We start from the raw sequence: 121,896 nt of genomic DNA, 5'->3' as shown, positions 1-121,896 counted from the left end.
AAATGACTTGGTTGTATTTATTATAGGTTTCACTTTTGTCTGAATATCTATTGTATATTCAGTTAATTATGTTTCATTGTATTGTTAATATTTCCGTGTACATCCACCAGATACGTGCAGTTTATTGACTCAATGATCAGTGTGCTTTCCCTCCATCATCAACACCTGCGGATCCCGTGGACATTGAACACAACCCCCCAAAGAAACGCAGCTCAATGCTGTGTTTGAGGTCAAGTATTAAGTGTAAATGAATCCGTGTAGAGTAGGATGCAGCCAAATACAACATAAAGTACCCTGCTTCGTGTTTGTGTGATATGTTTAAAGGGCAACTGGTTTAATGGAGGGGGGGTGGGGGGGTGTTACTGTGGCACATCTAATGCACCACCAGCACAGGAGGCTCTGGAGATAAAGTGGTAACCGATTTTCCACATTAAGAGGAAATGGCGCCCCCTGGTGTGCTTATTGAGCCAGCTCCTCCACTGGGTTATAACAGCACTACAGTAAACCCAACAGAGAGGGCCCTCATCTTGATCCCTTCAGTGGTGGTTTGAGTTAAGGGGCCGATGGCACTCAGCATGGCGCCTCAAGGGGCTTTTAAGAGCTGCATTTTCCTCCACACTGCTCTCCACATGCAGCTCACCCTGCCGGAGCAAACAGATTTAACCGATTTCCACTGCAGTGCCCGGCTCCTCGTCACGGTCACACAGTATTTAAGAGCTCTTTAACACGTTTTATGAACAGCAACACACCTTCTCTCTGAGGAACCTGAGCCATGTTGGCATATTTAAGTCTCAGCGTTCTGCTTTTTATGACACGCACTTTATTTCTAAAAAGGTCAACTCATCCACCTTCATCGTGCACATATAACTTGTAGGTTGATGAATAAAAGGAGAGTTTGGAGTGAAAGGACAGTGAGACAGCTGTGATTTATATTTTTAATAGTTTGCTTGATACCGTCATCAAACTGGTCACACAAATAAGATTTGAAATGTTTTTTTTAATAGAATTTAGGACAACCAAATATGTAAAAGAAAAAGAAAAACCAACAGCAAAAGTGAAATTGCATTCACTTGATTATTATTTTTTTGTTTTCCTTAAAAAAATATCAGCCTTTCCCCCTGGGTTCACAAACCGGCCAAAACCTGGACAATCAGAAACAACACGATCGATTCCGAGAAGCTGGAAGGCCGTTACCATTTGTTGGCAAATATAAATATAGTGGTTTTGAACAGGGAAAGAGTGTACGTACAGTTTACACCACGGTAGGACACTCGGCACTGCCTGTATCAATTATTTCATTAATGTAGAAAACCAGGATTCCTTTTTTTCCGATTCAAATCAATGTGTTTTATGACAAGGAAATATTTACATTCAGCCAGCTTTAATAGTCTCTGGAGTTTGGCGTTTGTGTTGCCCTTCGGTCATGTTTTTGATTGTCTATTCGGGAGCGTAGTTGTGAGTGTATGTGTAGTCCGAGTAGTGATCCTGTGCCCCGCCCCTGCCTGCCGGGTAACCCCAAGAGCAGGGTCCACCTCCCCCCCCGCCCCCCCGATCGTGTCCTCGTCCAGGCCGAGGCCAAAGTGCTACCGGTGGAGGTCCTCTACCTCGATAGCTCCCTAAAGAACCAAGACCCATACCCCCCCGCATAGGCCCATGGTCCATCTGTCCAGGGATGCCACCTATACTGCCGTAGCCGATGCCACACATTGGATGTGGAGGCATCTTAGGCCTGACTATAGAGCCCCCCCTGGTGGCCACTGTGGGAATACCCACAGAGGCTCCAAGGTTGTTAATGCAATTCACCTGAGTCCTGCCCCCCTGACTACCAGGGGCGCTGCCTCCGAGGGTTTCCCCAGTCTTAGGAAGCCCGCTGGGGTCCAGAGGTCCGCTAGAAGTCCGACAGGAGCTGTTCCCCCATAGACCGTCCCCGGGCCGGGTGAGTGTCCTGTCGTGTTGCGAGGGGGTCCCGCCAGCATTTTGATGAATGCCAGCCATGTACGCTGGCTGGGCTGAGTCACTGTGGTCTGTGTAAGGGAGGGAGGTGGTGAGCGGGGAGTTCCCAGCAACCCCGGCTCCGCCGGCGTCCGAGCCGTACGTGTGGCCCAACATCATGAGGTGAGGCGGAGGGGGAGGTCTGACCTCCAAGGGGAGGGACGCCAGGTTGGCTAGAGGTCCCGCCGCGGACATTACGGCCGGGGGCGGGATCGTGGCAGGGGACGGGGCCGCTGGGACCGGGGGTCGGTAGTCCTGTTCCTGGGTGCTGCTGCAGGGTGACGCGGGGTAGGCCGGGGAGGCCGCGTAGCTGGAGGAGCCGGTGTAGGACGACCACGAGGCCGAGGGGCACAGGAAGCTCTGGTGGGGGTTCACGGGGAAGCCTCCCGGGGACAAGCCGCCGATGTCCGAAGAGCCCATCCCCATCTGGTTGGTGGCCTTGAACTGAGAGATGGCCGTTTTGAGAGCGCTGTACTCGGACAGCGTGGGAGTCCTGTCGGGGGTGACCTGCTGGTCCGGGAGCGGAGGCCGAAACTCCTCCGTCTCTGGGGGGGGCGGAAGCGGAGGCTTCCCCTTCTCCACGGCCTGGCTCCGCTCTGGGGGATCCGACACGGCGGTCGGCTCGCCGCGATCATTATTATTATCATCCTCGTCATCATCCTCAGAGTCTAACGACATGTCCTCTTCCACACACTCGTCATTCACTACTAGGAGAGCAGGAAAGAGGCAGAGAGGGAGAGAAACGGGAGAGTGGAAAGAAATGATCAAACAAATGTGTTATAGATGCATTAACAGCATCAACAGTGTATTCAATAACTTAAAGGACATATTTAACTGTTAAGAACGCTGCACAGAACAAAGGTTACACTGCATGACATGAAATCCTCAATATCTTTGGTGGTTCGTCGTGCTGTTGACGCTACCCACCTGTAGAGGGCGGTGTTGGAAGCTCATTTTGATTGATGGAGCCGATCAGACTGTGGAAACCGCTCATGACGTCGTCGATGCTCCCGATTACGATCCCGTTTCTGGAGTACTGGAGGAACATCTCAAACGGCCGCTCTGTAAAAAAAAAAAACACATCACATAACAAATAAGCCAAAAGACAACTGTCACTCCAATAATGTATTTAATTTTAAAGGTATAATAGGTCAAAATCGTGTCGCACACCTCTGAATTTTTGTAACTTGGCGCGTGCGATCACACGATTGTCACGATTAGTTCGCTGATAAAAGCACTATCTACATGTTATTTAATGCTTTTAATACTTGAATTGTTTATTTACAGATCTTGTACAAAGGCGATAAAGTAGGCCATGAATATGAGTTACACTCGTTGTCTCTTTGATTCCTCACAGTTCATTTTGTTTGTTCGCCCTCTGGCCTCCGTTAACGCTCATCCGTGGAGGCTCGAGCCACGGCGCCAAGCGCGAGTACAAACAAAGCTTTACGGCCGTCATCTACACAGAGCATGAAGCACACATCCTCCGTTTGGTGCTCAAGGCTAAAAAAACAACAAATAAAACTAAAAAGTAGCTCAAATGAATAACACGAGACATAGGAGCGGTGCGAGTCCACCACACAACAGTGGTGAGAGGGTTGGTTGTCAAGATACCCAGCGACCCTGCGGCTGCTTTTTCTATACGTGGACACGGGGCCCTCGAGCCGACAGGGACGTGAACGACGATACCTGTGAGGAAGATAAGGTGCCGCTGCTGTGTGTGCTGAGCTTGGAGCTTGATCAGGCAGTCCAGGTCCGGAGCCTGGCGCGACTGGGTGTCGCACTCGTGATACGGGAGGAACTCCACCAGGTGCTTCTTCTGATAGGAAGTGAGGAGGTTCAGCAGCCCCATGGCGTTGGTGTTCAACCTTTAAAAAGGAAGGAGCAGATTCATAGAGTGTCACGGTATTGATTCACAGCTCAAAGTCTGGCTAAAGATAATTAGGATTTGGTTACCCACTATTTCGGGGTAAGCTCCTACTCAAGATACTGACCTCCCCAGCTCTTTCAGCTTCTTCTGGGACTTGCAGTGCACCTTCCACTGCCAGGGGTGCTCGGGGGTGCTCTGCTCCTCCAGGAACTTCAGCAGCCCCTGCAAACGATCTGCACAAAGAAAGAAATAATAAAAGCTCTGAAGTATTGTCCAACCGATCCATGAATTCGCACAGTTCCCCTCAAAGAACGGCTACACCGTACCCTGTGTGATGAGGTCGGGGTTGAGGACAAACTCGTCAGACACCATGAAGCCCCCGGACACAAAGAGCTCATTGTAGGTGTGGTTCTTCACGTCGTCCAGAGTGTCCACTCCGGCGAAGCTCACCGAGGGCAACTTCTTCAGAGACACCAGAGCCGGGATCTGCAGGGCCAGAAGAAAAATACCTAGATACAGTATGCGGATAACCCCGACAATGCAAATAATGAAACACTCTGCAGCAGATGTTCAATCGGCGGGAGGCCGGGTCGTACCTTGTGCACGTGTGCGGCGATGTCCTCGTTCGGGATGATGATGAGGAGCTTATCTAAACTGCCGCTGTTTTCCAGAAACGTCTGCGGGCTGCACTCGCTGTTGCCGAGGCTCTTCAAGTACTCCTTTGTGACAGACAATAGGGAGACGGAGCTGTTCAGAGACGAGACGGAGGAATGTGTCCTCCTCGCTTACACTTACAAACAGCGACTTGACTGACGGCTGCAGAGAGAGCTGAGCCGCCGAGACGAGGAACACGTAGTGACAAAAGAGGAGCCGGTGAGGCGTTTCACATTCCCAATGTCGCTATGTGCAGCTTCTCTCCTGTGTGTGTGTGTGTGTGTGTGTGTGTGTGTCTGAGCAGATTACTACTGCAGAGGCTGATAAAAAAAAAGAGATCTAAATTAAAGAATATGAAAGAAAATAGATGTGAAAATATGTAAAAATTCGGGCTTAGTCGGTTACTCGACTAATCGGTCGTTTTGGTCTTTGTCAAATAACAGTTCCTACGTCGATTCCCTTTAAGCTTTTTTCATGCAAAATGGGGCATTTTCCCCAAAACATCATGAACACATGTCTGGTTTAAAGTGGTGCTTTTAGTACTTTGTGGAGACAGAATCGTATGAATGTTAGTGGACGAAGAAAAAAGTTAAAAGAATAACACCGTGAATTTGTCCTGAAACGATTTGATCAAATCATTCACAGAAAATGATTCGACAAAGATTTTAATAATCCAGTTAAAGTGGAGGTAGCTCGTCAAATGAATCAGCTGTTCAGCTTCTGAAATGTGAGGAGTTTATTTTTAGAACTAAAATCTGTGCGTTGGATCAAGTGGAAGATGTCACGGAGGGCTCTGGGAGCTTGCGAGGGACATTTTTCTCTATTTTGACCCATTTATTGACTGAACCATCTCACAGAGGAATGAATAATGTGCCCGACAGTGACCGCTCTAAACCCCGCTGCGACCGTGTGCCGTACCTTGATCTCCTTGCAGACGGTGCTCTCCTCCCCCTCGTCCCCGCAGTAGATGTAGAACTTGACCGTGTTCTTGGTGACGTCCTTAAAGATCTCCACCAGGCTGCTGAAAACCTCGGGCTTCAGCTGACCGATGAGGCTGCCGGCCAGCAGGCCCGGCCCGCTGCCCGAAGCCGCTTTCTGGGCCTTGGTCTCTGGAGACTCTGGCGTGACGCGAGAGGGAGAGTAGATCTCTCCCTCCAGCTCCGCCGACGAGCCTTCCGCTTTAGACTTCGTGGACGCCGTGCCTTTAACGGTGCCCATTTTACCGCTGTGAGAGGAGGCGGCGCTCTTTGACAGGGAGGGCTCCGCTTTAGGCTTGGCAGTCTGTACCGGGGTGGGGGGCGGCGTGGGGAGATTAGACGTGGTCACCGGGGGCGGCGGGGAGGTGACCTGGGACGGAGTGGGCAGGGCCGGGATCAACTTGTCCATCTTCTCGCACAGCGCTCTGACGTGGCCCTGAACGGGGACGGGGGACACGAAGGGCACCACGAAGTCCGAGAAGCAGCTATTGGGCAGCCAGCAGTGGCGGGGGGGCAGCCGCGAGGGCAGCCGCGAAGAATAGCAGATGTGGTGAGTCTGCATGATGTTCTTAATGTCAGACGTGAGGCTGTGAATCTCCTGGTTCAGTATGGTGTCCAGGCTGATGGAGGGCCGGAAGGGAAGTTCCTCCACGGCCGGTAACGTCGGCGGTGCGGCCGCCTTTTTTGTTTCCGCGTTGACGGGCTTCTTCGGCTCCGCGTAGCTGTCCGTCACCGTCGCGGCCTCGGGCTCCGGCTCAGGAAAAGGCTGTGCTTGGTCTGGAAGGAAAAGGAGAAGAAGAAGACAGGAAACGTGTCACACAAGAAGCCTCGTGAAGCAGATCTAAATATGCCCACAAGGGGAGCGAGGGCTCTGTGTAAAGACGGCTTTGAGGTACCTTCACTGGCCGGGTTCACCCAGGTGGTAGTGTCTGAGGTGGGAGCTTGCTCAGCTGGGGAGCCCGGGCTGAGTGGACTACCGGGGCTACAGTCCATGTCCTCCTAAACAGAATAAAAAAACAATTATTTTTAGATCTACAAACACGTCTCTGGCCTCGATCACACCGAGACCAGTCGGTGGTTTTCTTTAGTAAGCCTGGTGGGCTCTTCTCTCTTGCGCTGTACATCGTGGTTTTATAGCTTTTTCTTTAGACGTATAAAAGGGACATTTTAATAACAGAGAGAGAGAGAGAGAGAGCGAGAGCGAGAGAGAGAGAGAGAGAGACTGCACGAGGAACGTTGTTTGCTTTTGATCTTGACTGGACATTGGACTTCTTTGCCCAAGTTACAATCCGACTGAAATGGTGGATCAGTGGCCTTGAGAAGTTTTGTTTCAATGTTTTTCTCTTTGACCGACTGAAATGCCGGTAGATGTGGTGGGAACGGACAACGGCAAATGCAGACAAAAGCAGCAAGAGCTCGACATCTGCTTGAATGCATTTTACCCCCGTTAATTACATTTGATCACTCCAATCCTCCAACAGATCAACCCTAGAAGTAGTTCACATCTCACCTCTGTGTAGTTGGTGTGAGACGCGGGCTCATTCTGGTTCTTGAGATCCGGCTCGGGGCAGGCGGGTTCCCCGCTCCCCGTGCCCGTCGACGGTTCGCCGTGGTTCGACTGCGCGGACGTGGAACCCTGAGCCACGGCTTTGTTGAGGGTATCCAGGAGGATCTTGAGGAGGCGCTGGGTCTCGTTCACCGCGGGGGCGCCGGCGTTGCCGTGAGCCCTCAGGTCGGTGTCGTAGATGCCCATGCTCTCCATCACCGCTGTCAGATTGTCGCCGTGTCCGACCTCATCTCCGATCTCTTCTGCTTGGGCCCCTAGCGGGAGACACACAGGCAATTAGAGACCGATTAGATTTGTTAAATTTGGTATTTAAAATATCCTGAACTCTAATAACTAAGGTTTTCCTTGTGAAGAAGGTTATGCATCATTGCAAATTTGCCAACTTTTATGGGTTAAAATAATATTTAAGGTTGAAATTAAACTACCTTAATTGCAGTTCAGGTTCTAGTGCACTTAACTCTACAATAGCTGTAGCAGCTGTTCCACCAGCAGAGAGGAATATAAACAGCAACAGAAACCTCAACCTTCAACTACGTAAACAAGCGTAAAGTAATTCAATTTGTATGGCAATACACTGGCTGCATGTTAAAATAATGCCAACGCTCTTTCTTTTTTATTTTAATTTACAATGCAATTACTGAGCGCTAATCAGACAGGGCTGTGAAACTAATATAATATTCATTATTTCAGAGGAAAAAAAACCCTGAAATTAAATCACACAACTGAAGCCTCAGCCCTCCTCACCTCTGCTGGGTTCCCCGTTGCTGAGCGGGTCCGTGCGTTGGTGCTTCTTCGCGCCCCCCCGATCGTCGCCCTCGAACTTCCTCTTCAGGCTGTTGACGTCCCACGCCCCGTCCTCCCCCCGCTCCTTGCCCGGCTCCTTCACGATCGCCTTCTTGTGGAGCTGGATCAGCTTCAGCAGCTGCTTCATCTTGTCTTTGTCGTACTCGTTCTGGGACAGACGCAGCCTCTGAGGGGGCTGAGGCTGGGGCTCCGCGGGGGTCTTCTGCTGCGCCTGGGCCCCGTTAGAATGGGCCAACCCTTGCCTCCGCCTGCTGCTGCTGCTGCTGCTGCTGCTGCTGCTGTCCGAGGGCGGTTTCTCCAGTGCCGGCCTGTCCGGAGGCAGCTTCTCCTTGGGCGGCCTCTCCGCGGGCCTCTCCGCCCTGTCGGAGCCCCTGTCCGAGCCGCCCCAGTCAGACACGGGGCTGTATTCCACTGGGGCGGTTGCGGGAACAGGCGCAGGAACGGGCGCGGGAACAGGTACGGGAACGGGTGCGGGGTTCCTTATTCTATCGATAACGTCCTTCGTCTTGCTCAGAGGTAAAATGTAGTTGGCGGGGTTGTGCACGTAAGAGCGCAGCACGGCGTCCATGTTGCATTTGGGTCTGTGCACCAGCAGCGGGTTGGTCCTGTCGTCCGCGTTGTATTTGTAGTCGGGCAGAATGAACGGCCGCACCGTGCCCGAGTCCTTGCGGGTCAGGTAGTCGGTGGCCTGGCGCTCCACCCCCGAGCTCAGGTCCTTGCCCGGGTTGGCGCGCAACTTGAAGAGCGCGTAGTGCAGAGCCGGGACGAAGGGATCCACGGAGGACAGGATGGCGGGCTGGGGCTCCGTCGTCAGCGGCTCTGGCTCGAACAGTCTGGATGCTGCGATGGAGGACGCACGTTAAAGACGTCTATCTGCACTAATAAAGTCTTTAGAGACGGGATCTTTACACCAGGAGTTGGTTATAACATAGAAACCAGCCGGTAGACGTGAGGAACATATTTGCTGTATCCAAACATTCTCCGTTTCTTAATAAAACATTCCGGTTGGGAGCTTCATGCTTCCACTGGAGGCCCAATCACAATAACAAAAAGGATGGATAGAGTGAATAATACTTACAATACTTGACAACCATCCTTGACTCCTGAAAGATGAACAACGCTTGCAGGTTCTTCTCGGCGCGCCCCCGCCTCTCTGCAAAACAAACAGAAACATTTTTTTTACAGTTGAACCCTTCGCTGAAGGCAACAAGTGGGTGTTCAAACGGCACAACGGAGAGCTTTAAGAGGAGAGTAAAAGCTTTTTCAGCACCTTTGGACTCGACCATCTGCGCCGAGGACAGCAGGAAGAGAAAGCCCCGGTCAAACAAGGACTTCACCAGCACCTGAATGAGAGGAGAGCAGGGTCAGAAGCACCACAGTGCTTCATTATCTGATAATGTGAGCGATCATAACACCAGTCTGACTGCTGGACAGGTTTGCACGTATTCCTGCGTCTACACGAGAACTTCAGGTTTTTAAATGTATTTTTTTTTTAAAGCAGCATGACCGTTGTGACAGATTGTTCTCTACATTATCTACTTATTAACTGTCATCTCCATTCTTCTCCGTCTGTGTGCGTCTTTTAGATTTGGATTCCTGAATCTTTGAAGTATATTTTGTTGACACGCTGAGAGTCACATTCTGGATCTTTCCGGTTAGTTTCCACGCACAGGGACGCGGTGGCTAACGGCCGAAAGGTTGACTCACCATCCTGTCCCTCTCCAGTTTGTGGACCAGCGCTGCCAAGCTGCCGCTGGTGGGTTTGCCTTTTCCGTCCACCACCTCGAACAGGCTGCAGGACATCCCACATTTCATCACTGCGGACCGAAGAAAAGCAGGAAATAAAGCTCATCGGTTTTTATCTGAAACACTTTGTTTGCAATCTCATCGATGGATTAAGTCCATGTTCCTGTAATACGCGATGCAGCGTTTGCATTTAATAGATTTATGACTTGAATGTGATTTCATGATGAGGTGAACGCGTGTGGGGTGAGGACTGACCTTCCCGTGATGCGCTGTAAGTGTCCCAAGAAAAGAGCACAGAGGGAATCTTTCGCTTCACCTGATCCAGCTGCATGCCTCTGCTCATCTCCAGCTTCTCAGGCCTTCAGGGAAGCACATTTATCAGAGAGAAAAATATATATATATAAATCGACTGTATATTGCACCAGTGGATTCTAGCTTCCTCTTTGCAAAGGGAGCGTCTTTAGAAGCACCGAGGAGGTTCAGGGTGAACAGGATTATGAAGGTTTACTCACAGTTTGAACGGGAGGTAAGGGCGTGACGAGGACCGTAAACAGATTGGGAATAACTCGTGGCCCTTGTTCACTAATGGACCACTCCACACCGTGTAGCAGCTCCTCCCTGAAACAACAGGCACGATACAAAGAGCTCATAACTAAAACAGCACTTCATCCTCTTGGTGAATGGGATTCGGATCATTTTGCAGCACTCAGAACTGTGCTCATCTGTAACTGAAGAGCTACGTTAGATTTTGGGTAGTTAGTGGCAGACTCCTGGTGTGAAATGGCCTTTATGCAAATACCAGTTGACACAGATATGACACTAATTCAAGACCACACGTAGAAGCTTCTTTGTCTCATTCAATATTTATCAAATATCCAAAAGTCAAAAATAGTTTTTACCTCGGCCTCCTTCAGAGGAAATTGAGGGAAACCTGTGAAGCAGAGAGAGAGAGAGAAAAGCCTGTTAAACAAACACAGAACATCGTACCAACCCCCCCCGACTGTCTGCAGGTACCTGCGGAGGTAACCGTACCTGTGTGACATCATGGGCGTAGCAGCGGCCTCCTTGCCTTTGTACTTGAAGGAAACCACAGCGTAGGGGCACACGTGCCGCGGCCGGGCCTTGATCTCATCGAACGCAAACTCGAAGAAATATTGCTTTAAAAAAAAAAAACAATAAGAAAGACGCGTTGAATTATAGAAATACTGTCACAAGAAATAAAAGAACTCACGTTACTTTAAAAACACACTACATGTGAGAAGTGAAGTTCACCTGCGTGAGCTCAAACGCCCGGTAAGACAGCAAAGACGTGACCCTGTTGGCACTTTTGGAGTGACAGTCGAACTTGGGAGTAGGTTCCATCGCGTTCTTAGGCATGTTCTCGTGGATGTGCTTTATTCGACCCTGAGAGAACAAAACACACACGGGTGAGCTGAACATCCACAACGGGGGGGTTACAACTCTGTCGACGTCACGAACTGAACGGCAGCCATACCCTCATAACTTTAAAAACGACCATGTCTCCGGACGAGCCCACTTCAAAGGGATTGATTTGTAACAGGTCGGAATATTTGGAGACGTAAACACCTGCGATGACAAAAGAAGTGAATTAGAAGAGAAAGCGTCACACTCGTACTCCATCAACGATGCATTGAAAGTGTCACATTTACGCTGTTAAAAGTGACATTCTTCAAGAAGCTACAAACTGACGTTAAGTTCCCAGGGTTTTCTTTTTAACAACATAACTACGTCAACGAGTGTTTCAGCAACACTTCAACGGACACTCGACGACAACGCTTTGGCTCTCTTCTTGCGTTTTTTGAACGTAAGCCTGAGAATTATGTCCATTACTGGCTGATATATTTTAGAACGAGACAAAGCCTTCGTTCCTTGTGTGGGCAGTCAGTTGTCACCAGACATTGAAGAGATACATTGCTGCATGTATCAGAGTCGTTCCCAGCCGTGGATGTGACACGTGACACGTTAATCAGGTCTAAATGCTAATCAAACATCTTCAGATGCAAATAATTTATCAGGGCGGCGACTCTTTAAACAATATCAGTGAACAACAGTCTCCTTTCACAGCAACGCGACTCACTGACGACGTATGTGCAGATATTTATACGTCGTAATCCGTGTCGATTGATCTCAACGGGAGACATTGTGAGAACAATAAACAGTTAACAATGAAGAGTTCACGAAAAAATCATCGAAACTTGATTATTGATCAAGTTTGTATTGCACAATTTGGACGTTTATCTATTCATTTTACCGTTTATTTGAATCTCCCCCTCCCACTTTATTTGACTTATTAATATATTCTTCATGAATGAATTATACTACAAGGTTTTACATTAGTATGTTAGTTATTCCTTGTTTTAATGTCTGTACAGAGATGTGCATGTGGATACAGTATGTGTAGGGGTTTGTAAAAACATGACAAACTTACCCACGGATGGATTTCCTATTGTAGTAATCCTGGAGTGTCCACCCGACAGACCCTTCTCACAGATCCACTGGAGCTACGCACAACAAGAGAACGAAGAAAAACGTGTCACAACTTTGCCTCAGATGAGTTCACGCTCAGCGCTGTATATCGCTGGACCCTCGCGGCGGGTCAGTACCTTGGATTTGTCCGGATAAAGGAAGCAGTACGACTCGGTCAGCTCTTGTTCCGTCCGCCCCTCCTGCTTCATCTCTCTCCGCTTCTCGATGAACTGCCACAAAAAATGAGCAGCATGAAACTCACAAACATCCCACCGTGTACTTATATATATACACATGTATGTGATTAAACACGTGCTGTCACACATGTGCTCTTTCCTGCAAATTACAAGGTTCCATCAAACACAAAAAAAGGGAGCAAACTGGAAGAACATTCCACGGTGGCATTGTGCAGCACCGGGAGGAGGACAGACGGACGACGGCCCACCTCCTTCTCCAGCAGCTCGTTGTGGATGAGCCGGGCCTTGCAGTACGAGAAGGTTCCCCGCGACGACGAGTCGAGGTAAAACGAGGAGACGATCTTCACGAGGTCCTCGAACTCCCGGCTGTCGGGGGGCAAGAACTGGTACAAGCCTGCGCACGAGAAGAGGGGAAATGGACAGGGTCAGCATCGAGCGGAAGGAGGTGCAAAAAAAAAAAGGGAAGTAAAACTTTTAAGTCTGACCACGGGAGACAGAAACATCACACTGACTATCCTCTACTCTCATACAGAGGGTGATATATGAAACAGTGTTTCTTTCTTGCACGAAAAGAGGAAGCAAGCGATCTGTTTATCATATATCGACATATGTCAATGTTAGGAGCAGGGGGAAGTGACGTGCTTGCAGTTTGTGTACCGAGGGTCACTGAGGGGTCCTTTAAATAAAACACTGATGGACAACAGTAACCAGGAACTCCTCCACATCAATGGAAAAATTCGGGCGACACCGAGACTTACTAAGTTAACCCAAACACATGCAGATGAGTGAAACCACCACTACACTGAATGGATGGAGCATCACAAGCCGGTGTAACAGGTAGTAAACATCTCTCATGTGAAGCACAAAGTAGTGCAGCCAGGTCCATCTCACAAGAGTTTCCTACTTGTGCGTGAAGACTTTGTGTGCGCGGCTTAACAATGTAAAGTCCGGCAACTTCAGCTGAACTTTGCATATATGCAAATAACTTTTGGGACATGATGAGAGGGGGTGGGGGGGGCAGTGTCATTGTATTGTAGTCTGTATGAGTGTTTAGGGTGATGTGTAAGAGGCATGCTGCAGTGGGACGAGGAGTGGGCAGCCCTTGGTGTCCTGGTACTGTGAGAACATCCACATTAGACAGGTGGAGTTGGCTCATTTCACGCCCTTCACTGAGGTCAGTGAGACACCCCCACACGTTGTCAGGTGACGGCTGCAAAACACACTCCATGACACCAGCTGCATCAGACTCTGGTCCCGTGGAAAAGGTGATTTGGGCTTTTTATATGTTAAAGAACTGGACAGAGTGGACAGTGCTGCCTGCCTGCCTGTCTCTGGACTTTGGGGACAACCAGAAGCAGTGTCTGCTTAATACCACTCGCGCTACATTTGCCAACGGCTATCTTCCCCCCTCGTGTTTAAATAATAGGACCGTTGGTTTCATCACAATTTCAGTTAAAAGCCGTTAAACCAGCGTGACCAGCAAGGTAACGCTAGTTAGCGTAACGGTTGACGTTAGCAGGGGCTAGCAACATGCAGCAGAATTAAGAAAAAGACAGACAGGCTGTGTTTTCAAAATAGCAGCACCACCTTTTATCTTCCTCGGGATTTGGAAATTCCTCCGCGGCTGCTCTTCGCCGGGTCTCGCCTGCGAGCTCCTCCGCCGTTCGGGGGCTTCTTGTTCGGGCATTACGCCGTCTCCACATCCAGGCTGATCGCCATTTTGTTGGTTGACTGTGGCCGAGGTGGCGGCTGAATTCTTCGGGTGCTCGCCACCACCCTCCTCCGGCTGGAGATAGTCCGTCTCGGTACATTCTGCGTCCCTTCTCCCGTTGGGGTTCAGGGCCATTTTACCGAGGCACACCGTGCGCAGGAATTAACGGGCAATGTAAGCTCTAAAACGATTACGGCACCGCTTCACTCACACTCACACACACACATATACACTCTCTCTCCTCCTCACCCTGCCTCCGCCATTGTGAAAATGACGTACACGTTCTTCTCCACCACTGCAAAACGCTGCCGTCACTATGTTTACATACAAGAACATCCGCGCCGCCCAGCGGCGGATGGATATACTGCGAGGCTTCATGTAACGTTAGTGATGGATGTGGCGATGAGTGATGCATCCAAAAGATATGAAACCCTGCTATGAACGTCCTGACTGTACATCATTCATATTTAATTACATTTTTAACATCTTATTTTTTAATCACTGTGCAACATTTTACAAGTGTGGATGGATATATATATATATATATATATATATATATATATATATATATTGTGTGCGTATTTATATACTTATATTTATAGATGTATAGAATATACACACACTATATATATATATATATATACACGTATGTAAGCATACATACATATATGTGTTTATAAGTGTATATATGTGTGTACAAAATAAATAAATATATATATATATATATATATATATATTACTGTAAAACCTGAAGAACAAATCACTCTTGCAATACTTCATTATACCACTAGGGGGTGACAAAGAGGCGTGTATTCCTCCACTCGTTGATCTGTCGTTGATCTGTCGTTAGAAGAAGGACTAAAGAATCGAGCTATTTTAAATGTATTTAATTACGTTTTATTTGCATACTGGTTTTATGCTTTCAGGCCACCTCTCATTTCAATTTCCTGCATTCACATTATAAAAGGACTCTTACTACAATACGACTTTATAATGATAAATATACTGTAATAATAATACATTATTTGCAGTTATTTCATATTTCTTTATGACCCATTTAAACAGAGAGTTGCTCAAACAAAGAGTGAATCTTTACACAAAGCATTAACACGTCACTGTAGCTTTTTAAAAAAAAGGACTCAAAAGTACATACTTACAACTTTGTGGCCTACAAATAATATTGCACGGCATAAAGTAGCCAACAGACAACATGTACTTGGAAAAACTACATAATACAGGTAACACAATCTTTAATGTGAAGATGTCAGCCATATTATCTGCCTAGACAACTGTTTTTGTTGCTGCTGTTTACATTCTTTATGATGCAAATTAAAAAAATGCACTACAGGAATATACTACTAGTTTTGTTTTGTTTGTCATGTGTTTGTTGTGTTGCAAATGGGCTACAACTGAATTCTGTTGTGCATCCCTGTGTTGCATAATGACAGTAAATTATCCTTAAATCCTAATGCATACTGACTGTCTCCGTGTCTCTGTGACAGCTATAAACGCGTTTTCAGTGCGGGTGAACGAGGCTGCCCCTGCTGTAGACATCAAACTCCTTGTAGCGTAGGTAATCTTTCAGCCTTTGAGGAAGAGGAAGGAAGTTGATGAAAATTGGGGCTCTCAAGCGCAGGCGACTGAGATGCTCTCTTATCCTCAGCCGACACAGATGCTTCAGGCCCCGTGCGTTTCCTGAGTGTAAATAAAGTCAGTTAAAGTGGCAATCTTGAATATTTGAACGAAATCTTAACGATTGCCCATAGAAATAGAATAAGTAAAATAGGAGTAGAACAGACATTTCCATTCAAATCATTGTAGCTGGATGGTCAGTTTGGCGGCCATTTATATGTGTACTATTATGTGTAGCTTTGGCAGTATCGACTAAAACGAGCAGAGGAGTAGTAACGTGAGCCAGAGCAGAAGAGTACAATTTAACAACGTAATGCTTCATCCACACTCTCTTGTCACAGCGTAGGAAAACACATTGCTATCGCCAGATAAGTGACAACTTTCTTTGGCTCATGTGTCTGTAACTAGTGCAGCATTAAAGCATGGTGGGATTATCAAGCTGGCTAGCTATTTAGCATCAGCTGGCTAGTGCTGGGTCTATCGGTAACTCCGCATCACTCACCGCCTCTCCGGAGAAGGACAAGCTACCTGGCGAGCTGGCTAGTTAGCTAGCTTGCTAATTCCACCATGTGGAAGCTACCTTGCTAACTAGCCAGCGATCCATCTCTGGAGCTGTGTTTTGCTCTCTAACTTGCGAGCTGCGACAAACACCTTAACAGCCCCACTGACGTCTGTTGTCATTATAACAATTGACAACAATCGCCATCTTCTTTTGTACTACTCAAACGACCACAGAAAACCGTTAAATATCCATTCTACTCTATTTTATTTCTATGGGATTGCCACTTTAAGTCAATGAATGCACACAATGTCATCAAAACACTTTTTTTGCCCTGGCGGGTAGAACATAACTAAAGCTGGATCAGCTCTCACTTTGAACCTGACAGATCTCCGGCCACTGTTTCTGCTCCTCCAAGGTCTCCTTAAGTTTGGTGCAGAAGGAGACGTGGTCGGTGTAGTCCAGCATGATGCTCACCACCTGAGTCGATAAGTGCTTAAGCCAGGACACCGTTATCACCTCACAGAACTAGAAGGAGACAAAGAAAGACACGTGGCAGTCAAAGAAGAAACCCCAAGTTCATTCATAGTTCTTCAATTCTTTACATCCTTTTTTTCCCTCCCAGACAAGCTTCAGCTCACCACCATGTCTTTAATGACTGCGGCCGTCCAAGGAGCATAGTCGTGGGAACCGTCTCCATACGGACAGTCAAAGCAACGCTTGACGTCGTAGCCGTGGTTCAGGATCATCCTCAGCATGACCTCGTCTTTCAAGGCGTACTGCAGCGCTGAGGGGAAGTGAGTGGTGTTGACGCGGGAGTAGTAGTTCACATTTGCCCCGAACTTCAGCAACGTGTTGATCATTTCATAGTTGCCCTGTCTGAGAGCCACCTGCAGACAGTTGAGGGGATCCTGGTTCACCATTGCCCCAGCCTCCAACAGCAAGCGGGTGCACTGAAGATCGTTGTTGGACACGGCGAAGAAGAGGGCAGACTTGCGGTCATCGTCGTAGTTGCTGCGCACCTTTGGGTGCAGCATGAAGTTGGGATCGTAGCCAGCTTTGAGGAGCATCTCCAGACAATGGGCGTGCCCCCCCGCGGCGGCAGAGTGGAGAGGACTCATCCCACTTTCCTTCACAGCGTCCAGCTTAGTGACGGGGATGAGGTGCTCCAGTGCCCTGCCAGAGAACACAACAGTGGGGTTCAGACTCTTATTTGAAAAGTGGGAGAGTTAGATGTCGTGACGCAGAGATTCCTCACAATATGTGACCATGGTAGGCCACGCGGTGAAGCGGCAGGTGCCCGCTGTACAGAGGCCGGTTGGGATCGGCTCCGTGGTCCAGCAGCAAGGAGATTATGTCGGGGTTTCCTGATGCTGCTCCATCGAACAAGACACTGCCGGACTCTGATTCACAACACACACGGGCTCCTGCAAAATCAATGCATAGGCTTACTATAAGAATATGCATGGGCGATTTCCAGACCTGGAAAACAGCATGGAAAGCACTTTTGACACACAGAGTTTACAAAGTGCTTTTTTGTTTTATCCTCCACTATTGCACTATAAATAGTGATCAAATAAATAAGTAATCAAACCCAGCTACCTTTGATATCCACAGCGGAGGTTAAATCCCCGTATCTAACATACCTTTTTCTAACAGGACCTCCACCACGTTCAGATGTCCATTCTGCGCAGCCAGAGCCAGCGGAGTTTTCTTTTTGACGTCACTTGCGTTCGGGTCGGCACCAGAAACCAGCAGCAGATAAACAAAGTTCTCCAGGCCTAAAAAGGCTGACTCGTGTAGAGCCGTCCTGTTCAGTGGTCCCGGTTGGTCCACTCCGGCACCGTGGCGCAGCAACAGCGTGGCCAAGTCGTACTGGTCGTTCAGAATAGCTGAGAAATAAGAAATTAGCAAATATCTCCCTGTAAAAAAAAAAAAAGACGTGCATTTTGCATTCAGACCTGCCACTAGTGGAGAATCCTGCTCATCGTTCTGGAGATCCGGGCTACAAGCGTTCTGTAACAGGAATGTAGCGTTCTCTCTGAGTCCATGAACGACTGCCAGAAACAGTGGCGTCTCCCCCTTTAGGGTGCGACACTGGGCTGCACCCGGGGCTGATGCTGGAACACAAAACAACCAAATCAACATCCCACAATAAATAAAAAAAGAGACAGATTACAGTCATAACCTCACTACCTGAGAAGATGATCTCTAGTATCCTCTTGTTCTCGTGCGCTGAGGCCTCATGCAGCGGGATCCATCCTCGTTCATCAACTCTGGACAGGGTCTCTGTCTGCACCACCAGTCTGTTCAGCGCGTCTTCATCCCCTGAACATGAGGACGGTACAATATATCAGAATTTCTAGCAAGATTAATCGATAATCCGCGACAGGTTCAAGAATCACACCATCTTACCCGCCTTGATTGCTTTGAAGATCTCATCAGGGTCTTCGCCGGGTATCAGATCACTATGGAAAGAAAAATTCAAGTGTTCAACAAGAGATATGAGAGCAGTAGAAACCCATACTTGGTGGTTGGAGATTAACCTTGGGTTCAATCCTTTGAGCTTTCTGTATTCAATCAGACTTTGTTCAATGATGCGTTGCGTCGCCTCGTCTTCATCCAGGTCGTCCTCCGATTGATAAAAGTCATCTTCTGTCTCCGTGTTCATCTGTTAGTCCAGAGAGAGTCAATTCGCTCTGAGGAGACACGGTCATGAGGTAAACCACACTGTTAAATCCGGCACCTGAGAACTCGCAGCCCTCAATACTGACAGGGGGAGGAAAAAAAGCACGGTGCAGCTAAGCACCTGTCATTCCTGTTGAATTAGATGTAAAAAATGCACACAAATACATTCAAGATTTTGATTATAATGACTCCAATGAGCAGTTCCTATTTAAAAATAAGCGCACGGAGATTCCTACCGCACAAATGAATGTGAGCAGTTGTTATACATTCATTTTAGATGTAAAAGCAACAACGACAAATCATAAAGTCCAATAGGTCGTCTATACAGAAAACTCCATATTAATCGATCTAGTTTTTTCTCTAGAGGCATTATTTATTAACCGTCCGGTGTTTACCTTCAGTGAAATGTGCTGTGTGGCTTCGGTGACTTTGACAACAGTAGAGTCAGCAGGCTGCAGCTATTTATACCCTTCCCACTATAAATATCAGATTACAGGGGGGTCGTCACAGCCAGCACCTACATGTCGCTTTGAGCACCGCAACGGCCACCATTCAGCTCATATGCCCGTTCACTCATAACACAGAGGCCCTTATTTACATATGCATGAGTTTAAGTGTACATTTCCAATTGTTGTACATGAAGCTCTTTTTTTCACTTCTTTGTTTAGTGATTATTCATGAGAAATGTGTTTTTTTTGTTTGTTGTTGTACTATTTTGTGTGCTGGAGGACAGCAAAGCCTGGATAACAGAGACAGCGCAGCAGATCATAGCCTTCACATTAATAGAACATCATCAGCTCACAGTGAGCAGCCAAGAGAGACAGGTCGGCACTGAGAAAAGGGACCACGGCCTCAGAATGTTTTTATTGAAAAGTAGCAGCTGACAAGCCAGATCATCAAGTTTTTATGACAGTTTAACATCTTTGTTTTTTCCTGTTTTTTATTTCAAAACATCTGTTTTTAATTGGAGAAAGCTTTGGCTTCTATTCTACATTTGGCTTGTGGCCACGTCACTACACAGTACAACTACTACGTTTAACGCCCTCACCCGACTCGATGCCAGAAAACGATTCTCGCTGACTGGTGTAAAAACTCAAACGGCATAAGTGGAGCGTTGATATTTATGTATGTGTACTGTAAGCCGACAGAACAAAGTACAGAAAACATCTGCGTTGTGTGCGGGCAAGAAATAAAAGGCTGCATGTTAAGGTTTGTTAAATGCAATAAAAACCAATGCATTGCACTCTTTTTTGCTTGTTTTGTAATCACCTCAACTCACAGTGCGTCTGAGGCACATTTTGTTACCTCCATGTGAATTTAAAGTGCCTTTAAGTGTTTGTTTTGTGAAAATGATGTCAGAAAACCGTCTAGTTTTGTATTTTATTGGCATTTTAACTGAAAAGCGTATCATCTCTCCATAGCTTTGAAACACAAACTCTAGGTGGTCACACAGTTGTCATGTTTAATTGTTTGCATTGTGAAAGAACAGAGAATAAAAAAAAGGCATCACAGTGTTTAAACTATCTATAAAGTGCTTCAGTCTTTCAGTCATCCAGCTGGCAGAGCATGGCCACACCGCGCTTTATCCAGTGTTCAGGGCGCAGGCTAGTGGGCAACACCATGGAAATGACAAAGTTAGTGGAGTGGCCTGTGGTGGAGAGGGTGCCCTTCCTCTCGCTGGTCTTGTAGAGAGGGCAGACGTACAGCTGCTGAGCCTCATCCATGCTCTTCTTTTCAGCTGCTCGGGAGAGAAGGAAGCAAAGAGACGAAGCAGAGAGTCAGGAAAATCAAGAGGAAACTAGAATCTTCACCCCGTGTTGGCTCGTTTGTCCAAAATGTTTGGATCAAAAATGTGTTTTGTGATGTCACAGTGACCTTTGACCTCTGACCACCAAAATCTAGAGTCCAAGTGGACGTTTCCCCCAAATTTGAAGAAATTCGCCTTAAAGGTGTTTCTGACAATAATCACAAGAATGGGATGGATTTGAGGTCACAGTGACCTTTGATTTTTGACCTTTGACAACCAAAATCTACTCATTTTATTATTGAGTCCAGGTCAGGCGGCAACCTCCGGTTCTGCGGAGTGAAGCCGAGGCGGGAGTGTCTTAAAGCTGCATTCTCTCTAATGGCCATCGGTACCTCAGTAAACATTGTAAACATGAGTTTATGGTCTAACAATCTCTAGTTTTAAAATGCAAAAAAGCCAAGATGGCGATGGTCGTATTCCAAGATGGAGAAGGTGAAATCGCTGAACTCGAGGCTTCAAAACGGGAGTCCACAAACCAATGGGTGAAATCACGATGACTACGTCGACTTCTTATTTACAGTCTATGGTCCAGGTGGACGTTTGTTCTAAATGTTAAGAAGAACCCCTCCAGGTGTCCTTGAGACGTCACACTCACGAGATGGACGGACAATAATTTACAATAATTAGTTTAGAATTAGACGCCTCGAAGCATGAATGGCGTCCATTCCATCTGCATGGTAATTTACTTACTGGGTTTTATCCAGATGATTGGCACCACGTCAAACAGGACTTTGGGGTGCTGCTCAGCCAGAACTCCACTGATAGGGAGACAAACAATAGTTAAGGTTTATCAAGTCTTCTTGCACTTCACTATCACAATATATAATCTTTTATAAAAAGTAGTATTAACATCTACCTTCCTTTGTCCCATCGAGCTCCATCCAGAAACAATCCGTTAACGTAAACACCGTCCTCAGGCGGTGTGTCCGACTCATCAATAGGAAGAACCTGCAAGATAAAATCATGAGAAAAAAAACCACAGATCGGTTTACTTTTAGGGTCATGAGAATATCTTTCAGGTGGGGACAGAGGGATTACAAAGTGTGCATCTTCTGACCTGATAATCAAAGCCTAGCAGGTCAATGGGGATGTGGTACTTCCTGGCGTAGTTCTGCATAGCCCCCGTCAGGAAGGCCTGGGTGAAGAAGAAGCCAGACAGCCAGAACACGTTGGGTTTACTGGCGTCGCACCAGTCCTACGGGGCACACAAATGAAAAGTGAAGTCAACCCAGCTCCCATGTGTTCCTGTTCATCTAAATGATCTTTTCTTTTAAGCACTCTCACCTGCAAAAACTTAAGCCTTGAGAGAAAGTCCGTGATGTAGCTGCCCAGAGGCTTGAGGCTGGGGTAAGAGCACTTGGCCCATTTCTCTGGGACCTTTCCCACAATCAAACCGCCCGCGACGGCCTCCAGCTCAGCATCCATCACCACCAAACCCTTGATGGCCTTCAACAGATTCTGCAGGCTCACACGGATCGTACTGCACAACCTGAGAGAGAGAGAGAGAAAGAAAACAGCACTGAAGTCATACAGGTGATGATGCGCTGTGTAAATGTCCGCACGGAGCCGCTTGTCCATACGTGTTGTAGCGCTCCATCTCTTGGACGAGCACAGTGTTCATGCTCTCCCCGTAGAGCACTGGGAACTTCAAGAGGACTGCTTCTATGTCGAAATTAGCTGGAAGCTGGGTGGGGGGGGAAGTAAGCAAGTTTGTAAGTTAAGAACATACAACTGAGTGCAGGTAGATTACAATCAATGTAAAGGAAACACCGACAGAAATTGGCACTTTATTGGAAAGCCGCACCTGAACTGGTGTCATGTGTATTTTTCTACGAAAAACTGCGAAATGATGAGGAGGTTTGATTAGTTTGTACCTCATTAAGGATGTCATTCGCGATGTCGAACAGCGCGTTGTCACTCCCAGAGCTAGCCCCTCCTTTAGCTCCTCCTCCCTGGGTGAGCAGCAGCGAATCAAACAGCAGCTTTGTCTGCTGGAGATCTTTAGAAATGTCTACATTTTCATGCATCCCAAAAACCTCTGGATGCTGGCTGAACGGAAGCCCCTGGAACACAACGAAGATATCGCCAATCAGTTGGAAGTCATAACGGAGGAAAAAGGAAACAAGCAAATACATATTTATCCTATATACACGTTTGTCATCTCAGTTGGCTTTACCTTGATGAATACAACGTAGTCGTCGTAGATAGATTTCGGTGGGGCGAAGTATTCGCCGCTAGGTGAGAAAGGGTAGCGAGGTTTCTTGATGATGTCCTGGTTGTAGAAGTCGGCCAAGATGGTCATCAGGAGCCGCCTATCCCAGTCGTCTGTCACGCGGCCGCCATAGTTACACTCACCTGTCAGGTAAGTTATGGCCTCGAAGGGCACCTCGTCATATTCATTCACAAACAGCTAAAGAAGAAAACAAATTAAATGCATTTTTAGACTCTTGTCATGTAGAAACGTGGCCACTGAAGCTGTGAATGAATACCTGCAGCTGTCTGATGCTCATACGCAGGTCAGACTCATTGAAGCCGTAGGGAATATTCCAGCCCAGTGGACCAAACTTCTTCCTCTCCTGAACAAGAGCATGGAAGAAACACAGTCCATACAGGAGCTTCTCCCAAATCTAGTGGAGAAATCCAAGAGTCAGAGGATGTCCTTCGTACAGACCGATCAAATAAATAAATGAGAATTCCTCTTCTCACCAGCTCCTTATTGGGGCAGCTAGTGAAGAAGTTTGAGTCCGAAACAGGATCTGTCAGGTAAGACTGTAGCAGGTTGAGTCGTAGTCCTGTTGGAGGCTCGTTTGTCATCTTCACCCCGTTCTGCAGGATGGTCACTGGAAACTGACGTCAGAAAGGGTTTTTCTTCATAACTATAATCAGAATAAATCTCTGTCTAATGAGTCATTTATATGCATTGAGCTTTACCTTGGGTGAAGGGTAGCTTGTGAGCCAAAGGCGAAAGTCCGGGTGGCATGTTGCTGGACTGAAGTCCTCACAGATTTTCTCCAAGTTGGACATCCAGGAAACGGCCAGGTGACAATTCTGCAAACACACCCACGTCCCCTCCTGCATGGCTGTGGATATCATTTTGGCAGCGATGGGCCCCTGGCCCTGCCCCAGAGAGATGGACTGGAACTTGGCACTGGCCATCTTCTTGTCACTGGCGAACTTCAGTAAGCCTGTGGAGGGATGCTGTTATTATCTCCATCAGGATGCATGCGTCCGTGAGTGTGCAGCTTTCTGTCTGTCCACGGCTTAATTTCACATTCTACAAATTTACAAATCTTTTCAAAACACCTTTTATTGCCTGTTTTATACTGTCATTGACAGCCTAGGTCCAGGGTTAGCCAGTTGTGGGTTGTATTCATCCAATCAGACAATACAGAAGTGGAAATTGCAGACACACATGCCAGAGATCTGCACTCAACTGAGTGCATCTTTCCAGTTTCTAATGCTTTTCAGAGGAAGCATTATATGGAACTTTGACAGTAAATCATTGGAACTGTTGGTACTTACTAGCCATGGGATCAGCTCCCGGAGACAGCACAAACACAAGTGGGACTGTGGAGTTGGAGTCCAGGTAGCTCTTACTCAGGTCAAAGGGAGGAGGCTGGACAAATTTCTTCCCCAGTTTGCCGGTCACGAATTTAGTCACAGCTGGAACGACCTTGTCGGGCCTGAGACAGCGAACAATGATCATCTTCTGCAGGTCATTGAGTTGTTCACACCATGGAGCGGGCAGAAGACTGTTGCTTGGATCTTTGCTGTCATAAATAGATTTAAAGTCTTCTGGGCTTTTGATGAAAGCCTCTCTGTGGAATAAATAATACATAGATTCACTCCATTAGCCAAAAGGAATTCATGACAACAGGATAGTGACTTTGCAGACATAAAACAATCATTTTCGGTTGAGTGAGTGATGCTTTTTACTTTATTCCTTGTAGGCCAGACAGTTCGCTGGCTCTGCAGGTCTCATCCCAGCTCTTGTCCTGAAGCCAGCTGGGGTCGGGGTTAGCAACGGTGTTCTGCAGTCCCACTCCTCCGGTCAGGAAGAACGTTAAGTCAGAGTATTCAATCTCCTCTTTAGCACTGCGTGGGTAAAGAAGAGGACAGCACACTTTCACATAGTACATCTTCATCTGAGCATGTGGTTAAAAGATGAATAATAATAATGTAATTCATTCGACCCATCATCGCCCTCTAGCTTGAACACTTACAGGAGTAGGTTGCAGCAGAGGATGAAGGAAAAGAGGAGTTTGTCCCTCTCAAACAGAGAGCGACAGACGTTACAGTACAGGTTGTAGGTGAAGTGATCGATCAGGTATCGAAGCCTCCTCTCCAGGATCTTTGACTTGTTACTGTAGAATAAAAGACAAAACACAGGAAGCTTCAGATGAACACAGACCAACTCCTAAAAGTTATGTAAGCCTATGCTAAAGGTTCATGTCATATGTCAGTGTGGAGTCTCTTCTCACTTTAGTCAAGTATGCTTAGAGTACAATGAAAAATATTCATCATGACCACAATTAATACTTGTGGTGCAACAGTACAAAAATGCAGATTTCATGTGTGTGCAGGGCACATCTGCAGCTCCACAAGTATTTTCACTCTTCCTTCATCACAGCGTGTCATGCCTTCTACCAGACATTAGGAATGATTTGGAGAGAATGACACCAGTTCAGGCATGTGTACCATGAGCATTGACACTAAATCTCTTCTCAATCTGACGGAAAAAAACAGTTGCTGCGTTAATACCCCTCTTTGTTAAACGTGTGATTCCTGTGTGATATCCAAGCTTGTGTTTATGTACAACAGATGGAGATCATTTCTAAACAGCGGGTACAATCATAAAGTCTTGATTCATTACCTTTTTTTGAGAACACTGCAGAATACACTTTATGTGCGTCACTCACCTGTCTTGTATGGAGTTAACGTAGAGGTTGACAAACCAGCTGAGAGAGTACTGGTACATGGGGTCTATGTTGGTCAGATCAGCAATGCTGAAGAACAGGATGGAGGAGTGCTTGGCAATGGTTCTGTAACCCTCTCTAGACTCTGCTATCTTGATCTCCGTCTTCTCTGCAATCTGGGAAATACGTAAAACAGTAGGACGTTGGAATACCACACATCGGACTCCTCATATTCACAATCCGGGTCTCTAGTTATGTGTGCAACGTCCACACCTGCTGCTTCTTGCTAATCTCATTGGACATGATCTTTGCTGAGTCTAGAATCTGAATAGCGCTCTCGTCCTCCAGGATATTTCCCTCGGAGGACTGCAGTGTCTCCAGGATATTGTCCTCGATTTCCTTCAGCTGCCTCTTATTGGCAGCTGACTGCAGGATAAGAGCGTTTCTCTCCTCTTCCAGTTCCGGCCTGTAGAGGAGATGAAGCAGAAACGATACTCTCAAGAAGTGATACGAAGTATTGAAGTGGTATCCCGGCGTTAATGTTTTATGAGCGATTACCTCTCCTTGGCAACCACAATCCCCAGCAGCTGGTCCTCCAAGCCCTCTGGGGTGATCATGAAATTGAGCAGGGACACCTTGGTGGCCAGTTCTGGTAGGTAGTGAGGGTTCCTCAGCTTAGTGGTGATGTAGAAACGGAAATCGCAGGAGTACTCGATCACACTCTCCCCGAGCCTGATGCAATCCACACCGCCTGGGTGAAACAAATAGTTCCTTAAGTTTGAATTTTTTCAGTTGTAGCTTCACATTTAAATATCCATTGCTGTCATCTCACTTTCACAGCACCTTGTTTGAAGGTTTGTTTGACCAGCAGTGGCTCCAGCGAGGGGTCCAGCTCCTCTCCTACATTTTCCAGCAGCAGCGGCGTTCCAAATTGAACGCAGTTCTCCAGAGTTCTCATGTAGTCCCCGTCTGTTAGCTTGATTACGTTCAGGTTGTTCTCTTTCTCTGAATTCTTCACCCACTTGTTGGCCTGACCCTGAGGGTCAATCATCAGGGGCCTACGACGCCACAAGCATTAAAGAGACAGTTTACCCCCAAAATCAAAAACATTCCTTTTACCTGTGGTGCTATGTATCAATCTAGATTGTTTTGGTGTTAACTGAAAATACATTTGAAAAACTCAACAGCAATCTGTAATCCACATAAGTTGTTGTGAGCAGTTTCATGCAGGAACCATGATTGAAAGACAATATGTGTCGGCTCACATCTGTTTGGAGAGAAGACATTTCTACGGCTGATATCTCCAAAACTAGGCAAGTTACTAAAAATAATATGGATATTTGATTTCGGGGTGAACTGTCCCTTTAAGAATTAATTGAGTCTTTATATATTTATTTTCACATTTCACTTTCACATTCACATTTAACCAAAAACTGTATATTTTGCCCAAATGTATTAGCAGTAAGTAGTAAATCAAACATTCCAGCAGTACGGACTCACCATCTACGTGAATTACTGACGATGACGCCGTTGTCGATGGAGAAAGAGTCACTCGGAAGGCCAGCGATGTTCCAAGCCCTGATCTTAATGGGATCTCCCAGAGTCTTACTGAGAGAGAAGTCGTCTGCTGATGGAATGTTCTTAGACTAGAGATATCAAGGTCGGCGAAAAGAAAGATAATAAGCGATTAAATACGTCTGAACTCAAAGAAGGGGACTTAAAAAAAAAGTCTGAATAAAGAACCGGAGGACTTGTACTTGGCAGAGTTTGGTCCATGACTTGGTGCAGTCCTGTCTGAAGCCGGCAGTGAAGGCCCCCAGGTAGGCGATGACCCCAGCGGAGATGAGAACATCTCCAGTCAGGTTATCATACGTGTTCTGCAGGTCATCGGCTGCCTTGGACCATCTAACGACAGAGATTCATTCAGTTCATGGCATATATTGTTTTGTAGAAAATAATAACAGAACATTTGTGTGCATCGTCCCGACCTGGTCTTCTCTCCGCCCAGACCACCAATGAGCTTCTCAGCCCTCTCCAACTTCCTGGCACACAAATCCACCTGGAACTCCAGCTGGGCCTTCTCCTCTGTCTTCTCCTCGAAGGTTTTCTGAAGGGCGGCCAAGCGGTCCTCGACCTCCTTTAGCTCAGCTCGCTTCTGGTCCAGCAGGCCCATGATGGCAGCCAGGGACTCCTGCGCCTCCACGAGGCTGGCCTTCTTTGGAGCTACGACCTGAAAACCAGAGATCACGGAATGAATTGAAGCACACACACATGCATATATATTCAGGACCAGTCAAGAGAAACACGTCTATGCAGAGCCAGAAACACTGCACCTTTGCCACCCTGTCATACACCTCCATTGCTTTGATCCACTTGCACAGGCCCTCTGCTGCAGAGGAAGCTTTGGCCACAATACTGGGGTCAAAATCAGGATTCGTCATGTACTCACTACGGATCTTTTGCATCACAGGTAACTAAAAAAAATGGAAAAATAGAGGCGTAAGTCAGAGCAAAATACAAGTGGCATTTATTCTTTTTAAAATAATATATTAAGAATGTATCTTTCCTGACACTTACAGGAATATTGTCCTTGTCATATTCTTTAAGATCTCGTAAAAAGTTCATGTCACCCAGTAGCTTCTTGCTTGGACCCCAGTAGTCTAAAACCTAAACGAAATAAAGAAACACATTACTCACGATATTACTATAAGTTGCAATGTTAAAATATTCTCGACGGACAATCGTGATTTCTTTATAAGGCATTTTTTCCTCTCAGTCTAACCTTTTTTCCAGTCCCAGCCGGGTCAGCTATCCTATCCGGCTTTATGTTCTTCATCACACACACGGCGGACATCACCAGCTTCACCCCCGAAGGAGGATTTTTCATCGACTTCACGATTGTGACGTCAGAGGGCTGAAATTCAAACAGGCAGCTCAACTCAATCAACTCGATCAACTCGATCAACCGTCTTAACTGCGGCGGTCTGAGCGGCTAAACTTGTCACGTTGAAGCAGTGCTGCTGAACGGTGCTCACCTTCAACGTGTTCAAGGCCGAGAGAGCGGCCTCCAGGGCCGGGATGGCCTCGGCCAAGTCGCTCTCGCACTCGTTCTTCAGAGCCTGAGCCTCGTCGGCTTTGATGGTTGCCGCCTCCTCATCAACACGCACAACTTTACTTTTGGCTTCCACCTCTACCGACTCCACTTCAATCACCTGAAAGTCATCACATCAAACAATTACATTCAGAATATTCATATAAGCTGTATAGGTCAGTCATTCCCATTTATTTGGCTCACCAAATACGTTTTTTGCAGAATTTCTTCCATAGTCTTTTATTTAACATTCATATCTGCAGCACATGAGGGAGCCTGACTCTTCATGTTGTGATGATTGTAGCTGACTCTTTACATTGAATCTAACATGAAAGGCTAACGTACATTCTGTTTGTTTTACTGATGAGAGGTAGTAGCATTTTAAAATGCATTTATTTGGTCTCCTCTATAAAGTATTTAACGTGTATTTTTCAATAAAACATGCATAAAACAAAGCTGTGATTTTCTTCTAAATATGTGGTTTACTTGTTCAAGATGACATTAGGTGATGCGGAAATGGCAGTAAAAATGGTCAGGAACGTTCAATTATGCACAAATTTGCTCTTCCTACAATTTATATATAAGGCCTGAATTGGGAACATTATGGTTTATCATTTATAAAAAGTGTGTCCCCAGAAAATAGCGTTTGGGAAACGTTGCTCTCGGTCTGAAATGTATTCACCTTCATCATTTTGTGGTTATCTATCTTTGCCTGTTCCAGTTTGGGCTGCAGGTTTACAAGTTCCTCCTTCATCTCACCGACCTGCGGGGAAACATGGTGAAAGAATGACTTAAACGCAGCTATGCTGAACATTTTTTAACAAAACATGAATAAAAAGCAATGCTGCATGTACCTGAGATCCAGCGAAGGCCAGTTTATCCAGACCGTTGGTATACCTCTGCTTTGCTTTCATGACAGCTTCTCTCTTCTGAGTGAGTAGCAGACGGAAGGCTGCAATCAGCTCCAGGTAGGATGTGGGTGTCACGTAGTTATGGCGACCTAGCTCGGAGAGGAATCTGCAATGAAATCAACAGTGTAATTAAGACTCATAATTTACCTCTGAATATACAAGTTATAAATAGCCAGGTCTTTTACTTCTGTGAGAGCTGATTGGCAGACGTGTGGAATGTTTTGCAGATGGGTATGACCTCCTGCCTCTCATTCTCACTCATCTCCAGTGAGCCCAGGAAGGAGTTGGCTACTCGCTCAAGAGCCTCCTCTGGCCACGGCTGCCGGGGCAGAAAGTACAGTGAGGATAGGGACAAAGACAGACTGCCCACACTGTTTAGTAAAGCGTCTATCTAGAGCCCTACTCGCACAGTACGAGTATTACCCGGGGACATCTGGTAATTTGTAATATGTGCGAGGGTCATATGTGATCTTAATCCTGTGTGAATCTGCCATGTCTGTAATTTGTCAAGAAAGAGGTCATGTGATGATATTAGTCTCGTTCGAATCGGCATCTCTGTGATGTTTTTTTTTTTCTTTTGGTGTTTTTTTTCTGGTCGAGAATTACGGAGGCTGCGTTTGGCAATTACAAATAAAAGTTTTGACAGCATTTTGGGTGCAAATTCAAGAGGCTCATCTCGCTCCACATTCGCGCCAGAGTAAGAGGTATTTGTGAGTATCATTTAAACATAATTGTAATAACAGTCCTCTCCAAATACTACAGATGAAATACACACTATAAGCGATCATATATTCCCAACGCCCGTACAGCACCTGGAACCAGTCAATGGTGCAGCAGTTGATGAGAGATGGAAATTGGCGCAGGCGATTTCGAAATGCATTTCCAATCGGACTGAAGGCCACAACGATGTGAAGGTTCTCTCTACAGCGTGCCACGAAGAAGGCGAACAGAGTCAAAGGACTCAACTCCAAATTCTTATTGCCAGCCTGGGCAATGGTACGTACTGTCTAGAGAGGGAGAGAGACACAAAGTACATTAAACACACATGCGTGTGGCCTTTAAACAAGGTAAACATTGTTGTATATAAGGATATAAATACAGTTTGTGACGACCTACCTCCATGATCTCTTGCTTCTCGTCTATGGCGAACAGATTGGGCACCTCTCCTGTGTTCAGGACGCTGTCCACGTCTTCCAGAAAAGCCTCGTCTTTGATCTGAGCGTCAGTTAGCAAGAACACCGTCTTCTGACCTTTCACCCCGGCATTTTTCAGCAGCATCTAAAGTATCATTTAAAGCAAGGAGACAGGGTATTGTTTAAAGTCTTCCACGGCTGTTTTGAAAATGCGGAGAGAATCATCAGAATGACACGAGAAAAAAGAAGAAGTGATACATCAGAATTACAGGACATACAGGATGTATGTCCTAAACCTTGAGGCTGACCTTAAGGTCGTCTCTCCACTCAGTGATGCCATAGCTCTTAGAGATCTCAGGCTGGAACATGGTCATGTGGGCCATGGACGCGGCCAGACGGGTGATGGACTGGCGTCCGCTGCCTCCCACTCCCACCAGCAGGGCATTGCCTCCTGGCTGCTTCAACACACGGCTGATACGGGACAGGTGCTCCAGGACATAGCTACATGGTGCAGACATTTTTTAGATTCCATGCAAAGACAGAGTTATAAAAACATCATTTCATTAACTTACTGCACAAAAAGTCAACTCATTTGATTGCATACTCAGGAAGAATTCAAGAATTGAACCCTCCATTTTTTTTTATGATTTTACCGTTTAATAAAAAATAGGCTACGGCTAATATTTTAACAGTGCATGTATTTAGATAGATCTAGAATACCAAAGATGTTTACCGAAAGATGACAAGGTTCATGCGTTTCTTGTTTATCTGGTTGTATTCATCGAGACACGACTGCACCACTTGAGAAAAGCTTTCCATTGAGGGAACCTCAGCGTACAAACGCTCATCGTCCTCCAGGTCGGGGTTCATGTAGTCACCAAACAGAAGATTCCGCATGTCTTCTTCAACCAGCTGAGGAAGGAAGAAAATGTATGGAACATATTAGAACATATAGATTTTACTAATCGTTTCATTCTCTCTAATGTCCACCAGGGGGCGACTCCTCTGGTTGTATAGAAGTCTATGAGAAAATGACTCTACTTCTCTCTTGATTTAGTACCTCAATAAACATTGTAAACAGGAGTTTATGGTCTCAATCTCTAGTTTCAAGTCTTCTTCAATACAGCATGATGTTCATTTAGTAAATGATGGTCCATTTAGAGTCAAACAGACCATAAAGCAGGGGATGCTTTTCAGCGTTTGGTTTTACTTAGCTCATCCCTCTCGTGTCACTTCTGGTTGCAAAAAACCAAGATGGCAACGGCCAAAAAGCTGAACTGGAGGCTTCAAAATCGTATCTCACAAACAAATGTGTGACGTCACGGTGACTACGTCCACTTCTACAGTAATAACAAGCCAGAGCAGATCCTCTTCTTTCCTGCATTTCCTGACATACTGTGAAAAATACTACAGCACTACAGCAAATGGAACTGAATCTCAACTTACTCCGCTGCTTTGCTTCAGGTGACCAAACACCTGGTCAAAGGACTCTTTGAAGTGATCTTTGAGGATGTTGTTCATCAGCTTGTAGAGCCATGTTCGATCTTTGTCATCCACCAGGCGGTCATAGTACACGCGGAATACCTCGTGGACAAACAGGCGTATCATAGTTCGTTTGTTCTCCAGTGAATCCTTCCTCAGCAGCAGGCAGCCTTGGATAACGCGTGAGAAGTCCCGCAGGTTGAAGGTGTAGTGGGACTTGGCTGGAGTTGGAAGCAGGTTCTCCACGGCTTTCTTATACACCTTTGGGAATTAAAACGCATACAAGTAAAGTATCAAAGCATTGGAAAACACAGGATATGACTGATAAGAGCGTTTTTTGCGCATTCAGGAAAAAAACATTTCTTTCATTTGAACAGTTCGTGTGTGCTTTCGGGGCGACTCACTTCCATTGTAGCTGTTACTATTTGGTTGCCAACGGTGAAATATTCCGGCGCGAATTCATTGTTTTTGAGATAGAAGGCCACCACGCTGGAGAAGATGCGAACCATGGTGTCGTCACTGAAGGCGTTGATGCTACAAATGTTGAAGTGGCGCAGGAAGCGTTGTGTCACAGCGTTCCTCCCACCGCCGGGGGGGCCCATAGCTGAGATGAGCTGCAGGTCAACGAGAGAGATCCTGGAGGTATCCTTCAGGTCATACCTGCCAGAAGACAACGGTAAGTGAATTACTCTAAAGCAGTAAACATACTCCTCTTCCTTTATTATCATTCTCTTATTTTGATATGAAATTGGTATCTAATAGTGGGTTCATACCAGTTTCCATGGTCTATATACTGTCGAAGAAGCTCCACGGGAGGCTGCGCTCCGAACTGTTCCAGTGCAGGCATGTTCATGTCATCTATAAAGATGACACACTTCTTTCCCAGGGGGGGCCCGTGCACGCCCTTCCTTCTCTTATCTAACCTGGACATGATGATAGTCTGGAAGACGCAATTAATACAGAATCAACACATTTATTTAAAATGAAAGGTGTCTCCTGTCTAATAATGTTTTACTAGCGATCAAAAACTGTCTGCGCGGACATTCTCTCATCCCTGCTTTCCTAAACGCTGACCTGAGTTTGGTTGGCGCTCGTGCGAGCTGAAAAATTGATAAAGAAGGGCAGATAGCGGTCTTTGTCCAGGTTGTTCATCAGCTTTTCCTTCACATACACTGACTTCCCGGTGCCAGTCGGACCAACAAACAGGAGAGGCCTAAGGAGAGAAACAGTGGACAGATTTTGAAAAACAAAATCTATTTTGTCAGATGAAAGGTAATAATACCAGGGTCACATAAATAAGAAACAAAGAATGTGTGTGTATCAGGGCCATTGTGACCCCCTAGAATACTAACACTCCGTATCTGATGCAGAGGTCCATGAGGTAGGTGTAGCGAACTGTGTCTATCGTGGGAACAATGATCTCCTGCACTTTGGTGTTTTTGTCCCCCAGGTTGACATTCTTGATGGCATCATTCCAGTGAACCCAGCGGCCTTTTCCTTTGAACTATTCAAGAGATTACAGTGTGATTTACTGATTTTAAACAAAAATAAAGAATCCTCTGAGTGTCATTACACCACACCTCATAGAAGTAGTCGTACACCAGCCCGTTCTCCTCCATCGGACACTCCCATTTCCCCACAGCGGCGGGGATAGGGTGTTTGTCCGCCTTCCCAGACAGGATCAGCCTGCAGAACTCATTAAACTTCTCTCTGCTGTCTGCATCACAGCTGCCACCCGTAGACCACACCAGGGAGAAGGCGAAAGCCGCCTGCAATCACAAAAGAATAAGAGGGGAGGTGCCAAACAAAAATATGATTTCACTGAAATGGAAAGTGCAAATACAAAAGCCGTTCCAAAACAAGATTTTTGAATAAATAAGGTTGTAATAGAATTCAAAAATGACAAAAATGTCCTTTTACCATGATCCAGGTGCGAATATTTTTATCATCAGGACTTATTTTTACAGGTTCAGTGAGCAGCATCTCAAACAGCCGACACAAGGACACCACGGTGTTACTGTTGCTAGTGGAAACAACTTCCTGTGAACAAAACCATAATCCGGCATGACAACACGTCTGTATTTTATATATATAAATAAAAGTGCACATCTTGTTGTTGATGTTAGGTTGTTCCTGGGCCCGGGGGGTTCCCTTACTCTGCAGTGCTTACGCAGCACCCTGAGGGCAGGCGGCACGAGCCAGTGGAAGAGCTCCAGCAGCAGGGAGCGGTTGTTGGGGCTCTTCAGAGCATCGGGAAGATTGTTCATCCAGGAAATCACTAAGGGCTCCCAGCCCAACTGAGACGGCTCCATGTAGATCATACCACATCGACTGACTGTGGCAGGCTGCAGTGGAAGAAAACACCCGAACCAAACCAAAAGAAGACCTTTATACAACATCCAATTACATCCTGTCAATCCGGCTAGGTACATTGTTGATTCCCATTGGTTCAAGCATTTTGTTACATAATAAATAATTCATTAAACTCCAAACCTCCAACTCACCGAGGCCTGTGAGAGATCCATTGCTTCAAAAATCAGACTCATCTGATTGGACATTTGGATGATCTCACCACTCATCAGGCACAACTGTGGAGAAAGAGAAAACGTAAAAAGGTGTGTGACAAAGAAATTAATACAACTTATCACACATAAGTTGTACTGTGCATCATGTACCTTTTTGTTGTCATCCAGCACAGTGTTCATGCTCTCAATCCACAGCGTATCTATGGGACCGTCAAACACCACCCATTTGCGGTCCGGCGTCTCAGCCGATGCGAACTCACGAAATGTGTTGGCCACAATCCCATCTGTCCACTAATAATTAGGAAAAGGAAGAAGTAAAAACACTAAGATGACGAGAGGGCCACCTGTTGTGTCCCAGATCTACATCAATACTGTAAATACACAGTATTTATCTGTGATGCAGAATGAACACAAGAGGCACAGGTTTACCTCATGGGAAACTAGGTCAAACTGTCCAAAGAGCTGTCCCATGGTGATGGACTTTGGGTTCAATGTCCTGAAGATGACCCTCTCCTCCTCACCGTACCCTCGCTCGTTCATGAGAGTCAGCGTGTCAGCGAGAACGTGTAGCACTTTGGTCTTACCAGCAAAAGACTCCCCCACCAGCATGAACCTGATACAAAAAATACTATATTTTCATGCAATATCAGATATTCCTTTCAGCTGTATACTTTATAACTGTATGACTGGAGACATGCTAAACAGTATATCATAATATGATAACAGTGAAAGTGAAATACAACATACCCATGCCTGACTATCATCATCTCATATGTCTGGATCATCTTCTCTAAGAAGACCTGTGTTGGCTGCACATTGTGCTTTTTACAGCACTCTTCAGCAGCCTCCAGAAACAGCTGCCAAAGGATGTGAAAAACAAAACATCGATTACAATTTACATGACCATATTAATAAATGCTCGGGTATTGTTAGACTTAGGACAAAAGAATAAGAAACGGATTCAATATATCTGACCTTATAGTCAGCCTCAGGAAGGGAGATGCCCGGGAACAAATCGCTGGTGATTCCATTGAACAGTGGAATATCATGGGAGAGAAACTTGGGCTCATTGACATCCTTTATGGACCTCAGGAGCTGGACATTATAACATGTGAAGAAAAGTGAGAAGTATATAATTAGAGCATACAGTATAGACTCTTTGTTATCATTATCTCCACCAGGAGGATAATGCAATTCTGTCATACGTGTGCCTGCGTGCGTCTGTGACTGAGTGAGTGTGCACCTCTGTGTCTGTCCACAGCTAATCTCGCATTCTGCTGCAGCAAACCTCATAATATTTTGGATGGCCAGTTTTGGCTGGATGCTCAAGGACCTCTCATGGTGACTCTCACACTTTCTCGTAACACCTTTTATTGCCTGTTTTATAATTGCAACTGACTTGTCACTCACAACTCTTAACCGGCCCCTGCATATACACTGAGTTTGAGCCAATTGCCCGCATAAATCGTTGCTTGTCTCTTAGTTTGAATGAAGTGTGTTTTACGACGCTACATCACCGATTGGTAGTTGGCTCACTTTTGTTGTTTTGTACGGTGTGTTTGGCTAACTGCTAGCAGCTAACGGAACTACCAGTGCACACACCGCTGAGTACACCGCGCCACTCAGCTGCTGCTACGCAGGCAGACAGCTAGGTGGGTTCAATTTGTTTTTTGGCAAGATTGTAAGAAATGTTTTATATGACAACTTTTAACCGATAGCCTGTATACATTGCCCCTTGTTATTGAGTTTGAATGAAGTGTGTTTTCGGACGCCTTGGTGTCTAGACGGGGGGGGTTAGACAATTGTGGGTTGTATTCATTCGATCACACAATACAGAAGCGGTCGTTGCTGACACACCTGGCGAATATCTGCACTCAACTGAGTGCACTTGTTTAGTTTAGCAAATACATTCATGTCAGCACAATTACCAGTATGTCCTCATTCTCATCAGGATACTTGAGCTTGAGGTTTCCTGCAGCCACAAGTACAGCTTTGACGGCCCTCATGCCATAATCATAATGGAACTGGGAGGAGAGCTGCTCGGAGCAGAGCCTGTAGGTCATCACAATCTTCACTGACAGTGGTTTGGCATTGAGGAAGCCATATGAATACAGAGAGATCTCTGCAATCAGTGCGTAGTTGGGGACCATCATGGCCACTGTTCGGAACAACACCTACACCAGAGAAATGAAAGAAAAATTGGGTAGCTGTAAATGTTGGACAGTCACACACTTCTTTCTATTATGTTACATTAAAATGAAGGAGTGTAAAAGCACCATTGATTCAATACAGGGTATAATTTGATGATGAGCTGATTACTGCAGACAATATTTTGAAATTGACCTGGTAAATTATGTGTTCACTGATTACAGACCTTGAGGTTGTCTGGGAGTTCTGAGCGTCCTGCATAGCCAGGGTTCATTGTGATGGACACGAAGCAGTTGGGATTGAGTTTGAGCATGGTCCCTTCAAAGTCAAAGTACTCCAGCTTCAGCTCGATGGCCCTCTGGATGCAGAGAACCTGCTGGGCCACTACAGACAGCACCTCCAGCTCAATGCGGTTGAACTCATCAAAGCAGGCCCACGCACCCGATGAGGCCAGACCTTTAAAGAACTAGAGAGAAATTGCACCAAAAGATTGGTTAGAAAATTCTGTTTTTGCATTATATAGAATTAAAAACATTCTTGCTGGTGTTACTTTGCCCATGGCGAGGTAATCCAGTCCGTCAGAACAGTTGAAGACCACACACTGCACAGCTAGAGCTTTGGCTAGATCCTTGGTGGTTTCTGTCTTTCCTGTTCCAGCTGGACCCTCGGGCGCACCACCCAAATTCAGGTAGAAAGCCCCAATCTAAAACAGAGGGGAAGCTTATGAATTGAATGTTGAAATACCTGATCACTCAGCGTTATTCCAATAAAAGAGCAATCATGTTTAAGCAGGCTATTTGTCAGATACTTTACCAGGGTTCTGTAGCATCTGTCAGTCAGTGGAGTGATGACGAGACGCGGCGAGTTCCCCAGGTACTCGTAGGCGTACTTAACGTCACAGTTGATGATGCGAACGCGAACATTATCATTGCTCCAGTAGTAACGAAGCTGGGCTAACCACTGGAAGTCTGTTTCATTTGATACACCTGTTAAAAAAACGGAAACAATTACTATTTAGATTTTTCAATGATGTGCAATTTCTAAACTAATACAAAGCTCTGTTACAGTCGACCCTGCATTCGGTGCCATGAGGTACCTTTCTCAATGAGCTCCGAGACCACATCCCTGGCATGGACGTCGATGGTGACCAGCGCTCCCAGTGTGATGCGTGTTTGTTTAGGCAGTTTCCCTCTCACCAGCTCCACAATGTCAGTCAACTGATTCTTGAGTTGTTCATAGTAGTTCTTTAAACCCTACAGAGAACAAAAGCCCAATAACTATCCGGCGGTCCAGTTATGGTGTCAGGCTCATAAAAAAGAAGAATTGAAGGCAGTTTATCAGGAGTGAGACGCTGCTTTGTACCTCTACATTATACAAATAATAAAATGTGTGCAGCTCTATTACTTATAATTAGACGTATTTGAAAAGCCAACAAAACAAGTAACATTTTCAAAGAAAAAGGTGTAAATCCCTACATCAGCTCCTGCTCTAATGGCTTCATGAACCTCCAGGGTCCAGAAAATCTGGGAGGTGCAGAGCACCACCTGCCCAGGCCACTCCCTGACCCACTGGCTCCGTGCACTCTCAGCGTAGGCCTGTTGGCACAACCACACTCACTGACCCAGTGATTTATGTTCACTCATCATATGATACACACACACAACATGATGGTATTAGAGTCAACAAAGCTGTGTATTATTTGAGGTATGGGAACAGTGATCTCACCACCCTGGACCGGGCTACGACATCTCGGACACTGCGAACCATCACATCCTCCACCTGCACCAGCCACTTCTCCACAGCTCCTTTGGCTTCAGACGTGGAGATGTCCTGGATGAGCTGAACACGCTCACCCTCGCTGCTGTACATGGCCTGGGTGGAGAACAGTATGCAACTCAATAAAAGACCACCAACCACGGTGTCGTGTAACAATAACAAAGATGCGTGACAGCCTTGCCTGGATATCCAGATTGGGTAGGAAGTCCAGTTTGGAAATACCCTCAAAGCACTTCTTCAGATGGGGTTGCACTCGCAGTGGGTCCTTGGTCTCAGACAGAATCTCCAGCATTTCATCGTTGGACAAGAAGAAGAACCTGGCGGCAGCATTGGTGGTCAGAATCAAAATCTGGGATAATAACTATGAATTTGGTCAAAAGAAACACTGCAATATGATTTGGTCTACCGTGGAAAGAAGAGACGCTTCGTTTCCAAATAGGCATTCAGTCCTTTCATGATGCTGTCCAGGAGGTAGTTAGAATCTTGCAGTTTCTCTAGCAAACCACTCAGCGAGGTTGCTGCCAGAATCTAATTATAAATCATCAGTTACCACAAACTTCTTTTAGATTAATGTGTCCAGCATCAACTTTTTTTCGACGACTACCTTAGGGTCCTTAATGCAGTGCGTCATGACCTCTTTCCAGTTTTTGTCAACCGTTCTGAAAAGTTCTCCCTCTTCTGGAATCTGCTGCATGATGTCCTGAGAGGAGAAGATGGGCTCCAGATAAAGCCACTGGGCCTGCACCTTCAGCCATTCATCTATGGTTTCCTGGATACGAAGCAGACGCTCCTCCCATTGCTGAGGTCACAGAACAAACAGATACATCTCTGCAGGACCGGTAAAACTGCAAACTGAGAATGAAATCATTATCATTGGATGGATAAACTCACTTTGATCTCTTTTTCAAAAGGTTTGACGAACGGTGAGCCCCTCATAGTCTGAGTCTTCACAATCTGGTCATCGAGCATAGTCTGAATCTCGTCCAAAGAGGTCAGGATGGACACTCCGGTCTCCCTGTAAGGTTGATGGTGGAAAGAAATGCCATCCCAGACATGCACCATGGTTTGCATGGCCTTCTCCATGGAATACTCCTACAGAGACACATAAGCGGGGTACACAGCATTGAACACATCGATTTAGTATTACGTTTTTAGCAAACGCTGTAGAAGCAAACACAAATGTCAAAAGGTCTTACTTTACTAGAAGCGACGCTAATGGACTCAAACTCTTCCAGGTAAGGGGCCAGGTTTTGTTTGAGAACTTTGCGTAGCGTTGAACCAGAGTCAGGAGTAAGGTCGTACCCCACTATCTCTGACATCTGATCCCAGTGGCGAGCTCTGATGCCTGGATTGCACAAGATGGACACTACAGGGACATGTTCCTGTTGGCGCAAACACATTCAACATGCTGGTTTAGCATCAACAAGCAAGACTTCACTTACTGCAAGACCTTATAATGAGCCCCTTTGAGATGACAGTTAAATGTGATACCTTGAACTCTTTGATCTGCTCCATTACAGTGGAGCACAAAAGTACTGTGGGGCTTTCCTGCTTCCTTGGATCACCCTCACAAGGTTGTTGCCTAGTCTTCCCAGCAATCTTCTCCATCTCTTGCTTGGCCTTATTCTGCTTCTGTTGGAAAAACTTGAGGAGCTTGAAGATCTCCCTAAAGAACTCGTCCACTTTTACTTCCATGCTCTCGCCATTCAGGTCCTGAAAGGAGCCATCCATCCATCTATTCACACAGAAGATAAAAAATGGTTATTAAGGGAAATGTTTCGATTGAAAAACAACAAAGCATCAAGCTGATATCAGACCTGCTTTGTGTGCGCTGCCAGTTCAGCACAAGTCCGAACAGCTTCTGATACAGTGAAATACTGTTTTTGATGACCTCAACTTCTGGGTAACAAGTCTGATCCCATTTGTAAAATAACTCTTCACTGGTAATGAAGGCGATCTCCTCCTCAGCCTCCTGGAGAAGTTTCTGAACCATTCTGACATCTGTTACATACTGAACCAAAAAGTGATGACAAGAGTATTATTTTCCATTGTAAAGCTAGAAAACTGCACTAAAATGAGAGTGGTGTTGATCTTATTCTCTAATTCTCATTAAGAAAGTGAATGCCTGGATTTTCCAAAACTATCTGAAAGCGCTAGTGTACCTGCTGCATCATCTCCATCTCAGAGCAAAGTGGGAACTCCTCAATCCTGCATCCCAACTTCTCCAGCTGTACCATCAATCTTTCTCTTTGAGCAAGCAGCTCCTGCTCCCCTTTCTGCTTGGCCTTCTGCATCACCTAGAAAATGACATAGCCGTCCAGAATCAGGGCGTCCTTGAAAAACAACCATGATATACTGTGGTCGGCAGACACAGGGGCATTACCTCATCACTTAGATCAAAGACATCAAGGATTTTCTGCGGCCAGAGAAAGAGGGTCGTATTGAGCTCCAGATCCTCGGGCTCGATGATGTGGACATCCAGGATGTAGATCATTCGACAGAAGGCTTCCTGTCACAACGCAATGTGGTACAATGCTGTTAGAATGTATAAAAGATAAATAAGATCAAAATGCTTTAGTGTGAGATTCAAGTTATTCACCTTTATTTTTTCGTTAAGTTCTGCGATACCCGTTGTCTTAGTGAAATCAATGCAATCAATGATCTGGGTCATGTCTTCTGTACTTTCTGGTACTTTCAGAATGTTCTCGCTGATGGTTTCAAATACAGAGCAGACCCTTTGAACAGACACAAGAAGAATTGTGAGAAGAAACAGCCTTTTAAACGCAGACAGTCGTGTAAAAGGTGCAGTGTGTAGGATTTGGCGACATCTAGCAGTGAGGTTGCAGATTGCAACCAACTGAAACTTGTGCCAATTGTGTAAAAGAAGAGTGTTTGGTTTATCAAATCTGTTCTACTGTAGAAACTGTAGAAACATGGCGGCCGGCTCCGTGAAGAGGACCGGCTCCATATGTAGAAATAAACAAAAACACAACGATTCATATTTCCTGGTGATCATGCACTAAAGAAAATTAATATTACATTCCCTTTCTGCCAATAGATCTCCATTAATGCTGCACACTGCTCCTTTAAAGGATGTGAAGTGACTCACTGTAGGTTTTGCTCCCGGTGGCTGGCGATCACTTTCTTCAGAAGTATTTCAGCATAGTTTTGGGCTTTGTTGGCCAGCCCCAGTTTCAGCTCTTCACAGTCCAGATGGACCATCAAGAAGTGGGCTCTTGCTGGAAGGCTGATAATCTCCTTCGACAGAACACGAAACTCGTCCACTTGCTGTAAAAAGCAGTGAGATTACACATCGACAGTCATCCGATGAACTCATAACAAGGCAAGAATAGATCTATAATGTATGCGGCATTACTTCATGATTTGTTACCTTAGTGTACTCATCGAAAGAGTGCTCCTCCTCCATGAACGTCTCCACTCTGGCCTGTGCCGTTCCATTGACAAGCCAGTCATAGTTGTCAACTGCAAAATAAAGCCCAAAAAAAAAAGTCAGGAATAAATGGAAATAGAATTAACGAGGTGATGATGAATTATTGGATTATAAAACATCACCATAGCTCTGGAAGTGTTTGTCAGCTTCCTCTAGATTCTCGCACACAGCGGTCTTCACGGTGACCTGAGCCCGAGCGAGGACGTGATCGGCCATCTTGGCATCCACAAACGAAGGCACATCTTGAGCCAGCCATGACGGGATCGTCTGCACCTTCTGTGGGCCGATGTCATAGATATCAATACCAGCTCAACGTATATTTATTTTCACATGAACTGGTCATGAAGTGGTAATTTTCCTTGAAGTGGCTTTCACACATGACCTCACCTGCAGTGTGTTTGTGATGGCATTAAGAATCTCAAAAACAGAAGCTTCCAGATCTTGTAAGGTGGGATAGATTTCCATCTTTTCATCATCGAATGTCAAGGCCATATGAAAGAGGGGCAAACGGTGGCGATTGCTTGGATCAAACAGATTGACGAACTCCTCTACACTTGTCTGAAGCAAGGATTTCAACTGGGAATTAAAAACAGAAAAATGCCCATGAGTCTAAATTAGCAATCAAGGAACGTACATACAAATAATGCTACAGTAGCAGATGCATTTCATTAAAAAAGCAACATGACATATAAATGAAGTACCAAACAAATAATCTGTGATGGCTACATTTTGACATGCTGCTTGTACGTGTGATCAGGATAGAATTATATGAAGCTAGGTGGAAATATAGGACACATATATATATCTACAAATAAATACACATACATCTCTTAGTGTTTCTTAATGTCTCTGACAACTGACATTTTAACATAATTCACAAGTACTGTTTTTGATTCAGTAATGAGTGAAACAACCTTCATTTAAATTCCTTTAAATGGTTCGTTATGACTCAAGCCAGCATCCTCTCACCTGATTGGAGATGAGGGTGGACACACAGTCAAAGAAGGACTCCAGTTTCTCCTCTTTAACTCCCTTCAGTGTTTGTTTGCTCGTTAATACGTGGATGACTTTCGGAAACCAGGTGTTCATGATACGATCTTCTGTCCTCTTGCACTCCACAGCCATTTTGTTCTGCAGGATCTTACAGTCCACGGGTCCTGAGGCACTGGAGCTAAAATCAAACCAAAAAGAAACAAATCTTCTCGTGAAGTAAAGAAAAGTAGTCGTGCGGTAATTTCAGCAGCGCCCATGATGCATTCCTGGTGTCTTTCCTTACCTGAATCCTGAAAGATCAACCAGGACCAGCGGAGAAAACGTCCTGTTGCCAATATCCAAGATGGTTTGCATGACCGGGTGAAGAATGTGCAAATTGGTTTTCATCATCTTGCGGCTTCTGATAAAGCTCTCATGCGATGATTGGTTGAAATAAAGAATTCTGGGAAAGAGTCGACATGTAACTTACAAAAGGCCAAGAAAATAAAAAAGACCAACTATTTGGTTATTGTGGCTAAATCACTCACTTTGGTTGGGCATCTGTCTGTTTGTCTGAGACAGGACCTTCTGGATCCTTGAGTACTGTGTCCACTGAAGGAAGTGGATATGGAAAAATGAGACACGGTTCACCTGAAGTCTACATGTACTCTGAGACCGTAGACATACACACAAATAACTGCCAGTTACCCGTGTGATTGACGATCACACTGTGGAAGTTGTCGCTGACTTCCTCGCAGAGCTCCTGCAGCAGCTCTTTTGTCTCAGGGCCCTCTGTAAGCTTGGGTGACACTCGGGCAACGATGGAGTCCAACCACTGTGGCTGGATTGGAGCGAATGGGCGGCTCTCTACACACTGCTTCAGGAACGTGTAGTTCATCTGAAAATGGGACCACAAATAAAATAGGAGACACCTGACATGCAGAGAGATTCAGTAAGGTTTAGTCTCTTCACAGGTCAAAATAAAAAAACTTACTCTACGCTTCCGCTTCTCGCTAAACATCTGAAAAGGAAGTATTGAAATTATGTTGTGCAATATTTGTACCTACATGTATGTTTAAATTGTGAGCACAGGTAGAACGTTGTCATACATACAGAAGGTGGAAACTGTGGTTCTGGTGACTGGCTGCGCACTGCTCCCCTCTCTTTGCTCTGTCTGTAAGCCTCCATCGCTCTAGACACCCTGAAATAGGTCAGTCAACAAACTGTCACATTGCAGGGAAACTCAACGGCCTATACTTAATTATTAACTGCCCAAATGACATCCTGGGATCACTCTCTTATGGGCATGGCAATCATTGGGGTACTGACAGAAAAAACAACAACAGCATACGATATCATACGGAGCTGCCTTTGCTGCACTCTGCTCCTGGTTCTGTGCCTCAGCAGTTTCTTTTGGTCCGCTATCCTCTCCGCTATCTCCGCCATCGTCTCCTCCATCGCTGCGGCGGTCTGGCCCACCTCACCCGGGTCCTGCGTACCTGCAATCGGGGGCAGGACTGGAAACTTCGACATGCTGCCCTTCTCTGCTGTGAGGTGCTCTGACAACACGCCACTGAAAACAACCAGAGACACAAAAAAAAAGAAAGAAATACTAACATATTGCTACATTTGACACCGAACAAGCCAAATGTAGCAGTTGTACCCACATTTCTAAAGTTTCATTTAAATGTCAGTGAATAACAAACAGGCTAGCTATCGGTTTACCTGTTCGTTCATTCAATATCTCCTTGCTGTGAGTAACTGGTTGATAGCTAATAATTTAAATTGTATTCAATTTAACCTGTGAACGGACTTCTGGGACTTAACGCCGTCGTTTCCATAGCAGCAACAGTAAACATGGCAGCCATGGGAGGGAGGCGGGGCTTAGTCGTGTTTATTTAAACTGAGGTTCATTATTGAGTAGACCAGAAATACATACGGGCCCAATACAGGCCGACACATTAGTTACATAATATAGTGATTAAAAAATGGTTTAATGCTAGATAGAGACATGTATTAATAATGTCTCTTTTATCTCAAGTTTTTATCAAATAAAAAATAAAAAAGGAAAAGGGCAACATCACTAGCAGTATCCCCCACAGTTAACAGACATTTAATGCGTGAGAGCATTAATATATATATATATGTATAAATATATATATGTATATATGTGTGTGTGTGTGTGTGTGTGTGTGTGTGTGTGTGTGTGTGTGTGTGTGTGTGTGTGTGTGTGTGTGTGTGTGTGTGTGTGTGTGTCATACTTGCCTAGTATAAACATACAAGGCATACAAAAAATTAAATTTCTTAAATTAAATTACAGCATCTAGTTGTGACAAGGCCATAAAAAACAACAACAGAAATGTAAAAGGTATGCATTTAAACTGAATCATTTAGATTTAGGGTTTTGTTTTTTTTAATCACAAAACTAGGGGCCAAAAATGTATGTATGGTTATGGGTGGTTTGCATTCTTCAGCAGCCCACCTAAGTGTAATTTCTTTGCTTGATAATACAAATGTGAAATACACTTATGTTCTCTGTTGTCCTTTGAGGAGGTTCTAGTGTCGGTGGAGTTCCTCTGCTACCTCAATCTACAGTTTGGTCTATTGCATGTTTCCACCAGTAGAGGTCGCCTTCATTCTAGCTGCTAGCTGTGATGTAGTTCTAGTTTTTAAACTGAATTATTTTCTATCCGATGTCAAAAAACCCACTCACTGAAAGTTCAAAAACTTTTGCCTGACTAGTAACAATAATATCAATCCATGTGGAGGATTTAAAAACACATTTTATAGCCATAATAAGCAATGTAAAATCACAGTTCTCAAAGACTACAATACCTTTGACTTACTGTGGGGAGCAGCAGAGAGTACTTCCCGGGTAGTTTACCGGAAGTGGACGAAAGGAAGAAGAAGAAGAAGAATAACAGACTCTCCTTCGCTAGCAAGCTAGCTGCTGCTGGGAAGTAGCGTTTAAAATTTCAGGTATTGTGAATTTTACAATTATAATACTTGTCTACAACTGTATACACGTAGATAGAAGACAATAAACCAGAATAGCACTCTTTCCTGATGTGTGTATTCGATATAAGTGCACCGAAAGCGGGACGTTGTCTTTGTTTTGATTCGTGTTGACGAAAGTCAGGCTTCAATGTTGTGTTTTTCACCGAAGGCCCGAACTGTTGTGACTTCTCTCAAACCGAGTAGCTAATTCCCAAAACCGTTGTTACGTCATGTTACGTAGCTAAAGATGATTTTCTGTCAACTCACAAGATAACGTTGTTTATTTACTCGTTTAAGGATATTATCATAATGAGTTATGCGGAGAAGCCGGAGGATATAACGAGGGAAGAGTGGATGGATAAACTCAACAATGTCCATATACAGAGAGCTGATATGAACAGGCTCATTATGAACTACCTGGTCACAGGTGAAGTGCCCATTTTTTTTAACCATTATTAGTCAAAGTTTACTCTCTGTGTTCGTTTGCTTGAATGTGGAAATGTGTTCTGTTTCTGTTCAACAGAGGGCTTCAAGGAGGCCGCGGAGAAGTTCAGGATGGAGTCTGGAATAGAGCCCAGTGTCGACTTGGACTCCCTAGATGAACGGATTAAGATCAGAGAGATGATCCTGAAGGGACAGATCCAGGACGCCATTGCACTGATCAACAGTCTGCACCCAGAACTGCTGGATACTAACCGTTACCTCTACTTCCACCTACAGGTAACAAACAACACACTGCCTCCCAAGTTTGCAGAAGTCCAGGTTTTTGCACTGCCATCGATCTCATTTCTACTTCATTCCCCTGTTGCGCCCTTCGGCCCTTTTTGCGTTTGCAGCAGCAGCATCTGATCGAGCTGATCCGTCTGAGGGAGACCGAAGCTGCCCTCGAATTTGCCCAGTCGCAGTTAGCGGAGCAGGGGGAGGAGAGCCGAGAATGTCTGACCGAGATGGAGAGGACACTGGCGCTGCTGGCTTTCGACAACCCAGAGGATTCGCCTTTTGGAGATCTGCTCAATATGATGCAGAGACAAAAGGTACGCTTGGAGCCTATCAGTAAAGGTCATCACTGTCGTGTCTTGCTACCTATAATTCATGATTATCCCACAACAAAGGTTTTCTGTGTCATCCGCACACAGTTAAATGTTAGTGCTGCAGAATGTTTCAGACAAATTCTGCATATTTCTTACCCGATTTTCAAATGAATTATATATGAATTACTTGATGTGTGTGTGTGTGTGTTTTGGGGTGCTCTCTGCCTGTGATCCACTGAAGGTATGTATACAAAGCGATCACACGTCTGTGTCTTTGTCCCTCAGGTGTGGAGTGAAGTGAATCAGTGCGTGCTAGACTATGAAAACAGAGAGTCAACACCCAAGCTGGCCAAGCTCCTGAAGCTACTGCTGTGGGCTCAAAATGAACTCGACCAAAAGAAAGTGAAGTATCCCAAAATGACAGACCTCAGCAAGGGAACCATCGAAGACCCAAAATAAGGACCCCCCCAGTGAAAACATACCACATCATTACAACAAATGGACACATTTCCTTTATCTATTTATACCCCGACAAAACTGACTCATATAGAGTACAACCTTTTCTTTTTTTTGTAAGGGTTGCTTTTTTGATACTTTAATAACTTAGAATGTGTAAACTGGATTGATGGCATTTTAAAATGACTTCTCACACTAAAGTAACATGCAGACTATTATTATAATTTACATATTTGTTTATGTAAAATTATTATATTTCAGCTACACTAGTTTTTCTGTCTGTTGGCGGGGAAAGTTGTCGGCATAGGAGGGTGTGAATAAAGCCTAAATTAGGCTGTCACTTTCTGTTTGCGACCAGTTTGATGTTCAGGAGAAATGGTTGGCTCGGTGTTCCTCAAATACACAAACTTTTACCTTACATCCAAACACAAACACACACACATTTCAGCTGGTAGATTTCAGCTAGTACTCTATGTGACGGCATTGGCCAAAACAAGACACTTGAGATCTTTCGAACTACTGTGACTTTGAAAGTTGAGTTCAGCTTAAGAAACGTGCCGCATTATTGCTTGAGACATTATACAAAGATGCAAACATCGACTGGAACAAAGAGAAGAGAACGTTTCTAGCTATACATCACGGTAGCAGTTAACAAGTGGGACAAGGAAAGATTCCTGGAATGTTAAAAAAAGCTTAGAAGCAGCCTCAGTTTCATACCGTTCTAAGATATCACAGATATTAAAAGATGTGAATGAATGAATCTCTGTCCACGGACATGGAGACACTTATACAGATGGATTATTAACGTGTATGGAATAAGTAGCTCTTTTGCTAAATTTGATGTGATTTTTTTTTTTTCTTTTGCTCCGATATTGTTTTGCAATAAAAGTGACATTTTAAACAGCGCAAGTCATACAAAACTTAAATGCTTGGAGTGTTTTTAATTCTCATAAAAAGTGGTGCATATACTCAAGTACTGCATAATTATGAAGTACATTTACTTGAGTCCATTTGATGGTATTTTATATTTCTACTTCACTTCCTTTGAGAGAGAAATATTGTACAATTAACTCCACTGTTTGACACGTTACAGATGACAAAGATTCACAAATAGGTATTCATTTATAATATATGATGCAGTAGATTAAACTAGTCAATTACCTAAGTGGTTAAACTAAGCTCCAGCCAACAACACAAAATGCTGCTTACATTTAATGCTTCAGTAACAATAAGCCAATAAAATGTACGTTATTGCAGAATGGTGGAGGAAGTACTAAGCAATACTGCAATATACACAAACTCCATCATTGACTGTCACTTAAGTAAAAGTATGCAAGTATTATTAGCAAACTGTTCCTTAAGTATAAAAGTAAAAGTACTAGTAGATATAGTATTAGCGGTAAAGCTACCCAGCAGTATGTATATCATTCATATAAGCTCCACCTTTAAGTACAATATTGACTTTTTTTTATGCAACTTTTACAAGAATATATGAGTATTTTTTCTGCCACTGTGTATTAAATATGTTACTTATAATGGAGTAATTATCCCCAAATGGGCAATTTTCCATAGAGGGTACTTTTACTTATAATAATACTTGCTCTTAATAATACTTTTATTTGGGTAACATTGTAACTGCAGGACTTTAACTGTAAATATTGCAACTTTTACAAAAATACCTGAGTACTTCTTCCGCCACTGTGTATTAAATGCATTCCTCATAATGGAGTATTTATCCTCGTGGTGCTGCTTTAACTTAAGCATGTGAGTACCCCGCCCCCCCAGAGGACGAGCGAGCAGCTTAAAGTTGTGCAGAATACAGAGTATTATGTAACGGCAGTCCGCTAACTCAACCAGCCAGAGGTTTTAAACATCCTTGCGGGGCCACTGCGTATGTGTCTCCATCCGGAAAGGACCGGTCAGGTGGAGCAGTGGTACATCCTGGTGCTCAAACGATGCTCCCGTAGACCACACTGTGTTACATATGTTTCTATTTGCACCGTCATGATTGGAGACGGTGACCAGAGCCAGACGTCATCCTCTGGAGTTTTTTTGTTTTTTTGTTGGGGGGGTGACACTGAGTCGGCAGACTAGACAGTTAAGACCTGTTTAGAAGATCATTAACCCTACCGATCACCAGGAGAACTGCGGAGTGAGGAGGCTGGAGAGAGAGAGAGAGAGAGAGCGAGAGAAAAAACTGACACGTGGATTACTCCTCCTCGAAAAAAAAAACACACACTCCCTCCTCCAGGAGCTCAGTTCCGTGGTCATCGCCTGCCTGACAGTCCAGTCGTGCCGGTTATGGATCAGAGCTTGTTGTTAAGATATGGTTAGGCACACACTCATATGAGGTCTCAACGTTTACTTTTACTGACTTGATCGAACCCGGAAAGAGGTCGAAAGTAAATCAGCCCGAAGCGGTTGAAAGGAAGGAAGGAAGGAAGGAGGACCACCGTTAACTCGCGTTGAATGGCAGTTATTCAAAAATATGGCAAGAAATATAATCCAGATTTGGTGTGTCACAAGGAAAGCCACCCGTCCGACAAGGTCGGAGCTCCTGGGTGTCAGAAGAAGTGGAACGAACACAACAACAACAACTGGTCCAGGTAACGCGTTTAACCTTTAATATCGACACACGTTCAACAGCAACGTTACAAATGACCCCAGAGGAGCTTCGATTAACCGACGTTAACAATTATACTTTTATCAACTCTTTGTCCTATAACTCTTCACGTGCCGCATCAGGAATACTGACATGTTACTATGTATCGTTAACGTACCTCAACATGTCGTGGTGGTACGAAATGACACGTATCACGTTTTGCTGGGTCAGTTAATATGTAGATGTGGAGCCACAAGGTACAGATCGAGCGGCTGGTGAAGAAGGAAGTAGACCAAGAGGTGCTTCCTTAATGAAAAATAAATGGTCGATCATAAAATATCATTCACTTATTATTATTATAGCTTTTAGAAGTTAGGGTTCCTAAAGAACCGAGGCTCTCACCTTTCTTCTGAATAACCTTATTTTCAGGGGTTCTTTTGTGAGATTAGGGGTTCTCATTCAGAACCCAATTCATCCGAAGAACCCCTTTTGGACGAAAGAGTTCTTCAAGGATTGATTAAAGCTCGGGTGTTAAAAGATAAACGCACACAGACCCAACAACTGTGATTGTCGGCCATGATTGTTGTGGGTACGTCATTTCTAAATGAAACCCGTGCAATATTAAAGAGCTCTCTGTAGAACCCCCCTGGCTGGGTTCTAGATGAAGCCCTTGGAATATAAAAGGGTTCTCAGTAGAGCCCCCTGGGTGGGTTCTTGTCAGCACCCTTAGAAGGTGGAACTATTCTGCATAGAACCTCAGAGATGGTTTTGGGTGGCATCGTCACACCACACTAGGGTTCTATGTAATATCCTCTCACAGATGGTTCTATGTATACGGTTCTAGGCCTTTATGTTGGGTTCTGCCATGAGGACAAACTGAATAACCCTTAATGATTTTAGTTAGCAGCTTTATTTCTGAGGGTATAGAAGCCACTTTGACTCAATGTACTTATTAGATACGTGATCATGTGGTCTTATGTCAAAAGGTTTGTCCCCCAAATGTCTGGTTCAGTAAGTTGTGCTCCCCCCCCCCCCCCCACAGGTCAGAGGCGAGGGTATGGACGGTGGTGCTGCTGCTCGGGACGTGCCTCCTCTACTGCGCCCGCGTGGCGATGCCCATCTGTGCCGTCAGCATGGCGGAGCAGTTCCACTGGACCAAGAGGGAGTCCGGCATGGTGCTGGGCAGCTTCTTCTGGGGCTACTGCTTCACCCAAGTGTTCGGGGGCTACGTCAGCGACCGGTGGGGAACAATAGTCCTGTTGTGACATGACATCGGCCTCTGTAAAAACTCTTGGTGTCTACAGTACACAGATGTGTCATGAATGCTGACTGTGACGATGGAATTTAATTGCCACCTGTCATAGCATCCTGCTCATCGAGTTTTATTTGCATGGCAGTGATGCAAACAGTCAGTTTGTTTGCTTAGACTGGAGACAGATAATCCAGTTGTATAAAAGTGGATGTGTTCCTTTTGTATTATCATGTTGTTAGCTCTTAAAAGGCTCGCGGTGACAAAATAAACAGATTAAGAGTTGCATTCGCTACAGAATCGTCACACCAAAGTTCCTCAAAACGTATCCGTTTAACTTTGCAGAATTATTTTCTCGAGTGTTGGCACAAAGTTGTGCCACCTCTCACCTCCTTCAGCTGTACAAAAGCCGCTCTCTGAGCAGGCGGAAGTTAAAGCTGATACAGACTTGTGTCCGTTTATACTCTGTGTCCTCAGGGTTGGAGGTGAGAAGGTCCTCCTGCTGTCCGCAGCAGCCTGGGGGTCGATGACCGCCTTCACCCCGATCCTGGCCCACTTCTGCTCCAAGCCGATCCTCTCCATGACGCTGGCCCGCTTCCTCATGGGCTTGTTGCAAGGTGAGATGGACGGACGGTGTGGGACGAGGTCTGGACCGAGGTCTGGACCGGGCGTAATTATTCTACTTATTAAGTTAGTTTGCCTGCGTTATGAAACAAGTTAAAGGCAGACAACATAAAAAAGAAATACGTATTAAAGTCAGTGTTGTCTGAGTGATTGTTTTTCTCTAAAAGTACATTTTTAGGTGTTTTGTTTATGCGGTGAGGCCTGAAAACAGAAGAAAAGAATGATTAATTTATTTATTGAGTAACCATATGCCATTTATAGACCTCTGTGACAAGAATGAATTCCAACATGTTTAGTGTGTGGCAACTTTCCTTTGTCTTTGGTAATCTGGGGTTAGAACAATCCTTTGTATCATGCATTGGTGTAGTGATTAGGGTGCGTCTTTAACTTGGCTTTGGCAGCAAGATGTTACATTGTTACAAAACAGAAGCACGACGTTTTTCAGCACCTGTCAAAAGTATTTGCTGTGTAATTCACACTGGCTCACATTTGTGTGTTGCCTTTTATCGCCTCGTTTATTCCTCTTTCGAATTTCTGTCTAAACGTTAAAAAAACCAATTCTGTTTTTGTGTCCTGCTTTTAGGGGTTCATTACCCTTCCCTGGCGAGCCTGTGCTCTCAAAAGGTGGTGGAGAGCGAGAGAGGCTTCCTCATGAGCACCGTGGGTAGCGGCTCCTACCTGGGGTGAGTCATGAGGGGTTGGTAAAGAAGACGTGTGTTTCTTCTTAGAAAATCACTGTTGCAAAGGAGGATTTGAAAGCTGTGATTAAGTCTGACTCACCGGATTTAGACAACCTGCCCCTGGCCACCTCTTCCACTGTCCTAGCAGAGCCCCAAGTCGATTGTGATTGGTTTAAAATGATACAAACAAGCCAAAGTGCGTTTTTTTCTCCCCTCTTCAAGAGTGTTAATGTGTGGAGTCAGGCCTCTCTTTAGTGCTGACACGGCGCTGTGGAGATGGGTTATGGCTATGTGAGACTTATTGTGATCCCACAATAATACAATTGTGAGTTTATTCTCTTTATGCAGGCAGCAAGTGTCTTAAAGCTGCATTCTCTCTAGTGTCCACCAGGGGGCGACTCCTCTGGTTGTATAGAAGTCTATGAGAAATGACTCTACTTCTCTCTTGATTTATTACCTCAGTAAACATTGTAAACATGAGTTTATGGTCTCAATCTCTAGTTTCAAGTCTTCTTCAACACAGCATGATGTTCATTTAGTAAATGATGGTCCATTTAGAGTCAAACAGACCATAAAGCAGTGTATGCTTTAGGGGCGGGGCTACCTCAGTGATTGACAGGTCGGTAACATCGCATTGTCCGGTCTGGGAGTTGTATTCACTTGATACTTTTTAATTGTAAAATGTTTGGTCGCTTAAAAATGTCTTATTCAGCATTCGGTTGTACTTCGCTCCGCCCTCTTGTGTCACTTTCGGTGGCCCACAAACCAAAGGGTGATGTCACCTCATATATATATATACAGTCTGTGTATATGCAGATGTTTGACATATTTTACCTGAACATCCTGATAATTATTTGCATTTCCAAATTTCATCTCGTCAGTACTTTACGACGTTTTGACCTCTCGTGACCAGGGTGTGTTTGTTTGACTTGTCCTGTCTCGTGACCTGTTTCTTTCCCAGCACTCTGGTGATCGGAGGGGCCGGCTCCCTCGTGCTGGACCTGTACGGCTGGCAGAGTGTGTTCTATGCGTCCGGTCTCCTCTCCGTCCTGTGGGCCTACTGCATGTGGAAATATCTGCTCAAAGGAGAAGGCAAGGGGAGCCTTTTAAATGAATCCTGTAGCTGCTTATTTGTGTCAAAGGAGTCGGTGTCCCTCTTTGTATGCTCACATGCTTTGTGTTCATGTGCGTCTTGCAGGGCCTATCATCACCCTGGAGGCCCTGGGGAGTGGTGGGTCCCAGTCCAAACTGTCCAAAAGACACTGGTTAAGGCTCCTTAAGCAACCTGCAGTCTGGTGAGATAAAGATGAAGGAAGTGTTTGTGGGGGGCGGGGGGTGTTTGTGCAAGCCTCTGTGTGTATGTGTGTAGAATTTAAGAGGAAGAATGTAGAAATGCATAAAATATGTCTGTGCCTTGACAGACCATAACTTAGTACAGAGGTCTCTGTGATAGAGCTTTCTGTAGACTAACATCCAGCGTTTATATGTTCCTGATTTTAGAATAGAAAGCCTCTGGATGCCTCTTTCATATTCATGCATTATGTATTCTTCATGCTTTCAACCACATGCTACGTTCCTTTAGGGGAGACACTAAGGTGAATTGGGTTAAAAACAAAACTCACTTACTTACTTACTTAGAAAATACTGTCAACCGCCATAAAGAAATCTATTTCCGCCATGTATTTTTGAATAAAATGTTGTATAAATCAGGCTATGAATGATATATGAACAAACCCTTCTGTTAAAAACCTTCAGAATATAGAGAGGAATGAGAGAGTCTGAGAAACATCCCTTAAAGAAATGTTTTGTAAAATTACAGACATGTTCTCTACATCGCTACAGGTGAAAAGGATAACAATTAACCAATAGATACCAACATGAAACTTCCCCAGTTGATTACTGACATTAAGTCAATAACTTCTTGTATTACAAGTTTTCTGAAATGTAATGTTTAAATGTGAAAATGAGGCATTATCTAATGGTGGGTTTTGGTGAATTTAGGAAAAATCTACAGACGCAAACATACAAAGTAGTAAAATATACACTTAAATGTGTATTTTGGATGTTTTAGTTCCACTAGTCTGATAGAAGACATGTTATTGAAGCAATATAGCCCAACATCTAAATGAACCAGTTCATGAAAAACAATGTTTTGGCCCACAGGTGTCTCCCCTTAACACAAAGATAGCACAAGCTTCTGTCAAATCATTGACCTTCGTTAACAACACTGAGCAACCTTTGGTATTCCTGCAGGATGTTTACATTCAATGCACTCATTGTGTGTGTTTCTCTCTCTTCATTCAGCGCTGTGATCGTTACTCACCTTTGCACGGCGAGCACCTTCTTCACTCTTTTGTCATGGCTTCCCACATTCTTTAAAGACACATTCCCCGATGCCAAGGTAACCAGGCCACCTGTTTATTCACACTTTTGACCCCGAGGTGAAATGAATGACGGTACACCGGTTCAACCGTTTTTACCCGTATTATATGAATTTTCACATACCATCATACCGGTTCATAGCCAGAACAACTGCTGTCTAGAGACATTGTTCGCTGTTGAAAGCGTTAGCATTGGAGCTAGTTATCTTATATGTATTGAGAGGGACCTCTAGTCATGGTCATAACTTTATAACAATTAACAACCCACAACTAACGCTCTTTAACAGAGCAAAACACTATGACACAACAGTCTGTGACACATAAACAATTTGTTAACACTAATAATTGTACATTTATAAAATTTCACCGCCGAACTGCATGCTGGGTACAGCTCACTCTCCTGCTAGCACAACAGTCTGCTAACAGCTGGGAGAGGCTCCGTCCTCCAGTAACGCTACATTACAGCTCAGCGATGCAGGATGAACAAAGACAGACTGGAGATACACCGATAGAGTTTGACACATATGCAACGCTGATTACATGTAATATGTGTGGTATTTGTCTTCAAATGTACGTTGGTACATAGAGGGTGATAAGAAGCTGTACATGGAGGGGCTTAGGACCCAGGGGAATGTAGGTGAAGGAAACCGGAAGAGACGCCACACAAACAGCTGTTCACCGCCTGCATGCCAACATGCTCACAACAGCTAGCAGCTATAACGTTAACCATCTTAGTTTAGCCTGTTTGCATGCTAACATTGACTAATTTTGACCTTACTTCCGTAATTATTGTAATTTAAACCAAGATTTTTTCCTAAAACTAATTAAGTATTTCACAATCTTTTCCTAAATCTAACTAAAGTTGTTTCCTGTGTAAGACTGACGTTTATTTTATAGACTGTATCCACGTAACGAGCACATCTTGACTCGTGTCGCTGGACTTTCGTGGGGTATCACAGGAAGCATTTTACGAGGATACGTCGCATATATGTACACAATTGCATGACAAGAGGACGACGCTGAATGTTTCCTGCTGTTTCTGGTCAAGTTCATTCACGCTTCACAAACTTGTTGTTTTTCCAGGGTTGGGTGTTCAATGTCATTCCCTGGTTGGTGGCCATTCCCTCGTCCCTGTTCAGCGGCTGCCTGTCTGACCACCTCATCAGTCAAGGTAGAGCAACGGAAGAGAAGATATGAGCCTTTGTTGATAAAGCAGCTAAATAACAGAGTGTCCTAACTTGTCTCTTGATCCCCACAGGCTACGACACAGCCTCAGTGAGGAAGTTGATGCAGGTACAATATGTGACCGATGACTTATTATTCTGTTATTGTATGAGAGATTTTGATTGACATGATTTTGATTGACATGTTTTTCTTCTTTTTGTGTGCGTTCATTGCCTCCGTTAGTTTTTCTCCATGGGCGTGTCCAGTGTGTTTACCCTCCTTCTGTGCGGTAACACCACCTTCCCCTGGGCTGTCGCGTTCGTGTCCGCCACCATGGGCTTCACCACCTTCAGCCACAGGTACTGGCCTCTCGCCCTGAAACCAGCACATCGCCACGCTTCCACGCCGGAGATTAGGGACTTTTCTGATGTTTGAAAAAGCCTAACGTTATATTACTATTGACTCCAATACGTCTAATATGTCTCCAACTGTCGGTCAGAACAAATGTAGATTTTATTTTGACATCTGTTGGCTCTCCCTCCAGATCCACAGTAACGCTACTAAAGAAAGAAAATGTATTTTCATTCATATTCCAGCATTGAAATACAATATATGCAAGAAACAATATGGATACAGTCGATGTTAGCAGGCTGGGAGCAGAATGTAGTGTGTAGTCAAGACCACCAAGACCAAAAGAGTGTTTTCGAGACCGAGACCGAGACTTTGAGGGGTTGAGACCAAGACCAAGGCAGGGCGAGACAGAGTCAAGGCCAAGACCAGTGCGAGTCACAAAAAACACATAAACACAATTTTAAAACACCCACAGAAAACAAACAAACATTCCTCTTCATTCACCTCTTGTATTGCCATTTGTACTGTATATGTGTGCCATGAGAAATGTCTTGATACAATAATCAAAAGGCGTTGCGGAGGTGAATTTTATTTTGTTTTCTACGAGCTATACCGTAACGATGTCAACAAATGTCGAAATCTGAGACCTTCAGAAAGTGACCGATCGAGTAATCCAACGCGATACCGTTCTCTGAACACAGACATATATTTTCTCTTCTGATATATTTCAAATTTTCTTTTGTGGCTGAGATTTGTTAGTCCGTTTAGCACCTTATATGGCTGAGGAAATGGCTCACGGCATGTATTTCTTTTACAGCGGTGTATCTGTAAATGTTCAAGATCTTGCTCCTTCCTGTGCTGGAGCTTTATTTGGTAAGTTTTTAAGAAAAATAATCTAAAAACCAAAATTTTTTTAAATTAAGATGATCAAAGCACAGGAGAAATTTTAATTAAATCTTGAATTTTACATGTGTGCGTCTGCATCTCTTTCACAGGTGTCATGAATACATGTGGTGCGTTCTTAGGTGAGTTTCTGGCAGAGACACTGGGAACAAAATATCTGTGATGAATCTTTCACCAGCAGTTGCTAAATTACACCAATCTATCGAGTGAAATGATTCATCCGCTTCACACAAAATTCAAACTTTGAGCCGATGTGTCTCCTGTCAGTCAGTCATGCTGCCTCCTATGTGCACATGCATATTTCATCAAGGGAGCATAATGGAGTTTGTGTCAGATGAATAATACAGGGAACAGAGGATGACAGTTCACGGTCCTGTGAGGGATGCGTAACGGGCCGTGACATTCTCTCTGCGAGACAAAGAAAACTGAACATTCACATGGAAGATATTTGTGTGCTTTGTTTAAATATTTGTGGTAATTTGCTATTAACGGCGATAGTGTGCGTGTGCTTCCTGTGCAGGAGTCCTACTGGTGTATTTCTCGGGGTATCTCATCGAGACCACCGGCTCCTGGACGTCTGTGTTTGCCCTCATCACCGCAGTCAACCTGCTGGGCCTCTGCACCTTCTTGGCCTTCGCCGAGGCCCGCCGGGTCGACATCGACCCGATCAAGGTCCGCCACCACAACATCCACATCTAGATCCAGAGGGACCAGCATGCTATCCCCCCCTCCCAAGGGAGATACGACCCTTTGGCAACCCGCAGCTTGGGCATTGTCCGAAAACTACTTTGATCGGCTCTGCGTCTGGTTGATGAAGTACCGCAAGAGTTACTGAAAAGCACACCGCAGAGCTCGCTCACTATTACTGACAAATTGTTGTGGAGCTAGAGCATCAAATCCTAGAAGAAAAAAAAACACACAGCTGCGTTCAAGGTTGGAATGGGAAAGTAATAAAGTCCACACTACCTTCAGGTCTCAGCTTGGGCACTACGCAGTGGTTAAAGGTGCTACATTTGATTATTCGGAGCGTTGATATTGGAGGAAACAGCTAGTAATGTCTAATGTCTCCCTGAGCAGAGAATGAAGTCAATCTCTCTCTCCCTTTGTTCTAATCAGAGCGTCTCCGTTTTCTGTTGACATAGCTGGGCCGTGTTTCTAGTCCACGCTGTGGAAGTGTAGCACGCAGACCTCCGGTTCCCCCTTTTCGGGAAACACACTGTTCGCTCTGCCAGCACTGTTTTTGCCGTTGTTCCCGCTGCTGTCCGCACCGTTAGCTGTGAGCCCTTCGCCATGTTGAGAGCCGTCGAGAGGCAACAGAAAAATGCTCCCAATCTCGCATTCAGCACCTTTTTAAACAGCTGAACCGGGCTGCTGTTTTACGCTCGTCGTTTGTTACAGAATGTGTTACTGAGTACGAGGGAAGTCATGGAAATCGTCATGAGTGATGGATGTGGAGCTCTGTCAGTTGTGACTTATCGAGGTGTGTGTGTGTTGTTACCCTGCGGGGGTGGTGGGGGAGACGGTGTGGGTGACGCAAGGAGAGTCCAGCCTCCCGCACCTGAAGTCTTTTATTAGTACGCCCCGCTCACCCATCACTGTGTGAGTGACACCTCATTACCCAGCCGCTAATTACTTGGCAGGCGCTCTAATGTCCTTCACCATTTACTGCTTTACTCCTCATCTCCATGGCTACACACGCTCATCTTGTCGTTAAAGTCACGGCGACGCAGCTTTGATGGAGTGCGTTCTCCCTGTTTGTTGCTTTAAAGAATATGTTGTGAGTTGAAAGACCAAAGGTAATTCTTTATTTCTATGTGATTGCATGTAATAGAAATACCTCACTTAATTACTTTGGAGTATATTTATATGATTTAAATTCTTTTTTTTACATTTCTTTTTAATTAATATTTTAAGTTAAAATGAATAAATATATATTGGGTAAGATGACAGAAAATCATCATAAATTATTAACAGTGTAATGCAGTATGAATAACCCTAATAGACCTTCCAACGGGTCTAGTTTCCTAAAGGGAAAGGGTCCATATTATCACTTTGATCACCGACGTGTTGTCATCGCACTTAACTTCGTTGTTAGCTAGGCAGGAGGAGACGTCTATATTTGGGAAGAGGATGGATTGGTGAGGTCCCTCCCCTTCCGGTGTTCCCCGTGGGATCTTATTTTGGGAAATAAAATGTTGTTTGTCAATGGAGAGAGTCAAATTTTTTTTTTTAATCCTGTTTGAATTTGTGCCATAAAATACACATGTGATGTTTGCCAATTTAACAGATCATTTTGCACGTCAACAAAGTCGCAGTGTGTCGTAGGTTTGTTGTCGTACCATCTAGTTTTGAGTTAAGCCGCCCAGTGAACCACATCTCTGTTCGACACCAACACCAACATGGCCGCTACGTTGGCTTGCTAGCGAGCTAGCTAACTTAGCTATGTTCCACCCACAAATGTAACGTTATCTCACCTGATGTGTTGTGTTTTTTTTTTATCAGCCTGGAAGTGAAATAACGCGCGAGTTGGTGTGAATTCATCCGGGTACGAAACACACCGACATCGTAGCTACAGAGAGACGCGTCAACTACTCGACTTGTGGGTGTGTCGTCTTTTTAATTAGGTATTTTTCACTTATACTTCAACAGTTGTACGACAAAACTTTCTTGACGTGCAAAATTGTATTTTAGCTGACCTAGCATTGTGTGTGTAATTCATGGAATAATTCAAACGGGATGAAATAATTATGTATCTCTCACCGTTGACTATCGTACATATTTCTTCTGAAATAAGGTTGTATGGCGGTCAACCAAAAGGGGGCGGGACTTCACCTCTCTATAGTTAGCCCATTCACTCGTCATGGCGGTGTCAGAAATAGTGTCTCTGTCTCGCTGAGGCAGATTTAAATATATTTTCTCTCTGTCACACACTGGCACGATGAATGTTGCGGGGCAGGTGAGAGGATGTAAAAATCTTAAGGGTCAGTACGGTTGAGGAACTGGAGAACATTTGCAACGTTGACGCAAAGTATGTAGCAACGAGCTAGCTGTGAAAAGCTCCGGCTGAATGTTGGAAGTGATTGTTTGTAGCATTTAACTTTGGCATTCACAGCACAGAAAGATTTCACTGTCAGTCTAGATGCTCACTTGACACGTGTACCCTTTTAAATCTATGCATCTATTGTTTGGTGCCTGATGTAAGCAATGACAGAACTTTAAGATGTGTTCACACTGTCGTGTAATTGATTCTTGTACTATCGCTACGTTGTTGCCTTCTTTGTAGGAGGTGTGTTGCTTCTGTGGGACTTGTTATCGTTATTCACATACAAAGACGCGCATTTTTTGAGTGTTTTCCACAAAGACTCAAAAGTGCAACCTTTGGCTGGAATGGATTTATTTTTCTGAAGTGCCCATCGTCTTGGTCAGTGGTTACAAAAAATGTGGGCATGGATTTATTTAAAACCTTTGCTCTCTGTCGCTCAGAGTAAAGATACATTTACTGTTTAGCAAACGTATTTAGATTGTTTGTGTCTACTGACTATTTAGAATAATTTATTTTGATGTAAAATCTGATATCTACGCCAAATGTCACTTTGATTCTCTACCGACCATGTTTATTTGATGCGTTCATACACAAAGTGTCTGCCTACACCTTCCAGATACAAAATGTATTTACATACCACGGTACAAAAGACTCAGCCTTCAACTTTTTAGCCTTATTATTGCATTATTTGCAACTGAATTCATTGCTTGTAGCTTTGTTTTGTGACTACATCTTGCAAAATGTTATAGGAAATAACTGATCTGTTCACCACGTTTCTCACTTTTGGTTCCTGAAAGCCTTTATTGTCAAATCCTTTTTGATAACATGTAAGATATGTATGATAGAAAGAATACATTCCTGCAGGACAAATGCAGTATTCTAATGCTTTTAAGACGTGTTGTATTTAAAAGCATATATTAACTTTGAATTAAAAAAAAAGTCTATTTTGTCAACGCTGCTGAGTTGTGTCAGTGTGCTGCTCTATCTGTATGTATTTGCTCTGTGGAGCCATGAGGAGGCAGCACAGTGTCAACAATGAGGAGAGCACATCCAGCCGTCCAATACTGTCTTCTGTCGTGTAGACGGGAGTATCTGTGGATGATCTCTTATCATACAATATAAGCAAAACATTGCTTTTCATGCACTGGTCAAATTTGAGACTTTGGCTTATTTTGCTTCCATAACACGTCGTCTTTCAGACTAGTGGAGAGAAAACTTCCGAAATACACATTCAGGTGTTTATTTTACTTCGTCTATTTGGTTCTGTTGATTTATCCTAAATTCACCAAAAGTGACCATTAGATAATGCCTCATTTGCATATTTAAACATAACATTTCAGAAAACTTATAAAAACTTGTGATGTCAGTAATGAACTGGTGAAGTTTCATGGTGATATCTATTCATTTTTTTTTTTTCAACCAATTCACCTGTAGTGTTTTCAGAATGTAATTTTGTAAACATTTTAGTTTTTTCTCAGACTCTTCACTTCACTTTGTAGTTTCTTTCATATCTGTATTGTGAAGGTTGTTAAAGAGGGGTTTGGTAATCTATTAATTGCCTGATTTACACATTTTATTACAAAAATCATGGTGAAAATAGATTTTTCTTTTTATGGCTGTTGACAGCATTTTCTGATTTATGGAGTGATGCAAAGACATACCCAAAAATCCCTCTTTAAAAATTAAAAACATTTGACTAATATGTCAACAAAATTAAACAATATTTTTTAAACCTGGTTTTATGCAATGTTCACATTTCTGTTCTGGGAATGTATGCAAATGAGCTCATATTTAATAAGATCATTCCTCATTTGCATATCCAAACAAAACATTTCAGAGAACTTGTAATACACCAAATACTTGTCCTAATGTAAGTAGTGAACTGGTGAAGTTTCATGGTGATCTCTATTAGTTATTTCATAAACACGTGTTGCCTACAGGTCAAGAACGATCAAGACATGTTCCACTAAGAACCTGAGAACCATTAGTCTGTTCACGAGTCGCCAATTCTGCATGTGGATCGGCTGCTGGATCAGGGTCCAGAGCTCAGGTCCCGTCCTCGTCCAGACCAGCGGCTCGCTCACGGGCCCAGATCCCCGAGTCCAGGGCTATAGCGGGACGTATGTGGCGGCACCATATGGCAGGATGCTGTGTGCCATGTTGGCTAGCTGGCACTGCCCACGTGTGAATGGCCAGACGCTAGTCAACCCAACCCACTCCATCTCATGGGACCGAGCGGCTCGGGTTGCCATGGAGACGGGTGGCTTGTGGCTGCCGCGTGGCGACGGAAAAGAAAAAGGGAGGAGGGGCGGTGGTGGGGGGGGGGGGACGGGTCACAAGTGAGGGGAAAGTAACAAGTCAGATAGAAGTCAGCGGAGTCCGAGTGAGTTGGCAGGGAATTTGGCTTTTGATGTATAGTTCATACAAAAAAAAACAGCCCCGGTGCTAAAGAGGTGGTCGGTCGCTTATTGGAGTGCTCTCGCTGACAGAAAATGGTGTTGTAAAAGCAGACATAATCGTGATGAGTGGCCCACTATTTAATTAGCAGAGATGAAACACGGCGAGGGTGAGCGTGGAGGAAGAAGAGGGGAGATAATAAAAAACCCCTCCCCCAACTTGTCGGCTTGTAAGAGTAACCCAGTAAAGGCAGGCCCCATCAGAGAAGCCAGAGATACATGTAAATGAAATAGCCCCATTAATTAGTAATTAACATCGAGTTAATGACATTTCACCGTGTCGCCATCTCATCCTATGTCCTTTCCTCCGTGGTGGAGGGGGCTGCCTCTCCGGGTCCCTGATCTGAATGCTAATTAGCGCGACGCTAAACTGCCATATAGGGCTATCGAATGATATAGAGGCCTTGTTTAAGACTGGTCATTGTGTGGGAAGGATTAATGACTTTGTAGTGGCAGATCAGGAGGCTTTATAAGTCTGTTACCCCTTAGAGGGCTGTGATATTGAGGGCCATTGACAGGTTTTATGTGCTAATTGCGTTGCGCCTGTTAGCCTAATGTCGGATCGTCCCCTGTGAATAAGAACAACTTTTAACCATCCTCCTACTAGTTCAAAAATACATCCAAGAAATGTTTCTGTTAAACGAGCACTAAATGGTTTCAAAACGTATCATTTCAGTGCGGTGCGCATGGGTTTGATTGGGTTTGAGGGCCCCTGCAGTGGTTACATTTGTTTTGTGGGGGTGGGGAGGGCCTTCTGAGCCCGATTCAGCTCTGTGACAGAGGCAATTTGACGCGATTCGACTGCAGCCGGGTACAGCGTCTCTGTGAAGCGAGATGAAACATGAAGTTAACACTCTGTACGCAGCGGTGTTCCTGGAATGGACAAGAACGCCAGCTCCGAAATGAAGGAAATGTATTCACACGTTGATGTTCCGGGGGGGGGGGGGGGGGGGGGGTTTAGCATGTCCTGCAATGCTAAACTGTTCTTTGAATCCGGGGCGGTTTTCTCTGTCTCCATTATGAATTCCTCTTGTTTCCTATAGCTATCAACGTCTCTCTCTGTTGCCCTCTTTCTTTTTTCTTTTCCCTTTCTATCCAAACTCTGTTCTGATACACAGTTGACCCTTTAAACGGATCCCCTGAGCCCGAGCACACACACGCGCACACACACACACACACACACACACACACGCACACACACACACACACACTACCAAATATGTTGATTTCTGTCAATTAAACCCCATCAGCTGTTTGCCTCCTGCTAGACATATGGCCTGTGTTAAATCTAAAGAGCAAATGGAGCCACTATTGAGAGGGGCATCATTTTAATGGAACCCTGGGGGACCAGACCCACACCTGCGCAATAATAACATTAAATCATGCTCAACCCGCTGGCCAGATGAGGACAGTGTTGGTTTGTGTATGCCTGTGTGTGTGTGTGTGTGTGTGTGTGTGTGTGTGTGTGCGTTGGTTCCACTGGATTAGGAGGACATTTTAATGGTATGCGTGCATACTTTGTGAGGACATTACGGACAAAGGACAAGTCCGAAACTAAGACTTAGTTCCTTCCTCTTTTTCCTTCTTGTGTCCTTATGTACATGAGATATTAATTCAGAGCCGCCACCATTAGAAATATGACTCTTTACAGAAGTAACATCCAACACAGACAGTTTTTTTTGTCTGCTTCTATAGGCTCCACAGGTATGTTTGGTTTGAGTCCTTCCTCACAGTGTTTTGTTTTTCTCGTTTCAGAGGCGCTCCAGGAGAAGAGGAAGCTCAGGCTGTTTTTTAGCCTCTAATATTTGTGATTATATAAGCCAGAAAAACAAAGACGCAAATATAGTCCAATCGTTGCAGAGCATCTCTCCCCTGCAGACAGAGCGAGAGTACAGAGTTTCTATTTATTTATTTATTTTTCTTATTTTGCCAAATGAATGGTTATGGAGGTCAGAGGTCCCGAGTCAGAAACGGAGACAAATGACTGAACAAATGTTTGGAAATATAATTTTAGAAAACAATATGGTGCCTTGCCTTTGGCGGGGAGCGTCAGATGCTTAGTTTAAGACGAGAAGAGAAGAAATTAAATACTCTGTTAATATAGCAATTCTTCTTTCTATGACAATTTTTACTATTTTTGTGAAATGTGAATGCTTCTATATTTCCATCGACTGTGATAAACATACCGGTCTAGCAATTATTCCATTAAACCTAAATATTTTCAGTGGGGGAATTTACAATTATTTTCATTATTGCTCGATCGGCTCGATTAATCGTTTGTTCTATAAATTGTTAGAAATAAGCAAACAGTCAACGTGCTGTCCGTCAGTTCTCTATCACAGAAGACAAATCATTGTTTTGTAAAGTGTATAAAATGCATGTAGAAGCAAAATTGGATTAAATACATTCAGAACATTCTTTGCTATGTTTTTGAGTCCGTCATTATTAATTAGGACTAAAATGTTTTCTTGATATAAAGCAGATATATCAGGTGAGAATTCTTTGTCAGGAATAATAGGAAGAAGTAAAATATCTTAATTTATGTGAACAGCGAAAGAAAAGTGTCCACCAGAGTTTCCCAGAATCCAACGTGATGTTTTCAAATCGCTTGTTGTGTTCGAGCAACAGTCCAAAGTTTGCAATGATGTAAAAACAGAGAAAAACTCAAAACCCATCAGACTGAAGCCTAAAACTGTTTTGTTATCAAAACAGTTGCTGATTAATCTACGTGGATCTTTTCTAGTTTCTGCAGATGAGAAATACTAAACGGTCGTCCTTTAAAAAACTCAACATTAGCCGTGTGTTAACCAAGGTTACTGAGACGAATGGTCTACAGGAGAAATGATGTAGTGCTGTTAAATAGCTCTGCTTTGTATTTTCACTCACAGATCCTAATAATCTGCAGCATTCTGTTTGTGCATGCACACGAGGAGGTTAAATACCCCCCCCCCCCCTTCATCACCCCTCCACTCATCTGTTCCAGCTCTCTCCCCGGCTTCACGCCGCTCACATCTCCAAACACACCAGATCTCCCCTCCCCCTATTTTTTTTTTTTCCTGCTTGCTCTTTACTAAAGTTTGGCTGTCAATCAGCGGTGGCCTCGGGCAACAGGCACTGATGAAAAGACCCCTGAGACAAGGAGACCCAAATTAGATTTCAATAAGGATGTTGAATATTCATATCGGGGGAAACATCTAAAGGTAAACGCTTTTTGATCTCTGCGCACAAATATCACTTGTGTGCATTCCCAGGTCCTGGCGCTCTGGTTCTACAGTGTTTTCTCCCCCGGCCTGGTCCGGCCCCGGCTCTGTCTCACTCCTCCCGGGGGGAGGGGGGGGGAGGGGGGGGGATGGAATAATGATGACGGGCTACAAAGGAGAAAAAGAGCCATAATGAATGTTTATACTAAAGGGACCCAATAGAAAGGGCATCGGTACTAAGTATTCAGTAATTAGTATTTAGCAGAAGTTGATCGCCGAGTGCACACACACACACACACACACACACACACACACACATCCAGGGCAGAATCACTGAGGCTGAATCATTCGCTGTGTAAACTTTAGACAGGGGGAACCTCCCTTGACAGCAGCAGTCAAAACACAGTTTCATTGCTCCTGTCAACATGTTTACTTTATTTTTATAATTGACGCCACTTAGGATCTTCCTCCCCAAAAAAAAAAGATGTCAACAGAATTCACAAGGTGTCTGTTTATCTTTCTGAGCGTATACCTGCTCACGAGCGCTCCGCAGAATCAACAATCATCGCGTTAACGTTGCACATTGCGGATGAATATTTGCTTGTTGATTTTCGGTGATGATGAGAGCTATAAAAAAGAAAAAAAACAAAAACAGGGGCCAACATCCTCCTAATACCCTGAAGAGATTGCCATCACTTCCATCTTAGTGGAGATGGAAATGCGTGGGGATGGTGGAGGATGTGGGGAGACGCTTTGGTTCTGCCCCGAGGCTCTTTTCCCCCCACAGAGAGTCCACCTCGCTCGGGGAAAGCGCTATGAAAGCGAGTCCAAAAAAGGGATGGGAACGCCGGTCGCCTCTTGACGCGGGATGGGACCATCCAGCTAATAGTCCACATCAACTTCTATCATCAATAATGCGACAAGAGTGGCCGTGATAGTCCACCGATCAAGCGACAGTGGCTCAGGGATGCGGGGAAGACAAGCCAACCCTGTCCTTTCTCTATTAAAGAGAAAGCCTTTCTCCATGTTACATTATACTTCTTCTCTTGTTATTTATCTCGCTCTGTGTTCCTCTCAACCTCCCCCCCACATCACCACCACCACCACCACCACCCCTTCCTTACAACATGATGGTCAGTCCATTGCCAGGCAATCTGGTCTGTGATGTTCTTCACACCTCTATCGAGCCAAAAGAGAAGAAGAAAAAAAACACAATCTTTGACAAGATATGATGACTTGCCCAGGTGGTGTGTTTCACTGGTCTCTTGGTCTTGCAGGGGTGAGGGCAGCCAACCAAGGTGTGTGTGTGTGTGTGTGTGTGAGTGTGTCTGCCTACAGTATATGATGGTGTGTTTACCCCGGGCCCTGTGCTGTGGTGCTGTGATGCCGAGTGTCACCCTGCTCCGGCCTGAGCCCTGCAGCCAGAGAAACCAGCTGTGAAACTGACAGGTTTGTCTTCTGCACTCACCTACACTCTATTCTTCCCCTGCACACACACACACACACACACACACACGCACGCAACCACAACACACATAATGAGGCACACACACACACACTTTCATGGCCTGAGGTTTAAGTACACACGCACACACACAACCCCCCCCCCCCCCTACATCCACACATATCCACAGACCATCACACAAGCTGCAGGCAGTCTCTCTCATGCCAGCTACAAACACGGTGCAAAAGGAATATGCTCACAGAGCTCCAATATATATGGCGGCTACTCGTAACCTGAACACATTTTTACAGTTTGACAAAGAAGATGTTGAATATCCAAATGAAATGGAGACCGTTGTTTCCCATCAATAGTCCTCATCGTGTCGGCACGAGACATTCTAATCCTGATTGTTTGATTAAGTGGAGACGCCACAGTTGAACAGTTTGAACGAACAGATAACGCCGTGAAACTGCCCTGTTGATTACTTACATTTGGTCTATTGTTTTTTTGTATTACAAGTTTTTTTAAATGTTAGGTTTAAATGTGCAAATCTTATTCATCTTATTCAACATGTGGCAATTTTTCATCTCAAGAACAGAAATCTGAACGTTGGATGAAGACAGGTTCAACATTCTTGTTTCATTTTCTTGACATATTAAGAGTCAAATGTTTTTATAAGGGACATTTGGATATATCATTGTAACACTAAACAAATCAGAAAATATTGTCAAGAAATCCATTTTCAGTATAAATGAGTCTGAGTGATGTGTGAACAAACCTCTCTGTGTGAACCTTCAGCACACAGAGAGGAATGAACGTGTAAAGTTTGGTGTGTGTAAGAGCTGCTGAAGAGGAGATTTCTGGATCAGATTTAGATCATTTAGAGAAAACGTCCTTTAAAGAGACGTTTAGTTCAATTACAGACATTTAGAGACTCTACAGGTGAAGAGGGTCAACACATGAACTCATAGATATCACCATGAAGCTTCTCCACTTCATCACGAGCATTAAGAGGATTATTATTTGTATTACAAGTTTTCTGAAATGTTATGTTCAAATATGCAAATGAGGCATTATCTTATGGTAACTTTTGGTGAATTTAGTAGAAATCTACAGACGTAAAAAGACAAATTAGTGAAATAAACACTTCAATGTGTATTTTAGATTTTTTTTTTTACTAGTCTGAAAGAAAGGGAAGCAAAATAGCCCAAAATCCCAATATTTTTGCCTGTAGCTTCTCATCTTAAGATGTAAATAAGAAAGTTCAGGTATTGAATGTCTTCCAAAAGACATCAAAGCCGTCTAAGGAGACATTTGTGAAAATACAGTTGAATGTATATTCATAAAAACCTGTTTCTACCTGTTTTAGAGATATAAAGATACTGATACTGTCTTTTTACAAACATGTTAATAAAAAAACAAACATTTCTGTCATGTGATTAGGTGCAGTTAAAGATAGTTTAGGAATACCTCTTGATGTGATGCATTTCTTTTTAATTTTAGCAGCATTATTTAGTCCATTACAATATAAACTGTCGTCTTGTGCACATTTTAGTTTTCAGGTAAATTGAACCCAATAAACCGTCTGATCCTCACAAACGTTGACGAGGAGTTGCGTGCTCCCCGTGGGACTTTCTCCCATGTGAACGCACGCATCTCGGCGTGGAGGTATGTGTCGCACACATGCACTCGTGCACTCTCCGCATCATGTAGGTCAATGAGGACATGCAAACATCGCCACGAGCGCCTGAACCTGAGGTCCATCCAGGAAAAAGCTGATGACTTCCCCCTCAGGAGATGCCGCCTTCCATGGCACCTTCCCCCAACACCTAACGCACACCTAGCGTGCACACAAACCCTCATGCACACACACACACACACACATGGACTCTGACACACAGTAGTGAAAGATGCCATGTGTATCCAGGTGTCTGGCTGCGCTGTAGCACCCTTCAGATGTCACAACGACAGAAATCAGTGTTCTGACCAGAAAGTCTGCAGGCAGCGTGAGTGTGAGCGTGTGTGTGTGTGTGTGTGTTAGTGCATCTGTGCACGCATATGCACGTGTGCTTGTGTGTTGCTTATTCCTAGAGGGTGGGGGGGGGGGGGGTGAGAAAAACAAGTGAGAAAACAGCAAAACAAGTTAAGAGACAATGAAGAAAGCTACACTGGCACCTGCTTCCCCTGGTGTGGAGGGCGAAGAGTCCACCTGAGAAGCCGCGCTGCCTGGTCCTTTGATGTGCTCCGCCACTAATGACGCCACTGATAGCTTCAATCTCTAGATATTTTCAGTCTGACAGCATGCACCGCATCACCTTTATCTCTGCTAACCCTCCACAAACACGCTCCCCTTCCAAACACACATGCACACCTTTTTTTTTTTTTTTTTGGGTTCAGTTATGTGGCCAGATGTCCAAGTTGACATAGCGCTTAAGGCGTTTGACTGGATGAAACAGTGCATTGGCTGCGGGTAAAGAGGGATTAAAACAGGGCCTGAGGCACTTGTGTTATATTGAAAACATCCTGGGCTGCTTTGTATGGAGATTTGCATACATTGGGGTCTGTGCGGCGATGGCCCATCTGCTGGAGTGCATTGTCCCCAAACAACAAAGTGTGTTTAAATATTTCACATCTCCATCTACTGGGACAGAGGTACGTACAAATGAGTGGGGAGTGTATAAAAAAGAATGAAATAGAGGGCGATGGAAGGGGGTGAAAAAAGAAAGAAAGGAAAAACAGACAAAAAAAAGGAACGAGTAGATTGGCACAGCTTTGAATTTGAACTGCTCCCAAATGTGCCTCAGTCAGAGCCACAGTAAATAACACTATCGCCGGCCAGGATCCGGGAAAAATGAGGAGAATCTAAATATAATATGTTGTAAATCTGAATTCTGGTGGAGAACATAGTCGCCTGAATGCAGAAATAAGGACGTGAAATGTATGTTTTCTGTCCGTCACGCAGGACTAATTGTGCTCAAAACTAAATATAAAACGTGTTTTTCATGCATGAAATTGAAAAAAGACTTGAAACTTTCTGTATCCTAAACTGGATTTTCACCTGATATTAATAGACTTATTTTATTATGCTTGCAATGTCAAATTAACTGTTACAGACACTGTAGAAAAAATATATATCCATAGTAGTTTGTTGCAGACTGGTCTAGTATTAAGTAATCATCCCTTTGGCCCAAACCCTCTTTATTGTATTAATGCCATAACTCTGGGTTTCTGTGACATTTAATGGCACTGTAAAATTAGATAATTACTGTAATATATCTGTGTACTCATGTCCGTGTCCGAGGTCAGAAACATAAAAATTAATAAGGAACAAGTGGGAGAAAGGGGACGGAGTAGAGAGATTAAAAGAGTGTGTGTGTGTGTGTGTGTGTGTGTGCAGGAGAGTTTTGAAGTGACGAAGATGTTTTATTAATGCAAAGAGAGCAAAAGTCAGTCTGGATTCACTTTGACACCCCGTGTTGATGCATCCTCTCTCGATACCCCTGCGTTGTTATCTTTCCACTCTCCTCTCCCCATGTGTGTGTGTGTGTGTGTATGTGTGTGTGTCTTTCATTTTCGACCAAAACACACATGAAATGAGGAACACGCTCAGGGCAGTGCACGCTGGATGGAACAGTAAGGTGATTTAACGACGGGACGGTTTGTGTGTAGGCTGGACAGCCTGGTGCAGCCTCCGTCTTCACAACCCTGAACACACACAAACATCGTGCTCACATTAACGCGTACGCACACACACACACACACACACACTGACACCAAGTATCTGAAAAAAAAAAAAAAAAAAACAGCCAAGATGGACGTGAGGAACATGTTGCCTGCACGGGGGAGGATTTTTTGGAAAGAAGAGCGTGGTCAATCTGTTTGTTTCTCTGCCACATCCAAGAAGAGTGATAATTTCATTTTCTTTCATTATTTTCTCCCTTTTATTGTACTCCTGTGTCAGATTTTCAAAGCTGCTGAGGTTTATGTTTAAGAAAAAGAGCAAATCAGACAGTGATTTTTATTTAATTTGCAGCAAAATGTCAAGTCTTTCTGTCGCCCTGGTTTCCCACGCAGTGAGACATCGAGACAGCAAATATCCAGACGGACCCGCTGATGCCACCTGAACCTCGTGTACAGTACCTCCGCCTTGTCTCCCCCCCCCACCGGTCTAATCGAGCCTCGTAAGCCAGTTCATTTATGCAAACCCTTTAGTCGTAGAAGGTCACGGCTGGAGAGCCTGTGAAAAAGTATAACAGACACACATTAACCCCCATTTAATCAGGATTACAGAGAACAACCAAGCATTATTTAACACACATCACAGAGCATGACAGCAGTAGGGAAATATGGGACACACACACACACGCACACGCGCACACACACACACAAATCCAGCACAATCAATCTAATGGTGTGCATTAGTTAACTGCCAAATGTTGGGCTTTTTATGGCAGGATCACTCGTCCCTTGAAAAGATAAATACGGTGCACAGATCCCAGTAATTACAGCAATCCCCTTACAGCACACAGAGAGCGTCCTCACTCAGCAGCCTCTCTGGAGTACCGTCGCCCTGTAGATTAAGTCATTTAGGACAGTTGTAGGGCAGCGGGGTGACTGACAGAAGTGGAGCCGGATGGAGGGGAGACAAAAGGACAGACTGGGTTGGTGTTAATGTGTTTTGTCTTTTCAGTATTTCGGGGGGGAGGGGTTGTAAAAATAAATAAATATATATATATATATATGTAGACACGATAGAGAAAATGAAAAGATACGGACACGGTCCAATGCAGGTCGACATATCTGTGATGTATGGAGCAAACACATGAGAGGGTGATGTCGCCGAGTGTCATTACCCTCCAACTAATGAATGAATGAAAAGGATCTTCAGTCGACATGACTTGTGTTTGGGTGATATAAAGTCAATGTGGAGGGAAGAACATATTCAGTTTATTGTGATCAAATAAAGTCACCATCTACACTCTGTTACAGCGGGAGTAGTGTGTTTTGAATTTGGGGCTTACAGAAAAAAAAAGCACCATAATTATAATAACTATTTATTTCACATCTTTAAAAACAGAGTTTTGACAGAAAAAGCAATAAAACAACAGAAAACTCAACAAAGCAAATAAAACTAGGGTCAGATTTAAACCCTGATAAAACACAACAATAGATGAAACAAAATACGATAAAAATGAAATAAACATTTAGTAAAATATAATAATAATGATATCAATAATAGAATAAAGCACTAAAGTGACGACTTCCCTGCAGTCTGTTGAGACTGTAAATGAAACATAACGCAGCTGTGTGGTGTTTCTGTCATTATAACCATACGAACATCGAAATATCTCATGCAATCCAATACATCAATGTCACACACAGTGAAATAGTCAAAACTATCGAGAGTTTTGGATTGTCTTATAAAACCTCCTGTGTTTGTTTGACCCAACCAACCGTACTGTGTGGACTATCTCACACTCTGAGCGTCTAAGAATGATGTGGCTGAGTTTACAATGGACGGGCCACGCTAAACAGCCTCCGTACGTTGGTGTCAGTATTTGCCGCTTTGGGAGTTTGTGCTCCGCAGCACTCCAAGTGGTCAAAAACTCCACAGTGTACCTTTAAAAATAGCTGTAATGTTATTCTTTTCTTTTACAGCTACTCGTGTTTTTTTTTGTTCACTTCTTGAATGCAGCGGAATCACAATACTGTCGTATCAAATAGTCTTCACATCTCGAGCTCGCTGCAGGCAACGTTGATACTTTTCTTTCTGGCGTAGATCACAGAAAGTTTAGACTCCTCAGGATGGCTCCACTGTGTCTGTGAATGTGTGTGTCTGTGAATGTGTGTGTGTGTGTGTAAAGGGCAGCGATGGGCGCAGTTTAGCAAAGGGAACCGAGTAAAGCCTTCAGGCCGTGGGGCGATTGATGTCCAGCGGGTGGCTGAGGAGCCTTAACTCACACTGCTCTCTGACTGCATCTAAAACTCTCATTAGTTTAAGTGTGTGAGAGTTCTCTGCCTCAGCACCCTTCAGACTGGAGAGGCAGAGAGGGCCAGAAACCCTCCTTGGACGTTCTTTCGCTCCATGCAGGGGGAGGCTTCCGTGAAGGTGAGCGCACAAACATCGACACAAAGAAAAACACATTTTTACACATACAATTAGTCTCTCTGTCGGTGTTTTTCTTGCAGCGTGCATGCACGTAACCGTGTGCACGCAGCTTAGCGGCGGGACCCTAATGAGGTCTGAAATATGAGCGGTAAACATTTGTATGGACAGATGTGGATTAATGTTCATCTTTTCTTCAAGCCAGAGATTAAACCTGATTTACCGCCTAACAGGTTTTAGGTTTTTTTTTTCTTCTTTTCTTCTTGATTACACAGACAGAGAAATGAAGAGAGGAGGTGAATGAGACACAGTGGGAAAAGAGAAACAAAGGAAGAGTGATTGTGTGTATATCTTACTTGTGGGGAAGTTGCCAGAGGAAGCCAGACAGTGAAAGTGGAAGGAACAAAGACACACACACACAAAAAAAGCTTGGATGGAAGGGGAGGCAGAGGGAAGCGTCAGATGCTCCTTATTCCTGTTGTGGGTTTGCTGAAGTGAAGGAGGAGAAATTTGAGTCATGGGGACGGAATCAGAAATGTCAACAGATTGAGTCAGAGCAGAGCTGGGACCGTCTGGAAGGAGAGAGTATCAACACTGACTGAGGGGCACACAAGATTTTGGGTCCGTCAATGGGCTGATGGCAAAATTATTGGACATGTGTGTGGATGTGTGGATGTGTGTGTGTGTGTGTGTGTGTGTACATGTTGCATGTGGGGGAGGATGTGGGATTGGCTTAGTCTGCCGTCTATAATGAATGGTTAATGTTAGTCGGGGAAAAAAATGAATACGGTCACCATCTGCTCGATCTAAGTCTGCGTTCTGTGCATGTGCACACATTTGTGTGTGTGTGTGTGTGACAACCATGCCGACACACACACACACACACAAATGTGCTCTTGGAGAGGGATTTGCAAATATGGAATGCAAGAAAAGGGAGGGAGGAAGAAAGACAGGAGGCTAACAGAAGAGAGGCATACAACAAAAAAAACCTGGAGAAAGAGAGTGAGAAGGAAAAGAGGGAAAGAAATGATATTTGCGTGGGCGACATCATATGTGGTTAGATGTGGCAGAGACGAAGATACAGGTGAGCACAAATAGGGCACAAGTCATGAATTCTGTCAGGTATCTCAAGCAGATGTAGCCTGTGGCTGCAAACACACGCTGGAGACGCACACACACCAAAAACATTCCCAACGCGCTGTAAAGGAATAGCAAGGTTTGTATCACCGAGACTGTAAAAGAACAATTAAACTGTACATACCATGTTACCACCATGTAAAAATGCAGAAATATTATCAGTTAAATTGATTTATTGTAAAGGTACTCACTATGCAGAATGGCCCCTGTCATCATAATATTGTATTGTAATCATTTGATTCATTATAGTGTTGTAGCTGGTCGATGCAGAGCCAGTTCTACATTGTGTTGTATGATTGAGTGAGTTTAATCTACAGCTACAACATCATATCTAATGAACTGAGTGCGTGTTTTGTGTGTTTGTATGAATATGCAAAGTAAATACAGCTGTCACATTAAAGAGTAACTGCATACTTAAACATGTTTTTTTAAGATGAAAACTAAATTATACAACTGTACTTTGATGAGACACTTAAATGCTTGTGTTAATATTTATATTTCCAACCAAATTTAGAAAACAAAGGCATTTCATTGTTAAAAATGGCTCAAATCTACTGTTTTAAATCTGCCCTAATTTTAAAAGGCCAATTCTGAGATAGATTCGATTGTTTGGAACTAATCTACGCCATGAAATACAACAATGTTAATTCCCTTTAATTAGACTCTCTCTCTCCCCCCCCCCCCCCCCCCCCTCGCATCGCCCCAGAGCGTCTGTTGTTTTTACTTTTTCAGTCAATATATGGACCATTATAATCAAAGGACCATAGACTGTATATAAGAAGTGGACGTCACATGTTTTCAACGGAAGTGACCATATTTGGAATGCGGAGGAGTGACGTAGAGACGTCGTATACGGCTCTGGAAGTGGCAGCGACCTGTCAATCATTGTGTAGCCCCGCCCTAAAGCATCCCCTGCTTTATGGTCTGTTTGACTCTAAATGGACCATCATTTACTAAATGAACATCATGCTGTATTGAAGAAGACTTGAAGCTAGAGATTGAGACCATAAACTCATGTTTACAATGTTTACTGAGGTAATAAATCAAGAGAGAAGTAGAGTCATTTTCTCATAGACTTCTATACAACCAGAGGAGTCGCCCCCTGGTGGACACTAGAGAGAATGCAGCTTTAACACATGAAGCATCGGCCTCACTCAACAGAACCGGAGGTTGCCGCCTGCACAGCACAACTCATTTAGCGGCTGATAGTTAGTTATGTAACGTTATCTTGCTAACTCCACCATGTTTACACGCTAACGTTACGCTGGTTATTGAAAATGAGCAGCGGTCTGCTGGTCAATTCTTGTCTCATTTGTGGTCTGATAAACAGTTAATCCATCAAATTCAGTGTCCCCATGCCACAAAGTAATTTTCAAGTTATAGTAGCTGTCATCAGCTCTGGCTGTCATATTTGTCGAGGCTGCAACGAGGTTTTCGTCATACAAACGTGGGCGTGGCTTCATCTCTCAGCCCTTTTTCAAAATTATGCAATGAGTTGAGTTTACTGAAATTACACTTTAATATAGTGCAGAAAAAGTACAATCTTTTGACATGTAAGGAACAATAGAAGTGTAAAGTAGCATATAATGAAAATATTCAAGTAAAGGACAAGTTTAGTGTATATTAAATACCAGTCCACCAATCCACTGTATTGTCATTTAAAAATGTTCATCATACCAAAGTTGAGCCTCAAATACTGAATCATTGTCAGGAGTGCAGTGTGAAATTAAAGATTTAATTAATAGTTTTAAAGTTATAGCTCAGCTCAGCAATTGTTTTCATTATGTTAAAAACAATGTAGTTCATATATTATATATTAAATATTACAGCCCAAAATGTAGGACTTCTGTACAGCTATCTATTACTCGACTACCCTTTAAATACACAGTAACAGTATTTAAAGCTTTAGAGGGATTACAAGAGTTGAGGACACCAGAACAGTATCATACCCGGCTGCGCTCACACATAAACACACACTCTCTCTCTCGCCCACTCGCACACCAACACAGAACAAATGCATGTCCGTTAGTTGTTGTTTTTTTTGTCATCACATTTGTCTCCACAGTTTTTAAATCATAAAAAAAAAAAACTCCAGAGTTTTCGTGCATCATCACGCTCTCGGGTAGCCATGACAGGGAAGGAGCTGCCGCTCCGATAAAACATTTGTGATACATCTCTGAACACTGGGCTGATAAGTAAATACAGGCTACATCGATAATCCTCATGTCACTATGCGCTCTGTATTATGCACAGAGTTGCATACACACATGCACGCACGCACACGTAAAACACACACTGCCAGGTTGTGATTAAATTCTCCGTGGCCTATGATCCGCCACTAAATCTTTGCAATTTTCATTTTATGCAGCTTTAATATGGATCATAGTTGCTCTCAGAGTGCCCCATCTCCTAATCTGGAGCAATCTGAGCTGAGCCTGGCTGGGCCAACAGCTGACGCTAAGCCAACCAGTCACACTCAACCAGCCAGCAAGTCAGCCACAAAGCCTCCGTGCAGTCGGTGGGGCCCCCCGAACGCCAAGAGACAGGAGGAGTGGGAAACATCGTGGAGGAATTGTTGTGAAATAGTTCAGCTGTGACTGAAGAAGTGAGCCATGTGGGCATTTTGTATGAAAACGTTAAAATGTGTGGCTGTCTGACAGCAAATTAAGGAAGAACTTAATGTAAGGAAAGATTCACAATGCTGACAATCCTGCAGAAAAGAGAGATTTGAGTGAATGAATTAGAAACAGTGTCTAAGTTTAAAGATGCCACTTTACACTAGAGATAAAGATGAAGGTGCTAACGAGAGCAGTGTAGGGTTCTTGGGCTTGTCTTCTTAGGGGAACCGTTTTTTTGGTTCCTGATACCTTTCATGAAGGTTCCAACTGGAAGCCTTTCAGAGGGTTCTACCTAGAACCCAACATAAAAGGTTATATCTAGAACCATTTGTGAACGGTTACACACAGAACCCCTCTGAGAGCTGCTACAAAGAACCCTTCTACGGTGTAAAGGTTCCACCCGGATTTGTCTCAAGAGGTTCTATCCAGAAACTTTCCATCATCTAAGGGTGCTAACAAGAACCCACCAATGGGGTTCTACCGGGAACCTTTTTATATTCTAAGGTTTTCATCTGGAACCCACACAGGGTTCTACTGAGAACCCTGTTACATCCCAAGGGGTTCATCTACAACCCACCTATGGGGATCTACCGAGAACCTTTTTATATTCTATGGTTTTCATCTGGAACCCACACAGGGTTCTACTGAGAACCCTGTTACATCCCAAGAGTTTCATCTTGAACCTACCCATTGGGTTCTACCTAGAACCCCTTTTAATTCCAAAGGTTTCATCTAGATCGTTTAACACCAAAACCTTCAACAGTACTTGAAGAACTCTTTCTTCCAAAAAGGATTTCTTGGATCAAGAGGTTTCTTAATGGAACCCTTAGTATCACAAAGAACCCTCGAAAACCTCTTTCTTAAAAAAAAAAAAAAAGAAGCAAATGGTTCCGTGTAGAACCTGAGCCCTTCAGGAGGAACCTGTTTGGATCTCTTATTCCTAAGAGTGGTTGCTGCTCATTATGAATTCTGTATATCTGCATAGACATACGAATACGTTGATCTGCTTATGATCAGCCTGGCTGAGTGTTCGTGGTTGAAGGAGGTGAGGGGGGCTGAAGGGTGACGGTGGTTGAGGTCATGGAGCTGTGGTGTGTTTGGGTGGGGCACCATGTCAGGGCACATTAGACACACAGACATACAGTAGATTTTCACATGATATTCAGTACACACACACACAAGATGACCCTGTTTTTCAGAGCATGGGAGTGGGCATAAGAGGATTAAGTAATTAAGGGTACACTGTTTAAAAAATGTATATTAATATTGTAATGCTTAAATCCAAACCCACTGTGCGATCTCTCGAAATCACGTAGCCGTTCGTGTCCAATTTTCTTTTTTAAAAGACACGTTTATGACACTTCTCACCTAATTTACTCTAGTAGCAGAAGTGGGAATCTGCATGTTGTGTGTCGTGTTTCCCTTCAATCTAGATTAAACTGTCAACGTCAAAACACCAACGAGCTGAAGTGTTGGACCAGGAGCAGGCACCCTGCTGGGAATCATGTAAATAATACTGCTGCTGATGGAGGAAAACCCACAAACTGAACAAAGCTAATGCTCGGCTTAACCCTCCCTCTCCCCCTCCCTCCCTCTCTCTCCACACACTGCATTACAAGTTTGCTTTGCTTCGTCTCTGCAATATTAACTGTCTATGAATGTAGCCGTGATGATCTTCTGATGATTTTTGTAATTGAGGAGCAGAGAGGGAGAGTGAACGTTAGTGGGAGGGGAGGGGGGGGGGGGTCACCCCACCACCTCAGCCGGCTTAATCCTCCCAGTGGCAGACGGCAAGACCAGTTAGACATCAGGAAACCCTTATGGACATATTTAGAGCACTGCTTTTACCTTCGGTGCCCACATCTGTCATTTATGTGAACGTGACAAATTACTTCAACATAACAATTCTAAGCTTTTTAAATAATATACTGCATGTTATGAAGTATACATTAGTATAAATTATAAACAGTTTTACCTCAAAAAGCCAGTCTGTCCTCATGTGTCAGTGACTGAAACATTTTGCTTTCATCTTCTGTGCATTGTTCATGACATACTTTCTCCTCATGACATTTGCTTATCCATAATCTGCGGTTGTTCCGCTAGATAATCCATCTTTGTTAACATCCAGTTTCCTGTTAAAATGTTAAAGCCCCCCCCCCCCCCAGATTTAAAACACAACTAATCCAGACCTCCAACCTTCTCAACATTTACTCCTAAAACAAAACCAACAATTAATTGATCCCACTGACTGGTGCTTCCCGTGTAGCCGCAGATCTACGTTAGTGTCAAAAACCTTTATCAATGTGCCCCACAGTGTTCATCCTGCACCCGAAACCTGAAAACAGTCCCCCTTCAAATACCCTGTTTAGGCATGATTAAATAACATTTACTGAAAAGTACAGTCCCCCAGCTGATTTAGGAAATCATTCTCTAAAGTATATTTCTTCATGACCAGTTTTTAAAGCTTCAGTAGGAATAAATGGGCTCGGGTAGGATGTCAAAACGTCTGGAGACCACAACTTATTTTTATCTATTATTCAGAAAAATATAGAATATTGGCTGCCACATTGTTTTAAACTTTGTCAGTATTAACACCATTTATTTGTCCTATGGTGCATTCAGACCACTTCACCTTTTTTCAGCCTTTAGCTACAAATCGCTTAAATTAATTTCGTCCTCATCTTCACCCGATAGCCCATAAAAACAGGATTTCAGAATTTTTTGCACATTTATTTGAAAGAAAAACAGATATATCGCATTGACGCAAGTATTCAGACCCTGAATTTGGGGATTTTCTGACATTGAATAGGGACCGCCACCATAGGGACCGTTTGTTTGGGTTCAAGTCTGGTCTGGCTGGGCCACAGCATGCTTCACATTTGGGACGATATTGTGCAGGTGCCTGGTTTCCTCCAGACATGAAAACTCAGAATTGAGGCCAAACAGTTGAGGCCAAACAGACACCAAGACAAGAGTCTTTGCGTCATCAAAACACAGAATCTTGATTCTCTCAGATGCAGGAAGAGTTCTGGTTGTTTTAAACATAAGAATCATGGAGGCCTCTGTGCTCTTTAATACAGTATAATTGTACTTCTTAAGTGTCTCTGAAGGCAGTTCCTTCGACCGCATCGCTTGGCTTGTGCTTCGATACGAGCTTTCGTCTCTGAGATCTTATGTAGAAAAGGTGTGTGCTGTTCCTAATCAGGTCCAATCAACTGAATTTACCGCAGGTGGGCTTCAATCAAGCTGTAGCAACGGCAACAAATGGGAGGCAGCACCTGAGCTGAATTTCAAGCGTCATGGCAAAGGTTCTGGATACTTACATCAATGGGATATTTCAGTTTAGTCTTTCTCATAAATGTATCAAAACAAATGTATAAAATCCTGTTTTTTGTCCTTATCTGGTATTGATGAGGAGAAAGTGCGTTTAAAATTTCAATCCTTAGGATTTCAGTTCTGATACATTTCGAATTTTCAATTTGAGTGAAAATATTGGAATTGTACTTGGAGTTTAGCAATCTGGAGAACTTAAGAACTTGGAGAACACTTAAGCTACACATTTTCACGATTGTTTGCATTGTTCCATATTTTGTGTGCATACAATGAAAAAAACCTATCAGGGAATGATTCACATGATGCGTCTAAAAATGCGTTTAGTACTCATTTTTGCACACATTTCGTGCACGATAAATCCACAGTTCGACGGAAACAATGAAGCAAGTAATATAGTTTGTTGGACAGATCATAAAGCTCCGTGTAACCCTGCACTCAAATTATTGAATTAACTACTCCTTATATTTACAGTAGACAGATATTAATTAATGGAAGAAAGAAAAGTTGCAGTACTTTTTATCTTGAGGTGCAGAGTTACTCTCACGTCTACATTGACAACAATGGACTTGAGGGCGCAAAAAACACAGCATGTAAACGCCCCCATACAGTTGTTGTTTTTTCAGGAACGTCGCTACAGGAACATAATTAGTAATACTGCAAATATATAAATATTGTGATACATTCGTTGATGTTTGTTGTACTTCCTTGTTCATGATTACGTGGATAACATACAAAGTTTTTTTTTGGTATATCTACAAATTACGTTGCATTATTTTTCGCAGGTATACTATATATTACTATATATTTCACAAAATAGCATAGCGTACGTATTGCATAAAAATGGCACGAACGTGACCCTTCATAGCTTGCACTGCACTGCTTCGTGGCATACCGGCAGTATGGTTTTAATTCCAACAAACTTGTCCCTCTGTACGCTGCTTAAGGCCGCTATCTGCCTGTCAGGAAGTGGACAAGTGCAGGTTCACCTCAGTCAACATGATTAAATCACACAATAACCTCCTTCCTCTCTCATCAAATCCTCTTAAGCAGGCTGTATTACATATCTGCCAAACAAAGAAAACTCAATCAGAACAATCAACCAAGCCAGGCCAAAGCCCGCCCTCCCAGCTTGTCTGATCCCATTGCCGTGATTAAAATGAAAATGGAGCCGGGACATTACCAGAAATCCCATGTTCACCTTATAAGGAAGATCAGAAGTCTCTGTCTGTGTGTGTGTGTGTGTGTGGCTGTGTGTGTGTTGTGCTCCTGTGCAAAAGGGGATAATATAAATGTGTCCTGTGTAATTCCCTGGCTTGGATCACAAAACACTGTTTTTATGGTTTTGCAATAATAATAGAAGAAAGATTACAATTGATGGGATTGGATTAATAATATTTAGCAATTCCATTCCCCAAAAGTAATGAATTAATTTGTTTATGGGCAGTGTGTTTTGAGGAAAACATGTTTTTATCGTGCTGCACCTGTAGAACACAAAACAACAAAAGTGCTTCTGGATTATAGATTATTATCAAATCAGGCAATAAAGCACTGGGGTTAAAATATGAAATACATATCAGGTATACTTTACATGTCAGTATTTCAGTAGGGCTGCAGCTAATTATTGTTTACATTATTGATGAATCTGCCAAGTATTTTCTAGAATAATCAGAAAATAGTGGACAAAATGCCACAAACCAAGAAGCGGAGTTCTTCAAAAGTCTTGTTTTGTGACAAAGAGAAGCATCAAATATTGCTAAACTAGCATTATAAATAACCAGCATTATCATTATTAATTGACTGCTTGTTGTCCAAGAAGGCAATGGATTCCATTCATTTCACAACATGGAATCAACTTGCGTGACTACGTCACTCACGCTGCTACAGAGTGACAAACGAGTCACGTCACTAAAGACTGACAAGACAAAACGTCAGTGTTTGGTTTTAGTTTTGCACTTGACTTACAAAGCAGTTGCTTGGACGAAAGTCCTGTGTTTGTTTGACCCGTGTGAACTATTTATACTACTTCAGTTGCTCAAAGCGTGTAATAATATGCGTTTACATTAAAGTGCCAGGCGTGTCGGTGTCAGACGTCGTGAAGCTACAGAATTTGACGCATTGGGAGGGACAACAGGTTGAAACCATAGGCTGTATATAAAAACTGCTGTTTGGAAGCCTCCAGTTCGGCAATTTGGCCGTCGCCATCTTGGATTTTTGCAACCAGCGAACAGAAGTTACCATATTTGGAATATACGTAGGAGTGACGTAGAATTGTCGTATCTGGCTTTGGTAGCGGCAGCGACCTTTCAATCACCGTGTAGCCCCGCCCTAAAGCATCCCCTGCTTTATGGTCTGTTTGACTCTAAATGGACCATCATTTACTAAATGAACATCATGCTGTATTGATGAAGACCTGAAACTAGAGATTGAGACCATAAACTCATGTTTACAATGTTTACTGAGGTAATAAATCAAGAGAGAAGTAGAGTCATTTTCTCATAGACTTCTATACAACCGGAGGAGTCGCCCCCTGCTGGTCAGTAAAGAGAATGCAGCTTTAAGACATTTCAGCATTTGCTTCCCTTTTCAGACTTGGAGGTTGCCACATGGTGGAGACCACTGGAGATACAAAGTTGCTATAATGACCCTTTGATGAACTATGCATGTTCAGTGTACGTATCAGTTTGTGTGTGCGTATATGGAGAGAGGGACTGTCCTCTCCAGAAAACCGTATGTGCGTGTGTGTGTCTGTGTGTGTGTGTGCGTGTTCAAGACTCCTGGGCGGGCGTACAGTAAGAGGCACGCTCCACATTACATTTGCTCCAATTCACTTCCTGGGATAATCCTTCGCACAACAGAGGGAACGGCAGGTGACCTGGACCTGTAGAGATACAGTATGGGGCTCCATTAAATAAACACACACACACACACACACACACACACACATACATGTTTTCACACACACACAGAACCATCCATTCATAAATAATATCAATATGACCCTCCCTTCACCCTTCCCTCTTTCCCTCCGCTTTATCTGCGGTCCTCCGTCGTAGTTTCCTCTCTCTGCCTCCCTTTCCTCAACTCTTAGCGAAACATATTGTTGCCCTGCTGCCCGAGAGTGTCTTTCATCCATCGCCCCCCAAAGTCATCTCCGCCATTAACAGCAGTGTCTTAATTAAACCTGTAAATGACAAACACATAGACACAAACTCGGGCCGTGCAGTAATGGCCCCGCTGCAGCAGGTGACTGATGGGCAGCTGTCTCTTGTCCATCCTCTGTGCAGATCAACCTTGAGACGGGGGACCTGGGGGACGTCTGTTGGACCACTGAGATAAGGTTAGCAGAGCATTGATAATGAATGATTTATATACAGTAGCCATGGCAGTTAGTAAAGTTAATTGATTCATTAATTGAGAACAATATTGCCTTTTAACAAGGTGATGTTTTCATTGCAGCGTTTGCTATGTCTCACGTTTTGAGTTCATCCCTTTCCAGATATTAATATTAGCAAAACAAAAACAGCGGGGGTTACCGCGGAAGCAAACAAGAGGTGTTTTTCTGTTGTTTGACTCGGGACCAAAAAACAATTGGAGAACAATGAACTGTTTCCGCGGATCATATCCGGCGTTATTATCCTCTTATTTGCATTCTTATGAAAAAGGGAATAACAAGGTAGGGTAGCTGTGGCTTATCTAGAGCCCCTGTATTAACCACTCTGGTATTAGCATTAGCAGCATAATGCTAACTCTTTCATGTAGCCTGTGATGCTACATTGAGAGAGGGTGACACAATTAAAAGCCTTGAAAGTCACTCTTTCTTACTGAGAGAGAACGAGAGAGATGGCTTTATTAAATTACATTTCTGCAGCCATCCCCCCTTTTTATCCACTATTCAGATTCAGCTTCTATTTTGTTTCTGTTTCTCTCTTTCAATCACTAAAATCATCCAGTCTTCTATCTCGGTGTTCTGAAGAAACCTCAGGATGAAAAAAAAAAAAAAGAAAAAGCTAAAATCCATTTCCATATTAGAATGAAAATGAGTATTTCAGAGGAATTATCCCCTTCAACAAAACAGAATAAAACCCTTCTTATTCCTGCTAATCCTTCAAAGGCTGTGATATTACCTGATAGGATGTTGTACAGTGTGAATACTATCAACAAGACATGCCGAAAATAATGTAAGCAGGTCCCCATTGTGGAGATTAGAGCGAGCATTTTCTCTCTCCCAATTTATCTCTTCTCTGAAAATGTAGCGCCTCGTTTTTCTCTGTGTTTCACCCGCACTCCCTCCTCTGTCTTCCAGATTGAATTATCAACTAACTGGAAGCTACTTCTTTCGTTTCTTTTGTCCCACAGCTTATAAAACAAATGTAATTTACAAATTGCGCAGGACAATGGGTCAACGAAGAGAAAGAAGGAAATGATGAGAGTGTAAAAGGATAGTTTGAGGAAACATCTTTTAAGTAAAAATGCACTTCAGATCATGGACCTTATCTAAGAAGTGGACTTAGTCAATGTGACGTGACCCATTGGTTTGTGGATTGCCATTTAAAAACGTCAGCATTTTAGCCGTGGTCATCTTGTTTTTTTGCAACCACAAGTGACTCGAGACGGTGGAGCGAAGTACAACTGAATGCTGAATAACTTCTAGGCGACTAAAATGTTACAATTATCTTTGATGAAGTGAAAAACAACAAGTGAAGACAACTCCCAGACAACGCGGTGGTACCGACCTGTCAATCACCGTCAAGCCCCGCCCCTAAAGCATCCCCTGCTCTATGGTCTGTTTGACTCTAAATGGACCATCATTTACTAAATGAACATCATGCTGTATTGAAGAAGACTTGAAACTAGAGATTGAGACCATAAACTCATGTTTACAATGTTTACTGAGGTAATAAATCAAGAGAGAAGTAGAGTCATTTTCTCATAGACTTCTATACAACCAGAGGAGTCGCCCCCTGGTGGACATTAGAGAGAATGCAGCTTTAACACATGAAGCATTGGTTTCACTTTTCAGAGCCAGAGGTTGCCGACTGCTCGAGATGAGATTATATTTGGGATTTGACACATTGTCCTCCACTTTGGTCCAGACTGAGATATCTTAACAACTAGTACATCACATGTATTGACATGGCCATGATTTATCCTCATGTCTGGTGACCATCTGACATTTTCTTTCAGGTGTACATCAGTGTCTTTTTCTACTGACTCCTCTAGCGCCACCATGAGGTAACATTTGAGGGTTTTGATGGTCATTCATAGCACCATCATTACGTAACATCTAGACATGTTGACAGAAGAAGCTATGAAACTGCTAATTGGTGAATAGTGGACGACCCGCCCAGAGAGTAGATATCATACCTGCTAAACATCAGCATGTTGGTATTGCTATATATACTATGACATTTGCATTTTGCTCAAAGCTGCTCGCGTGGCTATAAACTTGTTAATTATTATCAACCCCCGCCGGGAGGATCATGCGATTGGTCGTGCGTCTGTGATTGAGTGCATCGAGCTGCTTACGTGAGGATCTCTTGTGGTCGCGGTGACTTGTTACACTTTCTCAAAACATCTTCTATCGCCTCACTACACTTACACTTCTTTATCTTGATTTGAAGGACAAGGGAAATCAGTGACAGATGAAGGCTCTGGCCTTGTTTGCCAACTAAAGTAACTCATTTATCTGCATTTTGAACGACAAGACCTTCAGAGCAACTTTTCCCACATTGTCATCAGCAGAACCGTTTTTGCACAGCGAGGCAAAGTAAATGGATTGGAAACAATCACCTGCAGGGTGGCTGAGAACTTGACCGACTGATGTACACTAAGCCTCGTCACAGTGTTAACAAAGGAGGCTCGTGTCATAGAGCAAAGTGCTTAGAGTGTTTGTATGTGGTAATTGGTCCTAGAGAGAGAGAGGAAAATCCCAGAGGCTGAGCTTCAGGACACTCAAAGCCCCTCAAGTCCAGCTCTTTTCGGCTCAATACATATTGAACAGTGGAGTCAGGGGGCTAAGAAGATTATCACAATGGGATGAAGAGGCTGTAAGAGCCTTTGTGGCCTCAGCGCACTGCAGTGAAAGTTGCTTCAGTACTCTCAAGCCGTTAAACTGCTTGACCTTAAAAGCTCTGTTTGTCAACTCTCGAAGGATGGAAAAAAAAAAAAAGTGAGAAGGAAATAATAAAAAGAAAACACAATTCACAAAATGGGGAAAACAAAGTGCCACAAATTGCGTATGTCAGCATTAAACAAGAAGGAAGAATACAACAGAATGTTGCCAGGTGATCGATGTCATTGCCTGAAGCCAAATCGTCATTGTCTTATTTTCACTTAAAATGTAAAAACCCTCGGTGCACCGTTCTCATTCAGCACAGGATTATTTCCTCTGTGTGTGTGTGTGTGTGTGTGTGTGTGTGTGGTGAGAGCGACTGAAGCATTGAAATGACATGAAGAGTTATTTGGGCTGTAATGAAGCTGCTTAATGAAATCAGTGCCCTTGAAAGTTCTTCATCAATTTTAGCTCCCTCGCTCACTTGTTCGCGCTCCACCATTCCAGCCTGTCAGCTAATCCACGCGCGCGACACAATATTAATTAAACACAGCGTTTCCTGAAGTACTTAAGTGAAGCGCTATCATTGATAATGAGCAGGTTTAAAGGAGTCACATCCCTCCAAAATTACTTTTTAAACCGGCCTTATTAAGCAGAAAATGAGGCCCAAATCAGCCTACAAGCTCCTCATTAAAAGCCACTGATCCTTGGCCACGCGCATGTTCCAATGGTTTTAATTAGGCTAGCGCGAGATCGTCGGCGACAGGAAGTGCCATTAATCTTGTCTTTTCATTCAGAGAGGGGGGGGGGGGGGGGGGGGGGGGTGTACAGCATGTTGCAGCCTGGTGCCTCAAATGCCACAACATAATGAAAATGAGAAAATCAAGTGGCATCCTTTGAATTGTTTTTCATTTGTGTAGATTCAGACTGAAACGACAGAAATATACAGTTTTACACTCCCCTTCTGTAAAGACCTCACTTTGTAACTACAAGACAGTCCTATTTATCATTAGTCAGACACACACACACACACACACACACAGGATGAAATGCGTCTTCATTTTCTCCGTGTGTGTGTTTATGAGTTGCACTAGCAGCAGAGAGGACGGTCCCGGCCCTGCCTGTCACACCTTCTCCGCATGGAGGATTATGGATGGCCAATTACATCGCTTTTGTCATTAATTAATGAGGATAACGAGCTCCCCCTGCTCCCCACAAAACCGTGGTGATCCTCAGCTGGTACTGAAACAGGGAGACGGGTGCCGGGCCGTGTGTGTGTGTGTGTGCGCGTGTGTGTGCGGGTGTGTGTGTGTATGTGTGTGTGAGAAAGAGACAGCGAGGGAGATTCAGAGAGTCTATGTGAGAGAAGAAGAGGTTATGGTGAACACAGAGATGATTGTTGACCTCAGGGCTTTGCATGTACATTTGTCCAGCGAGTTGAGGTGTGTGTGCGTGTGTGTGTGTGTGTGTGTGTGTGAGTGTTTGCTCACCACCAGTCCTGTATCTGTGGGGGTCATTACAGAGATTAGGCAGTGCTACAGTAACGGATGCCCCCGATTGTCAGCTCGTATCCTCAGTCAAGACAACAAGCTAAAAGGGAAAAGAGTGAGAGTGATGGAAAATAAATGGGGGGGGGGGAGAAGGGAGGAGAAGCATGGAGGAAAAGAGGAGGAGGGGGGACGGAAATAGAGGCTTTAACAAAGTGGAAGTCTTGCAACAAAACTGGGACGCCATGAGCTCCATCTCTGCACTCACAGAGAGCTCCGACACACAAACGGGACAGTCAAACGACCGTCTCTCCGCTCCCTCCCACCCGGCTCGGTTTGGCCCCCGACACACAGTCTGGGCCGACCGCGCATGGTGTCAGGGGCCTCGTGGCGATACGCAAAACGCTTTGCCTGACTGCCATGTTCTGAGGGTTTGCGGCCATATGAGCACAAAACACAGTCACACACACACACACACAGACACATACAAACAGCCCCCCCCCCACACACACACACACACCCTTTAGACGTCTGATTAACGAATGAAGGGCCCACGCCGCTGCACTCGCAGCAACGTCGCCCCGAATCACATGGGTCCTCGGAACCGACTGACTCACCCGCTCATCGCTTCCGACAAGGCGGGGCTGCAAGGGGCCCGAACGGAGTGTGATGTCATAGCTGAGCGGAGAAGTTTGGGGGGGTCCGTGGGTGATGGGCAGGTGGGGTCCTCACAGTGCCACCGCCGGGAACCAAAAACACCGAGGCACCATCTCTTCCTCCGCGTCCTATACGCTCCTTCTCGCTGCCACCTCACACACACTTGTTCAGCCCTATTGTTTATCTGTCCTCCTCACCCCTCACCCCTCCCCCCCCCCCCCCCCCGTCACGAACCTGCCCCAAAACAGCCAAACCTTCTTTGTCACTATGGCTTTCAAAGCCCCAACTATGCTTCTGTGAGCAAATTTTAATAATAAAAAAAAAAGACCTAATGTTTTATAAACCGCCTTTATCCGCCACTGTAAGCGTAATCAGAGCTGAAGTATGTTCGTTTTCCTCCGAGGCCCCTGTTTGTACGTACAGCCTGTGTCTATGTGTGTGTGTGTGAGAGAGAGATGAAGTGCTACAATGTGCATCAGACACATGAGCTTGCACATAAAGAGAACTTAATTAGAGAAAACAGCGCTGTCAGATGCATTAGGCAGAGGTACGCACTTAAGGGCATATGGTTTTAGTACTATACCATCGGGTTGGGGGAAAAAAAACGCACAAACATACCTCAAAGCTCCGAGCCATGCTAATGAAATCACTCCCTTTCTATCCCACTGAGAGCAAACACAAATGTTTACAGACATCACACAGTCCGTCCGCAGTCCTGCACCACACTGAGCTGTCGAGAGAGTCGTAGTGCACTGACTGTACGGCGCCGCGTGTTTGTCTGCACGAAGACACCGAGAAAAATCAGACAAAAGGCAGCAAGATGTCATTTCTTCTCTGCTGTGCTGTTCAGTCTAGAATTAATATTATACTACTACTCCCAACAACTCATATTTAGCCTTTATAAGCAGTGTAAACATTCAATAAATGCTTTATCAATCACATAAAGAGTTCATTGTTTTATTTAACTATCACTCCTCCTGTGGGCGGCTGTATGAAAGATAATTAATGACATTATAGTTAAAACACAGTAGTAATAATGTAAAATATGTGAGAAGTTGTAATTGTTGACGAATGCTGTAGGTTAATCGTTCTCACAGATGTCCTCATATCTGCTCGTAACGACATCATATTTGTGTTTGAGACCATTTACCAAACATGGATTATTTGGTGTTTTATAAAACCTTGCATTGAACAAATAGCAGCAACAATGTGCTGAAAACGACATTATAATCACATCTGACATGATGTTCATCTATACTCCACCTGTTTGTGTGATGATGCAGGTCAAAACAAATCTATTAGATCCCGCTGAGATATTTTCATCAGATATTTTAAGTGTGCATATTTGTCTAAAAGTGTCAATTGTATTGTATTCATTTCAATCATCATTTTCAAGACGTTTTTGAATTATTGCAGCCTTTTTGAGTGTTTCATTCAGGCTCACTTTGTTTGTTTTCTAACATGTTGACACACATGGCAGACTTTCTGCTGGGGCATGCCCAGGGCACACTGAGGCATTGATCTGTTTGCTTTGTTGCATCCAAAAATGAACGGTTGTTTGTACAGTTCTAATTGTATTGCTAAAACTCCCCTCGTCTTGTACGTTTGTTTTTAGTCTGTACGTTGTATAAACACAATTTATGACCAGCCTCATCCGTTCGAAACGCCTCATTGTATTAATTTGCTGTTGTAGAATGCAAAATGGTATAAGAGACATAGATTGTGTTTTCATTAAGGAAAACAGAATCAAAAAGAGAGTTTCATCAAATGCGCATTAAACACACATGTTACACAGAGCAACATAAACACACCAGCCACAAGGCTTCACCACCTATTTAATGAGATTGTTTTAATACTCTGCATGCGATCGTCTATAAAGGCAAAATACGGGACAGAAATGTCGCTTACACATCCCATAATTCTCTCATTACAGTGAAAGATGAGGATGTGTGCTGGAAGGCTAAAGGGTCAGTAAACACAACCATGTGACCAGCTAAAATGTACAGATCTGTCTTCATGTGTAGATTCACGCCAAATGACACACTGCCACCGTGCACTCTGAAGGCCATTAAGATAATAAGGTGACACAATAAAACATCTATTTCAGCAGCTCGACATTAGAGACGGCCTATAGGGAGGGAAAGTGACCACCCAACCGCCCGTGCAAATAAAAAAGAAATAAAGAAAGAACCATCTCATTTATGGCAATTAGGCTGCACGGAGACTGATGGAGCGCAGGGCCAGAGCCCTCACATCATCGGCAGCATTTGTCACATTTCATCCCCGCCGCCCCGACCGTCTCGTGGGGGTCTCAGACAAGACATGTGTCATCAGAGGGCCAATTTAAGATGCCATGGGTGGCCCGTTGTTGTGACACGCTGCTAAATTGTAAGAGAGAGGCCGGGCTGGATCACTTAGTCACTCTCTCCACTAGCATGGATAGACTGGCCTGATCTACGTGTTTGGTCTAATGCAGTCTAAACGGCATCGTGGATTAGTTTGTGTAGAACACAAACCTTCCACATTAATAGATATAAGAGGAGCACCTGTGGGACTGAAAGTAATGATTCATTTTGGGTTATAGCACGTGAAAAAAAAAAAAGAGATTATAATTACAACACTTTGTGGACTGGGTGTGATGAGGAAAAATAAACATATTTGAGAACTCAATGTAATGGCAGATTATTCTAATTGAGAACTGCTGGGTGCATTATTTGGAAAATGATTTTCACTCATCTCTGATGTCAATTTGCAGGCTGCAAAATGTCTTACTGTTATCAAATCAGGTGTTTGTATTTATATAGTAAATCCTGAATTTAATTTGAATTATTTACCTAAAAAAAGAGCACAAACATCAGTAAAGCTAGAGCAAGAGAGTGTAAAGGTGACTTCTGTCAGACAAATAAAGACAATGACAGACAAAGAAAACACACACACACGTTTTCAGGAAATATAAACACCACTACTTCTTTTTTTAAATTCGTCCTCCCACAAGTCAGAACCTGAAGACTGGCCCCTGTAACGTTCACTGAATTAAGTCGAGCAGCGAGACAGGAGCTGAAATCGTGTTAATAGCATGTCCAGAGTGTAAGAGCCCCGCGTGCAATCACCCAAATACCCAGAGACAGGTCCCGGGTGCCCCGGGCGGCTCTTGCGCCCTTCCCCTCAGCGCCACCGACCCCATGCGCGTGCCAAACCGGGCCCCACCAGCGCCTCTGTGCTCGTTCAGACCCCCAGCTCCTCGTGTCAGAGGCTTCTCGTGCAAGGAAAATAAAGTTGTCAACTCCTTTCAGGAGGGAGCACTCAGAGGGTGAGGACCGGAGATCAGTTTAGCAGCGTGAGAGGTTTGAATTCAAGATTTGTATTCGTTTGATATTTTTCACCCTTTTTTTTATTACGTCCTACATTAAAAGCGAATTAGCTGTAAGAGTCTTAAACTATCACATATAATGCCCACAAGCAGAACACAATAAGCAAACATATACGTTTGAAATTATCCTTTGAAAATAAATAAATGACGTGATAGGCCTGTCGTATGCGAGTGTGTCTGGCGTTTTAAGTTGTTATTCAATGTGATCTCGATGAGGCAAAAAAAAGCTGTGAAATGCTTGTTGAAAAGAAGCAAACTGGGGTCCAAGCATAGATATGTGTTTTTAATTATAAAGACATATAAACAATATATGAAATCCATGTTGCAACACAACCAAAACGCCTCTTCAATGTATAGGCTGCAGTTATATAACCATGAGTATAGCCGGGCTGGGAGCAAATGATTTTCCACAATAGTTGTACAATACAATCATGTGAGATGTGCAATAACTTAAAAATAATAATCATAATAATCATAATTATAATAAAAAAATTGTCAACACATCGTTTCAGAAAATATATCAGCCAACATCACATTTGTTCCTCACACACACATCAGTCAGTCGAGGGAAGTCCTTTCATAATTGTTCTTTTAGAAGTGGAGATTGGGTCGCATTTCTACTTTTAATGTTGTTGTTGAATGTTGCATAGATTACAAATAAGATCAGATAACTTAATCCTGCTAAGAAATGTTCCCAAACTGATAATTTGGACATGGCCTGGTTGGTGTAAAGTGACTCCATCTTAAGGCCCAAAGTGTTTCATTTTATCTGTAGCGTTTGTTAAATCTGGATGAAACAACTGCAGTATAATGAACCATATTTTAAGATTATCCTTTAGACTAAACTTGTTTCATTTTCCACAGAATCATTTTTTTAATTAACTAGAGAAGGAGAGAGAGAGAGATATCGACATGGTTGGGTAAAAGTTCGGGAAAGAGAATGAAAACCAAATCAAGGCTTATCATTGCAGTGTTTGAAGAGACTCGCCGGTGTCCCGGAATAAGTGGTGCACTTTTCGGCGCAGGTGGCGAGCGCGGAGCCCGAGAACGGGTAGACGGCCGCCTGTCCAAAGGGCGCCAGGGCGGTGGGGATGGGCGAGGTCATGCTCTGTCCCTGGTTCAGGTACGCCACCAGCCGCCTCATCTCCTCCAGAGCCTGAGCCTGCATGAGGATGTAGTTCTTGGCCAGGAGGAGGGTGGCTATTTTGGAGAGTTTTCTCACCGAGGGGCTGTGGGCGTAGGGGATAACGGAGCGCAGGCCGTCCAGCGCGTCGTTCAGGTCGTGCATCCTCCTCCTCTCCCGCGCGTTGATGCTGAGCCGCAGGGACCGCTGCTCCTTGGACTTCTTGCCGAGGGGCCCCCCGGGCTTGTCGTCTCCGAACGGCGAGCCTCTCTTGCGGGACTCGAGCGAGTCGAAGCCGTCCTCGTCGTCGCTCGTGTGCTCTCCGCCGCTCTCGTTGGACTTCGCAGTCTGCCCGGAGAGGAAATCGGTGGCCGGCGTGAGCGGGAAGCGGACGGGACTCCCGGGACCGTGGCCCGGACCGAACCCGAAGGCTGATTGGCCGTAGCGCTGCGTTAGGTCGAGAAGCGCGTCGTTGCTGATGGACTTGAGCAGGTTCTCTTCGCTGGCATTCATTTTTCTCTTCCGGAACAAGATGCTGAGCAGGACTCTTCCGCCGCTTCCTCTGTCCTTTATTTGGAAACTGTCACGCTGTAGTTCTCTCTCCCAAAGAGTTGCTGTTTAGGAGTCCCCCTCTCTTCCCCCTTCACTCCTCTCCTCTGTCAGCTGCAGTGACTCTTCAAGAAGGAGGCTGTGGATCTGAAGCCTCTCTACGAGCGTTCACCTCCTCTGTGCGCTGCGCTCCCCCCTTGTTGCGCGCATAGCCCACGTTCAGCAACACTTCTCTCTTTTTAATTGTGCTCGCTGAGGTTCGGAGCGCTCGGCGTCGGTCCCTTTTTTTTTTCTCTCTCTTTCTCTCGCGCGTCTTTTTCTCGTGCCCTCCCCCTCGCCTCGGGCGGACTGTGTGACTCGCGCTCTGCCCCGCTCGCAAGTTAGTAAAGAGCACGAGGGGGCCCCCCCGCGGGGATTATCTGCCCGTCCAATCAGGGGGGCGTTTTAATTAACTCGGGAAGAGCTCGAGCCTACTCCCAATTTCAAATGTGATAATTGACACGCTGCCCAGCCACAGACTATAATGCTACTGTTGTATTGTTCACTATTACAAATCACTTTTAAACCGTTTTGTTGTGTGAGACATATAATAAACTTGAACAAGTCAGCATGAGCTCAGTGCAAACCTCCATGTAGCAGAAGTCCATCAGACAGGTAGGTGGATAGAAAGTACTCTCTAGTTCTCTAGATTAGAAAACACACAAGCAGAGATCAAGTAGGAGCAGGAGGACACAGGATTGAGCGTCAGGTTCCTTTCTTTCCCAATGAATTCAATTCAAAAGATCATTCTTTTGGTTTACAAAGCACTGGCTCCGGCTCCGCAGAACATCTCGGACATGTTGTCAGAAGGTCCAGCGAGATGGCTTTTGATATTTGTGCAGCTTTAACGAAGGGAACAAGTTTGCCAGCTGATTTTAGACTTTTAGACACTGTGCTGTTTAAAAAACCAAACTCAAGAACACACCCTATCTCTACAGGACACATGTTTGTATGCATTTGTATGTGTATTTCTGTACATCTCTGTTTTTTTTGTGCACATTTTGCTGCTTCTTTTGTTGTTGTTTGAATTGAACTGATACACTGTATCTGTGCACGTAAACAACACCGACAGGCAGAGGAGATGCTATACAGGCTTTGTTGAGTTAGTCGGCTCCGGACAAATCAATAAGCTCGCACTAGAGGAAGACATCCACTTTGCATGCTAGCACAGTCAGCTATGACACTTTTCACCTTTAGCATCTGATCTGTGAAAACATGTAGCTCTAGTTGTGTCTGTATATATAATGAGTCATATCTCATAAGCATTATACAGTTCTATTAATACTTTTAAAGACAATATTAGAGGATAGGACTCAGCTATCTACACACTTTTTTATTTTGCATTAGCAAAATATACTGTGCGTTAACTGTCCAATAACCGTACTACCATTTAGTATTCCAGAAATAAGATTTATTATGTCCCAGTACACAGTATGTCATAAAACACCAGGATGTACTACTGCATCCGGTCACATTTTGCAGTGTGAAAGCCAGCATGCTCTCTGCAGAGCTGATATATATGCGCGAGAGGGGTCAAAGTTGAAGGTGCAACGTTATGACGAAGTGGAACGTCCCAAATGAATGCATACTACATACATCAGTGAGTACTTTGTAAGGGCAGCTGCTGTATGCATGTTAAGAAAACGTCGCTGAACTCAGCGCTGAGTAAAATATGATATCAGTAAATCTGACATCGCACACTAATATAACAGCTAATATCTTTTTTTTTGGCAAAAGGTTTCCTGAGGCTCAGAACAGGTTTCCTAAGAATGAAACGTAATAGAGAAGGTAAGGCTGCCTCTCAGTGTCCAATATGGAGCATCGCACTACAATGAAGTGAAGCCTGACTTTATGAATGGCTCCCTGCACTTTGGGTGCTTTATTCTCGGGGAAATTGTTTAGAGGATGCTGCCACCATGTGGATGTGAGGTAACACTTGATGAGGTTAACGGTGCAGTGCATAATGATGACCTCTTGTGACCTCAAGGATAAAATAAAGGATTCTGAGCAGCTTACACAACAGAAGTGTTCTCCATCCAGACGCAAAAAATCAGAAATTTGCAGAAATTTGCAGAAATCTCCAAATGTCAACAGCATTGATTTTTTTTATGTTGTCATTCAAGGTCTTGGTGTCTTAATGTGCTGTTTTTAATCATTTTTATCATTTATTGAGTGGTAAAAATTGCTAAATTTAACACCAAATCGATGTCATAAAGGTTATCAAATCCAAAAATTGCTACAATAACTTATGAGACAAAAGTGAGCATGGGAATAGCCATCATATGCTTTCTTAAAAATGTTAATAGCCCTTTTACACTTTCACAATTTTAATTAAGTATTTCTTGTTCATGATTTATGACTAGAATATCTTGACCCATGGCTGAGCTGCATCTCAAATTAATCTGCAGGTTCCCAGATTACCACTTCTGTGTGTTCACTGTTGACCAGGTATCTTCTCCCTGGTCTCACTGTGTGAAATGGCTACTATGGAGACTACCGTCATCACACATTATTACAATTGATCTCACTGGATCCACCAGAGTCTCAGCTTTTCAGTCATACCCAATTTATTCAATTCCAAGACTGTTAACAGAGCCCCATATACAGAAACACTCAAATACACCATCTTTAGAATAGATGAAAATAACACATTTATACTGCGTGCAAAAAGCAGCATGGGTTTTGCCTAAACTGCTTGTAACTATAAAAAGTAGCACGTCTGTAAAGTGGGGACTTGTGGTTTTCCACAGAACCCATTTTCATTCACATATCTTGAGGTCAGAGGTCAAGGGATCCCTTTGAAAAATCGCCATGCCAGTTTCCCCTCGCCAATAACTAGCACAACTTTATTCAGCCGCCTTCCCGACAAGCCAGCATGAGCTGCTCAGCACCAAAGGGTTCATTACGTTTGATTTGACAGCAGGATCTCCAGCTTTAAGAGACTGAGCCCACAGTCTCTTAAAGACAGCGATGTTGGCGGGTCTCTGAGGGTTTCTAGTTCATTTAACATGTTTGTGTCGAAACCATATCGGACACAAACTACCACTCAAACAAAGATATCATAATAGCAGATAGCGCATTTATTTGTCTCGTGGCGATAAGTGTCTTTTAGTGAGTGAAGGTCTATTTGTGACCACTGATCCTTGTTGCTGATGTAATTATTATCATGTATGTATGAATGGTGTTATTACTGGTGTTATTACTGTTGAGACTTTTCTGTTCTATGCTGCTGCAGATTATATCGATTAGCAGACTTTCATTAAAACCGACATCCTACTTATTGGTATTTAGCTTCTAATGACTTAATCGTTTAGTCGTCATTGTAATCAGGATTTAAAGTACACTCTCAGAAATGAAGGTGTTAACTAGAACTATATAGGGTTCTTCAGCTTGTCCTCATAGGAGTACCCTTTTCGGTTCCTGGGAGAACCTTTCATAAGAGTTCCACCTTGAACCCTTTCAGATGGAACCAACATAAAGGGTTATACCTAGAACCATCTGTGAAAGGTTCCAACCAGAACCCTCTCTTGTGGATCAATCCAGAACCTTCAAACCAATGGGGTTCTACCTTAGAACCCTTTTATATTCCAGGGGTTTCAATTAAAACCCACCATGGGAGTTCTACCAAGAACCATATTATAGTCAAAGGGTTTCATCTAGAACCCGCCCAGGGGGTTCTACCGAGAACCCTAATATAGTCTGATGGTTTTATCTAGAACCCAACTTGGGTGTTTTACCGAGAACCCTACTATAGTCCGATGGTTTTAGCTAGAACCCAACTTGGGTGTTTTACCTAGAACCCTACTATAGTCCGATAGTTTTAGCTAGAACCCAACCAGAGGGTTCTACCGAGAACCCTATATAGTCCAATGGTTTTATATAGAACACAACTACGGGGTTCTACCAAGAACCCTTTTATAATTCATTGGGTTGAATCTAGAAAACACCCACTTTCCTCCAAAAAGGGTTCTTTGGTTGAAAAGTGTTCTTAATGGAACCCTTAGTCTTATCAAAGAAACCTTGATTAACTATTTTTACTCACAAGATAGTTCTGGTTCTGGGTAGAACCTTAGCCCTTCAGGGAGAAACCGTTGGGAACCCTTATTTCTAAGAGTGTATTTGTTGGCATATTAAATAGTTTACATAATAAAGTTTTTGCAGATTAAAGTTTGACTGTAATACTCGTATATAAACTATTCCTCTCTGATGACATTCTCACCTGATCTACGCAGAAATGCAGGTCAAACATCTTGATCGGTAGAATTCATTCTTATTATCAATAACATGTGTTTTTATAAATCGTTTATGTGAATGCATTTCAATGAATTTCATGTCCTTCCTCTGCGGTTGTGTGTCTAGCGGTGAATCAGAAAGAAGAAAAGCAACTGCAGCAGAGAGTTCTCTTCATCATGTGATCATTTTCCCTCAAACACAGGAGGATGTTCAGCAGTTTGTCCAGCAGATGGCAGAAAATGCCCGCGAGTTGACAAACGAAACGTCTCAAACAGGTAATGGACGACACACTGTGTGTGTGTGTATATCAGTCAATACAAAAAACTATTTAGTACCAGCTGAGGACATTTTTTTTTTTGACTTGTCTTGGTTTAATGATCATGTTAATGTGGCTCGAGATGCAGACTGAAGAAAAGCTGCACTTTCTGAGAGTTGAACAAACCATTCTCCATCTACAGCAGCTATTGGTCCACAGTCACCACCATCCGGTGCAGGCCACTAATGTGGATGGTTCCCTCTCCAGCCCATTGTGATCACGTCCCCTAGTGTTCAACTGACAGCACTACACTCAGTCGTCCCCTTCTTTCTTTTTTTTTTGTCCAGGGGGAACTTAGCACTAAAAGCTTCTGGTTCACAGAGAATGGAAGAAACGCACCGACTAATAATACATGATGCTTCTAAAGTCGTTTGCTGCGGCTCTGTGTCGCCATGGCAACTGCAGGCTCCAGCTTGCCATACAATGGTGGCACATCACATTTTGGGGAAGAGAGAGAGTTTGCGTTGCAGTGACAGAAGAGCACCACCGCGGGGCAGAAGCGTTGTGTTCATGGTCCTGGGAATGTGGTGATGCTGTCATGTTTGACAGGAACAATGCATGTGTGCACAGTGTGTGTGTGTGTGTGTGTGTGTGTGTGTGTGTTTGCGTGTGTGCGTAGAAGCATTGCAGATGCGGTCATGCTGAGCTGTAAATGTGCTGCATCAACCTTTCACTGTCACCGTCACCGTGTTCCATTTTTGTCCCGTGGATGCGGTGGAGCGAGAGCGTTTTTGTCAGAACAGGACACGTGTTTCAGTGTCAACCGGTGGTGGTGTTCAAAGTTACACCGGGTCTTGATTATTGCTAATAATGTTTTATATCCCGGAGCCAGCAGGATCCACACAGGAGGGGTTTCCTCTCCAGGCTGTCTCTCATATCCTAATTTTCAACTCCACCGTGTGCCCCCGCTGTCTGATTCTCTCCCCCTTTCTCATGCATACACTCCTTCTCTCCCCCCCCTCTCTCTCCCTCCCTCCCTCTCGCTCATGCACACATCAAAGTGCTGCTCTGAGTAAAGATGGAACAGGCTCCTTTGATCTCTCCCTGTCGGCTCTGATTAATGTGTGGATTTACAGTGCAGACCTACGGGGACCTGGCAGCCATGACACCCCCTTCTGCTGCGCTGGAATCCAGTTTTTCCTCGAAAAACCAATCACGGCCCTCGATTTTTAATTCATCGCTCCAATCGCGATGCTTCTCACACTGGCACGAAACAAACCTCAAGCGCTCACACTCATTCGACCTTAAGCGGCCAACCTAAAGAGAAACGCACCGTGTCACAAATCACAGGACAGCAAAGGCTGCAAATTACCAATCAGAGAGACTTCACAAAGTTTGCTTTGCAAAAGGCCTTTCCACCCAATGCAAACCCTTTGTTTCCTCTGAGAAGAGACAGAAAGTTGCGTGACATAGCTGAGGACTGGTGTGGTACATGTTTAATTCAGCCAGCCTTGGCAGTGCTCTGCATTGGCGGGTACCGTGCTGGTGTTTGGCGGGAGGCTCGCTGACGACGGCGCAGCAAATGTCGGAAAATATTTAGCACGCAAGCGTCGAGGGAAGTGTTTGCACGGCACACATTGTGCTTTGTGCGTTGCACATTGCTCCCACGTTTCATCACAAGCCAAAGCCAAAATAAGCAAACAATGTGTGCACTCTTTACTCCGTCTTTGCTCTTTTTTAGCCCAAACCGCCTTCTCGCCTTCATGTTTCTCCTCACTCCTTATCTCTTCTCTCTCAAATTTGCCTCCCCTTTGCCGCAGTGCAATGCAGATTCCTCACAGCGTGGAGGTATATTCGAGATAGGCGGGGTACCATGAATAATTGTTGAAGATATTTTTACTCTGACCCACTTTGGAGTCCCTTTCGCCCCCCCTTAAAGGTGCCGCAGCCCGACTGTCTTAAGTCGACACAAGATGTTTTTAACAAACGAATGAACCAATTCACCGCTGAGTTTCGTGGTTTCAGCCGCAAAATCAATCTCTATAGCTATCTAAGAAATATTTGGCTTGTTTATAACCAGCATACCTGTATCTCATTGAACTATACTCTCACAACCAAGCGCTCATGAGAGAGGGGAGACACTGCAACCGATTGCTGTGACCAATCTACCACCAACAGCAGTGATGACAAAATTCCAGCCAAATAATGGCGTCTAAAATCACACAATGAAGATCTGGAGACGGATCTTATCAGACCAATGTTTAGGACCACCAAAGGACAATGTTAAAGATCTCTCAACATGAAATAGCCGACTCATGACCAGCAACGAAAGGTGCATTTGTCATCTGCTGAGCAACCTCATCCTTGTGAACATTGTACATGCAAAACAAATAGGGTTGAGCATCGTAATGGTTCTTTAGCCTGGAGTCTCCCTCGCACATAGTCTCAAATATGCATCCAAGCCCAGGGTTCAACGAGCCGGCAGGCTGGTCATGTCACAAAGCAAGGTTTTCTTCCGTCTGACGGTTGCATCGTTGCACCGCCAAGCTGAGAGGCAACGTTCGTTGTTCCCAGTAAGCATAACTGGATGACATTATCCACACGCGATGCACAACTCTCGTGTTTTACCAGCCTTTCTGAATGTTTCAAGTCTTTAAATCTACTTGCTGTCCAGAAAGTTTCCACTCCAAAAAGAAGACGTGGAAAGCAGAAACGTTAACCAAGTTTTCCTTTTGAAGCATTCGTGGTTGAATTATGTTTTCCTTCTTGAGATATGATTAAGTCATCCGTTCCATGTGGTCCCAAACGTTTTATTTCCAGTTTTTGCTCCAGCGTTAAAGTACACAATTGTACTGTTGTTAAATAACATAACATCACTACAACTTATCACTACTGTTGTAACGTTAACGTAAGTACAATATCAGTCCATCTTTAGCTAGTTAGCAGATGTGTACACCCTTGCACCATTAAAATCAACCAATGGGATGCTTAGAGGGGCCCAGGCATGCAAATAATGCGGATGACCGTATGTAAATAACTCAGGTGAAGTTCAGGGGTCCAGTACTTGTACAAGTTAGCCAAGAGTGCGGGGCACACTATAGGATCGAGTGGAAGTAAAGAGATGTTAAACATGAACTCACCATGACCTGTCCTTTGTAAGAAACATGACTCATCAGAAACATAACAGTTTGCAGAAGGCAAAAACGGAACCAGCGCCTTGTAGAAACAACACCTCGGTAAAACAAGAAATAACACCTTTGAGATGGAAGGTACCTAGATGCAGCGAAACGCGCTGGACATGGTCTCTAAGTGTATAAATACTCTGTACGTGCAACTGTTCTTTGAAGTCACTTCCACAGACTCTGCTATACGTATCTGTGAAACTGTTCTCCGCTTGCGCAAGCTAATAAATATATATATATATTCATCAGACTCTGTTTATTTAAACAACTCTTATCCCGCATCTGCATAGAAATATTCCACAACAACTTTCATCTTGCTTGTTAAATATTTTGACATAATGTCTTTTTCCTTCTCAGGCACTTTGACCAGTAATTGGTGCTGAATGAGCTTTGCTGTCCTGAACAATCAAGATTGTATGTGATTAATGAATTAGAATAATAATAAAATGAGTTTGACATTCCATTTGACATCCAGCATGATGTAAATAACTCAAGCCTTGGTAAAGAGCCTTTATCAACAGTATATTGTGTGTTGGAGTCCATGTGTCTAAGGACTTAAATGATCAAATATTGTTGCTTATTTCATATTTCAGTTTTTTCGTGGCCTTTAATTAACAGCATTTCCCTCCTTGATCCTCTCGGGTTAAACATCGTGGGCGACACGGGGGCCGTGGTTTGCTGAGACTGTCTCTAATAACAGCAGGACAGAGCTTTTAGCTTTTAGACAGCAGAGATTACAGCTAAAAACTGGAAAACAGGACATTTGAAGAGAGTGTTTGGGAATGTTATGGATATGAACAAAACGTAGTTATGATGACCCCAGTAATTAATGACCAAGAATGACGAGAAAACACACTCTAAAGGATTAAAGTTCTAATACGAAAACACGGACAACTCTCAGACCAGACAACACCGTGGCAGCGACCTGTTAATCTCAAGGTAGTCCCGCCCTAAAGCATACCCTGATTTATGGTCTGTTTGACTCTAAATGGACCATCATTTACTAAATGAACATCATGCTGTATTGAAGAAGACTTGAAACTAGAGATTGAGACCATAAACTCATGTTTACAATGTTTACTGAGGTAGTAAATCAAGAGAGAAGTAGAGTCATTTTCTCATAGACTTCTATACAACCAGAGGAGTCGCCCCCTGGTGGACATTAGAGAGAATGCAGCTTTAAGACACTTCAGCAGTGGCTTCACTTTTCAGAACCGAAGATTGCCACCTGTAGAGGACTTCTGAACTCTACTGAAATGTTGGGTAACTTTGTGGCTCACCAAAGTGATAGGATGCACACACACACACACACACAGACACACACAGAATGCATAAGTGAAGGCAGTCATATGTACAGGAGATGAGAAATAGGGAAATAACTGCGATAACAAATGTATGCACTCAAGGCAAGGCATGGTTATTGTTATTGCACCTTTCAACTACCAGGTAATTCAAAGTGCTTTACATAAGACGTAAAAGGCTAGAAAAGACACAAGGCTATATAAAAAAGATAAAATAAAAAGACACCGTTTAATAGGATTTTAAAAGAGTAGAATAAAACATAAGATAAAAAATAATGCAAAATAGAGGAAAACAGAAGAAGAAAATTGCTTTGCATTACAGTGAAAGATGGGAATAGTCCCAAGTCTCTTAATACAGTGGCAAACATAAGGGGTGCATCAAATCTGAATCCTTAGTGTTGACTCTAGGGACAATAATCAGACTTGTCCAAGATGATCTTAGAGGTCTGGACGGTTCATAACGGAGAAGCAGATCAGAAATGTGTTCTGGTCATATAGCATTCGGTGCTTTATAAACCAAAAGTAGAATTTAAAAGTAAATTCTTTGACACGAATCACACTGGACTGATGTGACTGATATGAGTCTATAACAACACCGACATTCATTGCCTTGTTTGTGGTCTTAAACGTTAAAGACTGAAGCTGACAACTGACTCTTAATTGTTCTTCTTTGGCTCCAAAAAGTGATGACTTCTGTTTTATCTTATGGGACCATAATCACCTGGTGACATTGTTATATAACTCTCAGTGTCATCTGCATAATAATGATACAATATTGGGTTGTTTTCCCTAATCTGAGCTAATGCGAGCATGTACATGTTGAACAGAAGAGGACCGAGAATGTAGCCTTGGGGTACTCCAAGTAATGTATTATATGCTTAGATGTGTAATTACCAACTGACAAAGAGTACCTGTCCATCAAATAGTATTTAAAGCGGTTTAGCACTGTGTGAGAAAGCCCCAACCACTGTTCCAGTCTGTGTAGTCCAGTAAATAGGATTAGCTTTTATTAGCAATACCAGTTGATAACAATACATTACAGCGGCATACATGTTCACAGATAGGAGTTGGACAGTTCTGTTTGTATGACTGATTTAATGAGACACAAGTAAGACAGAAGTGCTAATAAACAGCATATTTTACTACAGCTTTTTTTTTTTTACTGATGATGCTCAGAGCAGCCATCTTGGATTACGAGGTTGGGGTTGGTGGGGTTCGTTCGACTTCAGGCAGCGTTCCAGTTGACATTTTCGACTGGGGACTCCCAGTTCAAATGGAATATAGCGTAATCACTTTCTCTCTTTTCCTTCGCTTATCCCCGAATGTGTTAAATGACTCCATCCTTGTGAAAATTCCACATTTGTCTCCAGGTTCAAATAGTTCAGCAAAAAATGAGTAATGAATGAACAACACAGTTTTAAGTCAACACTAAGATTGATCTCATTTACACATGTGGTTCCTATATATAAACTCATTTGACCTACTTACTAAACAGTCATTCTTGGGCAGGGAAATGTCTAGAAACAACCACAGTGTTATTTGTGATCCATTATGGAGACTTCAGACGTGACTCTTAAGACTTGACACTTGAACTTGCATTTTGTGACTTATAAATCCTCTCTGGGTGAAAAGGGCTCAGAGGTAATATATTCTCTTTTAACACCGCTCTGTTTGAACACAACTGTTCATAACAACTGGTTTATTTATAATGCAGCACCGAGCTGAAGTTAGGCAGTCAAAGCCATTCTTGCAAAGGCTTCGGAAAAAATACAAAGAAAGCTATCAGACATCAGATTTGAACATTTTACATAACTTAAAATTTCTGAAAAAAAACCCAGTTTGGTGCCAGTCAGATACCAAGCCTTTGAATTGTGAATGTTATTGAGCTGATCTCAGAGCGGAACTCATTTTCTTCCCATAGCTGCTTCCCACAGCGTCTTTATCTTCCTCTATTTTCTTCTTCCTCTTAAATCTCATTCTTCGCCTCTGTAATGATTTTGTGACATTTGTTTTTCTGGCAGGGTTTTGGAATATAGATAACACGACGCAACGACACAAAAAAAGGACACGCTATGAACGCTGACCTGACGTGAGCTCTGTGCAAATTTAGAGAGATCTGAAAGGTCCTCACCAATTTCCAGCTCACCGCTTCTGTTATCTCGCCTTGCTTATCCTTTTTTTTTCACCCCCCAGCTCTGCTATATTTCTCTCCCTTTGTCCCTCTGCGCAATAGTTTCTCTTTCCGCCTCCATCTCCCATGCATGCCCCCCCCACACACACACACTCTTCCCTATATTTCCCAACGTGAAAAGTCACCCAGAGTTATCCTTCCAGGGTTTGTGCGGACAGGAAGTCCATATTTAATGAAGTGACTCTCTTGTTAAAATGCTTTTAAGTGCTCCTGTGCAGGGCTTCAGGCTGGAGCAGAGAGGGGAGGCTTTTATTTATTCATTGGGCGGTTCAGTGCCTCTTCCTCGCTCCGACTCTGCGAAGAAGGGAGGATTAGAGGAATGAATCCCCCTCCCCAACACACACACACACACACACACACACACACACCCTTCCTCCTTCTCCCTCGCTGGCCTTGTTCCCTCCCTTGGGGGACACCCCGGCGTCAGTCCACATTAACATCCATCAGAGCATGGTGCTCTAGAGAGGGACGAGCCTCCGTCCAACTCCCACCGAGTTGCACATGCATGCATGAGTACACGCATGCACGCCCACATACACTAACGTGCGAGGGAACGTGCACCGTGAGTCACGCACTCAAAAGTGTCTCCGTCACCCTCCTGCTGTTCACGCCTTGAGCTACGCTCAGATTCAGTTTTGTTCATATCCTGCATTCAAAATTGAACTTGTTTCCAGAGAGACCCCCCCCCCCCCCCCTCACACACACCCCCCAACATTTGAGTTACACAAGCGCGGCTGTCCTCTACTTGATCAGTAGACGTATTTGAACAAGTTCGAACGAGCATCTGAAAGACCGTCTGGAAACCGGGGGAGGAGAAGGGAGATGGGAGAAAAGTTTCTGTGGGTGAAGGCTGAGACGGTGCGTTGTGCTGATTCCTCTACACTTTGTGTGAAGTTTCGGGGGCCGCCTGCTCCCTCGTTATCGCTCCTCGCTCGCAGAACGGGAAGGGAGCAGAGAGAGTCGGGGGGCTGGATGAGAGAGGCATATCATTAACCAAGAGTGTTTCTACAACAAAGCGCAGACTCCATCAAATCCCACTCATTCCCACACACTGGTGTCACACACTCATCATTCTCCTGCGCTGAACTGCTCTGTGAAAAAAAATGCCCTCATTTGTCGAAAGGCACACACCATTTTTTTTATTTTTTTTTGTCAGCAGGCCTAATAGAAATTCCTTTAATATTTTCCCTCTGTCAAATCTTTGAGCATTTTGAGATACTAATGCTCATATCTAAAATTGGATTACGTTTGTTAGGGCTTGACTGATGTGTGTGTGTGTGTGTGTGTGTTTTGTGCGTGGGTGTTGTGTGTGTGCATGTGAAAGCGCCTGTACATGGATCCTCATTGGCGGGCTTCACTGTAGCCATGCAGAGGGATGCAGATTGTTTCTAATTCACCACGCTGACCTAGATTCACATTAAATGAGAGACATTGCCCCGCGTCAGCAGCACACGCGCTCAAACCTGACGGATGAAAAAGAAAAAAAAACAACAAAAACCCCAATGTCTCGCCCTAATTTGTTACAAAATCTTTCCTTTCCTCTCATCACTTTGTACCGTGAAAGATCCAACTACCGATTCGATCCATTCTCACCAATAATCCCCCCCCCCCTTTTTTTTCTCTCCCTCATTTCAGAGCTTCCCCTCCTTCTCTCTCATCTTGGAATCCAACATCAAACCGAAAAAGTTAAAATGCAAATTCATTTTCCTAGCTAGCTCGGTTCACATGAACTTATAATTGGATTCCGCCTATTAATATAAAAGCCTTTCCTCAACCCTCGTCACTCGCCTTTTTTCCACGATTCACACCGACTGACGTTACTCCGCGACAGGACGGCCGGAGGAGGAAAGATTGAGGTGCAGAGGAGGACAGTTGTCTTGTTAGCACGAAAAAATGTCTCATCGAATCACAGAGCACAAGGTAGCACAAGTAGCACAACGAGTTAAGAATTAATTAGCAGCATAATGAAAGAGTGCACATCTGCCTGATGTGCGGTCAGTGGGTTTTCCTCTTAACACCCTTCCACTTGGTTAAATTAACTCTCTTCTGTCTCCCCCTCTCCCTCCCCCTATCAGGTGCTGCAATCAATCTAACATGTGTGTATATATATATATATATATATATATATATATATATATATATATATATATATGTGTGTGTGTGTGTGTGTGTGCGTTGGATGAGAGATGTAACGCTCAGAGAGAGGCAGAGTGGGTGAAGCTGACACGGGGCTAACTAGCATGCTCCAGCTGAGAAACAAAAAAGGGGGATTGATGCTACCAAACGACAGAAAGATAAGGGGGTGAGGAAAAAAGCAAACGGAGGAGCAGAGAGAGAGACAGACGGCCTGAGAGAGAGAGAGAGAGAGAGAGAGCACCAGATGCTGTGTGGGAGGGTTATTTAATTGATGATATCACACCTCTCTTTCCCTTTTTCTCTCCCTCTTGTTCTCCCTCTTTGCTTCCTTCGAACACACACATATCACACACACGCATTAACACTTGTGCGTGCTCCGTTATTTGCCCTGTCACCTTCGTGTCCTAGTGTGACACGAGTCCCGAGCTTCTCCCGGCTCCTCCGTCCTGTCCCACCTTTGACTCCCCCGGAAAAAGAATCTGCGACGGCCTTGTGCGAGCTCCACAGACACCAGCTTGAATCAATCGCTCCCATCGGAGACACCGACTAATGTGCACATCTGATCTAAAATGTTGAGGGCTTGATTGTAAAAACATCTCTATTACAATATGTTCTCTGCTCTGTGCATTAAGTCATTTGAAAACATGTAACAGCATCGATTTGGTTGGTCATTTCAAGAGTGCAGACGACAGCTCGCTGAGCCACAGTTATACTTTCTTTGCCTCTTTTTTTTTACTTCTCTTCATGCAGGTAGAAACTGTTCCTCGCGCTTCCTTTGCCAAACTAGAAAAAGACCCAGAATACGAGTCTCATTAATTAGCTTCTCATTTGTAAATGCAAATGAGCTTAATTAAAAAATAGACTCTCCTTTTGCAGCTTCAAAGGGAGACAGTGAGGCCTAATCAGGAGGTTTGTTCAGCTGTGGCACTAATGAGACATATTTGGCCTAACGAGGGAGCGGTGCCCTAATTTGTTTATGGTAATGATATGAAACAGTGCTTGTCCTTTTGCTGTATCTGGGAAGGGATCAGTAACACGCGTGCTTCTGTGCGATGTACCTTCAGGGTTTCGGCGAGGTGTTGCCGCGGCCGCACTGAATTGTTTCAGTAGGTTAATTGGCTTAATTAGCGTAATAGAGATCGCTGGGCCGACGACTCAATGTCAGGGCGTACACGTGTGGGTTCCTGAGCAAATATTGTGCAAAGAAAAAATATGTATTTCTACTAGCTGAGCAGAGATGTAAGATGAATTCACAACCTTTTACTGTAAATGTTCCTGGAGAAGTAAACAAAGCAAAGCAGGTCAAGTCTCAGGTCCCACAGCTTAGAGGATAACTTTGGTTTATTACAAACCGGCTTTTACTTCCATTGTTTTAACATCATTTCTATCAGTAACAATGACTTTGTACATTGCATCCTAAATTAGCAAAGTTAAAAATCCAACTGGGCAAAAAACTTGGAGCAATAAGTCAATCATGCAGGGTTTACGTTAAGTCTGCAGCTACGTTAGCGATGCTTTAGGGATGGCAGTGTGAGACGCTCATTCGGTGAGTCAATCTGTCTGAAATATCCGTACGACTGTGGGTTTGCCACGGATATGCACATCCATCAGGTCAAGCTTCGTCTATACTTTGGTTTATGACATTCCCACCAGCCTCAGCTGCACTTTGGGTTTGCTGCTAGTTTTAGAAACGTTAGCATACTAACACGCTAAACCGGAGAACGTGGTCAACACTACAGGCTACACCCGTTTCAGAGAGAGGGTTTAAACCTGAGATTAGGGAAACTCTCGGTTCTCAATTCTAGGGAGAGCGGAATATATTGAATATGTACAATTTTGTTTGTTTGAATTCACAACAACCACATGCGGACATTAGCATTTAGCTCAAGGAACGCTAACACAGCGTGTGCTGCCAGAGCTGCTAAGCATGGCTGTGGACTTGTTATTGTCACATTTTCAGGAGTTGAAGGTTCAGGGCGGGGCAAACAACCCAAAGAAAATTGTTTTGCAGCTAAAAATATAACAGAAAACTCTAAACATGAATGAACATGAAACAAGGAAAAACATTACAGAGGACCCAGATCACTCCCAGAGATAACTGAAGGTCTTCTAAAGAAGCAACAAGGTCCAGTCTTTACAAACAGTCAGAGGGCTTAGAGCCAGACTGTGACATGTGAACAACAGATCAAACTACAATCCATCTTATGACGCGATCACACCTGCTGCAACGCCAAAAATCGGACCAGGGTCGTAAAGTTGGGGGGCCAATGGCCTGTTCCCCAAGTCCTATCCCCCTACTTCTGGCGCCACACCCAAGTCGTTTTTTGTGTTAGCTACACACACTGAAAGTTTTGCGAGGCTATATCGGGCCAGGGCCATAAATCAAGTGAGAAGTAGGGTCATTTTCTCATAGACTTCTATACAATCAAACTTCTATTTGCAACCGGAGGAGTCGCCCCCTGCTGGTCAGTAGAGAGAATGCACGTTTTAAGACATTTCTTTTACTTCCAGTTCTCTCGTCTCAAATTCAATGCGTTATTTGAATGTTTGCAGACCAGCTAAATGAGTCAGGAGTTGATGGAGACAAAAACAGAGCTAATAGAGAGTTCATTTTGCACTTGCATTCATGAAATGGACACAAACATGACTCCAAATGAAGGATGATGATGCTTTGTCTGCTGGATGTGTTAACAAGCAACTGTATTCCATCACACAGTTTATGTCAGTGTTTTGTTTGAAAACAAACAATTGTAGTTTTGTTGCATAACCCTAACTTTAGTTGTTTTCTGTGAAGACGGACGTTTATTTTGAAAAGAATGTATGCATGTAACAAGCAAAGATCGACATGTGTGGCTGGATTTTCGTGGGAAAACGGCCAAAAAAGAAGAGTAACTTTTTCGTAAGATATCATACGAACCGTTTAATGTTATTTTAGACATTTCACGTGAGCTAGCGCTTTCAATTTCAGAGTATCTGGCTAAACTATCCGGTCTACTTGCCCCGTCTAAACAATTAGCCTAAAATGCTATCACATAAATAACGGCCAGAACCACGACAATAAGATTTATTCGTTAAGACACTTTAACTGTGTGTAAATGAATTGTGTGTGTGTGTGTTTGTGCTGTGCTTGATTTTTCTGAAGTTACATGCATCTTAATTGCGTGCACGTTTCGGGATGTGTGTGTACTGTATACGTGCCAACATGTGCACGTTTGAGTGACAGGGTCCTCGCCGCTATTTTGTTCACCGTTGACTGCGTGTGAGGCCGAGTGAGACGGCAGCGTGGCTGGCCCTCACTGATAACTAGGCACAGGCAGAACCCTGTGCTCGTCTATTCAAAAACACACACACTAGCATGACCACGCACACACACACACACACACACACATGTTAATTAATCCCAAAACGAAAGGGAGAAAAAAACCACTGTCTTCACTTTTAATTGCCGTCTCTAATTGTCGTCCAACCATAAAGAGAGAAAAACAAGCTCAATCACTCTCCTCCATCTTGTCGCTCGTTGAATTATTGATAGACGGAGCAAACTGCTCCGGAAAACGAAATGAAGGAAGAGAAGCACGCGGGCTCGAGTGTGTTTTGGATGTCGTGGTGAAATTTGATTATTCGTGTGCGGCGCACGCTGTGTGGATTCTTGTAACAGCGCGAGGAGGAGTGCTGAGCTTCTACACGGTGACTGTGGAGAACCTGAATGTGCCAGACGAGCCAGCTGGTAGCTCGTTGTCCAAGTACACAATGCTCCGGCAAATGAAATTAATAACTGACGGAGATGAGGTAGTTAGTCAGAACGCATTCATAAATCAGTCATGTTTCAAACCACTCTGCTTCTCTTCCATCTCTATCTGAACCGGTGCACCTTGACCAGTTCCACACAAAGTATTTACCAATGTGCAAAACTCTTTCTATAGTCTAATCACCGCTTTGTGAAGGACCATGCGATTGTTCCCGTACGCTAATCTCCCGTTCTGCTTCAGCAAACTGCATCGTATTTTGGGGTGGCCTGCATGCTCAAGGACCGCTTGTGGTTGCGGTGACTCACACTTTTATCGTAACGCCTTTTTATTGCTTGTTTAATACTGACATCGACTGCCTGCTGACTCCTCACCCACCACTCTTACAAAGGGCCCCGGCCGGTGGGGGGGAAACACAGTCGGGGGGAAAACTGTTCGATCACTTTTGGTGTTTTTGACAGTGCATTTGGCTAACGGCTAACTGCTAACATCTAACCCAATCCAAGCCAATTGTGGGTCATATTCACTAAATCACAACACAGCAGTGGTTGTTGCAGACGCACCTGGGTCAGATCTGCACTCTGCTGAGTGTTACCCTTCTAGTTTTTCGCCCTGCATGCTGAATTAGATCAGATTGGCTTTTCAAACAGCCATTTTGCTTTTTGCTTTTTTAGAGAAGATTTTTGGCATCAGCGCTTTCCATTTGTCAAGATATTTGCCCTCATAGCTCGGAGTGACAGCGGGGTCGTCCTTCTATTTAACTCGACTGTAACAGCTCTTTAACATTCAAAATGTAGCTAAAGCCCCATTAGCATTAGATCAAAATATGCAGGTGATTTTAATGACATATCAGACATGACTTTAAGTCCCAATGATTAATAATAACAGCCATGCAAAATTAAAAAGGTAATATTGCTCCGTGGCCCCTCTTACTGTCCCGTCTCTTAATAGACAGATAATGAAATAATTTGACCTCCAAATGTTTCGATACCTCGACCAGATAATGAGGATGGGTAAATCTCTGAATAAGCTGAATAGGCAAAAACATGTTTGACTTAAACTTCTAGAGGCCAAATAGAGACCTTGAAATATTCCCCTCATCAATTAATCTCCATTCAATGACACACTGCTTTACTTAGCCAACCATTCAGCCTCCTCTGACTGCTATAATTGTCCTAGTTAATTGCTTTTCAACTCTCTTTGATTACAAGGTCGGCTCTGAATGGCTGGTGTACATGGCTCAAAGTTCTATCTTCCCTCAGCCCTGCTCCTCTGCCAACCACCTCCTTATGCCCTCCCCCTTCTCCCCTCCCCTCCCCCCTTGGATCACAACAGGTCGTACCATTTCTCCTCTCATCCCTCCTATCTCTTCTCTGCTCTCCTTTCATCTCTCCTCTCCTCATCCCTCCTCTCCTTTTATCTCCTCCCCTCTCTTCTCCTCCTCCATCTTCCATTCTGTCTCACCCTGTCTCCTCTCTCACCCTCTCCTCTCCCATCCCCCCCTTCTCCCATCTTCCCTTATCCTCTCCCCTCCTCTCCCATCCTTCCTTCTCCGATTCTGTCTCACCTTCTCCTCTCTCATCCTCTCCCATCCTCCCCCCCTCTGTCTCCTCTCCCCTCCCCTCCCCTCCCTTCCCTTCCCCTCCTCTCCCCTCCCCTCCCTCCCCCTCCTCTCCCTGACCCTATAATCCAAGTTATCAGTGAGATGTGATTTTCATTAACCTATTCATCACGGCAACGTTTGTATATGATGGCGTCCGTTAACTTTGATATACGGATGCACAATAAATCTGTCCGCTCCGAGGATGCTCATGCTGGAGAACAAATGAGCCCGGGGGTCGCAGTTTTACATAATCTGTAGTTCAAGCACAGGACAATTTAAAAGACATGTATAATCTGTAAATTGTAATCTACAAATCAAAAATGAAGGTTTGTAATATGCGCTGTTTAAAATAAGATAAAGGAAAGAAAGACGAAATAAAGATGTACTGCTAGGGTGCTCTTGAAAAGAGCACTGCTCCACAACTGTCCCTGACAATTTATGTACTGTTGAGGTTGGTTAAGGAAGCAGAGTCCATGATTGGAAAGAGACGGGGGTCGGTGTGTGTGTGTGTGTGTGTGTGTGTGTGTGTGTGTGTGTGTGTGTGTGTGTGTGTGTTAGTCCTGCGTCTTTTTCCTCTCCCTCCACAGCTCACACGGAGGCGACAGAGTCCCTCTCATTACTAAACAGCACAGCCCCCAAACAAAGGCTTGCGCACCGACAGCGGCGTGTGTTCAATACCGATAACTAGTGTGGCCTCTCATCTGAATAAGCATAGGCCACAGGATACATATTCACACACACACACACACACACACACACACACACACACACACAAAAAACACCACATACATGCACACACGTTCCAAAGGCACACCCTTATGTGCTATTATTCACACACACACACACTCAACTCTTGTGTCGCACAGACAGCGATTACCGGATTAATCTGCAGTGGCAACTCGAATATGCATTCGAGCTTTGCGTCGTCAGCATTGGCTTTTGTTCTCCGTGTGGAGAAGAGCGGTCGCGGAGCCTCTCGACATCAAAGGGCACAAGAACGACAGAAATAGCAAATTGCTAAATAGTAGCCGAAGGTTCTGAGGGACGCCGCCGGTTTTGCTGCGCAGGAGAACAATGCAAATGAGCAACGCCGGCTTTACGTCTGCTCCTCTTGAATATAGCTTTCTCCTCGTTTGGCCTTCTGCATGTTTCACACATGGCTGGTTAAATGTGCCACTGGGCCTAGGGGGGGGGGGAGGGGGGGTGTCTACAGCGAGTGAGGCAGCACACACACACACACACATACAAGCTGACCTTTGCTCTTTCAAGTCCATTTTAGACTTGGTCCTCATATTTACGAACCATAATAGTGAAAGGTGTGAGATCATCAGGAAACAGAACCTTTTTTGAAATAAATAGCAAATAGTGACGCTAATCGCTATAAATAAATACCTTTCTCCCTTTGTGGAGACCGTGCGGTAAAAGCAGGCTGCAGACGTTACCTCCTGTTGTGACTAATATGTGCAATTTTCCTGTCGCTCTGTCACACACGGTCACAATGGCTTGTTTATCCTGCTGTCATGTCTCTTTGATGCTATGTCTCTTTCTGCTGTGATTGGACCTGGAGTCCCTACATATATCTAGATGCAATCACATCAGGGAGCAAAACGGGGGGGGGGGGGGGCTTTTTAAGCGTTTTTTACATCCCTGCGCATGCAACCGTACACATCTGTAAGAGCTCGTAATTTGTGGCGAGCGCGGAATATTTTTTTTTTTGCCCCCTGTACGTTGTGCCATCTGTATTTCAAAAGGGACACCTCTACGCAGGTGGCAGTGACCCGTTTTGTAAATGAGTTCAGGGTTGAGGAACAGTTACCGAAACGGGGAGAGAGAGAGAGAGAGAGAGAGAGAGAGCGTGTGGAAGCTCAAGCTGATAATGAGGGGGAGAAATGTGAGGCAAGAAAACATGAAGGAGGCGGAGTGAAGGAAGAAAAGTGAGGAGAGGTGGAGTGCACAGGAAGGGAAGCCTAAAATATGCATGTCATCGTGTGGATGACTGATAGCTTTCTCTGAAAGCGTCTCTTGATGTGCACGTGCAAGGCAGCGTGTGTGTGTGTGTGTGTGTGTACTTGCCGAAGCACTGTACACACACACACACACACATACTCAACTCTGTCTTTGATCATCTGTTCTCTCGATGTTCCAATTAGCTTGGTGTTAAACACGAGAGACAAGGGAGATCAAGCAGCAAACCCAACCGATGATCAGTGCATAGTGAGAATCTAACCACATCCTTAAACTATCAATGCAGCGCCGACCATCTATCAGCTCCTACACGACTACAACAAAGAGACTCACTGATGTTTTCTCAGGCTTTTGTTGCATGTTCTTAAAATCTTCCCCCAAAAAAAATGCAAAATCTTACACGTTGGTATTTTAATCTAAAGTGGAAAAATCAAAGCAGCCGTGAATAACAAAAGAAACTGACTGTAAGATACGTATTTAAGTAACTACTGTAACCATTTTTATGTTTCACAAGTAGTCCGTTCACAAGCTCATTTTAAACCAATGAAAGCTAAATCATTATCAGACCATTTGGGCCAATGCTTTCCACCCAAGCGGCAACCTCCGTGTCTAAAAAAGTGAAGCCAAAGCTTCACGTGTTAAAGCTGCATTCTCCCTAATGTCCACCAGGGGGCGACTCCTCTGGTTGTATAGAAGTCTATGAGAAAATGACTCTACTTCTCTCTTGATTTATTACCTCAGTAAACATTGTAAACATGAGTTTATGGTCTCAATCTCTAGTTTCAAGTCTTCTTCAATACAGCATGATGTTCATTTAGTAAATGATGGTCCATTTAGAGTCAAACAGACCATAAAGCAGGGGATGCTTTAGGGCGGGGCTACACGGTGATTGACAGGTCAGCGAAGCATCTTCTTATATCCAGTCCGTGGTTCCGATTTGCAGAACTTCTTTCACCGACTTTTGACATTTATATCTGCAGTACACCTTTGAACCACACGAGGGAGCATGAACGTTTGTCTTGTTCTGATAATTGTAGCCGACATATAACATTAAATATAATATGAAGGGCTAGCGTACATTCTGTTTGTTCTACAGAAGAAAAACAAGTATGTTAACTCCACCTAAATGCAGCCATTTGGTCGCATTCATAAAATATCTAACACGTGTACATGTTTTTCAAAAACACACGCATAAAACAAAGCTGTGATTTATCAAATGCAGATCTCTTCTAAGTGGCTGGTCAACCTGTTCAAGATAAGATAAGGTGATGGCAGTAAAAATGTCCGGGAACGTTCATTTAACGCACAAATTCGCTCTTCTCACGATTTAGACATAAAGGCCCGTTGTGAATTGGGTCGTGACGGTTTGTCACCAGACGGAGAGAAGAACTGCTTCAGATGAAGAAAGGAAGGGTTCGTTATATCAGTTTAAACATTTGAGTCTCAAAGCCGTACGTCCTTCTCTGAGAGTATTGAAATAAATAAAAAACACACACAGTGCAGATGTTTTATATTTTCACTAACTCATAACTTTCTTGACCTCCATTTGAAGGAATAAAAAAAAAAATGCTTTAATTTCTGCACCAGCAGAGCTTTTCTGTTTTTCATCCTGCTCTTCCTCCCTCTGCTGGTCCACCGTCTCAGGAACAGGCAGCTCACACTGGAGCGATATCAGTGTCCCCCACCTCCCCTACCATCCTTTATTACCCTTCTCTCTCTCTCTCTCTCTCTCTCTCTCTCTCTCCCTCATGAATAAACATCCCTTACATTCACTCAGTGCTGGCATGAAATGGCCACACAGCCCCTGGCACACGCAGGAGTAATGCCGCAATCATTATTCCACTGCAGTGGTCCCACACAAGCATATTTCACCAATCATGTGGCTCTCTCCCCTGGCTTTTGTTTGGACGACTTAAACAAATGATGTGGCGGTGAGGAGGGCCCGCGTACCACCGCTCCGCCTGTTAACACGGCAACCGTTGACACGGACACAGCGAAAAATTTGCATAAGAGTACGCTTGAGTGGTACTGGCAATTCCAACGGGGGTCCGCATATTTTTCCCTCTCTTTCTGTGAGAGGGTGGGGTTGAGGGTGTGGGTGTAAATCGGAGGGGGGAGGGGGAGGGGGAGGGTAACAGTGTGCTATTTTTGGTTCTCCCGCTTTTCTCCCTCCTTTCATCCTTTTTTTTTTTTTTTTCTCCTGTTCCTCCTCTCTCCGACTGCCAACTCCTCTTTTCTCTGGGGTTCAGTGTTGAATTGAAAGTAATGAGAGATGCTCACACGCCATGAGACCGACCGGGCTTTCAGCAATAGAGATGGAGGAAGTCTATTTGGCAGAGCTGTTAAACACAAAAGCGAAGACAATGGTGGCGTCTGAGAGTCACCCCGGTAACAAATGGCATAGAGCTCGCTGTGCAGAGGAGCTGATACTGAACGGTCAGTAGAAGCACCGTGTATGAGATGAAGCAATACTTGTTTTATTAATTCAGCACATTACTGGTGTTGGTTATTTCTGAAAGTATTCTAGCAGCAATCATCGCACCATTTCAGAATAATCTGATTCTGATGAGTAAAAGGAGGAGGATGTATAATCTACGCTGTATACATCTAAAGCTTAGCTTACGGTCGGCGTAGTGAAGCCGACGCGACGCGCCAAAAAGAGCCGCCTCTGAATTTTGGTAATTTGGCGCGAGCATTTCGGAGCTTTTCAGACGCGACTGTCACAAACAGTTCACTGATAAAAACACTGTTTCCATGTCTACAAAGAAGGCCAACTCTTTTTTTAGATGCTTCAGAAACAGGAGGTCTTAAATCAAATTGTTTACAGGATATTCAACCTTTGTTTCTTTATAATGCATTTAACACTTCTTCTTTACAGGACTTGTGCAAAGGCAATAAAGTGGTCCATGAATATGAGATAGAAGTTTATAAATATAATCCCTCCTCAGCACAGCGGAGGTCGGTTTATGGCTTCTTGCCGGTTCCACTCGTTGTCTTTTTGCTTCTTCACATTTTGTTTCGGCGTTTTCGGAGAATACTGCAACGAACAGAGCGGCGAGCAGACACTTTCTGCGGCGGCTCGCACCAAATTTTGTGACCGTGCAGACTGTAAAGCGTAGCATGAAGACATCCACCGTTACCCACATTTATATCTTTTGTCTTTTGAAGGAATACACAAAGACATCCAAATGGCGTTGAACTCCTGGGGCGGCTGTGGCTCAGAGAGGGTCATCCGGCTTCTCCAGTCAGCCTCTTAGTGTCCTCGGGCAACACACTCAACCCCAAGTTGCTCCTGATGTGCAGGTGGCACCTTGCATGGTGTAGGAATGTGTGAATGACGACATGTTGTGTTAAAGCGCTTTCAGTGGTCGGAAGACTAGAAAGGTGCGATACAATTGCAAGGCCATTTATCTTCCATCACCATCTACCAAACAACGTTACGGTGCATCGCCATCACCGACTGAAACAGAGCGTTTATCGAGAACTGCGCAACGCTAGTTCAACGGCGGACCCTCAGTTGTTGTACGAATGGAACCGCACCGGTACAAGTCCACGGAAAGTATGTCCGAGGCTTTAAAAAGTCTGACATTTTGAAGAAGTGAGGACGCCAACTATCACGTCGACGGGGTCAGCGGTACTTTTAACGAGGACGGCGCTGCTGACGAAGGTGAGGAAGAAGAAGACAATAACGACGATGCTTATTTCTACATTTGTCGATTGTTAATATCTGAAAATAGAGCGAAGAAGCGCCGCATTCAGAGAAGTTAATCAAGCAGCCCCTAAAAACCGGCCACCGCTCCGTCCTTTTTATCTCCGCTCTACATTTCTCGTATCTCCGTCTCTTTCATTCGCCTTATCTCGGCCTTCTTTAATCACGGCGTATCAATGACTCCGACACATCTGAGGGATCTATTTGCATGCGGTTTCACTTTGTGAGAAAGTTCTGTTTGAACTCAGGGAACTTGCTCTCGGCTGACTTTCAGACTTCTCACAGCGAGACAGCAGCTCGCCACACAAGGAAAACAATATCTTCCAAAATGTGTTCATGTGTGTGTGTGTGTTGGCACCGGTGACTGTGCAGAGTCTTACGGATGGGTGTGGCACACCATGTCTCCATGGTGATAGGTGGGGGGGGGGTCATCTCCATGACGATGGATTGGGGGGGCGCCAAGGTCGCGGACCAAGGACAAGGCAAGAGTGATTGCAGCCACCCAGACAGGAAATCGAAGAGGAGCTCTCCAACGGGGGGGGGGTCGAAGAAAAAAGGTGCAATTTCACAAGTCAAATTACTTCTGGGATGGAGGAGAGAAAAATATCACAGCAATAACGGCACCAGGGATGAGAGGAGGAGGAAGGCCCCAAACAAAAGCTCAATTGTCAAAGTCATCAAACATGTATGCGCGTACGCACATAAGCACATGAGAGTGACATCCTATTACCTTGATGCCACACAAACCCCCCCCCCGTCCTCGCTGAGAGGCTGGGATTTTTCAGTGTGTGTGTTTTTCTTTTTATCAAGCGAGTTTATTTCTGAGACTGATGCCGGCTGTGACTAGAACAATATTGATTGGATTGTGCAACATGTTCCGCTGCAGCCCGACTGATTTTTTGTTTTTGTTTTGTTCTTTCTGTTCTCTCTCTCTCTCTTCGCTCCTCCTCTGCTCTCTGGCGATTCCACAACATTAGTATGTGGAACAACAGCGGATCCCTAAATTGTTAACGAGAACAGGCGGTGAATAAATGACGACGACGACGACGACTTAGGATTTCTGCCTCGCTGCCTCGCTCTCTCCCTGCTCCGGGTTTCCCCCAATGCATTTTCAGTCTGACTCAGTGTGCCCTCTATTTTCAGAGAGTGTGTGTGTGTGTGTGTGTGTGTGTGTGTGTGTGCGCGCTCGTACAGATGAGTGTCTGTATCGGCAGGCTGAGTGCATTGAATCATTAAGTCCACAGTGCCACTGTGCCCATTGCCTCATTGCACCTAATTAAGCCCCTTTTGTTTCCTATCAATTAACATTGTAATTAAAACTAGTGGCGCTTCTGTTTACCCGGAGTCTGCTGATTCAGGGGAAATGACACAAACAGTGATGTGCAGGAATTCAGCTAATAAACGCCTGCATCACACACGCACACACACAATACATGTACGCATCGATACAAATGTGCACACGTTTAGGAAGTCACAGTACATGCACACACACACACACACTTTTGGAAGATTGGAGAACAATCGTGGCTCTCACTTCGCTGGAGAGTGAGAAAGAACAAGAAGTGGAGCTGGGAAACGAGAGCACAATTCAAGGATAATGTATCGTTGTTACGCAACACTAGGGGTGCACATCCAAAAGACAAAAACAGTAAAGTGCATTCAAAACATTCCTCAGATAATGTGACCGGCATCTTAACAATAAAAAAGTCGACATCAGGGAAACACCCATCCATCGATAAACTTTGACTGTGTTTGAGCACTAAGTGTGTGTGTGTGTGTGTGTGTGTGTGTGTGTGTGTGTGTGTGTGTGTGTGTGTGTGTGCGTGTGTGTGAGAAAGTGTGAACCGCTGTTGAGTCGTTCACACAACCAAGGGATTCACCTCCCGATAATCTCACACTAATCACCTAATCCTCCCTCCCTCAGGTGAACAGACAGGAAAGGAGTACTTGACATCAAGTGGAAGCCAGACAGCATGAGACCCACTCGTACACACACACACACACACACGTACACACACACACACACACTCAATTTATTTATATGCAAGCACGCACAAATGCGCAAGTCAAACAAATGAGCGCTACTCCACCGTCGCCCCCTGCCAGCCCCGTCCTCCTCAACAAGCCAATGTACATTTCACCCCCCACCCAAAAAATAGATAAAATACACCCTATCTTCTTGTTTCCATGGCAACTGACCGTAGAGCTGTGGGTATGTGAGGCAGCGGGCGAAAATCATTGGAGTGAGAGGCGTACCGGTCTGTCACCTCAGACTCCACCAGAGAAACAACACAGAATACTGTACTACTGTACTCCCTCTCTGCAGCTACTGCTCAAATACACAGGAATACACACACACACACGCACACACACACACACACACGGCTGCACATGCACCATCCTCTACGTCGTCTCATGTACTGTAGCTGATGGCAGACAGGACTTCGACACCAGACATGTGCCATCTTCTTATTAAAACATGATCATGAACTGCCACACCACCCTTCTCCTTTTCCTGTTGGGGGGGGGCGACTGCTGCTGGAGGCCGACCTGTCCTTGGGTGCAGTAAAGGATTACAGCAGCACACACACACACACACACACACACACACCATGTGACCTTAATTCCCCCCTGCCTGCTTCTGCTGCGCTCAGCCAATCAGAAGCGGCTCATGTGTGTGTGTGTGTGTGTATGTGCATATTTGCGTTTTGTGACCGCCATGTTTCGTCAAGAGTGTTTGTCTCAAGCGTATATACGCTCTAATAGATGGATTAGGTCTGATAAAAAGGAAATGCAGAGAGGTTTTATTGTGTGTGTGTGCGTGTGCCAGCTTGTGTTTTTAAAGGGGGGGGGGGGTGATAATAGTGTGAATCAGCAGCAGCCGCCCCGGCACGTGTCGCTCATTCATCCCCAGCGACCCCAAAATCCTTCTGCCTCTTCCCCTCACCCACAAAACAGACCTCAACCCCCACACAGCCGCCGCCGCCGCCGCCGCAGCCGCCAGCCGTCAGCCGGCTCAGCTGGTGGCTGAGGGAGGAGGAGGGGGCAGCGATGGATGGATGGAGGGATGGAGGAGGGGGAGGGCAGGTGCTGAGAAGACCATTTAGTAAGCAACCTTTTTTTTCCCTCATTGGTTTTGTTTTGTTTTTTGCAAAAGATGAAGCAGCAGAGCTGAAAAATAAAATGATGGAAGATGTAGAGGAAGGTTGTGAAGGAGGTAAACGTGAGGGTAAAATGTGTGTCTGTAGAGGGGGGTGGAAGTCAGAGTGTGTGTGTGTGTGTGTGTGTGTGTGTGTAGGGGGGTTGTCGATTAGATATGGAGATCAGACAGAATGAGCAGCAGTTTAAACATGAGCATTACATCAGGGGGAGACGTCCGGCTGTTATGTGGGCTTGCGCCCGCCAGATAAGGCCCACAAAAGCTTTGTGTGTGTGTCTGAGTTTGTGTCTTTGTGTCTGTGACGCAGCAGACGTAACAGACGCAGC

General features: G+C 44.2%; 6 protein-coding genes across 9 annotated transcripts; 2 read left to right on the top strand and 4 right to left on the bottom strand.

Annotated features, from left to right (window-relative positions):
* Positions 1–934: 934 nt before the first annotated feature.
* tasorb (transcription activation suppressor b) lies at positions 935–14,254 on the bottom strand. 3 transcript variants are annotated; one of them, XM_079174825.1, is made up of 23 exons: positions 13,882–14,254; positions 12,543–12,688; positions 12,235–12,327; positions 12,060–12,132; positions 11,106–11,197; positions 10,883–11,014; positions 10,643–10,767; positions 10,510–10,541; positions 10,123–10,228; positions 9,866–9,969; positions 9,572–9,681; positions 9,135–9,207; positions 8,943–9,017; positions 7,805–8,704; positions 7,004–7,314; positions 6,390–6,492; positions 5,435–6,270; positions 4,459–4,581; positions 4,189–4,348; positions 3,987–4,095; positions 3,682–3,860; positions 2,920–3,054; positions 935–2,699 (listed from the first exon to the last, which is right to left on the bottom strand). In XM_079174825.1, exons 1-23 carry the CDS (start codon positions 14,138–14,140, stop codon positions 1,438–1,440), a joined length of 5,538 nt encoding a protein of 1,845 aa, XP_079030951.1. In that variant the 5' UTR covers positions 14,141–14,254; the 3' UTR covers positions 935–1,437. The 3 variants fall into 3 exon arrangements, with proteins under 3 accessions (XP_079030951.1, XP_079030952.1, XP_079030953.1); XM_079174826.1 differs by having other exon boundaries at positions 935–2,696; XM_079174827.1 differs by having other exon boundaries at positions 6,390–6,489.
* Positions 14,255–14,938: 684 nt separating this feature from the next.
* On the bottom strand, positions 14,939–19,277 carry asb14b (ankyrin repeat and SOCS box containing 14b). Of its 2 annotated transcripts, XM_079174888.1 has the most exons (10): positions 19,220–19,277; positions 18,683–18,835; positions 18,552–18,604; positions 18,333–18,464; positions 18,098–18,256; positions 17,783–18,028; positions 17,395–17,563; positions 16,778–17,312; positions 16,511–16,664; positions 14,939–15,700 (listed from the first exon to the last, which is right to left on the bottom strand). In XM_079174888.1, exons 2-10 carry the CDS (start codon positions 18,805–18,807, stop codon positions 15,522–15,524), a joined length of 1,752 nt encoding a protein of 583 aa, XP_079031014.1. In that variant the 5' UTR covers positions 18,808–18,835; positions 19,220–19,277; the 3' UTR covers positions 14,939–15,521. The 2 variants fall into 2 exon arrangements, with proteins under 2 accessions (XP_079031014.1, XP_079031013.1); XM_079174887.1 differs by having other exon boundaries at positions 17,783–18,256.
* Positions 19,278–20,368: 1,091 nt separating this feature from the next.
* dnah12 (dynein, axonemal, heavy chain 12) lies at positions 20,369–44,569 on the bottom strand (the record flags this gene model as incomplete). The annotated part of the gene is made up of 73 exons (XM_079175465.1): positions 20,369–20,562; positions 21,322–21,389; positions 21,488–21,579; positions 21,689–21,826; positions 21,916–22,120; positions 22,212–22,315; positions 22,506–22,694; positions 22,808–23,041; positions 23,121–23,258; positions 23,338–23,478; positions 23,563–23,816; positions 24,154–24,449; positions 24,568–24,726; positions 24,855–24,995; positions 25,551–25,723; positions 25,821–26,013; positions 26,106–26,298; positions 26,391–26,605; positions 27,048–27,193; positions 27,305–27,452; positions 27,536–27,777; positions 27,881–28,021; positions 28,125–28,214; positions 28,330–28,461; positions 28,583–28,759; positions 29,321–29,401; positions 29,493–29,655; positions 29,735–29,868; positions 30,362–30,556; positions 30,666–30,827; positions 30,991–31,183; positions 31,416–31,594; positions 32,129–32,425; positions 32,569–32,824; positions 32,938–33,104; positions 33,239–33,377; positions 33,517–33,668; positions 33,745–33,933; positions 34,085–34,204; positions 34,321–34,509; positions 34,669–34,752; positions 34,840–34,980; positions 35,119–35,302; positions 35,437–35,546; positions 35,665–35,784; positions 36,618–36,863; positions 37,064–37,303; positions 37,388–37,540; positions 37,651–37,823; positions 37,934–38,090; positions 38,313–38,432; positions 38,563–38,709; positions 38,795–38,930; positions 39,020–39,141; positions 39,218–39,412; positions 39,505–39,705; positions 39,810–39,995; positions 40,105–40,348; positions 40,431–40,624; positions 40,776–40,910; positions 40,997–41,122; positions 41,213–41,348; positions 41,723–41,901; positions 42,005–42,096; positions 42,187–42,340; positions 42,452–42,640; positions 43,034–43,229; positions 43,341–43,499; positions 43,585–43,648; positions 43,745–43,934; positions 44,031–44,057; positions 44,150–44,237; positions 44,388–44,569. 73 exons carry the CDS (start codon positions 44,567–44,569, stop codon positions 20,369–20,371), a joined length of 11,889 nt encoding a protein of 3,962 aa, XP_079031591.1.
* A 1,367-nt stretch (positions 44,570–45,936) lies between these two features.
* On the top strand, positions 45,937–48,425 carry LOC306707455 (glucose-induced degradation protein 8-B homolog). The gene is made up of 5 exons (XM_079174932.1): positions 45,937–46,015; positions 46,331–46,460; positions 46,557–46,753; positions 46,870–47,067; positions 47,350–48,425. The coding sequence occupies exons 2-5, from the start codon at positions 46,343–46,345 to the stop codon at positions 47,521–47,523; spliced, it is 687 nt and encodes a 228-aa protein (XP_079031058.1). The 5' UTR covers positions 45,937–46,015; positions 46,331–46,342; the 3' UTR covers positions 47,524–48,425.
* Positions 48,426–49,797: 1,372 nt separating this feature from the next.
* slc17a9b (solute carrier family 17 member 9b) lies at positions 49,798–61,464 on the top strand. The gene is made up of 13 exons (XM_079174908.1): positions 49,798–50,126; positions 51,165–51,362; positions 51,849–51,988; positions 52,579–52,678; positions 53,637–53,767; positions 53,874–53,970; positions 54,980–55,076; positions 56,140–56,227; positions 56,315–56,349; positions 56,464–56,579; positions 57,389–57,444; positions 57,567–57,596; positions 57,995–61,464. Exons 1-13 carry the CDS (start codon positions 49,990–49,992, stop codon positions 58,171–58,173), a joined length of 1,404 nt encoding a protein of 467 aa, XP_079031034.1. The 5' UTR covers positions 49,798–49,989; the 3' UTR covers positions 58,174–61,464.
* Positions 61,465–93,329: 31,865 nt separating this feature from the next.
* Positions 93,330–94,013, bottom strand: bhlhe23 (basic helix-loop-helix family, member e23; the record flags this gene model as incomplete). The annotated part of the gene is made up of 1 exon (XM_079174943.1): positions 93,330–94,013. The coding sequence occupies one exon, from the start codon at positions 94,011–94,013 to the stop codon at positions 93,330–93,332; it is 684 nt and encodes a 227-aa protein (XP_079031069.1).
* Between the last annotated feature and the right edge of the window lie 27,883 nt (positions 94,014–121,896).

Source organism: Pholis gunnellus (assembly GCF_910591455.1).
Source record: "Pholis gunnellus genome assembly, chromosome: 2".
NCBI lineage: Eukaryota > Metazoa > Chordata > Actinopteri > Perciformes > Pholidae > Pholis > Pholis gunnellus.
The sequence above is the reverse complement of the archived record's forward strand: the minus strand, read 5'-3'. Positions and strand labels throughout refer to the sequence as shown.

Excerpts from the sequence above, each read along its gene's own strand:
- tasorb (XM_079174825.1), bottom strand. The coding sequence starts at position 14,140 with ATGGCCCTGAACCCCAACGGGAGAAGGGACGCAGAATGTACCGAGACG. Across the intron at positions 10,229-10,509 it reads TTCCTCTGAAGGAGGCCGAG|GGAGGAGCTGCTACACGGTG; the intron begins GTAAAAACTATT and ends CTGTTGTTTCAG. Across the intron at positions 9,018-9,134 it reads GCAGATGGTCGAGTCCAAAG|AGAGGCGGGGGCGCGCCGAG; the intron begins GTGCTGAAAAAG and ends TTTGTTTTGCAG.
- asb14b (XM_079174887.1), bottom strand. The coding sequence starts at position 18,807 with ATGAACACGGAGACAGAAGATGACTTTTATCAATCGGAGGACGACCTG. Across the intron at positions 18,257-18,332 it reads ACTAGAGATCATCTTCTCAG|CATCAGCCCCGGGTGCAGCC; the intron begins GTAGTGAGGTTA and ends TTTGTGTTCCAG. Across the intron at positions 16,665-16,777 it reads CAGTCATTAAAGACATGGTG|TTCTGTGAGGTGATAACGGT; the intron begins GTGAGCTGAAGC and ends GTCTCCTTCTAG.
- LOC306707455 (XM_079174932.1), top strand. The coding sequence starts at position 46,343 with ATGAGTTATGCGGAGAAGCCGGAGGATATAACGAGGGAAGAGTGGATG. Across the intron at positions 46,461-46,556 it reads TATGAACTACCTGGTCACAG|AGGGCTTCAAGGAGGCCGCG; the intron begins GTGAAGTGCCCA and ends TCTGTTCAACAG. Across the intron at positions 47,068-47,349 it reads ATATGATGCAGAGACAAAAG|GTGTGGAGTGAAGTGAATCA; the intron begins GTACGCTTGGAG and ends TTTGTCCCTCAG.
- slc17a9b (XM_079174908.1), top strand. The coding sequence starts at position 49,990 with ATGGCAGTTATTCAAAAATATGGCAAGAAATATAATCCAGATTTGGTG. Across the intron at positions 52,679-53,636 it reads GGTAGCGGCTCCTACCTGGG|CACTCTGGTGATCGGAGGGG; the intron begins GTGAGTCATGAG and ends TTTCTTTCCCAG. Across the intron at positions 56,350-56,463 it reads CAGTGAGGAAGTTGATGCAG|TTTTTCTCCATGGGCGTGTC; the intron begins GTACAATATGTG and ends TGCCTCCGTTAG.